Raw genomic sequence first — 144,179 nt, forward strand, 5'->3', positions numbered from 1 at the left:
GACGCAGATCGGCCCGTATATCTTTCGGAGAATTTTTCTTCCAAACATCCCAAGAGCTGCCTCATCTTTTTGCGCAAGTACCCATGCTTCAGATCCATATAACAGCACGGGTAGCATCAGTGTCTTGTAAAGTGTGAGTTTGGTCTGGCGGGAGGTGGCCTTGTTTCTAAACTGCTTAATTACACCATAGTAGCATCTGTTGGCCATCACAATCCTTCTCCGAATCAAACCAGATGCCATTCGTTTTATTTATGGCGGTACCAAGGTATATAAATTCTTTAACTACCTCGAAGCTGCAGTTCTCAAGTTCCACAGTTGGTCCGAGTCTACTGAATGTCTTGCGCGTTGATACCATCAGCTTGGTCTTCTCGCCGTTTACTGTCAGACCCATTTTGTTCAAAGGTGGCTGTTACCGCACGCAATGTTGGACCCATTATATCGATGTCATCGGCGTAGGCGAGTAACATGTGTTGTTTGGTGTACAGAGTGCCATTTCTGTTCACCTGTGCGTCTCGTATGACCTTTTCCAGCAGGATGTTAAAAAAAAATCACACGACATACTGTCACCTTGTCTGAATCCTCGTTCGGTATTGAAGGGCTCCGACAGGTCCTTTCCGACTTTAACTGCTGACATTGTGCCACTTAAAGTTATCCTGCATAGCCGTATTTATTTTGCAGGAATGCCAAACGTAGACATGGCTTTAAAGACCTCTGAACGGATAGGGCTGTCAAATGCGGCTTTATAGTCGACGAATAGGTGGTATGTGTCGATGTGTTTTTCGTGGATTTTTCCAGGATTTGGCGCAGAGTGAAAATCTTGTCAATGGTGGATTTGCCAGGTCTGAAGCCGCATTGGTATGGTCCAATAATGCCATTGACCATTGGCTTCAATCGTTCACACAGCACACTGGATAGCACTTTATATGCGATGGGAAGAAGGCTGATTCCTCTATAGTTGGCACATATCGTCTTGTCTCCTTTTTTGTGCACGGGACACAGGATGCTGAGGCTCCAATCATTGGGCATGTATTCCTCAAGCCAGATTGTACTAATCCGCTAGTGCATGCTCCTGACCAGCATCTGACCACAAGTCTTAAACAGTTCGGATGGTAACCCGTCGGCTCCTACTGCTTTATTGTTCTTGAGCCGATTAATTGATTTTATGACCTTATCTTGGCTAGGTGGTATACACTCTATCCTCATCCTCTCTTATTGGTTCTGGTGTATCTTCTTCATCGCCACTATTTGATACCATCTCGATTTGCTCACGCTCACGTTTTTCTTGTTCTTTCTTCTTTTTTTCTGAAAACACGTCTGCAGGGGGTTTTTGGTACCCAAGTCTTGCTTTTGCTGCAGTTTGTAGGGAGTGGGCAATTCTTTGCCATTGTGCTTCTATCCTATTATCGGGACAAGAAGTGCTTTCGTCAATGTAAGGTGGGTAAGTTGAGCGCAGTAGGCCTCGGTTATCTTTTGTGTTTGCAGCTTTTCGACGTCGAGTTTCGGTGTATTATTAGATCGCACCTTTGCTGCAACATTAAGACGAGTGCGAACCTTGTCTGCTACAGGGAAGTGATCCGAATCGATATTCCATCGTCGGATCGATCGAACGTCTAATACACTGGATGATGAATGCCTTCCATCACAACATGATCAATTTTATGTCTCGTTGCTTGATCTGGAGAAATCCAGATGGCCTTGTGTATATCGAGATGCTTGAATCTGGTGCTGCTAACTACCATGTGGTTTACTGCGGCGAAGTCAATCATCCGTTGTCGGATGTTTCTTCATGAAAGCTGAATTTTCCGACGGTGGGGCCAAAGATATTTTCTCTTCCGATTTTTGCATTAAAAACTCGCAGCAAAATTTTAATGTCATGGTCAGGGCAGCGATCATATGCTGTTTCTAGGCGCTCGTAAAATATGTCTTTGGTCTGCTCATCTTTATCTTCGGTCGGAGCATGGCATGGCATCTTCATGGCAGCTATAATACAGGGCGTAATCGTCTGATTTACTTACGCCTGTCCCTTTCCATCGCATTTCCTGTAAGGCAATAATATCGGCTTTGTACTTCTTGAGTATATCCGCCAAAGCGAACACTGCGCCTGTTCTGTACAACGTGCGCACATTCCAAGTGCACATTTGCAGATCGTGGTCCTTTATACGTTTGCAGGGGTCGTCAACATTAGGGGGGTTTGGTTTTCTTTTTCTTGGCTTTTTCATAGTAGGTTGGGTTTTCCGAGAGTGGGCAACTAACCCGACGCCTCAACCCATTTTTTTATAGTTCTTATGGGTGAACTCGCGGCACATATTAGCTCACTATTTCATCGGGTGATGAGAATAGCTCCCCAGGTGGCACCGCGGGGAGGTCAGTGTCCACAATTGAGATGAAAGAGGGACCAAGATAAGCCTGGACTTCACCATGTTAAAGCCAATCAGAGCCGTTGCTTGGTATCAATCATCCCTTATGCCACCCTGAAAAAATATTCTTTAAAAAAATCCACGCCTAGGTTTGTCCGGAAAAAATATTATTTTAAAAAATAGACGCCTTGGTTCGACTTGAAAAAAAAATTTTACCTGTATATAATATGTTGTTCCATATGGAAGTTATTATAACAGTATTGTAACTGTTATACTAACATAATTTTCTGTATGATATGAAAACAATATTTGAATATCTTGTTTAACAAAAATTTTATCATTCCGGAATTATGATTGCTTCCTAGAAAAGGGAAAAATATGTCTGTCGTATATGGCCAATTTCCATTTTTGAAAAAAAAAACAATACTAATGAAGAATATTGATATATAGTGTATCTGGTTTTTGTATAAATATAGAAGCAAAAAAAAAAAATCATAGTAAACCAATCTTTAGAAATGTTTGTGTAGGAGGCACAAAATATGCAGACAGACTGAGAGATACACACAAGCCCACATAGTAGCAACATTGCACCATGTAGGAGATTTGTTTCCTTTTTATATTTTTTTTTGTTTTTTTGAAAGCAATTAAATACTGAAAAAGGAGTAACAACAAACATTCCCTTTCATAACCACATTCCATTGAATTCATAATTAAAACATATTTTTGTACTCATTCAAAGAGTCTCGAGAGAAGATTGGTTGCTTGGTAGTTACGACGATGCAGATGATGATACTGCCTGCTGCTGCTGCAACTGGAGATTGCACTCCACCAGTGGCAAACTATAATTCTGTATAAGGGAATTAATTAATGCAACCGATTCCCCAAAACCAATCATACAACAGACATGCAATTTGGAACTATAATTTGGTCTTGTATCACATATCGTAGCGGAAAATTGTATGGGAAGGACGAAATATGAAAAAATCAATCAGTCAGAGAGGCTAGGAGTGAAGCGAAACACCACAGTCGTTATAAAAATAGCATATGCCTGCTACTTCGTTGGCAAAGATACTTAAACACCAATATCGAATAAATTTAAAATTCTAGTAAAATTTAGTACCTTTGTTCTACGCATTACCAAAACAACCTCTATATCTCAACACTAGACAACAATAATCATTTGTACTCTTGTAATACAAAGGATATCCAAATTTAGGAAATCCAAAATTAGTACCATTTAGTACACATTAATATAAACGTCCTACTTTACCAATCATAAGTACGAATGTACAAAACTTACCATATACCCCAATGTTAATTCCAAATTTTAGAATTCCAGCTGCATTGGTTCACCTAAATCCAAATTGTACCAAATTTAGTACCATTTACGAATTCCCAAAACTACGCATATACCTCAATTCTGTTCAATTCTCCTTTATTGGTTCGCCCAAATTCAAATTGTACCAGATTTAGTACCATTTAGAACACATACTTACGAATTCCCACATACTTACCTCAATTCTACACTTCAAAAGTAATCTTAATTCCAAATTTCAGAATTCCAGATCTGTATGTACAAATTTCCAAAACTACATACATACCCTAATATTACACCTCAACAATAATCGTAATTCCAAATTTCGGAATTTCAGCTCTGTCGGTTCACCTAAATGAAAATTGTATAAAATTTCGTACCATTTAGTACACATAAGCACGAATTGCCAAAACTGTCTTCCGAAAAAAAGTCTACACTACAAAAATAATCTTAATTCTCAATTTCAGTGATTCAGCTCTATGAGTTCACGCAAATTCAATTTGTACCAAATTTAGTAACATTTAGTACACATTTGTACGAATTTCCTAAACTTCCTACACATCCCAATACTACACCATAACCGTGATCCTAACTCCAAATTTCAGGATTCCAGCACTATGGGTTCATCGAAAATTCAATGTGTACCAAATTTTGTACAATTTAGTACACATTTCCAAATCTAGGCACGTACATCAATTCTACAAAGTAGTAATAATCTTATTTACAAATTTCAGTGTTCCAGCTCTTTCGGTTCACCCAAAACTTAACTTGTACCGAATATAGTACAATTTAGTACTTTTGATACACATTTCCAAAACCACCGAAATATCCCAATCCTACACTCCGTTGTTAATGGTAATTTCCATTTTCAGGAAATTCCATCTGTTTCTCCAAATTCAAAATGTACGAAATTTAGTACTGTTTAGTACTTTTCGTATACATGAGTACACATTTCCTTAACTACATCCTTGTACGGAACCTACTTGATTTGCATTCCAAATTTATAGCTTATATCTCCATTTGTTCAAATGCTACGAAATTGTACAAAATTTAGTACTTTTATTTCTCTTCCGATAATTATAATTCGAATTAAAAAAAAACCCTTTGGTACACTCCATTCCAAATTTATAAGCTCTAGCTCTATCGGTTCGCCAAATGCTAATGTTACCATATTTAGTACTTTCCGATCCTTTCTAGTTAGTACGCATTTCTAAAAACCCTGCCTTATCTGACCCTCTCGGACTAAAAGTGACCCTCATTCAAATTTCCAGATTCTAGCTTCAGCCGTTTCGTTGTGGTTGTGGAGAACATTTGTCAATCGACTTCTTCATTATGGTTCCTTAAAAAATATTTTAAAAAAATCTACGCCTCTTATAGTCTCCCCAAAAAAAAAATATTTTTATAAAGTAAAAGTAAATCAGGATCGAGCGAGCACAATAAATCCCTGTAATAAATCAATTTTGATGACAAAAAGGTAAAATTTATGGCTGTTGAGTTTTGACCTCTCTACGCTGCCGTTATGTCATTCTTCTTCCCCTAAAGAAATAAATCATGAACTAAATTTGTATTTAATGATGAGAATAGGAGATTTCATACCGACAGACTCCTTTAACCCCGGCTATTTGTATTGTCCTTTATAACAAGAGGACACTTGTTTTTCTTTTATCTCTGTTTCCTATCACAAGGCAAAGAGCTGACATAAGATAGCCTAGCATGGAAATGGAGAATGACTGGCCATTACAATGTGTACCAACAACAACAACAACAAAGTATCATCATAGATTTTATGTAATATCCTCACGTAATATTTGAGAGAGAGAGAGAGAGGGAGTGAGTTGTAGAGAGTGCATTATGCACCTGAGAGGTAGGAAATGGATGCTGATACATTTCTACCTGTTGTTTGTTGTGGTTCGGCAACAGGATTTAGTTTTGTTTTTGTTGTGGTCGAATGTCGAAGTGTCTCGAGGAGTTTGAAATGAAATAATTTTCATTATTTGGAAATAAAAATAATATAAATTGACAATGATTATGAAAATAATGTATAAATGAATGAAATATATGCGTGGATAAAATGTTTAATATATAAAAATAATAAGTGAGATTAAAAAAAAAATTTTTATTACTGTAAAATTATTGAAAAGTGCGTAAAATGTATGTGTGTGTGTTTTTCTGTTTTTCTTCCTTTGCTACGAGAATTTTGGAAAGGTTTCTTCCAAAAGAGAAGTTCGTCCATTGAAATATATATATATATATATATGTGTGTTTTTCTATCATCCTTCCTACCCAAATCCGTTACAAACAATTTGGAGTTGATTTACAAATACCACGTCCATCTTTCTTTCTGGCTAGTGCGGGACCAAACTTTGCACATACTAATATATATTTTCCAAATTTAAATCATGTTCGAAGATAGGGAATATCGGACCACTCCTCTTTGTACTTCCCATACAAAAAGGCCACAATTTTGCTAAAAAATTATTTTGTAATATCAATAGACCGTTCGCACTATTCGATTTGACTCAACCAGAAGCTATTATCTTTAGCAAGCCTAGATCATGTCCGAAGATTATAGCCATTGGTCAACTGCTCCTTCTGGTACCTTCCCCACAAAAAGGATCAAAATTGTCAATATTTATTCCAATAACATTTGAATGGAATGTTCGATTTAAACCAAACTTTGCATTACCTATTATCTTTACTAAGCCTAGATCAGGTCCAAAGATGGGACTCATTTGTAGCATCTTGTACGTCTTCCACAAATGGTACAATTTAGCAATATTTATAAATCCAAAATTCGACGAATTAAAATGTCTGATATAAACATAACTTCACAAAGATTTGAACAAATCTATTAACTTTACCAAGCCTACATCAAGTTCGAAGCTAACACCCGTTGCCCCTCTCCTTCGACTTTCTCTCCCACAACTGTCAGTATTTTATCAACTTAAAAATTTAATTTGAAGCTAATTGAAAAATTTTAAATCCGAAACCTTTTTGACAAAATCCATGAATTGAGGGTATATATATGTCGGCAACACCGACTAACAAGTTTTAAGTAAACATTACGTATTATCAAAAATACCCACATATACTAATACACCCTAACAGTGATCCAACATTCAAATAGCAGGATTCCAACTCTATCGGTTTACTCAAAAATTCATATTGTACCATTTAGTACCAATTAGTACACATAAGTACGAATTTCCACAATTGCCTATATCATACAAGCAATAGCAATATTATTACGCAAATTCAGCAATATTAATTCCCAAATTCAGAATTCTCTATATCGGTTCACCCAAATCCAAATTGTATTAAATTTAGTAAACATTGGTATAAATTTTCAAAACTTACTACATTCCTCAATCGTACACCCCAACAGTGATCCTAACTCCAAAATTCAGAATTCCAGTTCTATAGGTTCACCCAAAATTCAAATTGTTCCAAATTTAGTACCTGTTACCGACAGTTACAAGTATTTAAGTATCGATTAATGAATTTAAAAATACAACACTTCAACACATTGAGTTAAACGAATTATGTACTAAATTTGCTCTCTTATAATTTACTCACTTCGATGTACGAAGTATTCTCAATTAAAAATTTATATACTAGAAGTCATTGTAACAATTGAATTTGTGCGCTGCGTTACGCAATATTGTAAAACTAAGGTGATTTGTAAAATTAATTGGAAATATTTGAAATAAAACTTCTTTGCTTTAGAATTTTAAAGCAGCATAAACGACAGGAAGTCGCTACAGAATCTGCTTTTAAAACTTGGTTTTATTGCAACAGTACCAATTATTACAAATCAAATTGTACTAAATTTAGTACGAACTTTCAATTTTCGAGATACCAGCCCTATAAGTTCAACCAAATCCAAATTGTACTAATTTCCAAAACTTCCTACATACATCAATCGTACACCCCAATAGGGATCCTAACTCGAATCTTCAGGATTCTAGCTCTATAGGTTCATCCAAAATTCAAATAGTACCAAATTTAGTACTACATTCATACCCCAATCATTCAATCCTATTGAAAGTTCCCATATCGTATACATAAGTACACACTTCCTAAACTACCCTACCTCCTTGTATGTAACCTACTTGATACGCATTCCAAATATAAATCTTATAGCTCTTTCCGTTCACATGCTACGGCATTGTACCAAATTTAGTATACTTTAGTACTTTTCAGATAATTATAATTCGAATTAAAAAAAAACCCCTTTGGCACAGCTATCCTATACTCCATCTGTGACCTTCATTCCAAATTGAAGAGTTCTAGTTCTACCGATTCTCCAAAAATAAATGATACCATATTTAGTACTATTTGTGCCGTTCTAGTACGAATTTCCAAAAACCCAACCTTATCTGACACCTCTGGTCTAAGAGTGAACTTCCTCAAATTTCAAGATTGTAGCTTCTGCAGTTTCGCCTAGGCTGATCCCACACTACAACAGAAACCTTATTTCCAAATTGCTGTGTTCCAACTGTATCGGTTGACCCAAATCTAAATTGTACCAAAAAAATATAACTATTTAGCACATTTCAAAAAATACCTATATATCCTAATCCTACACTCCCATGGTAATATGAATTTTAAATTTATATACTCCAACCGTGACCTTCATTCCAAATTGAAAAAGTTCTAGCTCTACCGGTTCGCCAAATACAAATGGTATCATATTTAGTACTTTTCGTACAGTTCAAGTACGAATTTCCGAACTACAGTAATATGGAGGCTGCCCTGAAACTTGGATCAATATTGTTTGTTTGCAGATTGTTGTTTTGTTATGCTGATTGACATGCCTTAAAACCTGCACAAAAATATCCTCCAAAATATCCAAAAAAGGGGGTGGGTGGCTTGCTAAAATAATATGGGGTCTACCGCGAAACTTGGACCAATATTAATAATTTTTAATAGGTAGACATTCTACTCAATGCTAATTCAAAATATAAAATTACGGACAATTTGTGTGAAAGCGTGCCAAAAACATCCCAAATTACTGAAATGCCGCAGGAGGTTCCACCGTTATATTGGGTCTGAAATGCCTAAATTTGGAACAATAATATTTGGTATGATGATTTACTGTTCAAAATGCCAAATTAAAATCAATTCGGTAGAAAAACTAACCACCCTATTGTGGAGTGTATAACGAAGTAACCCAAATTTAGGTTCGATTAACTTTGATTTTGTTCGATGGCTAGTTACAGCTGTAGCTACGAGTATAGCTGTTTTGGTCAGTGGTGCTTTATATTATGAATACGATTCGGTTTTGACTACTTCTTGTCTTGTTCTTCTTCTTCGGGTTTCAACGAATTCGCGCACGTGTTTGTGATTTACCTTTACCGTGTTTGTTGTTTTTTTTTTTGCTATTTATGTTTTATTTTTTACCGTGTTTGTTGTTTGTTTTCATTACCAAGAAATATGGCTAATCGATATTTGAGATGTGTTGTTGTGTATTTTTTTATTTTTGTATATATTTTTTATTTATTGTTGTTGGTACTCCAGTCACAAAGCACTATTTTCATTTTTTTGTAAGTGTGTGTGTGCGTTTTAATGTTTGTTGTTTTTTTCTGTGGTTAAATCATCCGATTATGTTCAAAATCGATATTTGGACTTTTTTGTTTACATTTTCTATTCCGAATTCATAGTTATTAGGTTAACTGATTTTTTTAAAGTTATAAAAAATAAAGTGTGGATTTTATAATTGTTTTTTACTAATCTTGTTGTTTTATTTTTTTCTTTTCATTGTAGATTTTTTAACAAAAACAACTAATTACGGATTTGTGTGCTAAAATAAAGGTAAGTTTTCTTAATACTTAAACTAGATTATAGGTAGATTCAATTTTATTTTTGTAGCATTGAAAAAATTGTTACATGTTTTTATAGCCTATACAACAATGCCTAAAGGCCTCTTAATCCCTTCAAAAATATGCTTTAAAAATCCACGCATAAAAGCCTCTTAATCCCTTCAAATATATTCTTTAAAAATCCACGCCTAAAGGCCTCTTAATCCCTTCAAAAATATGCTTTAAAAATCCACGCATAAAAGCGTCTTAATCCCTTCAAATATATTCTTTAAAAATCCACGCCTAAAGGCCTCTTAATCCCTTCAAAAATATGCTTAAAAATCCACGCATAAATGCGTCTTAATCCCTTCAAAAATATTCTTTAAAAATCCACGCCTAAAGGACTCTTAATTTAAAGAAAGTTTCCAACCCCCAAGTGACTGTAATTTGGCATTTCGGTTCCAGACCACTTTTGGTATTATTTAAAGGTCCTCGGCATGACCATCGCATAAATAATAGATTTTTTGTACAATTTGTGACAATTTGATATTTCCTTTAGAATTAGTGGGGTAACTACTTTGGCAGACATATCGCTCATTTGCAGCAAGACCGGCATAAATCAAAAATCGTGGTTTAATGAATTGCAGAATTGTTCGCCATATCGGAAAAAATGTGATTGGGTGAAACACATTTTCTGCAAAATCGATTTATTCCGGTCTTGCAACAAATATGCAGCGAGTATGCTGCTATCCACGACCTTTGTTAAAAAGCGAGGCAATTTTTTTTAATTTTTGAGGCTAAGGTGTAATCACCATAGAGTTAGGAGAGAATACTGGTTACAACTACAATAATTTTTCAATCGATTCGTGAACTGAACAACTCCTCCACCGTTATGATCTTAAATGTACTTATCGATCCACAGGAGGTATTTTTGTATATCTTCTATTGAAAAACTGAAAAACGGTTACCAACCTGGCTAGTTAAGCGATTGAAAAGATGATGGACCATATCCAGTGCCGACCTTTTCGATGTACTTTGGATAGAAAACCCGCTCCGGACATCTACTACAAAAAGGAGTAAAGCGATTGACTGACTGGCTTAACAATTCATCAACGCCCAGAGGAAACGATTGAAGCTAGAATCTTGAAATTTGGAAAGTCCAAAGGCTGGTTTTTTGGATATTCGTACTAGAACGGCACGATACAGATAGAACTCGTATATTTGAAAGGATTTTTGAACATTCGATCCGAAAAGTACAAAAATGTCATAAATTTGGTACACTATCGTAGCATGTGAATGGATAGAGCTAAAATTTGAATGCGAATTAAGGTTGCGAATGATGTTGAGAATGAATGGGTCGATATAATGATGTAGTTTTGAGAACGTGCACTCAAGTATACGTAAAGTACTAAAATGTACCTAAATTTGGTACAATTTGATTTAAAAAACAATGGATGAAGCTGGAATCCTGAAATTCGAAATTAACATTGCCGTCGGAATGTAGGATTGGGATATGTACGTAGTTTTGGATATTTGTAAATATGAGTACTAATTGGTACAATATTTGGTACAACTTTTCATTTTGGGTGAACCGATAGAGTTGGATCTCTGAAATTTGGAGATACGATTACTACTGCATAGAATTGAAGTATGTTGGTAGTTTGGGTAATTCGTTCTTATGTGTAATTAATTTAGTACCATTTGGAATTTTTGGTAATCTGACAAAACTGGGATCCTGAAAATTGGTGTTAGGATCATAGTTGGGATGTAGGATTGGATTAGGTGGGAAGTTTTGGAAATTTGTTCCAAATGGTACCAAATTTGGATATGTGTCAACTGATAGAGCTGGAATCTTGAAATTTGAAGTTGTGGTGTAGAAAGTGTACTAAATGGCACTACATTTGGATTTAGGTGAACCGATAGCTCTGGAATCCCGAAATTTGGATTTAAGGTCACTGGAATGGTGTTTATGTTTCCGATACTGTAACAGCCAATTATTATGTTAAAGATGCACAGGTAGACCGGTCATCGAAAATGCCGATAAAATCGGAAATGATCGAAGTTGAGTTAGCAGTCGTAACATCGCCCAGGAGCTAAGGAGCGACCATAAAACTGTTTTAAATCATTTGCAATTGACCAGAAACGGCCAGAATTGGGAAACATGAGAGGTGTCGTGTTCCACATAAACATATAAGTGCTCAATTATTAATAAAAATGCTTTTTATAGCATTATATATATATATATATATATATATATTCTATATATAAAATATCTATTCTATTGTTTGCATCTCCTGCCAAGTTTTATTTAGCAGGTTGTGTTTATGGCGAAGAAAGTGTAAGATTTAGAAAATTATTTTTGTTTAAAATTTTCAAAATAAATTGTTTAAGTATTCCCTATTGAAGGTACTATTCGAAAAGTCATATATTTTCCATTGATACCTTCTATATGTTACTATCCCTCCCACTTGCTGCACATTTTTTATTGTACACACAACTAACCAATTACATACTCGTACATAAATACATACAAGCATACTAATAAAAAATATAATCATTTTCTTCATATGTTTCATTTTAGTCACGTATACCCACCACCACCACCCAACCACTCCTCTTGCGTTGCATCCCCAAAAATTAATCAAAATTTGCAAATCATAAACAAAATCTGGCAATAACCACAAAGCAAAATTTTGGGTAACGAAGTGATTGGTAGCGGCAACCCAACAATCGGAGTGAGCCAGGCAGCACTCGAAAAAACAACAACAACATTTTTAACCAAACATCAAACAGCAACACCTCAACCTTAACCACAAACGACCAAACATCCATTAACTCAAAAATCATACATCTTCTAATTGGCAAACATCAAACAAATATCATCGACAAGAGGTGGTCAGAGTAAACTAACCACAACAGCATCACACCATACTGCCACTCTCTCCATAATTGACCCATCGATGTTGCTCTGAAACTCCAAAACTTAAAAAAATAGTCACACACACATTCGAGTGTAATGAGTTCATAATTTCACATGGCTATCAAGAAATTTTCGATAGAACGTCCTTGAGAAGAGCAACACATTAAAGGCCATACAATTTAAAATAGAAAAAGAAACTGACAGGATATTACAAAATATTCCGATACAACCTAACTGAGAGAAGAGTGTGTGTGTGTGTTTGTATTTAGTAAGTGTTAGAGCTGTTATTTACCCACTGAGTCGTATTTGTTGCAAACCCCTAATTGCAACGTCTCTAAACGACGTCGTTCACAATTTACCAACCATGAATCTGTGGAAACGTATTGCATGCAATCCGGAAATCAAGCAGTCTATGATACAATACTACGATGAAAAAGGCTTGGCCGATATACGCGTCTATCTAGCACCATGGATTGAGGAAAGGATTATGTAAGTATGCGCAAATTCACAATTTTGCCAATACATGCATAGATTTACATCAATATTTTTTCTTTCATTTAGTGTTCGGGTGTTGCATATGTTTCTAATTCAGGAGAAAATTATAAAAAGATTTCAAATGGAAGAATATTTTTCTTCTATAAATTTAATACTTCTTCTGTAGACAGAATACCTCTTCTGTAGATAGAAGATCTATTCTATAGATTAAGGACCTCCTTTTTTATATAGAATACCTATTCTATGGATTGAAGGCCTCTCCTGTAGATAGAAACCCTCTTCTATAGACCTCTATTATATATAAAAAAGCTCTTCTATAGATAGAATACCTTTTTTATATATTGAATAGGTTATTCAATTCCTTCCTTCTATAGACCTGTACTATAGGTAGTAGATCTCTTTTATATATAGAATACCTCTTTTTTGTATAGACCTCTATTATATAAAAAAACTCTTCTATGGATAGAAGACCTCTTCTATATGGTCGTGTAATGTGGACCACCATTTTCTTTTTTTGATATTGTGGGCGTAACAACGGTGAAAAATAAAAACAAATTGTTTTCACAACATAGTAGATTTGTTGACTAAATATATTCCAGGTCAAATAATATTTATATTTGTCTATAAAAATGTTATTGCATTATATTTCAAAATAATGCGAATAAAATTAATAAAAATTAATTGGCGGGTAATGTGGACCAGTATATGTGGATAATGAGGATCAATAAGTTAAAGGTATGTTGTGGATTGGTTGTGATAAATTTCAATTTATTGCACTCTTGGGTAACAATGAATGCAAAAATATATGGGTTTATGTTTTGGAATAGTCCCCATTTAAGGGTACCGCCCCATTTGCGGTATTTTGAAGGTCCTTGCTTCATTATCCAACCAAAGCACCTGTAATTTCGCATATCAAATTTTCAGAGGATAGTATACCTACTCGCATATTAAATGCGCCCATGTTTCCAACTCGTCCTCATAAAAAGGTCCCAATTTTTATAGTGGTCCACATTACCCGACATTGAATATTTTTATTTAAAAATAATTATCGGCTTCAAAAATGAATAAAAATTAAAAATCACCGATTGTAATTACAGCTAAAACGTAGATTTTTGTTAAAGAAAACAAGAAAACCATATAAATTCTTTATATTCGAGAAAATACAAGTGTTCGACTATTTTGCAAAAACGTTCGACTATTGTGCTAAAAAAAATTCAAATCACACTTTTACAATCAGAGCTACATTTTCTACTACTAAATTTTCAACTTTGCAATTATTTAATAATAATCATGTTTGATGTTTGTTTTCACTAATATAGAAAACATTTATCAAGGCGGCATTGACATATTTTAAGCATTTTCTTAGATATGGGGGGTGGTCCACATTAGACGCCTGGTCCACATTACCCGAAGTTACTCTATATAGAAAACCTCTGCTGTAGATAGAATACCTATTTTATATATAGAAGACCTTATCTATAGAAAGAGGTCTTCTTTCTGTACATAGAAACCTTTTACTATTGCTGGAAGTCCTATTCTATATGTAATACCACATCTTATATCAAATTTATGCAAATCGATTTAGAGCAAACTTGATACACGCCGCACTCTTCAAAATTTGATCTCAATTAGACACCCGTTTGAAATATATATGAAAACTGTGTCTGTATCTGTCTTAATTCGATACAAAATTTCGTGTCACTCATTGTACCATTTAGTGCAAATTCAAGGATATATAGGGACTTTAGTGCACCATTTACCTAAAATCGGACGAAAATATATATCGGAGCTTTATCAAAATCTGAACCGATTTTCACGAAATTTAACACACATCGTTCTAGACTTAATTTAGTAAGCTGTGCCAAATTTCGTGCAAATCGAAAGATATATAGGTACTTTGGTGCACCATTTACATAAAATTGGACGAAAATAAATAAGGGAGCTATATCTGAATCTAAACCGATTTTCCCGAAACTTATCACACATCATTCTTGACTCAGTTCAGTACGCTATGCCAAATTTCGTGCAAATCGTAGGAAATATAGGGACTTTGGTGCACCATTTACCTAAAATCGGACGAAAATATATATAGGAGCTATATCTAAATCTGAAGCGATCGCCACGAAACTTAACACACATCTTTCTAGACTTAGTTCAGTACGTTATGCCAAATTTCGTACAAATCCAAGGATATATAGGGACTTTTGTTAACCATTTACATAAAATCGGACGGTAATATATATGGGGGCTATATCTAAATCTGAACCGATTTTCACGAAACTTAACACACATCAATCTAGACTTAATTTAGTACGCAATACCAAATTTCGTGCAAATCGAAGGATATACCTACCTAAAATCGGACGAAAATATATATCGGAGCTTTTTCTAAATCTGAAGCCATTTTTCCCAATTTCAATAGGGTTCATCCTTGGGCCAAATAAATGAGCTGTGCAAAATTTCATCCAATTCGAATCTAAAATGTGACCTGTACTTTGTTTACAATTTATAAGCAGACGGACGGCCATGCCTAAATCGTCGTAAAAAGTGACTCTATGGATATCTCAAAAGGAACCCTGTGTCCATCTCGTTTTATTTTGCCTGCTACATACATATGCACAAAGACACAACATGACCTAGCCAACGAAGTAACTGCAGCTCGATCCGTTGCAAAGCGAAAACTGCACCTGTTCTAAGTGCTGAGTCGCAGATCGTGATCCTTTACACATTGGCGGGGGTCGTCAACATTAGGGGCGTTTTGTTTTCTTTTTCGTTGGTTTTTCATAGAAGGAGAAGTTTTTTGAGTGTGGGCAACTAACCCGATGCCTCTACCCATTTTTGTATAGTTCTTATGGGTGAACTCTTGCCTCACTATTTCAACGGATGATGAAAATAGCTACCACTTTCAATGCCGCACCGAATACCCCACATCGTATCGATTTTCACTCAATTTTGAGCGAAAACGAATTCAGCGAATTAATTTGGAATTAAATCATTAAGCCATTTCTTTATCCTGAAAACATTTCCGCTTATTCCTCCCTTATCCTGAATTCAACAACATTTTCCCTATTGGATAAAATCGCCTGGCCGATGAATACACAGAATTAATACTACTGGCAAATTGTTAAATTCTGAAACCTATGCAATGAATAAATGGAGTGACTGACGGACCGACAGAATGGAATGCAATGATTACAATAATCCTTTGCCTTTGTTCGTGGCTTTTAAATCCTTTCTATTGAAATTATGCCGTTCTGTTGGAGCATTCTATTATTTTTTTCTCGATTATTGTTCGATGCAGTGTATTTTGAATGACATTAATGCAAAAATAATCGGAAAATGTCGAAGAATTTTTTTTTTGTTTGTCTTCTAGGCACATTTCATTTGATATGCTCCTCCTTTACTGCCTTCTTTTCTATATAATTTGCCCGGTATGTGTTTGATGTCAGCAATTGGGATTTAACAAATATTATCAATAATTAATCAGTAAGGAAAGCATTAAAGTCGGGCTGGACCGACTATATGAGATACCCTTCATGTACTGTATGTATCCTTACAATTGCATGGCAATGTTCCCTCGAACATACTATATCGAAATCTGAACCATCTTTCTAAATTTTATTCAGTATGATATGCCAAATTTCGTCCAAATCGAAGGATATAAAGGGAATTTGGTGCACCATTTACTTTAAATCGGACGAAAATATATATGGGAGCTATATCTAAATCTGAACCGATTTTCACGAAACTTAACACACATCTTTCTAGACTCAAGACAGTACGCTACGCCAAATTTCGTGCAAATCGAAGGATATATGGGGATTTTTGTGCGCTATTTACCGAAAATCGGAAGAATGTATATATGGAAGCTATATCTAAATCTGAACCGATTTTCACGAAACTTAACACACATCTTTTTAGACTCAAGTCAGTACGCTATGCCAAATTTCGTGCAAATCGAAGGATATATGGGGATTTTTGTGCTCTATTTACCTAAAATCGGAAGAATGTATATATGGGAGCTAAATCGAAATCTGAACCGATTTTCACGAAACTTACCACACATCATTCTAGACTCAATTCAGTACGCTATGCCAAATTTCGTGCAAATCGAAGGATATAAAGGTACTTTGGGCACCATTTACGTCAAATCGGACGAAAATATATATGGGAGCTATATCTAAATCTGAATCAATTTTTCCCAATTTCAATAGGGTTCGTCCTTGGGCTAAATAAATGAGCTGTGCCAAATTTCATCCAATTCCAATAAAAATGCGACCTGTACTTTGTTTACAATTTAACATGGACGGACGGGCATGCCTAAATCGACTTAAAAGTGATTTTGTGCATATTCTCAAAAGGAACCATGTGTCTAACCCATTTCCTTTCGCCTGTTGCAAACATAAGCACAAAGACATAATACCCTGTGCCACAGTGTGGTGAAGGATATAAATACATAGTAATGTAATTTAATGTCCTTTACAGTGGAGTTGCCATTTTACTGGTTTCCATATTATTTATGCAAATCTCCACTTTTTTCTCTATGTTACCTCAGAAGCCTTAAAAGGATTTAACTTCTAATTTAAGGGTGAAGGAAAATTTCGTATTTTTTGAATTGTATAGTGAAGTTTTAACAGCATTTAAGGAAGAGGATTTTAATTATAACTCCTACATATTAAAAAAAAATTCTGCCAAGGTCTTTTATAAATTGAGGGGGAATTGAATACTATAAACTCCATAATTTTCACATTTTTTTTTTTTAATTTTATTGAATGAAAGCAAAAAATGTCGGAAATAGCATCAAATTTTAGAATATGTTTAGATTTGTTCGAATTGGTCAGGTTTGGCACGAATTATGGCCTTCAAACGGCCAATGAAACCTTCAAACGCTGCCCAAATGTTGCTCTGCGATATTTTGGCCCATAACCATCGAAGCCCTTCCTTGAGGTGATCGACACTTTAGTATTGCTTTCCAGAATACTCCAGACACAATAGTCCAACGGATTGGTATCCGGAGATTTTGGTGGCCATTGTGCACTGGAAATGAAGCGATGAACCTCATTTTGTAACCATTCTTGGCTGGCGCGTGCTGAGTGCTGTTGGAATGTCCAAGGTCTGCGGCCAAAATGTTTGCTTACCCAAGGCTTTAATACACCCTCCAGAATTTCGCGATAATATTCGGCATTTATTTTGATGCCACGGTCGATTAATACGAGCGGAGAGCGACCATCGGCTGTTATGGCGGCCCACACCATCACCATGGCCGGCGATTGAGTTCTGGTGGCCAACCGAAGGTGCACATTTTCTGACCTGACCTCTTTGGCAAGTAAAAACGATAATTTTGTTTCTTTGCAAATTGCTGGGCAACGAAGGGTTTTGTCATCACAGAAAACTTAATTCGGCAGTTCCCCACTTTCGGTCAAGCGATGCAACTCTTTAGCTCTGTTGTATCTATTTTCTTTGCATCTTTTTGCATATGTTTATAACAGACAAAATATAGAATAGAATATGCTTTGAATCACTTTCGAAGTCGATTTATGCATGTCCGTCGGTCCATGTTAAATTGTAACAAACTACCGGTCACATTTATCATCTGAATTGGATGAAATTTGGAACAGCTCATTTATTTGGCCTAGGGACGAATCCTATTGAAATTAAGAAAAAATCGGTTCCGATTTAGATATAGCTCCCATACAAATTGTCGGCCGATTTAATGTAAAGGGTGCACCAAAGTCCCTTGTATATCTTTCGATTTGCACGAAATTTGGCATAGGGTACTGAATTGTGTCTAGAAATATGTGTGCTAAGTTTCGTGAAAATCGGTTTAGATTTATATATTTATATATATTTTCGTCCGATTTAATATAAATGGTTTACTAAAGTCTCTATATATCTTTCGATTTGCACGAAATTTGGCATAGCGTACTAAATTGAGTCAAGAGTGGTGTACGTTAAGTTTGGTGAAAACCGGTTCTGATTTAGATATAGCTCCCACATATGTTTTCTACCGATTTTATATAAATTGTGCAAAGACTAACATTTTGTCCGATTGGCACAAAATTTTGTGCAATATAATTTCAATACTTTCTAAACATTATTATAATTACGATATCTAAATAATATACTAACCATTTTGTCTTTCTTTTTGATTTCCACCCTAGGTCCGAACTCATTCACAATACAACATCAACGGAATTGTATGAACGTGATGCCCTACAATTCTATGAGGATTTAAAACAGAAACTCATCCCCCTGAGCAACGATAATTTAATCAAATTTAAACTTGCCGAAATTTGTACTAGTGTCGCTCAAACACCAGCCGTGGAGCTATATACACACGTTCGTACCGGTCTTCAGCGTGAAATACAGCTGTTAGACCAAATGCCCCAATATTCGTATGTGGGTGGTGTGCCAGTTAACGGCTCGGCTGTAGGTACACCCGGTATGTTGGGCGGTGGTGGTGGTAGTATACCCGTTGTCCCCGGCATGCACACCCCAACAATGGCTACAAGTGCTAATGGTGCCGGCACATACGCTGGCGATACATTGTATGCTGCCCACAGTTCCATACCCAAACTGGGCATGAGTATCAATTCGATTTTTGCCGATATCCAACAATTTGCCCGCAACTATGAGGCATTTCATAATTGTTTCACCAGCTACAATCAACGTAAACAGCACATGACCCAACAGGATATACAGTTGCAGGATCTACAGCTACAGGAACAATGTCGCATTTTGGCCAGTACCCGTAGTAGCATTTTGCAGGACATCAAACGGGTGATTTTCGATTATGATTCCATACAGGAGACGGTGATAAATGAATTGAAAAATTGGCAACGTAATCAAGCGTTGGCCGGTAATGGAGCACCATTCCGCGATAATTTGGATGATATACAACGTTGCATCGAACTGCTGGTCGAGCTGGTGGGCAAGATATTGGATAATGTCAATACCATGAATCAAATACGTTTGGATAATAACGATGAAATCAGTGATATAATTGCCCATGTACGGCAGTCACAACAGTTGTTGGTTCTGTCATCGTTTATTGTGGAGAAACAGCCGCCTCAGGTTATGAAAACCAATACCAGGTAAGTTTTACTACAGAGAATATTATCAACTAATTATGCGTAACTTACCACCATTGTTGGTGTTGTTAAGCAAATGATGTGGAAGAGGAGATAAACAGACAAATCTATCCATATCCATGTATTTCGGTATGTGTGTGTGTGTTTGTTTGCCTCTATGCATTTCCTGATGCTTATCATCATCATCCTTATGATTGTCATGATTGATAGTCTCTGCTAATTGGGTTTCATATTTCATTTTATTATAGATTTGCTGCCGGTGTACGATGGCTGATTGGACCACAATTGGGCATCAGTGTTAATGGCCCTCAAGTTGAGTGCATAATTTTATCAGGTATGTAACCACAATTTAACAACAACATCAACAACAACTACATTAAATGACATAAATTCAATTGAATTTTTCAACGAGTTGATATTGGGTGGGTGTCAGTTATCCATCAATTTTCGTTAGCTATGTATAGCCTGCAGAGTCATTTGTACTGATTATGACAACAACTGATGATGATTATAAATATATTTCGAAATAATTGAAACCTTTATAACAGTGAAATTCAATGCACAACATAAAATGGAAGGATTTATTTGAGTAAGCTACGGGATTTTTGTAAATACATTCACAAATAAAAAAATATTTGAGATAAATTAAATATTTTTGAAGCGAATACATATTTGAATATCCTCGGCCTTTAGGGTTAATGATGGATTTTGTTAGATTCCAAATAAAACCGTTCCAAGCAATTTAGGGTCAAAAATCCTCGCTTCTTAGGGTTAATGATGAATATTTTTAAGATTCCAATTAAAACCTTTCCAGGCAATTTAGAGTTGAAAATAGCAACGTCCGTCTGTTGGGCTAGTACTCCTGCAAACTGTTGATATATGTTAGAGGTTTGGCCTATATATTTTTGAGAAGATTTGAACTATCGGTTTCCTCCATTTTGCAGTCGAAATGATATTTCAATGATTGCCATAGAGGACCCAAACAGACGACGTTGATAAAGATAAACCTATTCCTAAGTTCCTCAACTACATAATTCTTAAGATTTTTTTATGCGTGTTACGTTTGTAGAATGCCCAATTCCAAGAACATTCCCGGGGTTTCTTCAACACAATATTGGCAATTATTGTTTATATTCTTCACCACACTGTGGTACAAGGTATAATGTCTTTGGGCATATATTTGTAACAGGAATCGAGATAGATCCATTGTTCCTTTTGAGAATATGCATAGAATTCCTCCCAATTATGCACCGAATGAGAAAAAATTCTGCATAGTGATCCTATAAAAATATATTTCAAAAATCCACGCTTTTATGAGACTTTTAAAAATGTTTTTTTATCCATGCCTTATTTGAAACTCTATAAAAAAAATATATATATATATATATATATTTTTAAATCCATGCCTTATACGAGAGATTGATTTTTTGTTGGAATCGGTTCAGATTTCGATATAGCTCCCATATGTAGTTTCGTTCGATTTTATGTAAATGGAGCTCGATGGAGCCAATATTGGTCCAATTGAGTCAAAATTCTGCACAGCGTACTGAATTAGGTCCAGATTGATATATGCGAAGTTTTGTTGGAATCGGTTCAGATTTCGATATAACTCCCATATATAGTTTCGTTCGATTTTATGTAAATGGAGCTCCAATATTGAAGCGATTGAGACACAATTTTGCGTAGCGTATTGAACTTACTACAGGTTGACATCCGTGGAGTTTTGTTGGAATCGGTTCAGATTTAGATATAACTTCCATATATAGTTTCGTCAGATTTTATGATGCACAAAACTCCCAATATTGGTCTGATTGAAACAAAATTCTGCACAGAGTACTGAATTGGGTCCAGATTGATGTATGAGGAGTTTTGTTGGAGTCGGTTCATATATAGTTTCGTCCGATTTTATGTAAATGGAGCACCATACTGCCAATATTTGACCGATTAAGACAAAATTGCAGAGCGTACTGAATTATTTCCAAATTTATGTATGCGAAGTTTTGTTGGAATCGGTTCAGATTTAAATATAACTCCCATATATAGTTTCGTTCGATTTTATGTAAATGAAGCACCATACTGCCAATATTTGACCGATTGAGACATTGAGACGAAATATCCTAAATCATTTTTTTTTGCCTGAGGACACGGGCCTTAATCATAAACAACTTTTTGAGGTGCTCAGGCTCCGTTCGAATACATTCGGTACCCTGGAGATCACTTTACGAAGGATGTGACAGGTTGACAACTGGTGCAGTTTTCAACCTAACTAGTGTAGAAAGCCGACGAGCTGCAACTGGACTTCAGTGGCTTCGAAGTGAGAGCCGAAATCTCCCACATTTATAACTATCCAATATCATTAGAGCCAACAATATTGGAATCTATGGCAAACATTTCTGATGTTATGAAATGTTTTGCAAAGAGATTTTGTAACATACCACATACCAGAAATACTAAATTGCTGAATCGGAAACATTTTCTATTATCCTGATTTTTTTATAATTTTTTTAGCATAATTTCATATTTAATTAGAACTATCTTTGATTTGATAATTATGGTGTTGTTCTTGTTCTTCTTCATTTTCAATTTAGTATTCTTTGATTGAGTCACTGCATTCAGAAAGGTTATAATTTTTTATTCGAATGACAAATTTGTTAACTACAATATTAGCAAACCTAATTACTTACACAATTTCCTTTGGTAATTCGATCTGTTCTTGGATTTCATTTTAAAAAACATTGATTTCTCGCCTAAGAAAATGGTGTAATTTGTGTACTAAATAAAAAACTTTACATTTCCCCCACTCCAAAATGGTTCCCCATTACAAAAAAAATACAACAAATAATAACTCTGTAAAACTTAATCGACTTCACGTTGCGCTCCTAAAAAAACAATTACTTAGCAACGACAGCAACAACAAAAGATCATAAAACGTTTTTTATTACAATTTGTTGTTGCTTTTTTTAATGTCTATTTTGTATTGTGATGTCTTGATGAGGTGTCACGTTTAGATTTTTTAAGTTTTGCAATTTAAGTAATAACAATAGTCTGATTAGTTTGTTAACTATGTAACTGGGTTTATGGGTGGAATGTTCTTAAAATGATTAGGCTGGAAAGTAGCACTTGGCATTTTATATACAAGATTTATAAATATATATTAAAAAGCATTTAAGCAATTGAATCGATCGGGCCAAGCTCAAAGCTTTGGTTGGTTGATATAGCACTTCGAATGGCACTTAAAAACAGTACCGCCAATTGTTGTAGTTTCGTAACTGAGCATACTACACTCATTACATCTCACCACCCCAGCCCTAAACAGATCCTCTCACGTTTGGGTGTTTTGTTCAACGTATCTCAGAATATGAGCTGATGAGCCCGGAGTCTAGTGCTAGAGTCAAGTTCTAACCACCTCATTAATAATCATTTTTTTCGTCGAAGAAGTGTCACCATATTTTACAATGGGTGGCGTTGGACCCTGATGAAAATGTTGAATCAACCACGAAGTCTAGAGATTGGTTAGAATGCTTCAGCTAATGAAGCCAAAATCATACGAATGAAGCCAAAGCATACAACAATGAGAACCTAATTCAGTACTCTGTGGAAAATGTTGACTCAATCGAACAAACATTGGTAGTATGATGCTTCATTTACCTAAAATCGGACGAAACTATATATGAGACCTATATCTAAATCTGAACGGATACCAACGAAACTTCACATACATCAATCAGAACCTAATATAGAACTCTATGCAAAATGTTGTCTCTATAGGACAAATATTGGTAGTATGGTGCTCCATTTTCATAAAATCGGACGAAACTATATATGGGAGCTAAATCAAAATCTGAACAGATTTCTACAAAACTTCACGAACATCAACGTGTAGTAATTTCATTTCGCTATGCAAAATGTTATCCCAATCGGACAAACATTGGCAGTGTGGTGCTCCATTTACATAAAATCGGACGAAACTATATATGGGAGTTATATCTAAATTTAAACCGATTCCAACAAAACTTCTCATACATCTATCAGGATTTAATTCAGTACGCTGTTAAAAATTTTGTATCTATCGGACAAATATTGTCAGTATGGTGCTTCATTTACATAAAATCGGACGAAACTATATACGGGAGCTATATCTAAATCTGAACCGATTTTCAAGAAATTTTCCACACATCATTTTTGATTCAAGTCAGTGCAATATGCCAACTTTTGTGCAAATCGAAAGATATATACGGACTTCGGTACACCATTTGCATTGAATCGGGCGAAACTATATATGTGAGCTATATTTAAATCTGAACCGATTTTCACAAAACTAAACACACATCATTCTATACTTAATTCAGTACGCTATGTCAAATTTCGTCCAAATCGAAAGATATATAGGGACTTTAGTGAACCTTTTACATTAAATCGGATGAAGATATATATGGGAGCTATATCTAAATCTGAACCGATTTTCACAAAACTTAACACACATCATTCTAGACTTAATTCAGTACGCTATGTCAAATTTCGTCCAAATCGGAAGATATATAGGGACTTTGGTGAACCATTTACATTAAATATATATGAGACCTATATCTAAATCTGAACCGATTTTCACGAAACTTTACACACATCATTCTAGACTTAATTCAGTACGCTATGTCAAATTTCGTCCAAATCGAAAGATATATAGGGACTTTGGTGAACCTTTTACATTAAATCGGACGAAAATATATATAGGAGCTATATCTAAATCTGAACCGATTTTCACAAAACTTAACACATATAATTCTAGACTTAATTCCGTACACTATTCCAAATTTCGTCCAAATCGAAAGATATATAGGGACTTTGGTGAACCATTTACATTAAATCGGGCGAAAATATATATGAGAACTATATCGAAATCTGAACCGATTTTCACGAAACTTAACACACATCATTCTAGACTTAATTCAGTACGCTATGTCAAATTTCGTCCAAATCGAAAGATATATAGGGACTTTAGTGAACCTTTTACATTAAATCGGATGAAGATATATATGGGAGCTATATCTAAATCTGAACCGATTTTCACAAAACTTAACACACATCATTCTAGACTTAATTCAGTACGCTATGTCAAATTTCGTCCAAATCGGAAGATATATAGGGACTTTGGTGAACCATTTACATTAAATATATATGAGACCTATATCTAAATCTGAACCGATTTTCACGAAACTTTACACACATCATTCTAGACTTAATTCAGTACGCTATGTCAAATTTCGTCCAAATCGAAAGATATATAGGGACTTTGGTGAACCTTTTACATTAAATCGGACGAAAATATATATAGGAGCTATATCTAAATCTGAACCGATTTTCACAAAACTTAACACATATAATTCTAGACTTAATTCCGTACACTATTCCAAATTTCGTCCAAATCGAAAGATATATAGGGACTTTGGTGAACCATTTACATTAAATCGGGCGAAAATATATATGAGAACTATATCGAAATCTGAACCGATTTTCACGAAACTTAACACACATCATTCTAGACTTAATTCAGTACGCTATGTCAAATTGCGTCCTAATCGAAAGATATATAGGGACTTTGGTGAACCATTTACATTAAATCGGGCGAAAATATATATGAGAGCTATATCTAAATATCAACCGATTTTCACGAAACTTAACACACATCATTCTAGACTTAGTTCAGTACGCTATTCCAAATTTCGTCCAAATCGAAAGATATATAGGGACATTGGTGAACCTTTTACATTAAATCGGACGAAAATATATATGGGAGCTATATCTAAATCTGAACCGATTTTCACAAAACTTAACACACATCATTCTAGACTTAATTCCGTACGCTATTCCAAATTTCGTCCAAATCGATAGATAGATATATGCGACCTGTAATAATTTGTTTACAATTTAATATGGACGTAAAGACGGAGGAAATGCATAAATCGACTTAGGAAGTGATTCTATGCATATTCTCAACAGAAACCATGTCTCTATCTCGTTTCCATTTGTCCGTTACAAACATATGCACATGTCGCCAACACATCTTAATTACGATTTAATTATTCGACAGATTTTAATTCCATCTTAATGCCTTAATTAAATTTCACTTGAGATATAAAAGAAATGTCCACTCTTCAAAGTATGTTTAAAACAAGAAATTAATTTCTATCTTGATTTTACGAAATTTTAAAAGTACATGGGTTTCCAGTTTTAAATGTCGTATTTTTTTAATGTTTGCCTTCAGATGTTTATAAATGTTTGTTTGTATACACACAAATATTGCCTAGCTTCCACGAATCCTCCTTCAACATGATGTGTACAAAGCCTCTTTGATGATATTATTTGGAACCTTTTGATCGTCAATAACATCCTTAAGCAAAAGAGTGTCAGTCATTCCCTTCATTAAAACCATTGCCATTGAAATTGAGTAATTTTTAAGAATTTAAATTTAATAAATTTATTATTAGTTTCAACCGATAAAATTTTACCATTAACCACCACATGTGTGTGTGTGTGAGTCATTCACACATGTAAATCTAAATATAAATATTGCTATATATTTATATTAAATTAAATGTGAAATGCAATTATTATTTATTATATTGTTTTCATATTATATTGAATTTATATATGATGATGTTTGTAAAACAACATAGCTTCTGAAAGGAAGCAAATAATCAAATATTTATTTTTTTCTTAATTTACTTTCATAAATTTTTAAGAAATGAATTTATTTAAATTCCGCTCTTTTTGTCAATTGTGTATGTATGTATTTTGTTTTTATTCTCCTTCTCAAAAATGCATATTAAAATTAATTATTTAGAACAAAGCATTAATTAAATGCATTTAAATTTCCGATTAAACGTTACAAAATATAACAACAGCACCAACAACAAAACTTAAACTAAATTGTTTGCATAAATTAAATTGTTCATCTCATATCAGTTGGTTGGGTGGGTCTGTTGCCGCCGTAACTTTGCTAAATACCTGATTCCCTCATTCTCTGTCTCGTTTTGCCTAACAACGACGGCAACGACAGAACATCGATGCTGTGACGTCGACGATTATATTTTTGTAAACTCATTTACATTTTGCATTGGAAATTACAAATTGCAACAACCACAACAACAACGGTGACAAAGTTCCCGGAAATACATCAATGCACCATTAGGAGAATATGCAAATGGTGGTGGTGATGGTGGTGTGGCATCCCTGGTAAACCAACATTAACCTGAAAACAAATACCAAACTCTGGCAGAAGACGACAGACACACATACGCACTCGATACCACACATTAGTTGCTGCTGCCTGCTCAGAACATTTTGTGTGGGGTAGTTACTAGCCGAATTTCCCTCCACAGCTTTCGGGCTTTGCTCTATCTATGGAAACTATTAACAGAGAATAATAGTTGCTGGTTAACAGCAACCTATTATGACTTCATTTCAGTTCCAATCAAGTTCAAAGGAGATTATTCTCATTTGTACATACATAACGGGTTGTAGTTGCTGGTAATTGGGGGTAGGGTACAATAAATTTGGTTAACAATTTAGAGGAAGGGCACCTAATGAATTTTTTGCAGTCTATTAGTTTGTCATAAAAGAACTTCTCATGGTCTTCTGTGAAATGATGTCCCACCTCATGGTATTCTTTGACAAGATGACCCACCTAATGGATCTTCTGAGAGAAGATGACCTCATTGCCTTCCAAGATCCTGTGTGGAAACTCCCCTTTTAAACAAGTTTTAAAAAAAATCCCGGCTTTCCTGAGAAACGAGTTCAAAAAAATCCACGCCTCTGCTGAATACAAAACCGTAAACTCCTCGCACTTGATACTGTAGAAGACCTCAGGGTCTTTTATACAATTGTGACATATATAGTCTTTCATAAGAAGAAGAAGACCACATGGCATTCTATGAGTAGAAGTGCGTTCTCATGGTTTTCTGTGAGATGACCGCATTGATCTGTATGAGTTGACCTCATGATATTCTATTAGAAGTAGAGGGGCTCGTGTTCTCATATGAGATGAAGTCCTCCTGATGTCATCTATAAGAAAAAGAAATCATGGACGGAGATTATACCTATTTCTAAAAACCTTGTGGTCTTCTTCTCTTCCACGAGATATGATAAGGTCTCGTGGACATATATGACTAGTCCCCATGGTCTTATGTGAGAAGAACGCTTTGTAATCTTTAAGATGATCCCATCATATTCTAGGTAAAAAAATGAAAGGAAGAAAAGACCTATAGGTCTTAAATCTAAGACTTTAGTCATCTTTAGATGATTTCATCATATTCTAGCTAAAATAAAGAAGAAATCTAAGCCTTTAGTAGTCCTGGAAAGTAAAATTATAGCATCTCGACGCCTGAACCTTGAAAAAAAAAAAATAAAATCCACGCCAGGTCTTGGAAACAATTAAAAAATCTCCGATTGACTAGTTTCGGAAAACATTTTTTATATTCCGCGCTTAGCTAGTTATCAAAAAATAGTTTTTTTTTTAAACTACACACCTGGATAGTTCTTGAAAAATATCTTTCAAAGAATAAGCCCCTTAAATATTCCGCACTTGTCTAGTTCAAAAAATAGTTGTTTCTTTGAAAACTTTGAAAACAAAGAGGCAAGTGCTCTTGCGAAACATTTTTTAAATAATGCATTTTTGTATAATCTTTTAAAATGTTTTTTTTTAATCCTATGGCCAAATTAAGAATTACTTAACCTTACCCCGCATTTAATAAACCCATCCCCGTTTCACAAAATTTCCAATTACCAATAACAAAACATTGTTAACTCTTCAATTATATGGTTCAATGCTGGAATTTGCAAAGTCAATCAGCGTCATCATCATCATTGTTGTTGGTGTTGTCATTATCCACGATGTTGTTGTTGTCATTATCATCGTTACATCTCTGTTTACAAAATGTGTAATGTCATGATGTAAATATTCGGCCTACACACGTACATAAAAATATCTGCACATTGGACTTTACTAATAGTTGTTATGTTTGTTTCTGTTCTTTTTTCTATCCCGCAGAGGCTCAGGCTCAACGTCATTCCGCACAACGTACAATGCCTGACTCATCCAGCAGTACACCAGCCTCATCCGGTGAAATTGTGAATAACGTTGGCAATATGGAATATAATACCCAGACACGTGTATTTTCCGCCAGTTTCAGGTATGTACAAATGAGGCTATACTCATGTTACTATCTCCCCCCAAAAAACGCCCACCCAACTTATTACATGCTGAAATTCATTCATTCAGTGTTTTGTAAGGTTCTTGTAATAAGTGTGATGGGTTCTGGTGAAATTTAGCAAAGATGGGGGCGACACAATATCGTTATTATCATCAGGGTCGTCTTCCAATCTCATAATTTATTTTTCCTCATTTTCCACTTATCTTGTTATTTTTACGAATTATTCTACTTCTTCTCTATTTTTAGAACAATGCAATTGAAGAAAATCAAACGTGCCGAAAAGAAGGGCACCGAAAGTGTCATGGATGAAAAATTTGCTTTATTATTTTATACATCGGTTGTAGTAAATGATTATAGGATTAGGGTAAGTGCGTATTACACGCAATCGAGTTATAACCTGCATAACAAAATTATTATTCAATTCGTTTTTTTCCTCCTACAGGTCTGGACATTGTCATTGCCGGTTGTCGTCATTGTCCATGGTAATCAGGAGCCACAGTCATGGGCAACAATTACATGGGATAATGCTTTTTCGGATATTGTACGTGAACCTTTTCAAGTGCCCGAACGTGTAGCGTGGTCTCAGCTAGCCTTGGCATTGAATACCAAATTTGAGTCATCAACTGGTCGTGCCCTAACCGAAGACAATTTGAATTTTTTGCGTAAGTAAAGGGGGCGGAAAGGAAATCAATGATAAGACCGCACGATCTTCTATGAGATGATTGCTATTCTAGTATGGTAAAACCTATTGGTCTTCTACGAGAAGACTTTTTGATCATCTATGAGAAGACCCGTAGGTCTTCTATGAAAATACCTAATGGTCTTCCACATGACCTCATAGCCTTCTACATCAGAAGATAGATCTCAGAGTATTCTATATGAGAGGACCTCAGGGCCTTCTTTATAAGAAGACCTCGTGGTTTTCTTTATAAGAAGACCTCATGGTTTTCTCATAGGGAAGACCTCATGGCCTTCTTTATGAGAAGACCACATCGTCTTTTTAGGAGATGACTTCATGGTATTCTTTATAAGAAGTCTTCATTGTTTTCCATATGTAATGGTCTTCTCATTTAGACCTTTTGTATCATAATCTTTTTTAAAAACAAAACTTCATGATTGTCTCATAGAAGATGTTGACAATTAATATAAGACGAGCTCATATTATTCTATATAAAAAGTCTTAGAGGTACACCTCTTACCGATTTGAAAACCCAATTTTTTTTCAAATTTTATTAACATTTCTTTCTTCCCTCCCCCTCCTTTTTTTCAACAGATGAAAAACTATTCCGCCGCAATATTATCAATGGCGAAGAAGATTACATAACCTGGGCGCAATTTTGTAAGGAACCCTTGCCCGATCGTTCGTTTACATTTTGGGATTGGTTCTTTGCCATTATGAAATTAACCAAAGATCATTTATTAAGTTTATGGAAAGCTGGTCTCATTGTCGGTTTCATTAATAAGAGTAAAGCCGAACGGACACTCAAGGAGCATGTGGGTGGTACATTTTTGTTGCGATTCTCGGATAGTGAATTGGGTAAGTTGCACATTTTTAAATAGCTATTAGTTAAATTAATAATTTTATTTAATTGCATTTCTTTTTAGGTGGTATTACCGTGGGTTTCGTCAACGATCAAAATGGTGTGCTAATGCTTTCGCCATGGACTGCCCGCGATCTAAATATACGCGGCCTAGCCGATCGTATACATGATTTGGATGTATTACGTTATGTCTATCCCACAAATCGTTTGCGCGATGAAGCTTTTCATGAATTTTATACACAACGAATGGGTAAGTTTTAGATTGATAAATATTTAGAAAGTAAATTATGAAGGGGAATGATTTGAAAATAGTTTTCAATGAAAAGAAGATCGTCCGATCATCTATGACAAGAAGGAAGACCTCATGGTCTTCTATGAGATGAACTCTTGATATCCAATAAAAAATATGCGTTCTTTATAATATAAAAAAATTAAATCTAAATTGTTCGCTAATCAATTTTATTATTTTTCTTTTGCAGATGAAAATACCCGTCGTGATGGCTATGTTACAAACACCATTCGCGCTCATGTACCGGCCATTGAAAATAATTTTGGTGGTGTTACACCTCAGCACAATATGCAATCACCCCATCCACAAGATATACAAATGGGAAAGTAAGTACAAAATTGTTCCTTAATTTTTCTTCTATACTCTGCAATAGAAATTCATTATCGCAAACCGCAATAAAAAATTAAAATCATGACAAATAATCACCATCACACGAAAACTAACGACAAACACCATTTACTTTTGTGTTTTTTTTATTACACATTTCATTTAGTTGTTACTTTTTTAATTTAGATTTAATTTGTTTATAAAAATAAATTTACTAATTTAATATAGAAAAACAAATTTTAGCTTAGCAACAACATTACTGGCAATACTTTGAATTTACATTTTATAATCTATTGTATTAAAAGGATTTGAGAAGCATACATTTTTCACTTTGCTTTGCTTTAGGCTTTTAGTTAGTCCATAGCTTTTAGTTTAAGAACAAAAACAAAATGTTTTAAACTTATTTAATGATTTATATATTTTGATTTGTTTTTTTCTTCCCTTCTACTTTCTAAACTATTATGATTTTCATGTGACCACTGACTGACAACATCGTGTGTATATGTTTTTGGGTGTAATGACATTACTTCTTCTTCTCCTTATAAAAAATATCCTACCAAACTCAAAAAGTGATAACACCACAACCAGCAGCCAAAGTCTCATAGATGATCTCTATTCAGCAGCGGGAGAAATTAACTGGGATATGATCTTATAGTCTAATTTCTATTGTGATCTAACATTAACGAACACACCACAACCACACACACACACACCCAACAAAGCATAGAACCCCAAAAGTCTGATTGTTGCCTAATTGAAATTATAAAAACAAAAAACAACAACTAAAACAAAAATATGAAATTGTTTATTATAATAATTATTATAATTTTTTCTAAATAATTTTCCTTTCTAAAAAAAAATGATTTTTTTTTTAATTTTAAATCTGAATAAGTTTCTCTTTGGATTATTTTGCTAAACTTTGAAAATAAAACCAACAAATCATCATAAATTTATTCCAACCAAAAAAAACAAACAAAGCAAGTGCCTTTCTTCTTCTTATTCTCTTCTCTTCAACAAAAATGTTCTACAACTGTGTTATGTAGAAAATATTCTTCTAACAAACAAAAGGTATTTAAAGTTTTTTCTTTATAAATATTTAATTTTTTATGGTTTGTTCCTCTTTCTTTTGATCTACTAAAACCCAATCAATATGTTTGCTTCAGCGAATTTAACAAAATTCATTCATAATTCATATTCCATTTTTCACCTGCTGCTGCTGTTTTAATTTTCGTCACGGCACTGAGCTCTAATTCATTTATCCATTAATTAAAAAAAAGAAAACCGAATGAAATGTACTGCTGTTCACATCTGTCCATCGCAGAATGTCTGTCTGTCATTCATATCCATCAATTAGTAGTTGGACATTTTTTCAACCACATCACATCTGTCTATGTCAGGACATTTTGTTTCTATTTCGTTTTGGGTGAACTAACAGTCGTCTATCAATCAATTAAATTAATTTTTTTTTCGCTTCAAATTGAATTTTTATAAAATATTGTAAATAATACCTTTTACTATCATAACTACTAACATGGGATAAAATTAAAAAAAAAAAGAAAATAAAAAAAATAATAATTAAAACGTCTTGTATTAAGGCATGCTGGGCATGGAGGCTTCATATTTGTTATGACTTTGAAAAGATATTGGCTCAAGAAAACTTTCTCAAGGATTGACAGAACCATTAGACTGGAATTTTGAAGGAGATTTTCTTAAGGATTGACAGAACTATAAGCGTGTTTTTTAAAGGATCTTTTTTGAAGGATCAACAGAACTTTAAGCGTGGATTTTTAAAGATAATTTTCTCAAAGGATCAAAACAACTATAAGCGTGAATTTTTAAAGATAATTTTCTCAAGAATCAAAAGAACTATAAGCGTGCATTTTTAAAGATAATAAATAAATAATGATAATGAATTTATAAAGGAAAATTTCTCAATGTTCGACAGAACTGTAATCGTAGATTTTTAAAGGAACTTTAAGCGTGAATTTTTAAAGGAACTTTAAGCGTGAATTTTTAAAGGAAATTTTTTCAAGGATCAAAAGAACTATAAGCGTGAATTTTTAAAGGAAAATTTCTCAAGGATCGACAGAACTAAGCGTAGGTTTTTAAAGGAGCTTTAAGCGCGAATTTTTAAAGGAAAATTTCTTAAGGATCGACAGAACTAAGCGTAGATTTTTAAAGGAGCTTTAAGCGTGAATTTTTAAAGGAAAATTTCTCAAGGATCGACAGAACTATAATCGTAGATTTTTAAAGGAACTTTAAGCGTGAATTTTTAAAGGAAAATTTCTCAAGGATCGACAGAACTAAGCGTAGATTTTTAAAGGAACTTTAAGCGTGAAATGTTAAAGGATATTTTCTAAAGGATCGTGGATTATTAAAGGACATTTTCTAAAGGATCGTGGATTATTAAAGGACATTTTCTAAAGGATCGTGGATTATTAAAGGACATTTTCTGAAAGATAGACAGAAGAACTGTAAACGTGGATGTTTAAAGGAAATTTTCTCAAGGACTGTCAGTAAAAGTAAAGACATATTTTGAAAATACAGTGTCAAAAAAGTTTTTTTTAAAGAATGTATTTTCAAGGAGAGAATTTATTCAGGGGAGAATTTTCTGAAAATTTTTCTCAAAAAAGGATTTTTTACATTATTTTCAGGGCAATCAATACTCTAAAATCGGATTTCGCTATGAATTCCATAATCTTAATTTTAATTTGTCATTCGGTTTACAACACGTCGAAATATTCACCGAGGACCCCATAAAATTCATATATTCATGATCAAAATGAGATTTTATATCCGTCAGTTTGTTGATATCACGATCTCGCAATATTCAAGATAGAGCTTTGAAAATTAGTCTCTCTAGTTTGGTATCGATTATGTGAACAGAATTTTTTCTAAGGGTCCTACAGGATTTTTTATGAGGATATTTTAGTTATGTTGACTATCGCCTTCACAATTATAACCAGCCAGGTTCTACAATTGTTACTTCTGTATTCCTGAAAGCTTATTTTTCGATATTGTATTCTCTCTCCAGGCGGTCTGTGTGTTTATCGAAGCAAAACTGTTGACGATCCATCTCCGAATTGTGATATTTAACTGGTGGAAAGAATTATTAAAAAATGGGTGTAGAGGTAATGTCTCGTGGCGTAACAATCTATTGGGCCCCAGAAATTCACAATATAGTTTTATGGAATATAAATGAGACGTCCATTATATTTATAAGACGTCCATTATATTTATATTTTTAAAGACACTGTTTCAAAGATCTATGATATCCTTTTGTTTTAAATTCAAAGTATTGTTAGTATTCCTATTTTTCATTTTGGTCTTCTATAATTTCAAATGACTCGAGTTACACTCATACACACATGCACACAATAAGTTCTTTCATAACTAACATACACTCATCATTCATCGACACTTTCAAAAATAACTAATGAAATGACATTTCTTTTCATTTCTCTAACACCCAACGCCAATTTATTCACAAATCCTGCAATTAACCAATTCTTTTCCATTAGCTTGCAAAATAGCACCATCATGCATCTTTAAATTTTATCCAAGAACAAAATGAACAGCGAAAAAGAAATATTTAATAAAAACCAAAAACAATAGAAAAATATATAAGAATAAAAATGTTTTTAAAGATAAGTAAAACAACAAATAAATATATAGCTCAAATATTAAAAAAAAAATAATAGGTAAATTTAAAATAAAAAAACACAATATTTACTAGACGAAAAAACAAATGATGGTATTACAATTTCAACTATAAGTGATGCATGTTTGTTGTTTCTACGCTGTAATTAATAATTAAATCTAAAATATACTGAAATTCTCTTCAATCATTGTACCTTTATTGTTTTTTTCTCATATATATAAATGCATCTAAGTTTTGTTTTCAAGTCATGAATTTTTGGATAAAATCTGTAAATTTAATAGTTGGTTTTGTTATTGTTGTTAACATTTTGTTGTTTTTTTTCACCTTTGCATGTTGTTGTTTAGTATTAAAACTGTAGTTTAATTTGGTATATATAGAAATATTCAAAAAATAAAATATTTTTTTTGGGAATATTTGAACAATTTTGTGTTAATATAAAAACAAGAATGATAACAGACAATTACAAATAAAATTAACAATTATAACATATACCAAATTAAAAATGTAATAACCAAATAGCAAATGTAAATTAAATGATAAAAAAATAAAAACTGAAATGTTATGACTGAAGCAGGTGATTATGGTGATCACAATTTTGTATTTGAGGAAGTAAAACGTTTTTCCTCAGAACAATCAATTTCCATTGAAACCAGGTGCAATCAGTATTTTATCCGTCGTAACTAAGTATACTAAATTATTGGCAAAGATACATTCCATAAAAAATATTCGTTATCCCTCTGATGATAGTTAATGCGATGCTTACTTGGGACTTTTTTTATACGAGTACTCATTGGTATATATGTACAATATATTTTGACTATTATAATCGAATAACGGATATATTATTCTTATAGGATTTTTGCGATAAATACTGTGAACGGCTTACAGCATGCGGTACCAGCCCATTTTGTTATAGCAATCATGTTTTTGGAAAAGATCAGAACCTTACTATTGCAATTCGAAATGGACTTAGACAATTCTTGGGAAACAATACAGAATAGAATAACACCGAAAAGCCCTAACAGCAACAGTTTTGAGAAAATAATCGAAAAAATTCCGAAATCAATTGAAAACTACGACTTAATAACGGAATGAGTCGACACTTTGCACCAAGTGACTCGTGCATAACCATGCAATAGAAAAACCAATCGCAAATTAATTTTGTTACCAATGTTCCATATTGTCCATTCCACTTAAGTACGAGTGAGAAGTTAAACAGTATATATAACTTGATATCACGGATACAGTTCCGTTGGATCCAGTGCTAAAATGCTGAACTGAAAATAATACATAAATTTTAGTATCTCAATAGTGAGCCAATATTTACAAGGACTGGCTACATAGGATGCACGGCAGCCGCTCCACTCGGAGACGTATTGTCCATTGTGATCATCCTAAGCTATAGAGTAGAAAGCTGAAAAATTAAAAGTTTATGGTGAAATAAGATGGGAAGAAGAGTAGATTAAAATTTTTAATTGAACCCTGCCAATTTCCTTGCAAAGCTGTAAATGTTGGAGAAAAAAAGTTAGCGTTTCTATATAGAATCTCCCAAAATGTCTATATCTTCTGCCTGGGTCATCGACAAAGTACATGTTCGATAGTTTCTATTTTCGTTCTCGCATAAACGTCAATAATCCACCTCATTAATCTCCCATTTTGAAAACGAGATCATGTTCCTCCAGGAACCTGTTATGATCACTCTATTTGTCCTTATCATAGTGACATCAATTGTTAAATCAAAGAACAGGATTATAACTTAATTAAATTTGATGCTGAGATCGGTATTAAGTGTGAATACTATTCCGACCTGTTCCATAGTTTCCTTAATATAGAGTTAATCTTTTATAACTTTGGACACTTCCCTAGATAATGCAGATCCTCTTTGACATGCATCTACCTCCGAAACGAAAGCATTTAGATGGTCCACCGGCATTATAAAGATTAAAAAATATATCTTGCGCGAACGATCTGTCTGATAGTATTTACAATTATATATTCCTCGAACTGACTATTGAGGCGATTTGAATTACGGCGGTTCATGTAGTATACAGCGTCGTCGTAAATTTTGTGGTAGATGTTTCAATACATATTTAAAACGACAAACCAACACAACGACCAGTTTTTGTTTAGACTTCTTGCCTGACTTCGGAATGTGGACCACCCTCCGCATTCCTAACCTGCATATTCAGGCCACTTGAATAACCGCAGTCTCCATGTGATGTACAACGTTGTCGTAAATTTTGTGGCAGTGGTTCTCATATTCTCCTTTGAAACAAAGCTTGTTGATCGATAAGAAATGTGTTCAAACTATCACATATGTCTTCATATGCGCGAACATTTCTAGTTTAAACTTCCTCGACTTATATGCGTCTCAGGAGTCTTTGTTTCTGGCGACAACAGCAAAATCGGTCAGCTTTTCAGGTATTCTTACCTGAAGTCAGTATCCGGACCAACCTGTTTATTTCCTGGCTTTGAAAAATTGAGAATTTGAATCAGATATTTCACCCCCGGTTCATCCAGCTATTTCACATTATAAAGATACTGCTGTAGGCTTGACTCGACGTAGAATTTATCGTCTCATTTCTCTTCGTGAATTGCCAGGGATTTAAGTAAGTAGAGCTAAAGTGCATATAGCACGCTTGGCTATATGATAAATTGATTACTTTAGTAAGGTACTCGGCTTCCGGTCCATCTAGCTGTTTGTTTCAGCATTAAAGTAGATATACCATAGTCTATACAGAGGTTAATATGGAGACGGCATTCGATACACAAAAGCCTTAGCCAGAATCGCATAAAGTGCTCGTCTCATTCCTCATTCCGTACTTTACATTATATGTACGGTTGAAATCGGTACCTATCCCACAGTACATTGGGGCTTTATATGTGAATCATGTGTCATTTAATGAAATAGATCTTAATGTCATCCCGTTCCTTCCTCGAAGAATTTTCAATAATTGTCAGGTGTTTTTGTACTCAATATCTTATATGGTAGCTATCCCACTGTACAGTGGAACTTTTTTATGCTATCAATCTAATGTCCTCTCGTTCCATCCCCTGAAGAAATTCGCTCTGGCTTAATTTGATAAGAGCTTCCTGTGAGTATTTTTTGAAATCTAGAGGCTGCTTCCATGGCGTTGCATGTGGGGTTTGGTCCTCCTCGGCCGTGTTTCTTGAGAATTAGATATTTACGCTGGAATTTTTGTAGGTTCAATACTCAATACCCGATAATGGTAGATATTCCACTCGACGTGGAGCACTGTAGTAATTTCACTCCTGCACTGAGGTAGTTTAAAATGATTCATTACTCGGTCCTTAGAAGGTCTGTTGTAATCACCCAGGGGCTAGAGGTCAGTGGCTTGAATTACTTTTATTCCAGTCACATGACCCTGGGTTAAGTGAAGTGGTATTGCTACTTTAAATTTTGGATAATGAGGTGAATGCATTTATCCTGGATTTTTTTTTTAATTTTTTAGTTCAAATTATTTTACAAAACTGTTTAAATATTTCCCATAATATTTCTTTTGTATACCTAACATAAATGTTAAGTATTTAATTGTTTGTTGTTATTGTTATAATTTTAAATTACTATTTTTTTTAATTTCTTTCAATTGTTCTTGACCTTTTATTTATTTCGTTTAATTTTTTCCTCCTTTTTTTACAGTGACAACATAAATTTTACGGACTTCGAGTCAATACTATATTGAACGAAAAAAAAAACAGAAACACTAAATAACAATTACTTATTAATTATTACTATATACATATTATTATATATATACATACATATACATACAAAACATAATTTTTATATTTTAAACATTTTAAAGAAAAAGAAAAAAAAACATGTAACGATATTTTTGGTTTTGTTAAAACATTAAACAAGAGAAACATAAAAGAAATTATTTTTTAAAAAGAAAGAAACCCACATATGAGAAAAACAAATTTTAAAAAGTGAAACAAAGTGAAAATATTTTAGAAAAACTAAACGTATTTTGAATACAACAAAGCATTTTATTGTCATATATAATATATAAATATTTTACAATAATAACAAATAAATAAATAAAAAATAAAATTGAAATACACATAACTATTTCATATACAATTTAAATAAATGTCGTCTTTGCACTACAATAAAAGAAAAAAGCAACATAAATAAAAAACATTGAGGTTAAATAAAATATATTTAAAAACAAAACAAATAACAACAAAGTCATACAACCACAAGTCAATACAAATTTAAATGTCAAAGAGAAAAAAACGCATATTTAAGAAAATAAAAAACAAGTCATCATACAATTTTTAAAGTAACGACGGTCCACCCTAATAAATATACACATGTATACTCTATAAACAAATATACAAAAAGTAAAATATTGGAATTTCCAACAAAAATAAAAATCGTAAACTCCGCCCAGAGAGAGCCCTGAGCTGCCCCAAGGGCACATCATTGCAAATAATACACTGAACACACTCAACGACTCACCACTCTATACCCCCAACCCCCAAACGGCCATGAGGAAAATATAGTCCTTCTCCAACAAAAAAACAAAAGCGTTAAATGTTTTTTAAAAACATCCCCCCAAACAACAAAAATTCGTTGAAAAATAAATTAAATGTAATGTTAATTAACACAAAATTAATTAATTTGAAAAATAAAGTTACATACCTACATATATGTTTTATTATAAAATTACATGATTTTATTTTATTTTTTTTTTTTGTTTCTTTGTCCTATCTATATTTTTTAACTTTAATTATAATAATAAAAAAATCAAATTTTGTTTTAAATACAAATAATTTTATTTTTAATAATGTATCAAATAAAAAAAATAAATATAAAATTATTTATATGGACTTTTTTATTTTTGGGAATGTGTGTATGTATGCATGACTATTTTTTTATTAATTGTATAAATGGTTTGTATAATTAATTTTTTGTTATAAACAGTAGATTCTCAATAAATGTTACATCGAAAATTTAAGAATTGTCTAATCGATCAATTAACACCTTTATTGTATATGATAATTATTTAAAATTGTAAACTATGGCCATCCAATTATCCACAAACCAGGACAGACCTGCATATTCATATACCTAAGTGGGGTACTGAACCAGATAAAGCCGTAAAACAAAACCAATATGGCAGCGCCTGGCCAATCGAAGATCTTATTACTGTCAGCCATGTCAAAGTGTTCGAGAGCATAGATAAGACTCTTCTGAACTAGAATCCAGTCAGTTTCAGGTCGTAGATGCTACTAAGGTGGACACAGAAATGGTTAGTTGTTGTAGCTATTTTAACTATTTTTTCCTTTTACTAATTTGATTCTGTTCTCTACACCAGGTTCAAATCGTTGGTGGCCTGTGCTAATCATCGAGTCCTGATGGAGATGGCGTTCTATTGAAATGTATCATATGGATCATTGCCGGCCAGATTTTTGAGCCATTTTATCAAATTATACAAATTCCACCATCATATTATAAGTAGTACCAACTTGAGTTTATCAATGTAGCTATTGTTCGTCTTCTGCTACTGATGGTGAGTAATCTCCAAATGCACTTTTTGTTTTGGAACTCTTTGATGGGGCTGTGAATGTAGAGGCTTCGGTTTGCGTATATGTGGTCCGTTCTCAGATCATGAAAAATGTCCTTACGTTTTTAGGTGGATGATTACTAACACGGCATTCCGGAAAATCGTATTTAATTGCTTTGCACTGAGGATGGTGGATAGATTCAAAGCCCAGGGATGGCAAGATAATTGAAACCCTTGTTTCTGCTTTTGACCTTATCACAGACAAAGATGTTTTGTACATTTCCTGTAAGACCGGCAAAAATCAAAAAGTTTAAGTTAATGATGCAGAATTCACATAATGTGGTGTTAAATATTTAGATGAATATCTTTTACACTCTCATTGAGAAGCTGTGGAAGTTCCTCTGTTCCTTGTATGGTGCGAGTAAATTGTAAACTTAAAACACATTTTTTGCAAATCGATTTTTTTAATTAAGCTGGTTTTGCAGCAAATAAACAATATAGTCCACCAATATATAAAACCCGAGAGCTGCTGATTGTCATATTTTTAATATATCATATCCATTCTAATTGTTTGAAAATTATAACAAGGTTTTCAATATCCATTTCCTATGAGCCCAGAGTTCAAGTATGAACATTTAGAACTTCTGACTAATTCAATTTGTTGAAAATGTGGGAGTGTCCCCTTGAACTGGTTATTAAACCAGGTGCCGTTAAGAGATACGTGCACTTTGGTGTGAATGTTGGTTGACGTCTTATATTGGCTGACGTGTAAAACATCGTGATTTTAGAACGGTGAAATACAGATTTTCGACATAACAGATGTCAGACATGCAGATGTAAAGTATACTATCAAGACGTCGACGAACGCTCCCACGCCAAAGTGCACTAATTCAAGAATGTCCCATTAATATTACAAGTGAAAATCTCATCAACTTTAAAAAATATAGCCGATATATTGTGCCAGCATCAAGTGACGACAAGAGTGCTTCTCAAGCTTCAATCGCGTTTTCCTCAAAGCAATGTTTTTACGAATGGCGGACAGGATAACTCAAAAACTAGTAATTGAATCTGTTACAAAATTTTAACATGTTGTTCTGTACATACATAGCTATCGTTTGGGCTAGGACAAATGTATTAGGTCAATGTCTTCCTGGAATAAAGTATGTTAGGTCCGATAGCCCCAGTTATTTTAATCGATAGTTTGTTGAAAATCCCGAGAGAGTGGTAGTGCCAAGCGATCACTAAGCACCACGTTGCAATTGTTATACAAAGTTGAAAGTCAGCTAAAATGTTGGATCCGAGCGGAAAAACTATGGTGAATGATCTGTTTGTCAATAACCTCATTACTCATCACTGTATATAATCATCATGAGTTCCGTTAACATGTTGATGACACATATTCATGTATGTCGAGGACTGAACAAGACCGAAGATGGACTTATGAAGATCAAATTTGAAGATGGATGAAAAAACAATTCCAAAATAGATATAACACTCTATTATATTATTACATGGTACTTATGATACCTCCCCCCAACACACCTGCATATTGTAGGAAGATAGGAGTTTTCGTCCATTAATTCTTGTACCTTCCCTCAAAGAGTCAAATTTTTGAAACCTTGTATGTCCAAATTTAAAAACAAAAAAATTATAGAATAACAACGGCATAGAATTTCCGATTTGATGTCAAATATGCACATCGTTATAATTTTTTCAAAATTGGAAGATAAGATCCACGGGTCCACTTCTTATGGTATCTCCCACACAAAATAGTCAAAATTTAGCTGAAAATTGCATTTAAAATACATGCGAACGGACTATCCGAATTGAATTAAACTTTTCACATCCCAATAAAATTGAAGACTTATAGGTCCATTTCTTTTAGTATCTTCCTCACAAAGGGCAACATTTTGAAAACTTGTACATTCACATGAATCGAACAGAATATCCTTCTGCTATATTCCGCACAGCGTCAACATTTTTAAATTTGTTAATCCAATATGAAGCTATTGGAATGATCAAACCTATATCAAGTCCGAAGATGGGAACCATTTTCCCACTCTCCACTACCACCAAAAAAACAAAACCTGTGTGTAATTCCGTAGACGTTTGCAAACCAAATAGCCAATAACAGCCTATGTTTTCGTATGCGGTGGCTTTTTAAGACTTTATGCTAAGTGCTATACTGTCTCCTTCAATAAATGAATAAAAATTCAAGTCATTACATTCTGTTATACTGAATGTGATCCTCTCTTGAAGATTCGTTTGAATTTAACTTAATTGGTGATTACGCTTATAAGTGATATATATGACGTGGAAACGATACTGTTTGTATTTGAAAGTTTTTTTTTTTTTTAATTTTTAGTGTGATAATCCCTGACAAATCGGAGAGAAGTTTATACACCGGTAATCAAAATTTTGTTTAAAAGATTTAATGGTGTTAAACAGTATGACAAAAAATATTTATAGTGAAAGGTGTAAGAATTGTTCCTGAGCACATAAATAAATACTGAATTTGAAATCTACTTGTATGTATAATACATATATATTTTTTTGCATGATTGTTTAATGTATTATATGAAATATATATTTTTCTACCCCCTGAGTATTTTATTGTTATCCCTCTATCCCTATATGTGTAATTTGTTTTAATCTTTGAATCCTTGATGTAGTTATCTCTACGTAATCTAGGTTGTGATTAAAAAAATAACGTCAGTATAACAACAACATCAGAAATACAACAATTATCTTAGACCACACAAAATAATATTGAGCTATTAAAACATGTCAATAAAATTGTGGATTTCTTAACACTCAACAAATTACAGATGAAATAATTGCAAGAAATACCAAATGAAAATAAAATATATTTACAAAATACATAAAAAAGGTATGAATGAACAAAAATACATTTTAACATGTTATTAAAATAAGTCAATAATTAGATTAAGGGAAATAATAAATAATTCAAAAACACAAATATCAGCAATGGAAGGGTACATATGTTCAATACTAAAATATTTTTTTTATTTATTGATATAAGGTTGTTTTTTAGAAATCTTTGGTTGATTTTCAAAAAAAAAAAATATATCATCATGTTTAAAATAATATTCTTCCATTGCTATTGTAATATTATTCCAAAATCGAATTGAAATAACGCCTACACAAAATATCGCAGAGTGACAAATTGTAATACAAAAAATATATATACACACAATATATTATAATATCAGCCGATATATATCATTTACATCGATGTCCAAAAAAAACACATGAAATATTCTATATACAAACTTAAAACACAATTATTACATACAGTCTGAAAGAAAATGTTTTTAAATAAATAAAAAAGTATTTAATGATTTAACATAAATTCATAATTTTGGAAATTCCTTTAAATTAAAAAAACAATAATAATTTGTTAAATACTTTTTTTGTCAGACTGTATAATTTCTACACATAAAAACAAATTACAATGAAATATATATAATAAGCCTTTATTGTCAAATTGTCAGTCAATGTGTCTGTGTGCATTTGCTTGTTAATTACTTTTGCTATACAAAGAAAAAAATTAATTTTTAAGGTAATTTAATAAAATAAAAAAAATGAATATTAAGATAAGTTTTCACTTTCAAGTACAATTCTACTACTGTTGTCTAAAAAAATGAAGAAGAAAACTAAAAAATATATATGACAACGAAAATTATTTACCATCTACATACATAATTATTAATAAATGAAAATATTTTATATAATAATGAAAGTAAATATTATAATACGGAAGCAAGAAAGATAAAATATCTAATGAGAGAAAATTTATGTGAAATGTAATTAGAGTAAAAACCACTATTTAAATATCAATGGACATTAACGATAACCAAAATAATGTCATGCATCTCGAAATATATCAAAGCGGCTCCTTGTCTGGGAGACACCACAAGAGGCGATTTAAAGGGACTATACCCTTTTTTGACAGTAAATTTATGTTTGCAACAACGAATTTATTCATTCCGTACTAGTGGGACCCCCCGAAATGAAATCCTGTATACATCACTGCCCTCTCCCTATAAAGAATTTATATTCTGGATTACAATAAAATTCTTTGCCGATGTATGCACGTCCGTCTGTCTGTTGAAATCACGATAGAGCTCACAATATTTAAGATAGGGCTTTGAAATTTTGCACATACATACATTGATTTTACTCCTAGGATGTTTGGCATATAGCCCCCATACAAGGGCTCCCTAAATATTCGGTATATTTGATAACTCCCATTTGCGGTACCTGCCATATTTTCGGTATTTTAATCCCGCGGCGGCTGGTTCTCCTTCCAGAGACTGCCACCTCAACAAATAAATTTACATGGGCGTTATTTTTGTCCCTGGAGAGCATTTTATCCCGGAATGCGTGCCCCAAATCTTACTGGTTCGCGCTGTTCCGCCTGTGACTCAACCACTGTGAGGTAGGCCAATAGGCAGGTACTCACACTAAACTCTTCAAGATACTGTTTCGCGCCGGGATAGAAAGGTATTCCGGATCTTGGTTCTGTAGTGTTTGTCAGAACTGCATCCACCATAGATCCATCTCATTGAGATGCAATGGATGTAGAGAATGGGTGCATTTTTGTGGTTGCTCTGGACTAAACCAGATCAATGAGTACTGCGGAAGAAGTTGCGTCGCTTAATACTGAGTTAGCACTTATACCAGCATGTCTCACCATGAGTAGTGACATTCCGTCCTAGGTACAAGGTTGATAGCTCAACATTGTGCACAGTTAATGAGAATGCCCCCAGATACCACAATAGTGTTACCGGCTCTGATAAATGACGTAAAATGGCAAACCGTCATTTCACCCGCCTTCCGATTTTATTACCTCTGAACGTCGTGTTTACCATGGGAAAGCTGATTGGCCTGGTGTTAGAGAGTTCACCATTCACCGTTTTAGAGAGCTGCCCATTCCCTCAGATCATCGGGTAGGAGAGAGAAATGTCCGTACTGCTACCGCTCGCTTTTTTACGTTCTGGTCGAATACCCCTAGTAAGACCAAACTTCTCAGCAGAGGCGACGGTACTGAACATGATGAACTCCGTCGTACGACGGTTAAGTCACTCTCGAAGAAAGGATCATTTTACGATTTTAAGAATCGTACATTCCTGCCACCGATAGCAAACACACTTGATACGCTACTCCTCCCGTAAGATGGCTCTAACTACAACAGCATTACACGGCATTTCGAACCGTTATGGTAACATTTGATCTAGGCCTTCGATGCCATAAACTATGCCATGCTCTTCCAGTACATAGAGAAACCAAATATACGGCCGTATTCGAAACATTGAATAAGAGTAGTGTGATGAGAGTTCCCCAAGGAGGGGGTCACATCTTCAGAATTGTTTAACAACTACCTTTGTGAAATTCCACAAGCACCCGATTGCATAGAGATCGTAACGTATGAGGAAGATTATACGACAATGCCGTCGGGTCCCATTATTGATCACTGTGAGTTTCTTCTATTTGAGGAATATGAAAATATCCGCCAACAATTCTACAGCCACACCATTCGCCACATGGAAATCAAACTTTCGCTGAACATAATGGTCGATGGAGAACTGATTCCGACCACAACATATCCCACGATATCGGTGTATCGTTCCAAAGCCTTTTCAATTCGTGTGCCCAAGCCACTGCTTTATGAGATAAGCTTTTTAGTCAGTTTATTTCTCATATTGTTGGTCAATGATGTACATATATGATATATAGATTATACTCCGATTGCATTTCACATGTCATATAAATACCTTAAGTAAAAACGGAACGAATCTGAAAACATTTTAGAAATGGTTTTCAGTTAAGAAAAAAAATGGTTTTCAAAATTTCATTAAAGGAAATTAAAAATAAAATGTTAAAGTAATTTTTTTTGTCCAGAATAAAATCGAAGTTTCAAAAACATATATAACTAGTTAGTAAAATCTAAATATTTAGTTATAAGTAGTTAGTAAATTTTTAGCTAAGAACTAAATATAAAAGAATACAATGTCTTATATTTAAAGAAAAACGAATACTTGCAAAGAACCAGTTGAAAAAAATGTCAATGTTTTTTTTTCAAAAACAAAAAAAAACATTTTAAAGAACCATTTGAAAAAGAGATATTTCAAAAAAATGCATTTCTATGTATTTTTACAAGAATATTTTGCAAAATTAATAATTAATAATAGTGAATAAATATCTTTAAATTAAAAAAAAAAAAACTGAATGTTATTACAAAAAAAATATATGTATACACTCAATATAAAAATTAAATACAAATAACGAATTTATGTGAAACAAAGAATAAACACACAAAAAATATATTTCTGATATATTTACACTTTCAAAGATCTTTTAAAAAAATAGTGAAAATAAAAAACATAAGCTTATAAGAACAACTACGAACGAATTTTTAAATAAGAATTAAATTAATTAAAGACAACCCAAACTTTCAACTTCAAGAAGTAAGGAGCTACAACCAGTCGCCCTGGACAGGAATGGCAGGCTTCCGGAAACGAAAACCATAAGGCGTGATAAAATTTTATTGACGCAGGTATTTGAAAATATATTTTTTTATTTTATTTTTAAGAAATTTTACTAAACACAATAAATTTTTTTATTACATTGTTAAAGAGAAAGAAAAACCACCAATGCTACACAGAAACTATTTTACAAATCTACATTTTAAAATAAAAAAACAAGAAAATTATAAATATTTATGTATACACGAACTTTTATCGTATATATTAAGAACACAATTAAGCCTAAAGATGAAAACACAGTCAATATTCATATATGTTTCTACAACAAACAAACAAATAAATAAAATATATATTTAAAATTCTACTAACAATAAATAAAAAAGTATTAAAACAAATATATTTATAAATGTATGTGTGTGAGAAAAAAATAGGACATAACATAAATGTTTTAAATGTATGTTAATTTATGTTTTATTGGCAAACAAAATGATTGTTATAAGAAAACAATAACAATTGCATATTTGTAAAAATACAACAATAATAATAATATTGAAACGTAAAACCAAGCAACGTATTTAAGCATAAACACACATACACACATATTTATTATAACAAAAAAAAAAGAAAGTAATTCTTAACTCTGTGCTTTTTTATAGAATTAAAAAAATAAAATACAAAAATAAAAAAAATATGTTTGAATGATCTGGCTATTACATCGTAAAATGATGGAAGAGAGGTAACTAACTAAATAATATTAGATTGGAATTATTTCAGAAAAAATTTATTTTAAAAATTTTATACAACAAAAATATAATATGTTTTACTATATATTTACAAAACATTGGTTATATAATATATAGAAAATATTTAATTTTTTCTTATACTTTTTTATATCCTATTACGTTTTTTCATATACAGAATATATAAGGAATTTTTCCATATAAAAAATGCTATTAAAAGTAAAGATTTTTTCTAAAGAAATAAGTGATTGATTTTTTCCTATTATAAAAAAAAACAAAAATTAAAGAAAATACAACAATTTTTCCTACAAGAAAAAATTCTTGCAGAAAAATTATTTTTCTATTTTCATTAAAAAAATCTACAATTTATGTATATAAAAAAATATTTTTCTTGTCGAATTTTTCCCGTAGAATCCTTCTTATTTTTTCCTGTTGAAAAATAAATATTTGTTTCTACACAAAATTAAAATTTGATCCTATAAAAACCACGATTTTTTTCTTATAGTAAAAAAGAAGAAATTTTTCTTGTAGAAAATAATAAATTTTTCTCTATATAAAGATTTTTTATATAAAAATAATGATTATTTCCTATAGAAAAAATAAAGATTTATTCCCTATAGAAAAAATATTTTGTTTTAATACAAAAAAAACTATATAAAAATACACTTTTTATTGGAAATGTAAAAAAACTTTTTTCGGATACAAAATGAACCGATATTAGTTTTTTATAGTAAAAATGTTTTCGTATAGGGAAAAAAAGATAAAAATGTTTTCTGGTTGACAAAAAAAAAATATTTTTTTTCATTCAGACAGAAAAATATTTCTTTTATAAAAAATAATATATAATTTTTTTTCTATAGAAAAAATAGTGGGTTGTGTTGTAATGTTCGGCTTTCAATTGTGGCCTATAGATCGACTCTGAAAACACACCAAAAATTAAGTTTTCGGTCCACTTTATTTCTCTAAATACTAATAAATAATTTACTTTGTCACAATGAAATGAGTTTGAATAAAACGTTAATTACTAATAAAAATGTTTAATTTTTGGTATAAGTCATTTATAAAGTCATGCATTAATTTTGAAAGTGGTACAAGTCATTTAAACCTTTCAAAACCACATTTTCTTTTAAAAATGGCAATAAATTTCACAATCATAATAAATACTTGTTTGTTGGGACAACTTAAATGTCGAAAAATCATAATCCATAATGTAAAAGTATTTTTTAATCTTTTAAAATGCAAAACTCTAAATATCTCGAAACAAAAAAATATGACTTATACCACTTTCAAAATCATGGGCACATATGTCCTTTAGGAGTAAATATATACGCCATAGAATCAAAATCACAAAAATCTGGGTCCATTTGACCCGATTTTTATCAAAACAGTCATGCTTATTTTTTGGCCCAATCCCCTTCTCCTTGTAAAAATTCGGGATGTTTGGACCATATTTGCGGCCTCTGGAACGACCAGAAAATCAGACAAAAATAAAGTTTTTGGTCCATTTCATCCCCTAAATATTAAACGATCTTTACCAAAAATTGACCAGAACTCATCATACATGCAAAATTTCGTAAAGATTGGCCCATAAAGATTGGCCCATAAGATTGGCCCTGACAACATAGTTGTGTAGGGTATAAAAATATCAACAATAAATGTGGACAAAAAATCAAATTTTTTCTATATATAAAAGAAAAAAATCCAGAGAGAAGAAATCACGATTTTCTATATAGAAATTTAAATTATTTTTTTAATTAAAAAAAATAAATTAAACGAAAAATTCATTTTTTTCTATACAGAAAAATTACAGTTTAAAATAGAAAAATGTCGACATTTTTCTATTGAGAAAAAATCTATATTTTTCGATTAAGAACAAATCCGCATTTTTTTTTATTAAAAACCCAAATTAAATGAAAAAGTTTATATTTTTCCGATAAAGAAAAAAGTGAATTTTTTTCTACACAGAAAAAAGTCTACAATGTTCTATTGAGAAAAAAATCTATAAACTATAAAATTTCAACCAATTGTATATATAAAAAATTGTATTTTGTATTAAAATATCTTCTATGCGATCTAAAAAGGCAAATCGAAAATTTATTTCAAAGTGGAAAAGTAAAACATTGTTTCTATTAGAAATAAATCAACATTTTCTCTATGGAGGAAAATCAAATTTTCTACATAGAGAAGAAATATGTTTTTATTTTGAGTGTCAACATTCTATAGCAAAAATTCGACATTTCCCTATAAAATTGGAGTTTTTTTAAAAGTGACTCCCTTAGCATCCAATCTAATATAAAAAAGTTACCTCCAATTGGAATTAAATTGTCTTCAGAAAAACGAAAAGAAAACAAATGTAATAAATTCTTGTCAAAATTGCCAATAACAATTTAATAAAGTTTGAAAAAAAGGAACGAATATTGATGAACACAAAAAACAACATTGGTGTCCCGAAGAAGGTATTGTATGGATCTTATAATCTATCCTAAAAAAGGAATTTCATACATAATCCCGAAAAAAGGTATTGTATGGATCTGAAAACCTATCCAAAGATAAAAATTTGTGTTTTATTGAATTTCCTATATAATCCCAACAAAAAAGGTATTGTATGGATCTCAAAACCGATAAAAAAGAAATTTCATACATAACCCCGTAACAGGTATTGTATGGATCTGAAAATCTATCTATCCTATCTATTAAAATATTCAAAAAATGTGTTATAAATGTCCTGAATGTTCAAATTTTAAATGGAATAAAATGTGTTATTTTTAGGCGGCCAATAAACTAGGGTTGCCGCTGCCCATCGAATATATAGTTAACATTATTTATCCTTAGGATTCTCATAAATCACTCATAACTATAAATATATATATATATATATAAAAAAATTGTAGAACTTTCTAACAATTTTACGAATAATTTGCAATTTGTAAATATATTGTCAATGTGTGTGTATATTTCTACATGACACACCTTTGGCCATACCCGAGGTGCTGTCGCAGCAATCTCTTACATACTATTATCATCCGAGACGTTTATGAATATTCAATTTGCTTCCATCTGATATAAAATTGATTTTTCCAATTCTCAATGCATTCTACAAAAAAAAAAAAAATTCCCCACATGTAGACTATACTTCATTCAGAACATGTCAGAGGAGGTCTCCCTTCGATCACTGCCCTTTTGCTTGATATCAAATAAATTTTTTTTCCAATAAATAATCGAATGTAAACAAAATTCTAAAAAAAAAGTCCATTCCACCTTGTGGGTGGTTGTGGTGGCTGAGCGTAAACAAAAAGGTATTGGAATCTGCTCTCCACAATTATGTTTGGCTGACATTGTCCGACGTCTCTGCTTTCAAAAGTTTCTGTCGCACACATGCAATCCACCATCAAGTAGCCTAAATACCGTATTTAACCACAATTTAAGCAATCGTCTCGTTCGAGTAATACGATGGTATCGTAAGTAACTATTGTTGTAGTTGCTGCTGTTGTTTTTTGTGTTATTGTATTATTGATATTTATTTTTGCACTTGCGCTTTAATTTCAATAGTTTTCAATGGGGAGGGGGTCTTGAGAAATTTTGTTATTTGTTATGTTTGTTTGATTATTTGTTTGTTTTTGTGTGGTTGGGGCATAGTGTCGCACCAACAGTGGTGTCAATATGCGAAAAAAGTGCCAAGAAATATGAGTTTTAGACTCCAAGTGTCTTTGGACAAAATCCGCATCAGTCAATTTAGAATCAATTTGGAAAAACGTCTACACGGCTGTCTGGTTGGTGCGCGCTATAATTCTGTTTGTGTATTCGGTGTGATCTAAACATTTTACAGTGGAACATGTCATTCAAACTTAATTATTCGTCGAAAGCGTATGATACAGTTCTGGTTTCAACAAGACGGCGCTCCACCGCACACAAGTCGCATAACAATCGATTTTCTGAAGAATTTGTTTCCGGGCCGTTTGATGTCGAAAAGTGGTGATTTGGACTGGCCACCGCGTTCGTCCGATTTGACGCCGCCTGACTTCTTCTTGTGGGGACCGTAGAAGAGCTCAAGGTCAACATTCGTGAAGAAGTAGCCGCTATTCCGGCCGAAATGTTGGCAAAAACGATGGAAAATGCAGCAAAAAGGGCACAATACATCATCAACGCCAGAGGCGGTCATTTGAGAGATACCATATTCAAAAATTGATGTAAACAAATCTACTTGGAACAAATTAAATGATTAACATTGCCAACCGCCAAATTTTTATTTTTTTCTTTGATTTTAAAAAAAAAAAAAACAGGGTCCCTGTATTTGTTACCAGAAACTTTGCGAATTTTCGGTCCAGATCCTCAGCACACTATTTGTCACCATGTATTTTTGTTTGACACTACAGGCAGATATGCCTGAAACGATGTCTTCGGTTTTCATTTCTGACACCGTACATCTCGATTTATTAACGTTTGTATTTGTAGGGGCAAGTATTGCCCATAAGAACTATAAAAAATGGGTTGAGTCGTCGGGTTAGTATCCCACACTCAGAAAACCTCTCCTACTATGAAAAAGAAAACCATACCCCCCTATGTTGACGACCTCTGCAAACGTATAAAGGACCACGATTTGCACTTGGTAGTTGGAGTTTTCGCTTTGGCAGATGTTCTCAAGATTTATGGTTAACAGGAGAATAAAATACCTCGTCTCCAGATTCACTCCAGTAGATGAGGGAATTGCTATAATCCGTATAAAAGCGAAGTTCTTTTACATTAGTCTTATTTGCGCCCATGCTCCGACCGAAGACAAAGATGAGCAGACCAAAGGCATATTTTAAAAGCGCCTAGAAACAGCATATGACCTCTGCCTGGCCATGATATTCAAATTCTGCTTGGAGATTTTAATGCAAAAATCGGAAGGTAAAATATTTTTGACCCCACCGTCGGAAAATTCAGCCTTCAGGCACATTTTCCTATAGAGATGAAGAAGGAAACCTGGAGACAGATACAGACAGCGTGTTGAGGATCTCGAAGGAGCATTTTGAAAAACTTCTGGTGTTAAGACTGGTTGTCAGATGCTGTTCAGGAGCATGCACCAACTGATTAGTACAATTTGGCTAGAGGAATGCATGCCCAATGATTGGAACCTCAGCATCCTGTGTCCCGTGCATAAAAAAGAAGACAAAATTTGCCAATTATAGAGGAATTAGACTTGTTTCCATCGCATATAAAGTGCTATCCAGTGTGCTGTGTGATTGCACCATACCAATGCTTCAGACCTGGCAAATCAACCATTGGCCAGATTTTCACTCTGCGCCAAATACTGGAAAATACCCAAGAAAAACACATCGACACATTCCACCTATTCGTCGACTATAAAGCTGTGTACGACAGCTCTATCCGTCCAGAGGTATTTAAAGCCATGCTGGCGTTCGGTATTCTTGCAAAATTAATTCGGCAATGCAGCATAACTTTAAGGGCACAAGGTCAGCAGTTAAAGTCGAAAAGGACCTATAGGAGCTCTTCATTACCGAACGAGGGAGGATTCAGACAAGGTGACTGTTTGTCGTATTACATTTTTAACATCATGCTGGAAAAGGTCAGCATGGCAGTATACGGTGAGAAGACCAAGCTGATGTATCAACGCGCAAGACGTCCAGTAGACTCTGACCAACTGTGAAATTTGAGAACTACATCTTCGAGTCAAAGATTTTATATACCTTGGTACCCTTTGAAATTCGGAGAAGGATAGTGTTGGCAAACTATTATGGTATAAGTAAACAGTTTAGAAACAAGGCCACCTCCCGCCAGACCAAATTCACACTGTACAAGACGCTGATACTACCCGTGTTGTTATATGGATCTGAAGTGTTTGAGAGAAAAATTCTCCGAATGATCTACGGGCCGATCTGCGTCGACGGTTAATATCGGCGACGAATGATCAACGAGCTTTACAATCTATACGCGGACATAGACATAATCAGTCGTATAGAGCTGCAGCGACTACGGTGGCTGGACCATGTTGTGCGAATGAATGAGAATGCCCCAGCTCTAAAGGCATATAAAAGCGAGGCTACTGATGGTTCACGTAGAAGGGGAAGACCACGAATACTTAGATGGAAAGATCAAGTGGATGAAAACATTGCTGAACATGGTATTTCTAATTGGAAAAACTGCGCAAAAGACCGACGCGTTTGGAAATCTTTTTTAAGCTCGGCTTATGGAAAGGAATTTCTGTCACAAGCCAGCTAAGTAATATTTCTTCCAAACTTAATTCAAGATGAGAGCCACCGATCTACTCCTTCTGATACATCATACACAAAATCGTCAAAATTTGCCTGATAATGTATAATATTAAGGGAACCTAATTATATTACCCATATATCAGGAGGCTCATATACATATCAGGAATTATGGATTTCCGCAATAAAAATTTATTTCGATGAAGGCCCTAAGAAATGGTAAAACTTTGAGAAAATTTGTCCTTCTTTTGAGTGGGTTTTAAGACTTTCTCCTATATACAGGAGAAAAATAGGTTATTGTAAATTGTAGCGGATTTAAGACAAAACACACCGAGGTGAACATGTTATTTTATTTGACATGTATAGAATGAAATTGACAATTGAAACCGACTGTCTTAACGAAATTCGGTGCAATGTAAGCGTACTAAAAGTGATTTAAGGTCCTCAAAATATTTTATAAAAATTGACGAATTCGGAATCTCATATCTCAAGAAGTATCGTTTTTCTCTGTAATTGTAAAAAAAAAAATTAAAAATTTCTAATTTATGCCAAACATTAAAAAAATTCACGACCGAAATCTACACTTTACAAGTTACGCATTTTTCTTTTAATTCTTTCGAAAAGTTGACATCACTGTTAAATTACATTAGGTGTGTGAGGTTTTTCTGTGTGATCTTTTCATATTTGTTTGTGATTTGTTATTTTTGTTTTGTCAAACAAACAAAAACAAAGCATTAGCCAAGGGACATAACATAGCCCCCAGAGCCCCACACACACACCCCAACATATGCGGTGCAACAACAAATATATTAGTTTCTTGCTTTCCTACACATGGTCCCTCTTTCTCTTGCTCTCACTCTTCTTCTAAGTTGCTCTTCTTCATTTGTCATGCCCATGTCGTCTTGGCTGGCTATTTTTTTCATTGGGCTTTTTATGACATTGTTGTCAGCCTGACGCCGTTGCCCAAGTGCAACAGAAATCAATCAGTGGCCCACCATTCAGTTGTTTGGTGCAAGTGCACGTCAAAGGTTGTTTTGCCGGTTGTTGGCGTTAGTTATTCGTCGTCCACTCGGTCGTGAATTCTTGTCGTGTGTTTTTTTTTTTTTTTTTTGTTTTCTTGTGTCGAGAAGCCTTCTTGTTGTAAACATTTATTAAATAAAATGTAAAGAAAAAAATTAAAACATATTTTTCGTTTGTTTGTCAGTGATAAAGAACACAAACGTCGTGAACATACTCGTACATACAAAGCAAGTGAAATCACAGCAAGTGTCCTTGACTTTTATAATTTAATTTTGTTGGTGATAAAAAAGAAACAAACTCTCAACCCCATCAACCCACCCACACACAGCCAACCATTCAGCAAACATGTCGTTTGCAACAAAACCCTTTGTTTTAGTTGTAAATGTTATTAAATCGATAGTGCGGTATGGCAGATGTCAGCTGGAGAATGCTTTCCATGAGTGAGTACACAAATACAGCAAATTTCTGAGTCCTTTAGAATTTTTTTTAACTTAAATTGAAAACTTAAAAAATAATGAAAAACTGAAATAAACAGAAATACTGGGTCAAGTGTAAGTAGTGTGTTTGTTTGTTTTCTTGTACATGGTGTATGTATGTAGGTAATGTCACATACCCATGGCCCATCATAATTTACCTTTTTTCGTGTGAAAGTTAAAGGTGCATTGTTTACATTATTTGAATAGGGTTGCCAGAGGTCAATGACAAAATCTTAATTTGCTTAAAAATGCAGGGGGATTGAACTCCCTACATTCATTCTTTAAGAATGGTTTTGTGTAAATTAAGAAGTACACTTTAATTAAAATCGGTTGTGTATGCATGTAATGTAGATGTGTATGTGTGATAATTAAAATGCTTCGCAGTACACCCTTGTAGTATTGTCGGGTGAATGGTGAGAATATGTTAAGAAAATGTTAATTATAGAACATGCGATAAAATGGCCATATATAGTCGTTCATAGGTAGACATGCCCATAATTTGTTTCTGTAGGAAATCACAGTGTATTGTACCAGACGATGTTGTGATATCTTACTGGAGAATTAGACGAAATGAACAAATATGGGGCATGTCACGAATAAGGTTCGGTCTTTCATCTTCAAATGATCTTTGCCACATGTATGTGTCCCGAAAACTAATGTTTAGTTGGGGAAAAATAAATGCATTAGGCCGCTCGTCGAAAATGTCGATAAAATCGGAGAAATGATCGAAGTTAACCGGCATGTTAGCAGTCGTAACATCGCGCAGTAGCTAAAAATCTACCATAAAACTGTTTGAACTCATTTACACTAAACTGGATTCAAAAAGAAGCTCGATGTTTGGGTGTCACACCAATTAACAGAACAAAAATAGGATGGATTAAATTTCCATCTGCGAAGCCTTGGCCAAAAGGAATGAGATATACCCATTTCTTAAACGGATGGTGACTGCAGGTGAGAAATGGATCACATACGATAACTCTGTGCGAAAACGTTCGTGGTCAAAGAGAGGTGAAGCACCTCAAACGGTGGTCAAACCAGGACTAACGACCAGGAAGGTTCTGATAAGAATTTTGGTAGGACTTGAAGGGGATTATTTATTGTGAGTTGCTTCCATATGGCCAAATGTTAAATTCGGATCTCTTTTGTCACCAACTTGAACGTTGGAAGATAGAATTGGCCAACAAGAGAGGTGACTTCCCAGAAACTTCTGGAGCTTGTTTGGGAAGTTTTAATGCATTCTCCATAGACCGAACTTGACACCAAGCAATTATAATCCATTTCTTGCATTGCAAAATTTCTTTAATGATAAAACATTTGTATCTAGAGAGAATTGTGATAATCCATTACTAGAGATTTTTGCAAATAGAGAGCAGTACTTCTATGGGAGAGGCATTATGAAGTTACATTTATAATGGCAACAAATCATAAAACAAAACGGTGCATATTTGGCCCAAATCGGACATTCCGAACCATTTAAAAAAAGTCATACAATTCATATAAAAGTAATGGATTTCTTTTCCCCCAAACTAGCAATATCATTTTAAATAGAATTTAAAAAATATTTTATTTTTGTTTGGACTAGGGAGTTATCACCCTGATGAAATAAAACATTTTCAATGTTAATAAATTGGCCAATAATCGTACATATTTTCGTATATGAAACGTTTTCAAATACCTTTGTCAGCTTTGGTGTTTGATAATCATTTCTTATATCAGTGCTTTTCTTATTCGCGTTTTTCTTATATGAATCAATTTTTATACTGGGGAGATGTAAAAGGCTCGGTGTTTTTGATTATCTTTCTTATATGAGATGTGCTTGTATCCCATATCTACTGTATATTAAAACCAGTGAGAGGAGCAGTATATTCGGACGCGGCCGACCATATGATACCCTACACAACTTCCACGACATTTTAACTTTCGGTGGTTCTATATTCTGAGCTTGGGCAATATTTCACGATATTTGCACCTCTTGATCGACTAGTGGTCAACAAATCCAGTACAGCCCTTCCAATATTCATGATATTCCTTCACCGTGGGTTCTGTTGTGATATTCGGCTTTCAATTGTGACCTATAGATCGACTCGAAAAACACAATAAATTAAGTAAAATAAATTTTCGGTCCATTTCATCCCAATATTACTATCTGATCATCACCGCAAATTATAGACGTTGTCCTTGACCATATTTGGATCCTCATGGAAAAATTTCAAAGCGATCAACGCTATATTTTCGACCTCTAGTGTGGTAATTGGTTACTAAATAATATCTGAATACGTAGGCACTTGTAAATATTTAAGTGTTACGCCCACATCCGAGTACATAGGACAATATAATTGGAATCAATTTAAAAGTCAACCACTCCTCGTGGCTATACTATCAACTTTTTGGGTCTATGTCCTTCAGGACTAATAATACGCTATAGAATACAAAAGTGTGTAATTTTTCACACAAAAGTCAGGGCCCATTTGACCCGTTAAATATTGACCAATTCTTATCAAAACAGGCATGTTTATTCCCGATCCCTTTTTCCTTGTAAAATATCGCGATGTTCGGGCCATAATTGCGCACTCTGGAGTGACCAGAAAAACGGGCAAAAATTAAGTGTTTGGTCCATTAAATCACCTAAATATTAACCGATCTTTACCAATAGGGGTGTTCATTGGCCATAACCCATCCTACATGCAAAATTTCGTGAAGATTGGTCTATAACTGTGGTCTGTATCGTGTTTACAAATTATAATGGACAGACGGACGGACACATATGTCCAGATCGACTCAGCTAGTCGAGATATCGGTATACTTAAAGGTGGGTCTATGACCAATATTTCGCGGCGTTGCAAACTCTTGGGGCTGCACAAAATTATAATACCCTGTTCAGGGACTTACAAACTTTCATTGGTAGCCTTTGGGGTTTTAAACCTTTCACCCCACTGTGGTACAGGGTATTATGTCTCGGTATTATTGTAAAAAAAGGAGGATCGCATTTACGATCCGAATTGAATGGAATTTTGTAAGGTATGTTTTTATCAAAGAGATTTCCGGTTTTTTAATTTGCTTCAATTTAATAAATTTTACTAGTTTAAAATATATTGTTCTTTTCTGGGGGAGGACTTGATCTAGGATTGGTGAAGATAACAGAATCGCCTGAAAGTGGATTTATAAATAATGAAAATGTTGGCCCTTTGTTAGGGAGGTACCAGAAGGGTCCGATCTTCGGACTTCACCTGCACTTGGTAACGGCAATAGGTTGCACCAAGTTTGGTTCAAATCTGATAGTTCGTTCGCATGATATTATAAAATAACTTTTTGCTCAATTTTGACCATTTTGTGGCGGAGGTACCAAAAGGAGTAGACCAATAGGCCCCATCTTTGGACTTCATCTTGGTAAAAATAATAGATTGCCCAAGGTTTGTTTCAAATCGAACATTCCATTTACCTGAAATTGGATTTATATATTGAAAAGGTTGACTCTTTGTTGGGGAGGTACCAAACAAGTGGACCAATGGACCCTATCTTCCTACTTGATCTAGCGTTGGTAAAGATAATACGTTGTGCAAGGTTTGCTTTAAATCGAAAATAGAGTGTAAGAAATTGTATTACCTATTCAATATAGTAAATACCCACACTAGGGTATTTAACCAATTTACCGGGTATTTAATCAATTTATCAAATATATAAGTATGTTATAGAAGAAGTCTATACTTCCTGAGATATGAAATATGTTTCACGAATGAAAAGAGTGTATGTTATTTCCTGATATATCTAGATTTTTTCGAATTTTATTAATATCACATTCATTAGGAATTTATAAACCAATATTGAAATATTATTTTATCAAACAATGTTTTCAATGGCTTTGTGCATATGTTTGTAACAGGCAAAAAATTTAGAATATGCATAGAATCACTTTCTGAGACGATTTATGCATGTCAGTCTGTAGATGGAATATTGTAAACAAAGTACAGGTCGCATTTATGATCCGATTTATGTATGAAATTTTGCACAAGGACGATCCCTATTATCCGTATATAGTTTCGTCCGATTTCATATAAATGGTGCACCAAAGTCCCTATATAACATTCGATTTGCACGAAATTTGGCATTGGGTACTGAATTAAGTCCAGAATGATGTGTGCTAAGTTTCGTGAAAATCGGTTCATATATAGATATAACTCCCATATATATTTCCGTCCGATTTTATGTAAATGGTGAACCAAAGTCCCTATATATCTTTCAATTTGCACGACATTTTGCATAGTGTACTGAATTGAGTCTAGAATGAAGTGTGTCAAGTTTCGAGAAAATCGGGTTAGATTTAGATATATCTCCCATATATAGTTTCGCCCGATTTTAGGTAAATGGTGCACCAAAGTCCCTATATATATCTTTCGATTTGCACGAGTTTTAGTATAACATACTGAATTAAGTCTAGAATGATTTGTGCTAAGTTTCGTGAAAATCGGTTCATATATAGATATAGCTCTCATATATATTTTCGTCCGATTTTATGTAAATGGTGCAACAAAGTTCCTATATATCTTTCGATTTTCACGAAATTTTGCATAGTGTACTGAATTGAGTCTAGAATGACGTGTGCCAAGTTTCGAGAAAATTGGGCTAGATTTAGATCCAAAATATATTTTCGTCCTATTTAAGGTAAATGGGACAAAAGAGTCCCTATATATCTTTCACTTTGCACAAAATTTGGCATAGGGTCTTGATTGCTATGTTTCATGAAAATATATATAAATATTTTCTTCCGATTTTATGTAAATTGTGCACTAAAAACCCAAATTTTGTCCGATTGGCACACAATTTTGTACTATGTACTGAAGATAATATAAAATAGTCTCTGACAATTTTCGTTGAAATCGGTTCACATTCAGATATAGCTCCTATGTATACTTCGTCCGATTTAAGATACATGGTGCTCCAAACACCTAATGTTTGTCCGATTGATACGAAATTTAGCATAACGTATCGAATTAAGACTAGAATTTGTTGAAAGTGATGCAGATACAGACATAGCTCCATAGATATTTCGAACGGGATTAGATTAAATTTTGAACAGCGCGATATATCGAATATCGTGTATCATTCTCTGTTTCAAAAAATTTAATTTTGTGTCTTGATTTAATTCGAACCTACACTAATTCAAGAATGTCCCTATAAAATTTCAAGCGCAAATCTCAACAAATTTTGAAGATATGACCGATTTATTGTATCAGCATCAGGTGACGGTTGAAGAGCTTCTCAAACTTTAATCGCGTTTTTCTCCAAACAGTGTTTTTGCGGATGGCGGGCACGATAACTCAAAAACGAATAATTCAATCGATTCCAAATTTGTACACGTTTCTCGGGGAGTGTATAGCTATCGCATGAACTAGGATAAAGCCAATCGGTAAAGATCTTCCTTATTTTTCAACTTGGTTTGTAGTAAAAAATAGGCGATTTTCCAAAAACAAATTTTTCAAATGTCTGCCATTTTTTTGATTTTTGAGCAAAGTCTAAAATCCTAGTTCATATGAGAGCCAGACATGTACTCTTTCTAACACCATTGAAATTTCCGGATTCCGATGTTCTAGTAATGAGTTATCATGCCCGCCATCGAAAATAAGGACCTTTCTTTAATCACCAAAAACAACATCAACCAAATTTTGTAAATTATTAGAACATCCTCACAACACTATGTTCAGGGGTATCGCTATTTCATCAGAATATTGTAAAACAGAAAAAAAACACATCTTGCCGTAGTTTTTTGCAGAGTAATTGTCGGATGCTGATAACATAGATCATGCTAATAAAAATAATGCTAGCTAAACAAGAAATTTGCCTAAGAATGCTTGTCATCATGAATATAAATGTTTCAACGGAATGAACTCTGACAGGAGAACGTCAAAATCTCTGGGGGGTTCTCCAACCGCCACACACACACATCTATACATTTTTTTTAGGAAAAATACTATCATTTTCATTTTAAATAAAATTATTTATTATTATGACTAATAAATGCACATTCTCTCACAATTATTGCAAACATCTATTCAATAATTTTCTTAGCTCTCAAATCGGCAATATGGCTATCAGAATATTTCAACACTTCGCGTAACACCTCATCAGTATGCTGACCACATACTGGAGGTGCAGACCTGGCATCATTTACAGATTCACTAAATTCCACCGGTGGTCCCACTACTTTCACTACACCATCAGCAGGATGTGGCAATGTTTTGACCAAATCAATTGCCTTAATGTGTTCATCTTCGAACACCTCACGAATGCTATTCACCGGACCCACTGGGAATGTCACATTATCAAATTGTGTCATCCATTCTTTAGAAGTTTTCAGGCAGAAAATATCTTCGAGAAGTTGAATTATTTCTTTACGATTTTTAACACGATCTTTGTTGGTCTTGAATTTAGGATCTTCGGCTAGGTGATCGATCTTCAGACGTTGACACATTTCCTGGAATTGTTTATCACTGCCGGTGCCGAGGGTGAGGTGACCATCTTTGGTTTTGAAACTTTGATAGGGGACAATGCTGGAATGGGCTGTGCCCCAACGTTGGGCATCGAGACCGGCATTAAGGTAATTGGAGGCAACATTGATGAGCAGGGCCACCTGGGTTGAGAAGAGATTGACATCGATTTTTTGGCCACGTCCTGTGCGTTGTCTGTGTAGTAGGGCAGCCAAGATGGCACCATGGGCATAAAGGCCGGTGGCAACATCTGTGACAGCCACGCCGACCTTGCTGGGAGGACCTTCCTTTTCGCCGGTAATGTGTAAAAGGCCACCAATGGAAGCTGCTATGACATCGTAACCAGGGCGTTTGGCATAGGGTCCCTTGGAGCCATAGCCTGTTAGGGAACAATAAATCAAATGGGGAGCGACTTTCTTCAGCTGTTCATAACCCAAATCCATTTCATCCAATTTTCCGGGTACATAATTCTCCACGAGAACATCACAGGTCTTGGCCAATTCGTAGATGATGTCCTTGCCCTTTTTCAAATCAATGCAAACACTTTTCTTGTTACGATTTGAGGCCAAGAAATAGGTTGAATCTTTGCTATTCTCCAGAAAGGGTGGTCCCCATTTACGCGATTCATCACCTCCCGCATAGGGCCGCTCGATTTTATAGACATCAGCACCCATATCCGCCAAAATCATGGTACAATATGGACCAGCTACAATGCGGGTGAGATCGAGAATTTTAATACCCTTCAAAGGGTGACCATCTGTTATTTCGGGTGTTGGAGGCAGAGAAGTGGAGGTTGCCAAACTTTTGCTTGCCACTGTTGTAAAAGCAGGGGTGCTGTTAAAAAGCTTTCTGCTAAGAACACGATTAAATGTCAACATTCTTGGTGTTTGTTTGTCTGTCGTTGATGGGGGGTCACGGGGAAGAAGCAGCAGCAGTGCATAAATAGTAGCTGTAAAAGCTTATGGTGTTATGTTCGGAAAATTTTTGTTTTCTAGATTTTGTTTTATGAATTATTTAATTAGCCGTGCGGCGGCGAGGTGCATATGTCCTCAGTGCGGTTCTATATATCTCCAAACTTTGTTTTTTATTGCAGGTTACACGTTTGTTTTTGTACTCTTTAAGTACAATCTATCAAAACAAAACAAAAAGCTCTTCGATTTTTTTTTATTTTGTTGTTCTCTTTTTACCGGACCGATCGCAACCAGCTCCACACAGGCCACAGTCTTACGCACAACTAACGTAGATAATAACACAAAAATCAGTCACGGTGTCTACCCTGGAATTATGGGGGAAGAGAGCGAGAGTTATCTGGCCCCATATACAGGGCTGCCAGATTTTTTTTTGGAAAAATCGTCAAAATGACGATTTTTTATCAAAAATCGTCAAAAATTTAAATACGCACATTTAGATATATTTAAATATATTTTTTTTATTAAAATGAACATAAAAGAGGTATTCAATTTATTAAACACGGGTTTTAAAGCTAATCAAGGAATTCATTTATTTTATAAATAAATATTTGAATAGTCATTTCGACTTTAATAAAGTCATTCATTTTGAAAATAAATATTTGTGTTAATCATTTTCAACATGTCGGTTTTAATTAACGTATCATAACAATTTGTTTTGTTAACTTTTAAATAATCGTTGGTATAAATTTCTCCATTGAATCCTTATTGGGGGAATTTCGACTTTTCGTTTTATTAAGGTTTACTTGGCTGAAAACACGCTCAACATTTGCTGAGGAATGGGGTAATACCATTACCTTCCGTACAAATTTAGTTATTATAGGAAAAACATATGAACCATCACCACGTTTCAAATCAAATATTGCATTCCAAAAACGAAATAAATCGGTTTCATCATTTTCACAAATGTTATCAAAATCAAACAACCTTAGTTCGCGAAATTCTGAATCCAATTTTTGTTTTTCATCTTCGTTCACAAAATGTGGAAATTCTTTAAGGATATCGAAAAATGAATTATTCTTTTCATTACTAATATACGTTGGACTTATCATAGATACAATTTTAAAAATGCTTTCAAATCGAATATTTTTAAAATTGTAATAACTTTGTATAAATTGAAACTTAAATTTAATATAACGTTTCCGTTCACCAATTTTCTTCAATTTGCCCGTGTCAAAAAACAACAACCGTTAACTTTTATTTGTTTTGTTGCTGTCTACCCAGAGAACGGCACAGCTGATTGGTAGTTTTTCATCTATCTGGGTAAACGTAAACTGTTGTTGGCTTTGTAACAGAACAAAGTAAACCTCACACACATATGCCAAATATTCAAATTCTTTTTACTTTTTCTTTCGCTTTATTCATTTTTGATGTTGCCATAACAAAACGAACCCAAATATTGCAATATTACTAAAATGACCAAAAATCGTCATTTTTTGGGCAAAAATCGTCAAATCGTCATTTTTCAATTTTTGACCAAAAAATCGTCAAAACTGACAGCCCTGCCCATATATCAATTAAGCACCTTATGGTTGTTTTGTTTTAAAAATGAGTATCTCTCTCTGCTCTCTCTTTAATAGTTTTCTCTTAGTTGATAACAAATGATAACACAGCGGATCAGCTGGCCAACAAATGGTCTCTTTAATATTAAACAAACAAATATTAAAAATTTAGTTAAAGATCAGCACTAACAAATTTTTATTCTTAATTTTTATTGCATTATTTTTTCCTCTCGCGATAAATATATAAACAAAAAAATCTTCCGTTGCCGATTCATATCTTATTTAAATTTTGTATTTTTAATTTAAAAAAAAAAAAACTTTCATAAGAACATCTTTTCAAGGTCCAAGCGATGTTTTAACCTTCGTAAATACCCAAAAATGTCAAGAGGATAATTGAAGTGATGACGAAATCTGTGTTTTTGTTTGCGATTTTTGGAATTCCCCTCATAATTTTTGTAATGCACTTTTAAGTATTGAAAGGTCACCAGCGGTTGCACCCAAAAGGTGCCTCTTGTGGTTACCGTAAATATTCTTAATTGAGCGGAAAAATTTGTTTAAACATAATAAATAAAAAAAAATCGTCCGAAAATAATATGTTGATAAGAATGAGCCGCAGTGTACTCATATGATTATGGAACCACCAATGGATTTTTAATTATGATTAGACAATTTTAAATTAGAGGAACATACGTACTGAAACATTCGATATAATGCCGAGATAATATATCAGCATATAGAAACGAATAATTTTTGAAACGCTAGACACCTTTAAATTTGTCAGAGGGTCTATATACTTACTTACTTAGCTGGCTTGTGACAGAATTTTCGTTCCATAAGCTTAAAAAAAAATTTATGCGCAGTTTTTCCAATTTGAAGGACCATTTTCGGCTATGTTGTCTTCCACTTGATCTTTCCATATTATTCGTTGCATTCCCCTTCTGCCTGAACCATCAGCTGGTTCGTTTTTATATGCCTTCAGGGCTGCGGCATCTTCATCCATTCTAGCCAACGTAGTCGCTGCAGTTCAATACGTCTAACAATGTCGATGTCCGAGAATAGCTGGTACAACTCATGGTTCATTCGACGGCGATATTCACCATCAACGCAGATCGGCTCATAGATATTTCGAAGAATTTTTCTCTTAACACTCCAAGAGCTGCCACATCTGCTTGCGTAAGTACCCATGCTTAAGATCCATATAACAGCACGGGTAGTATCAGCGTCTTGTAGAGTGTGAGTTTGGTATGGCGGGAGTTTGGTCTTGCTTTTGAGTTGTTTGCTCAGACCATAGTAGCATCGGTTGGCCATCACTATCCTTCTTCGAATTCCAAAACTGATGTCATTCGTTTTATTTATGACTGTACCAAGGTATATAAAATTTTTGACTGGACGTCTTGCGCGTTGATACCATCAACTTGGTCTTCTCGCCGTTTACTGCCAGATCCACTTTGGCAGACTCCTATTCAATTTGTTCAAAGGTGGCTCTTACCGCTCTCAGTGTTCGACCCATTATTTCGACGTCATCGGCGCAGGCGAGTACCATCTGTTGTTTGGTGTACAGAGTGCCATATTTGTTCACGTTTGCCTCTCGTATGACATTTTCCAGCAGGTTGTTAAAAAGGTCACACGACAAACTGTCAGCTTGTCTGAATCCTCATTCGGTATTAAAGAGCTCGGAGAGGTCATTTACGACTTTAACTGCTGATCTTGTGTCTGTTAAAGTTATCCTGCATAACCGAATTAATTTTGCAGGAATGCCAAACGTAGACATGATTTTATGCACCTCTGAACGGATAGGGCTGTCGAATGCGGCTAGGTGGTGTCGTCGACGAATAGGTGGAATTTGTCAATGTGTCAATGTGTTTTTCGTGGGTTTTTTCCAGGATTTGGCGCAGAGTGAAAATCTCTTCAATGGTGGATTTGCCAGGTCTGAAGCCGCATTGGTATGACCCAATAATGTCATTGACCATTGACTTCAGTCGTTCACACAGTACGCTGGATAGCACATTATATGCGATTGGAATGAGACTTATTCATTTATAGTTGTCACATATCGTCTTGTCTCCTTTTTTGTGCACGGGACACAGGATGCTGAGCCAAATTGTACTAATTAGCTGGTGCATGCTCCTTACCAGCATCTGACCACCAGTCTTGAATAGAACGGCTTGTAACCCATCGGCACCTGCTGCTTTATTATTCTTCAGCCGATTGATCGCTATTCTGACTTCATCTTGGCTAGGTGGTATACACTCTATACCGTCATTTATTATTGGTTCTGGGGTATCCTCTTCACCGCTACTACCAAAGTTCTACCAAAACTTTATTTCTGATATCAATTAACATTCCCTACTTGTGCAGAAAATCCGCACCAATTATCGGTCTGTCCATGTTCGCCAAAGTGAAAACAAACTGAAAATCGCAACGTAATCCTAAATCTACGTTTATCCAAAAAAGTGCTTTTTATAATAAAAGAGTATTTTTTTAAGAAAATACAAAAAAAAAACATTTTATTCAGTTTCATAAAGATCTATTTTCAAGATATCATCACTTAGTCTATGTTTCTGATGGTAATAATATGAGAATTTTTGCTTCTTTCGATTGCATTTGAATATGTATGCTATTGACTAATTTTAATTTCACAAACTCTTTCTCGAAAGCCAAAATCCCCCAACTAACATGAATTTCAGTTCTAAAGTGCTCTTGAAATTATTGAAGTAATCACGACGACTATAAATGTCATGAATTTGCCTACCTCAGGAGATAGCACAGAGTACGCCAAATTGAGTATCTGACAAACATATCCGGTTAAAAAAGATTGGAACTGATAAATTAATGTTTGTAATTTTAATCATAACTGAACAGTTATCAATCGTAAACCCATTCATTTTTAAGAAGAATATTGCAATCACATCAAAATCTTCGGTCAAATCCATAACAAATTCTAATCCAAAAACAAATTATATATCATGGTTTAATGGAGGACTGGAATGGTACTGAAATGGCCACGGGGTACTGCGGTACTTTTTTGGGTAAAAAGGTACTGAAAAAATACTATTGTACTGAATTTTCCATCCCTGATTTCCATACGTCTGAATTGCTTATCCTTTTACAACAATTAAATTTAACGCCGGCAAAACTGATATATCGGCTCCAATATCCACTAAAAATTGTAATTTATTTGTACACTAATAGGCGACGTGTTGTTATTTCCGCACCCCCATCGCTAGTCTTTTTCACAACGTGTTTGCTTAGTTTTTTGAATTATGATCTTCCCTGAATGCGCACGGCTGGTCGCTGTCCCTGGCGTCTTGGCCGAATCTATAATGGCCAATTCTTCTTTCTAGTTTCCATCATGACGTTCCACTAAATCTCCCACTCGATTTAATTTTTCGAACAGTCGCTTCATCATAGAAATCTCCAGTTATAGTTGGCTAACCCTTGGCAAATATTACTTGTGGCCTGAACTAAACCTTCGATTACCTTACCAATATCTGTAATTTGCGACGTCTCTGCCGATGTTGGGAAAACGTTATGATGCCCTGAACCGGTTTCGTTCGAGTTTCGATGGTCTGTTCGCTGTGGTCATCTTAACATTTCGATGCTTTAGAGAGGAGCTCACACAGAAGGTTACATGTAATATAGATAAAAAACGATATTGCAGTAATATTAATGATAATTCGAATTCAAAATTTCAATTTCAAGTCGAGAGCCATCTGATTAGAAGCAGTGACCATCAGTCATATGAACTTGTGTTCCGCTATTTCATTGTTATTCATCCAGTATTATAGTTTCGCACAGTGTGACTACTCTTGTTTCAGGTACGCGGTCTGAATCAAAGGTATTGATTGTGGATTCAATAGTTTCCTGCAATATGTTTTTGTGCGGTGTCTATCCAGTCGTCTATTGCTTTGAGTCTTAAAGCTGAAACTGTCGCTTCATACTTTAATTGGATATCTATTGGATGTATATACAGTATTGTCTCCAAAGCCCTAGTTGTCTTCTCTGAATGGTCTAATAACGATTTTATAGATCCAGCGTATCTTAAGATTGAAACCCCATTTGGAGTCTACAGGGTCTTCTACAGAAAGACATATCTACCTTTTGGATTTACGATAGAGCTCCTCCATCTATTCCTTAGCATATAGTTAACCCAGTTTATGATTGCCCGGTCAACTTGAAAAGATTCCAAGGATTGGATGAACGTATTAGTTCTGACATTGTTGAAGGCTCGATTGTACGTTCCATAGTTTCGAGTAGTAATTAAGTTAGACTTATTTGCCGGTAAGATTTTGGTGTTGTGTAGTTTGCTTTGCGGGCCTTACTTGTGAAGACTACCCTGGCTTCCTGTGAGGCTTTCGGAGTGTACGCAAGCCTTATACATGCGTTAAAGAGTGCGGCTAGATGTGGGAAATACGTTGTCTGGCATTGACTTGTCAATTATAGGTTCTTCTGATTTTTCATCCCTGTCTACCATAGAATTGTCCTTTATCGATGTGTTTGGTGGAAAGTTATCATTCATTGGAAGCCTCAATGTTCCCTCAGTTGTTTTTATTCTGGATATGGGCCTTAGATAGAAACTTATTGATTTTTGAAACGTATTTCTTTCAGGAAAAATACCACATTTGTCTTTTTTTCTTGTTCTTAGCATAAATACTAATTTTGAGGACTATAAATGCAGACACTGCAGAAATGAAAACTGTAAAAACAAAAATGTCGCGTGACCGAGATAAATCCATCGCAAATAAAGGATATTCCAATTCGGAGAGTTTTTCCATTATTAGCAGTGGTGTCTAAAGTTATGTATATTTGAAGTCGCATGAGCGACCATATATATAGCGACATTTGAATTTGCTGATTGCGCTTCAGAAGATGCTGCTGAAACTTCAAAAGCCTTGTTTTGGGTGTGTCTCATACGATTCGAGTTCTCGATAATTTTTTCATTATTAAATGGCTATATTCATAGTAGTTCCCATAATAATAATGGTTATATTACATGTCCATTATATCTTTCACAGATAACCTCCTGGTTTTATTCAAATTGCATTGTGTAATATCTGCAACTATCGCAATAGTTCTGTTAAGTAATCACAATTATAAATGTCTATACGATTTTTTCTCAATATCACTTCTATATTACAAAGAAAAACCAAGGTAAAGGTCAGTATTTTATAGACACTGGCCGTAATTATGCAATTATTGATCGGCAATTTTTTGGTAACCAAAACAATGTGGTTATTAATCCCTTATCACTTCAAATTGTTGATGACCGATGCAAAAAAGTAAAAAAAAAAACAACTAAAGTCACAGCTGTGACGCACAGAACATAAATCAGAACACATTGAAGACTACTAATGTTAATTATTAATTAATTGATACCATACCATTGAGAAATTGTTCAACTTTCTAGGTAAATGACCTAATTATAATATACTAGGCGTTTAGAAAAAAAAAAAAAACAAAAGTTTACTATGGGAAAATATTGAAGAACGGAACATGTGTTTCGAAAATTTACTATGACTACAATACTGTACATGGTAAATATTTAATATTTAAATTGTAATCGTAAAAATCAATGCGTATTGATTGATTTCACATGAATAAAAATACATATACAATTCTTAATAATAGTGATGATTTGGGAAGAGCCTAATAAAACCTTTAAGGTGTTCATAATGAAATATATTTTAAATTAAAATATATTTTAAATTTTTGTTTTTTAAAATAGTATAAAAAAGTAGTAGCCCTTAAAACTATTTTTCTACACAGTATCTACTTAATTGCCTGGGTTTCTGGTCGTTCTAGACCTCACAATTATAAGTCGAACATCACAAATGTCCTTAACTAATAATTCGAATGACTGTATTGATAATGACAGCCATTCGAAAAACAAGCGGAACTTTTATGTGTGGTAATATCAAAACCTAAACTTATGTATACACCGCACAGATTTGTATATAAGTCAGCCTTCCTGAAACCATTATACGAAATAGTTTGGAAAATATTGCTAAACACTTCAAAATACCGAAAATGGGTACCGTTCTATGCGAGCTATACCAAACCGTAAACTGACATTAATACGAATAATAGACGGGGGGCTACCCGAAAACATGGGCCAATGTTGATATCCAAAATATTACAATTCTCCCGAATTTGTTGAAACACATGTTGAAAGTTCCCAAAAATCGCGATCTTTCGGGTGTAGCATTATATGATTATTTGAAGGCACATCTAAAACCCTCCAAATATCGAATAAAGGAGGCTACCGTTGAGGCTACTCTAAATGTGGACCAATATTGGTCATTTTCGGTAGGAAGATTTGATACCGAGAACCAAACGCTAATACAACATCTACCCCCTATTTCCGGGTTGTTTGTTATCAAATCGATGCAAAATGGATAGTTTCATAATATTATGTTGGTGCGTATGAAATGTTTTTAAGTGATCGAATACAACAGCATATCTTTCATTAAAAACTGTTTATTCAATCAAAGTATGCTCCATTCGCTTTACCCAAATGCTCCGCATAGAACGGTATGCTCCGGGTATTTACCCAAATATTGGGTATAAACTCTTTAACTGACAAACCACTTGGTACAGGCTACCAAAATTCGACTGACATGTTTTCAATACCAAAAGAAATACTAGTCTATGGGTCCATGTGTTGATATAGCCCTCATATAACCGTACCTCCCGATTTAAGGTAATGTGTGTATATTAGTCACGTTTTGTAATCATATAGGCTGTAATTTGGCACAGAAAGTTCTCTATGGGTACGTTTTCTGGTAGCCCCAATTTGGCTCATATGTTTTTAATTCAAAACTAATATTATTGTTCGGTTGATTCCTCGGGATTCCATTCCATCGCCTTTCTGATTATGCCATGGACATTTTTTTCTTAAGGTATGGCCAATCCATCTCCATTTTCTATGTTTTGGTATGGGTTCCTGGTTCGTTAGATTCCACGGCTCCACGTTAGTTATTGTGTTGGGCCAGAATATTCTGCATATTATCCTGAGGCATCTCTTTATGAATACCGGTAGATTTTGCGTGATGGTATTTGACACAAGCCAGATTTAACTGCTATATATCAGAATCGACTTTATACACGATTCGAATATTTTAAGTTTGGTTCACCAGGATATATGTGAGCTTTGTTACTGTGCTTCAGAGATAGCAGAGGCTATCGACGCATTCAATTGCTTGGCCTTGCAACGTGGAGTTTGCTGTACTGTTGTTGTTAATTTCCATGGCCTTAGTTTTCTTGGTCTCAAGTCTTGTGAGAGTGAATGCAGATATCATCCGTATAGCTTAAGTTGTCATAAGAGACTCCATGTTATACCTCTTCTCTGAGAGCTGACTTCATTCAGAGGGGTGACAGAAGACTAGATCTGTGTAGTTCAAAGGAATCCGAATCAGGAACGATCGGAACTAGGTCCGTTAATATTGCTCCAGTCGTCCTTTCTTGCTCTCGTTCACCTAGTTCCTCTTGCTCCGTCGTTCTTTTTTGCCCTTGTTCTCCCAGTTCTTTTTGCTGCCGGAGTCCTTCTTTAACTGATGTATAATAAAATATTGTACATCATTCAAAAAAAAAAAAAAAAAAAAACAAAACGTGAACGACAGTGTTGATCGAAGGAACTTTCATGTACCAGTAAACTAAAAGAACGACCTTGAGGAACGCGCAAAAAAAAACTTCGAACCGGAACTTGATTGTCCAACTCTACAAAGGGCATTTTTGTTTAACTCCTACGTTGGTGTGAAACGGTTGGCTTATGTTCCCGTTGTGAAGAACTGAGAGTTCTGCATCTTTGCACTTCACTCTTATTATTCGGATTATTTTCTGGGGTACTCACTTTTGTTCCATGCCTCTCAGTTCGTCTGATAGTATCAAATACTTTCTTGAAATCGATGAATGTTAGGTACAGGGGGTGCGCCATTCTATAGATTGTTCTATTAGGGTGTTGATTGTCTCGTAGGGTGTTGACCTGGACCACGTAATTTCTATTTGGTCTAAAGCCAGCTTGTTTGTCACTCAGAATGTTTCTATTTGACTTTGATTTTTTTTCTGTATTATGGTTGCCAGAATTTTGTATATGCTTTTGAGCAGGGTTATTCCTCTCATGTTGTTATAATCTTTCAAATGGCATTTTTTGGGTAACTTCACAACAATGACTTTCTTCCATGTTGGAGGCAGTCTCTCATCCTCCCAAGCTGATTGATGTGAGTTCGAAGTAACTCAACTGCGGTTTATCTATCTTCTTATAGGCAACAATTTTTCAATCTATTCCTTAGAATATGGCAGAATCCTTCAACTCAGAGGGGTCTAAGGATTGAATAAGTGTTTCTGTGTCACCATTGTTGAATGTTCCATTGATGTCCTCGATGCCGAAGGTGCCTTCAATATGATGTATTATAATATTGAGAGGTTCATGTCAATGGTGCACCGAAGATAACACACTTCGAGAGTTATGGTACATGTAAGACATACTTGTAGATTGATCGTCACTAAACATCCACATACAGATTTATTCCAAACATACTTCATATCTTTATTAAATTTAGATACATTGTTATAACCATAAAATCGAGGGAATAATTAACAACAATGTCATTTTGACTCTTATGAAAGCAGACACCTTTTTAAATATAGAAAGTTATGGGACATTGACATTGAAAATTGCATCATCTCAGATGAGTCAGCGGGGAAGCACTTCACTTTTTTAACAAATGTTTAATTCGCCCATTAAGGAAAGTCAAAGAATTCTCAATTGGCATTTAAATGGAAATTTTGTATCCCTAGAATATTAACTGCGTGCTGGTGTCACTTTACCTCAACTTATTATAATTAAGGCATTTTAGACGTCGTAACTCATTTACTCGGGGATATTTTTTTAATATCCATTCAACATTTTGACATTTATGAGATGTAAATTGCAATAATGTATATAAAATTTGATATAATTGACAGTTGCAACGCGCTACTGTGTTACAAAAAAAAGTTCGAACGGAAGTTGGAGACGTCCATGTCGTATTGTTGCTGTTGTTATAAATATTGAAATGCAACAACAATAATAATAACAAATCAATTGCTATTAGAATATTTAATAATTATTAACATTGAACGATTATTTTGCAGTTATCATGCAATCCAATAAATATTAAAAACTACTATTCAATAAGATAGCAAACAAAAAATATATTTGTTAAACATTTATTCCGAACAGAGGCCAGACATCTAGTCTGGTGTTTGAATGCAATTAAATGAAAATGAAACAAAAATGAAATGTACTTTACTGTTTGAAACGCGTATGAAGTTATGATTGTTATTTGTAGACAATGTTTTAAAAATGTCGTATTATATACTAATTTAATATACATTTCTATAGGAGTCTTGAGTAACCATAAGAAACTAACCAGCCCTCATCCAAGATGTCTCCAAAATAATAATAAAAAAAAAATAATTTTGTCCCATTTCAAATTTTCTGAAATTAAATAACATCTCAAATGATCGCTTCAACAAAGAAATATAAACATCCCATTCCCCTTATCAGTTATTGGTTTTCATTCATTCATTTTTCCGACGCCGCCACCAGAAATACTATTTTTTCTGGTGGCGGCGTTCTGCACACTGAGTAGAACGACAAAAACGGCAAAAAGCAAACAATTACAAAGACATTATCGATAACAGCATTGCAAAATGGAAAGTTTATATAGTTGAATGTCTCCTAATCTCAGCAAATTGTGCATAAATTATCACATTAAAATGTGCGATAAGTTTTGCTGGCATAGCACCAGCAAGCAGCATTTGTCGGAATATTATGTCAAATCCAAGAAATTGTAAAGTGTTTTGTTTAGTTTAGTTCTTGGTTTATTTATCAGTTAAAGTGGAACAAGATTATATCAGATATGTATATTGGAAAGTCCACGACCTACCACAGTAGAATCTATACTTGGTTTTTGCACACCCAGTTCCATTGAAGCCCCTCAGAGGGTTAATGGGACGATACTTTTATTATGGGGATACAACAAAACAAGTAAATACGACATTAACTTCGACGACATTTTTATACTCTCCACCACGTTATGTGCATTCGAAATTCCGATCGGGAAATTTTATGGGAACTATGATTTTTATTATTTGGTAATAAGAAATATCAAAACTTGGACCTACATAAACAATTTTCGCTCAAATTTGCCAAACCCTACAATGAAGTATCAAGCAAAAACCTTCACAATACTGACAATGTGGCGCTACCCTTATATTTACCATTATATGGACTTATATAACGTTAAGTTCGGCAGATCCGAACGATACCCACCATCATAAGTAACTGGCAGGTACTTGATATGAAACTATAGGGAACATACCAAAAAGTGGGCCCACACCGACAATTCTACAAACCTATTTCAGCAATGTTTAGTGGAGATTTTTCCTAAAAAACCCAAAAAAGTGAACCGATATTGACGACGCATAGTATAGACGCGAGAATGATTACAACAGAGAGACGGGCATGCTTAAATCTTCATAGAATTTTACGCTGATCAAATACTGTTATGTAAAGGGCACAGTTATATGGGGCCATGATCAACGTACACAGGTTTATTTCGGAAGGTTGGGTGGAAGCTGCTGCTTCAATATGGAAATTGTGTGCATACGTCCCTGGAGGCTGTAACTAAAGCAGAACCAAAACTGATTACATCGAGTTGGAATTTCCGAACATTTGTTTTATTTTATATAAAAGGTGTTATGCCTAATTGAGGACTGATATAGCTCAATTTCGAACATACAATTTTTGCATCACAATCCCTTCCTTTACGCTAAATATTAAAAATATCGAAAATCTAGAACCTCAAAATATGGAAAATTGGGGGTACCCTTATATGGGGCCTTCTTGAAAAAGTGGAACTATATTTATAATATTTAGTGGAAAGATTTACTATCCAATGCGATAAAAACCCCAAAATATTGAAAATTGGAGACACCGTTATAAGGGGCTACCAGAAAAGTGGACTTATATTTATACGGGTTTGTGTAGAAATTTGGTACCCGATAAGAAGCCAATGTTTCAAATTTCAGCGAATTCGGTTGAAAAGCGCGCTCAAGAACCCAAATATATCAAAAAATTGGAATACCGTTTTATGGCAGCTTTGCCTAAACCTCGTCCGATATAGCCCAACTTCAAACTTGACCAGCCTGCAGACTCTATGAAGATCTATCTCAATACATTTAGATGCTAGATTGATAACAACAAAGAGACGGACATGTTTAAATCGTCATAGAATTTTACGCTGATTAAGAATATATATGGACATTATTGCCAATTTTTTAATATTCCATGTTCAAAAAATCAGCTTTTTTGTTTTTGTGGCACATCAATGATTTTTGGTACACATATAGTGAAAAATGTTCTGACCCCGACACCGTTCGCGATCAAATTTTGGGTTGATGCGCTAAAGATATCGAGGTTTTAATTTTGGGTATAAGAAAAAATCTTAAAATTACGCCGTTTATTATATTGACCAAAAACGTTGATATATATCTTCCTCCGTAAAATAAGAATATGAATATATTATAATAATCGCGATAAAGTTGCACATCTTCGCAAAATATGAGAAAAATAAAAAAAAATATAGGAGATTACATCAATATTTTCATTATATTAATGACATACACACACCTAAAAATTAATTTAAAACCAGTGAGCGGAGCAGTATAGTCGGACGGGGCCGACCATACGACACCCTACACAACTACCACGGAACTCAAATTTTCTGCGGATGTTTATTTCGAGACCGGGCAATATATCGTGATATTTGCACCCTCTTGCCCGATTAGAGGTAAATAGCACCTCTTCCTCACACTGACATATTTTCCGAATATTACGAGTATTCAGTGCAGCTATTGTCCAGATTATCTTCACCGTGGGTTGTGTTGTGATGTTCGGCTTTCATTTGAGGTCTATAGATCGACATCCGAGCACATACAACAATATAATTGGTCTTAATTTAAAGGTCAACCACTCCTCTTGGATACAATACCAACTTCTCGGGTATATGTCCTTCAGGGGTGAATATTTACGCCATAGAATACAAATTTTGTCATTTTTCACACAAAAGTCAGGGTCCATTTGACCCGCTAAATATTGACCGATCTTTCTCCAAACAGGCATGATTTTTCTTTGGCCCGATCCGCTTCTCCATGCAAAATTTCACGATGTTCGGACCATTGTTGCGGCCTCTGGAGCGACCAGAAATACCGACAAAAATTTAGTATTTGGTCCATTTCATCCCCTAAATATTAACCGATCTTTCCCAAAAACAATAGGTGTCTTCTTTGGCCAGAACCCATCCTACATGCAAAATTTCGTGAAGATTGGTCCATAACTGTGGCCTGTATCGTGTTTACAAATTATAATGGACAGACGGACGGACGGACGGACGGACACACATGTCTAGATCGACTCAGCTAGTCGAGATATGACGATCGGTATACTTAAAGGTGGGTCTAGGACCAATATTTCGCGTCGTTACAAACATTTGGGGCTGCACAAAGCTATAATACCCTGACAACATAGTTGTGTAGGGTATAAATATCTACATAATCTAAACACCACGATGAATCAAATGATACCAAAATCACACAAGTCCGTGTAGCGGTTTGTAAATTACAGCGACAACAAAACAAGATATTGAGGAAAAATATTTGTTTTTGATTCGAAAAAATAATGTCATCACATTTATTTTTATACCCTACACAACTATGTTGTCAGGGTATTATAGCTTTGTGCAACCCCAAAAGTTTGTAACGCGGCGAAATATTGGTCGTAGACCCACCTTTAAGTTTATCGATCGTCATATCTCGACTAGCTGAGATCTAGACATATTTGTCCGTCCGTCTGTCCATTATAATTTGTAAACACGATGCAGGCCACAGTTATGGACCAATCTTCACGAAATTTTGCATGTAGGATAGGTTCTGCCCAATGAAGACCCCTATTGTTTTTGGTAAAGATCGGTTAATATTTAGGTTAAAAAATACTTAATTTTTGTCGGTTTTTCTGGCCGCTCTAGAGGCTGCAATTATTTTCCGAACGCGAAATTTTTCATGGAGAAGGGAATTGGGCCAACGAATCATCATGCCTGTTTTCATAAAGATCGGTAAATATTTAGAGGGTTAAATTGACCCCGACTTTTGTGTGAAAAATTACAACATTTTTATTCTATGGCGTATATGTTTACTATTGTAGGACATAGACCCGAGAAGTTGATAGTATATCCAAGAGTAGTGTTGACCTGTGAATTGATACCAATTATATTGTCGTATGTACTCGGATGTGGGAGATACACTTAAATATTTGCAGCTGCTTACGTATTGATATAGTATTTAGTAACCCATTGCCCCACTAGAAAGCAGAAATATAGCGCTGATCGCTTTGAAATTTCCCATGATATTCCAGTTCTGGTCAAAGACAACGCCTATAATTTTCAATAATGATCAGATAATAATTTTGGCATGAAGTGGACCGAAAACTTAATTTTTGGTTTTTTTTTTCGAGTCGATCTATAGGCCACAGTTGAAAGCCGAACATCACAACACCGTGAAGGGAATCTGTACTAATTATAAGTAATATTTGTTGTCCTCTAATCGGTCAAGAGGGTACAAATATTGCGAAATATTGTTAAGATCAGAAAGTTAGATTTTTGTGGAAGTTGTGTGGGGTATCGTATGGTCGGTCTCGTCCGAATATACTGCTCCGCTCACTGGTTTAATTTTATACAAGAAATTTCAGAAAAAAATGTTGGGGTTATTCTGCTATTTTACCCGAATTTCGCCGAAAAATTGACATATATAAAAATAATCACAAATCGATAGAGAACATAAAAAAACTGGTTCGCCTCAATCTGTTTTTACACATTTTTTTACATTAAAGTAGACACAGCTTCCACCAAAATAAAGTTTGGAGGTCAATATCATGAACAGTTTGCAACGATAGATCAATTAACCCAAAACTATTCACTTTTTTCATTATACTTAAGTAATTGTCGAGTTATAAAGGGGTGAACATCCGCTTCAGCTATGTTAAAAAATTGTCAATATTGCCCATATACATACATTAACATATCACAATCCGACATGACTTATTAAAGCCTGCTATCTTGAAACATGTGCCCAAAAACTGCAAAATGGCTAATACCAATATTTATCATTGGTTAATCTGATACTCCAAAATATTAAACTATAGCCGAAACTACTGAAAACTTTTCTAAAACCTACAAAATGCCCTAAAACGTGGACCAATACTGAACTTTTTCTTTGGACGAATTGATACCCTATGGGAATCAAGCATAGCATGTGGCAGCCAATTCGGTTAAAAATCATGTGAAAAGTTTCCATAATACGGAATATCAACATCTTAGGAGTAATATCAATTCCAGTAAAAACATTCTAAAGTTCTATATTAAATAATGGGAGCTGAGGGAGTGAATATTTCTTTTAGCTCTGCTATGTAGAAGACACATTCAGTTTTTTTATGTAGAAAACATTCAGAACTGCTATGAAGAAGAAATTAAATCTTCTATGAAGATCCTTCAGCTCTTCTAACAAGGAAGACGTAAAAATCTTTTTATGTTGAATATCTTTTTCAGATCTTTTATGAAGAACACCTTTAGATCTGCCTTTTACTCTCTATCATCTAACGAAGAAGATCTTCAGCTATTCTAACGAATACAACCAACGAAAATGTCCATTCCCGGCTCATACATGTCGCATGAGTTACCGCATTTAAATCGCTTCATATGAGATTTTCAAAATTTGCAATGGAAGGTACTAGAAGGAGTGGGCCCATACATCACATGTTTTAGTATTATGAAAAAATAGGAAATTATTAGATTTATCATACTTTGATAACAAATCAAACATAGTATCCGTTTGCATATTCGAATTATCAATACCCGACTGTAACCGGCGTGTGCCGCCCAAAACAACCAGTTTGTTAAATAAATATTCATAAAAAATGTTCTATGAATCGATTTACATGATACTTCGGAGAATTGACTTAACCACAATTACAACCATATCAAAGAAAAGAACACGACAAAAGTAAATTTCCAACGGATGTAATAAAATATCCATTTCGAATTTAAAAAAGTCAATACCGCACATTACGAATACGTTTTAACGCACAAGGGAAATCCCCATATTTACGTAAATGGGAAAACTGTGCGTATAATTTACAACACTGACTGACAACACTTTAAAAAGTAAGATCAATGTTTTAAATCAAAAATAATTTTGTTAATATATTTAAATTTTGAGGAGAAAAATAGTCTGGATATTGACCCTTGATCGACAACTACAATCTCATTCATATACATTTTCATTTACCGTTTAAACGTTTAACTTTAAAATAGGGTATTTATGTTTATAAATAAATTAGTCATGCTCGTTGAAGTTTGCCCTCCATACAATGGGATTCCCTCGGAACCTGTTGTAGTTTAGTTTTTTTTTTTTAACGCTTGAGTGGAAAATTAGAAATATACAGGTATCAGTTCGTCTACACACCTTAGTTTTCCTCTTCCGGGAAGAATTTTCCATTGACATATCGATATGCTGGTGTTTGGTTTAGTTCTCTTTGTTGCACAATTCTCTTTCAAAAAACGTGGCTCTCATAACTGGCTTAAACACCAAACTCATTCGGAAAACCTGTTCTAAAGAATAACAAACAATTATCAACGCCAGTTGTTCTATACAACAACATCAAACCTCGTCAAACACATTTGAAGTTGTTTGATTGGTTGTGTTTTGAATGTTGAATGTATACGAAATATTTTTACACCATTTCCATATGAATAATTAAATTGTAGGCATTATTGCCAACCCATATAAATAATATAACTTCGTAAAGACGGCAGGAGAGGTTAAATAGGATAAATGATAAAAAGAGAGAATAAACCTTCAGACTTCTATCTAATTAGTGGGCTCTATATTTAAAATATGATCATACACATAAAGGGCTGATTCTATTTGTTTTTATAATTCTGAGAGCAAAAACGCCGTTGAAATGCCCGTCAGGCATTGCCAGTGTTGCCAATTAGCACTTTTTAAACTTATTTAGCACCTATCATCGTTTTAGCATTTTTATGTTTTCTAATGATAAAGTCAGTAAATCAGTAAAAATTGGTCAAATTATAGTCAATTCTGTAAAAAAATGTACTCGACGTCTTTAAAATATGTGTTACCGCGCTGTTGGCGCTACCCCGAAACATTGACCAATTTTTATAATTCCTGGTAGGGAGATTTACTGCCCAATGAGAATTCAAAATAAGAAATTGAGGCCCCTTCGCTTGAAAAACTTGTCTAAAGTTATCAAAAAACGAGTAATGGAGGTATCGCACGATGGGAGCTTCTCCGAAAATTGTTTCCATATTGATAATTTTTGATAGAGAGATTGTTTTCCAAATGAAAATCCTAATTATCGAATTAGAGCGAAATTTAACAATTTTTAGTATGATGATTTTAGGTTTAAAAACTTGTTCATAGCTTAAAAATATTAAATATTTGGGGGTTCATTTGTATGCCACTACGCTAAAAAATACCGATATTGGGAATACCAAACATACTAGAAGTAGTAGAAATGTATGTGCAAAATTATGTGTTCAAAAAAATGTGTTCATTATTGTGAGCTGTATTGTTTTTTCAATGAGATAGACGGACATGGCATAGATTTTTATTCTGGTTGAAAATAAATGGGGTCTTATGTGAATATATATTCATTCCAACAAAATCTAGCATTTTTGGTTTTAGACCCCCGAAGAAACGGACCAAATCTGTTTCAGACAATTTGGAATCGATTTACAAATGTCCGTCCGTCCGGCTGTCTGACTGACATATGCGCATGACAACTCTCGAAGTGAGTAAATTTCATCCAATCTTTTGACGTTGTATTACTTCTTCCACACTTAAACTAATTTCGAAGATGTGGAATATCGGTCAACTACTTTTGGCAACTCCCACACAAAAAGCGAACGGACTAACAAGTCAAAATATGCGATTAATTGACCCACTCCTTCTGGTACAACCCTTTCAAAGGGTCGATCTTTTATAAATTTGTAAATTTATTTTATAAGCGAATTGAATAACCGATTTGATAAAATCCGAAACCTCTTTAATAAAAACATACTTTATATAAAGCGAATAATAAATCCCGTGCCTTATTCCGTAGATCGTAGGCTGAGTGTGACACTGACACTTTTACTTGTTTATAATAATTTATTTGATCCTGCCTATTTTAATACATGTGAAAAGGTCATTAAGTTCGACCAGGCAAAACTTTTTATAACCTCCACCAAGGCTTGCACCATCAAAATAACAATAAGCGATAGGGAATTTTGGAAATTGTTGAATAAAAAAAAATCAAACTGACTATACCCTGATTGAAAAATTGGCCTTGGATGCTTTGTAGAAACAAGGAATAATGCTGAAAATGTTCTGCGAAGCACCAATACGCCAAATTACAGCCAATTCGTATTGAAAAATATAATATAAAATTTTTCAGCTGAGACATCTAGTATTACGTTTAAATTTAACAAGATTTCGTTAACCCAGTGGGTTTCTATTGCCAATTTCTATGCATATATGTCAAATAAATCCTCATAAAAGAGGTTAACCGGGTAAAAAGTTGTGCATACCATGGAGGCAATTACAGATTTGTGGATTGATTATCCATCGCTACAACATAATTCTACTTTAAACATTACTGTTTAAAGAGTGAAAACAAATGTTGAAACTTTATAAATTTGAATTTAATTCGCAAATGCAATAGCGCATTAACTGCGATATAATTACAAGTTATCAATATACGACCTTTGTAAAGCCACATATTCCAATATACCTTATGGATCGCTTAATTAACGGTGAAACGCGTCGCGTCGTAGGTTCTGCCCCTGGCTTTCCCTTTCATTGCTAAACTTCGATCATTAAGCTCGAACCGAAAGAGAAAAACCTGACAAATCTCAAATAAAAATAAAATATAAATGTGTTGGGACTTTTATATGGTGACTGTAACCCAAAAGATCGTTCGATATTTATAATTTTGGGTAAGAACATTTGACTCTCAATCAGAACCAAAATATAATATATGGGCAATGTTGCCAATTTTTTAACATAGCTGAAGCGGAGGTTCACCCCTTTATAAATCGGGAACTACTTAAGTATATGAAAAAAAGTGAATAGTTTTGTGTTAATTGATCTGTCGTTGCAAACTGTTCATGATATTGACCTCCAAACTTTATTTTGGTGGAAGCTGTGTCTACTTTAATGTAAAAAAATGTGTAAAGACAGGTTGAGGCGAACCAGTTTTTTTATGTTCTCTATCGATTTGTGACTAAGCCACTCATTGCACGGTCTTCGTGTCAAAAGAAAACTAGAAGCCAACAAAATGGGGACTATGCCCCTTATGTACCATTTTTCAAAATTTTAACTGCATCTACCTTTAAATGATGCTGACATTTTGAAGCTCGATTTTGAGTGTTTTTTTAATTTTACTTCTAGCTTTAATACGCAAACAGGAATTTCTAAAAATCCATTATAAGATTATTGTAGTCGCGAATCTGCGTAATTTGATATGTATTTTGTGTATGTAGTATGCACAGCTTCAGAGTAATATTCATCCGAAGGTGCGAAATTTGTGCGATCAAATTTCTAAAAAACCTATTTTTCGGGCCAAATTTTTAGACCTGTCAACTGAATGATATGGGTACCCGCGATCAATAAGGTTTTTTACGTTTCGGATGATATAAAATCTTTTTCGTGAAAATCCATCTACTAGAACGGCGGGAACTGACCTTCCAAAAACACGAAATTTGGCAAAAAATGTTTTTGAAAATATCGCGGATTTATTTGCGTTTTCTGTGTATCATTTCCGCTTCAATAAATGACCTCATACGGATTTTGATCTTTTTCGAAAAGAGAACTTAAAAAATTCAGCCGAAAGAGAGATGTACGCAATTTATCTCAGAAATAGATTGTGCTGGCACATCCATGGTTCTTAATGGACCACATTGAAATGGTATAGATCGATGTATTTTTTTAGGGTGCACACCGAAATCGGATGCGCGTTAATGGCATATGGAATTTTCGGAAATTATTCGCGTTTTACGATTTTTTGGGTACTTCAATGTAACGTGCGGCACATCTTAGCCGTCAAATGAAATGTCGCAAAATATATATGGATTGGAAGATAAAATTCAGTACTTCCTGGAAACCGCATGCGCATCAAATGATTTTGAGAATTACGCGATTTAGACGCAATTTATCTCAAAAATAGTGTGAGCTGGCACATCCATGGTTCTTAATGGACCACATTGAAATCGGTATAGATCGATGTGTTTATTTAGGGTGCACACCGAAATCGGATGCGCATTAATGGCATATGGAGTTTTCGGAAATTATTCGCGTTTTACGATTTTTTGGGTACTTCAATGTAACGTGCGGCACATCTTAGCCGTCAAATGAAATGTCGCAAAATATATATGTACTTCCTGGAAACCGCATGCGCATCAAATGATTTTGAGAATTACGCGATTTACACGCAATTTAAAATGTATATTTCATAATATTATTTTATTGTAAGATTTATTCCTATTTATAGAGTTCTAAGATTTATCGGAAGCGTCCTGATATAATCCGCAAGGCGTATACTTATACACAAAAGGTGATTATTATTATATATGTAAATTTTTCGGCGAAATTCGGGTAAAATAGCAGAATAACACCAACATTTTTTTCTGAAATTTCTTGTATACAATTAAAAAAATAAATATGATGACATTATTTTTTCGAACCAAAAACAAATATTTTTCCTCAGTATGTTGTTTTGTTGTCGCTGTAATTTACAAACCGCTACACGGACTTGTGTGATTTTGATATCATTTGATTCACCATCGTGTTTAGATTATGTGGATATTTTTAAATTAATTTTTTGGTGTGTGTATGTCATTAATATAATGAAAATATTGATGTAATCTGCTATATTTTTTTTATTTTTCTCATATTTCGCGAATATGTGCAACTTTATCGTGGTTATTATAATATATTCATATTCTTATTTTTGGGAGGAAGATATATATCAACGTTTTTGGTCAATATAATAAACGGCGTAATTTTAAGATTTTTTTCTTATGCCCAAAATTAAAACCTCGATAACTTTTGCGCGCATCAAACAAAAATTTGATCGCGAACGGTTTCGGAGTCAGAACATTTTTCTCTATATGTGTACCAAAAATCATTGATGTGCCACAAAAACCAAAAGGCTGAGTTTTTGAAAATGGAATATTAAAAAATTGGCAATATTGCCCATATACGGTAATTCGTTTGAAAAACGAGTCCAAAACCAAACCAAAATAGATAATAATAGGGGTGCCATTATAATTGGGCTACCTCGAAACTTGGGCCAATATTGATTAGTTTCCATCCAATGAGAATTCAAAATATAAAAGTAACATCAATTTGTTTGAAAAACGTGTCCAAACTCCCCAAATGGATGCTATATAAAAACTGTACCAATATTTATTATTTTTGGTAGAAAGATTTTACCCTCAATGAAAAAAAATTTCAAAATATTTCAACAATTTAGAATATTGGCCATAAATCTCATTTTTAATACCCAACATTATTTTAATCTATTTTAAATATCCCGGACTCTATCGCAATTTCAACAGATGGGTATGTCTAAACTGACATGGAATCGTTTCGGACTTTAATGTTAGGTTATCTTGTTCCTGAATCGCTACGCAAAGGAATTAGGTCATTTTCGATTAGTTCTATAGTTCATTTTTGTTCAATCATTCGTTCAATCGTAAATTAATTCGACAATGAACAAAAAAATATAGATGAATGATTGGATCCTACGAAACTGGGTGAAAGAGAGCAAAAATGAACGAATGGAGCATAAATAACTTAATGAACGGCACATTCGTTCATTAAGTTATTTTTGTTATCATAGTACCGATCGTTCCTTATGGGGAATAGTTTCTTTGAACTAGTTCGTTGCGCTACTCCTCATAAAACGTAAAGGGGTCTTCGACAAATTTTCAATATTATATTTGGCGCGATTTTTGAACGATTGAGGAACAAACAAAAAAAATATTTTTTCAATTGTGTTTCCCAAACCAATTTGGCAGCCATTCAACAAACGTTGATGACAGCCTAAAAATCCAGCCTCACTGAACATTTTGTAATTAATTGGTAACCCTTTTTTGGTTGTCTGATCCAACGTAAAAAAAAACCCAAACAATATAATAAAGAGAGTTTCAAAACACTAAGAGCGAGAGAAAGAGCATCAAACTGCAACCAGAAAGAAAACGACATTCTGTGTGTGTTGTTTTGTTTTTTGAAATCCAACAATTTTTCAAATTGAAATTTTGTTTAAATAACTTTGTAAGTATGGCTTAAGAAACTATTTGCTCAGCGGAGGTTGTGCATTGAATACTACTTGTTATCTGTCGTTCGTTGTCGTCATTGTCGTGATCGTGGTGCGGTAAAACGTTTTTTCTTCTTGTGGATTTTAGTTAAAGCTACTAAAAAATATAAATAACATAAAACAAAACAACAAAATTCCAAGCCAAGATCGATTTGAATTTGTAGTGTGGCTTTTTTAAAGCATTACAGCGTTCGCTTGATTGTCAGCCAATGTGAAAAATCATCAAACAAAGAAAAATAATTTTGAAAATGAAAATTTTTAAATATTTATTTGAAGTGGAAATACATGATCAAATCGAATTTATAAAAATATTTTTTGAAGAGAATTTCGAATTGTGAATATTTAAATAAAAAATATTGAAATTGTTATTTTCAAAAATTTCAAACCATAATAAAATTCCCGAAATTTCTTTCCCCCTTGAATTGGGGGAAATTAAATAAAAGCTTATAGTGCACAAAAATATTAAATATTAAAAAATTTCTGAAATTAAATTTTGAAATAAATTTTGTAAATTGTGTTGCTGTATTGAAAGATTAACCCAAAAAAATTACATAATTTTTTATGGAGTGTTGCTAAAAGAATCGTTGGCCATTACATTTTTCGTTTTTGGATTTCTTCTTGCAAAAGTTCAACATCGAAACGAAACACACAGAGAAGAGAATGATAATTGAATGGCCAAAACAAAAATAATAAAAATTTTGCTTTTTTTCGTGGCAAGAGGCACAACAAAATACCAAAAACAAAATAATCAGTGTTTGTGTGTATGTGCGATTTAAGCCTGTGCGGCAAACCTACTTTTCGAACGTTGCCTCCACAACAACAACAACAAGAAAAAACCTGCCACAACCATAATCATCATCGCCGTTTACATCTGGACAAACATTTAATAAATCGTTCGAACTTCGTGTGTAGAGTACGAAAAATCTTCGTCGAAAGTATCGGTTCGTGATTCTGTGTCTTAAGGTTGGACACACCTGGTTTCGGTTATAAAACTATGCGCATGTGCAAAGTGTTGGTGGTCATCATAGCCGTCATCGTCGTCGTTGCTGCTGCCACTTAATTGCCCACCACCAAACCAAGCTGTGATCGGCTTGGGGGCCAGCCATTGCAGTTCAGCAGTGCAAATAACACACACACGCATATTGTGCAACCTTCTCGCCATCAATACCATTAAAGGTGCTCTCCACAAACGGCCCCTTCCGGCCATCAAGTAATATTGGCACAACATCCTCTCTTCCCCCTTTGCTACTCCTAAAAAAGGTGGATTGCTGCAAGTGGTCAGCCAATCAGTCAGTTCGCCAGTCAGTCAGCCATCATCTCTTAAGTGGTTTTACCACCAGCTGTAGCCCCCCCAAAAACGAAACACAAATATTGCACAATCTCTTGTGGTTTTGCAAATACAAACTTACGCAGGAGACCTAAAGCAAAGCATTCGATCAGCGTGAACATATTTTTGACAGACAGTCGAATGCCTCAATAGGTGACAATAAGGCCGCCTTTGCATCTTTTTCATTGCTCTTGCTCGTGGTGGTGACCACTTTACTCACAGCTGGTTCCATCACATTTTACCAAATTGGAGAATAAAATTGGTTTACTTCGTCTAAACGTGGCTTTATTAGCCACAATGGCTATGGGTTTTAACCAAACCAACCCAACGTAGTGGTGTATAGTGGTTACAGAAGCTAAACCCCACAACAAAACAAACAACATTAGAAACAAAAATCAACAAACAACAGCAAAAAACCCCTCCTCACCACAAAGTGGCGCCCAACATAAGAAGAAGTTGCATGACGAATTTTCTCAACGAAGCCTAACACAAAACAAAGAAATAATAAAAAACACAAAATAAAAATAAAATATCAATAAATATTTTTCTTTTAACAACAAACACACACATTTGACCCAGTTTTTCTTCCTCAACAAGCTACCACTTCCTTAGGCTTTTGGTAGCTTGATTTTCTTGTGTGCTCCACCACCTAAAACCACTGTTTTATTTAATTTTTTTCTTTGCCCCCACGTTACCAAAAAAACCGCCAAAATTGCTGTCCTACTGTGTTCCAGAATTATGGGGTACATAATGCGGCGCTTTCTGCGTACGGCTATGATCGTGTTCAGTTGGTTCGTTGTACCCTATAGCCGATTCACCAACATCAAAGTGAATCGAAAAAAACTGCCGCCCATCAAATCGCATCTATTGGAAATACCCGCTGTCGATCTCGCCAAAATGATCAGAACACGAAAGGTGAGTACGATAATTATAAATTTTAAAATATTTTAGTTATGGTTAGATGCAAATCTCGAAATAGAATCTATTATGAGAACACAGTGAACAAATAACTTATCAAAAAATGAGAAGAATGTCAAAATATAAATGCGAACCCTTACTAAAGTCTAAGTATTGGGTTATCTCATACCTGTAACGATTCGATCTCTTTTTCGGGTCGCTTCGCAAAAGGAACTAGGTCATTCATTTAGTTCCATTGTTCATTTTAGTTCAATCGTTCATTCGTATGCGTCAGTTAATTCATTTATTGAACGAAACGATCTAGAAGAGCTACTGGATCAAAAGGAATTAAGTGAATGAGAACGAAAAGGACCGACTGGAGAAAAGTGAACTAGATGAATGAAACACCAAACCTGGTACTGACCATCCTTTTTCGGAATAGTTATTTTGAACAAGTTTATTTTGTAATGACCCAGGAATACTAAAGTCGGAAGAGGCAGTAGAAATACTAAAACTGCAACTAAAATTATTTTTTAAAGCGTGTTAAATTTGTGAATATTTTAAAAGCCAGACAGGAGGAAAATAAATACCACGAATTTCCACACCAAAGTCTTTTTTCGGATCAAAGCAATTATGTGAACGGGAGTAAAAAGGAACGACGTCAGCAAAATGAACCGGACCTAGCACCTTAAGGAATAGTTATTTTGAACTAGTTCGTACCGATCTGCTTTATTAGGTTGACAGCGGCGGTATTTGGTAAAATATCAAAGACGCAATTCATATATATTTTCCCAGCCTATTTAAATTTTTTAATATCTTAAAAACCAAACAGGAAGTCAAATCATTCCAATTTCGTAAAAAAAAAACGAAGGAATCGAACCTAATACTGATAGTTCCAATTACGGAATAGTTAATTTGAACCAATTCATTCCGATCAGCATGGGAGCGACAGTATTTAGTAAATTATCGAAGACACAATTAAAATATTTGTTTCAAAACGTGTTAAAAATTTTTGAATATTTCAAAAGTCCAAGAGGAGACCAAATGCTAAACATTTTTGACAGCTAAATCTTATCGACAAAATATTTGATTTATTGAACAGCATTGAACCCACAGTACAAAATACGCATTACGAGTTGGGAAATCTAGTTCACGGTGCGGAACTACGAGTATCTTTCCCGTTTTTTTTTAGAAAGGAATTAGTTCCTTTATATAGTTCATTTGCTCCATATAGTTCAACACCCAGATAGTTCTTTCGAATCTGACTCTTTCTATTGTTGATGGACCAAAAAGGTAAACAAGTTGACAATAAATGTTTGTTGTTTTAAATAATTTTATATTTAGAAGTTTAACTCTAATAAAATAGAGCAAATTCTTTGCCATTTATACAGCAACATTCTATTGATGTACATCTTTAATAGGAACTAGATCAGAAAAAATAACTATTGGAAGTGAAGAACTGGACCTAGTTCCTAGCGTTCTTGTATCGAAATAGTTCCAATGAACTAGTTCGTTCCAGAACGGCCCAACTCCTGTCACAAGTTTCGGATCTGAATGAATTCAATTCCGTAAGTGATTTCCGATCTTTTTTTCACTAGCTTCTTCAAATGTCTTTAAGAAAATACATTTTGCGACATTGCTAAAATTTAGCCACCTTCTGCTGAAGTATAAATAGCTGATCTTCTCTTTTATGAAGTTTCAATTGTCACTGAAGTTTTTTTTCTCCTTTTACTTTATTGCGAGTATTGGGCTTCTACTTACACGATTAGTACTTGAGTTCGGGTTTCTCATGGACTTAGCTTGCAATTTGTTTTATAAAATTGTTACAAATATATATTTTATTATTGCATAATATATTTAATTGGTCAGAATTGAACCTATGTTTTTATATAAGAAAAATGCCACTAAAATCAATTTGCAATGTACTCAATTGTAATAAAGGTTATATTTTTCTACTTATCAGTTTACAGGTTGATATAGGTTATCAATTGCCGGGTATATTATGAATTTGACGGAAATATAGTCTTGACTTTCGAGCGCCTTTTAATTCGCAAAAAATATATTTGTGTTTTTTGCGATCTGTGGAAAGAAAATTGTCGTTGGAACTAGGATTAGGAAGCAGTTCGAACATCAATTCATGATTTTTGCCATGTGATTTCGTTCTTCATGAAAGATTTTTTGGGTTTTCACGCTCCAGAGTGGGTTACGGTCCACTTGGAAAGCTGACTTCGGAGGGAAATAAGGGAGGAATGTTTCATTCATATTTTCTTATCAAAAACTGAACGTCAATAACAAAAATTTCGGCAATGAAAAATGGGACCTATATCAGCAAATTTTGCAAAGCTATCGGTCCACGTTTTGGTATAGCTCCCATATAAGGGTACCCCCGAATTTTGAAATGAAAAATAGAAAATAGAAAAAACTGAAAATGATAAATAGAGTCCAATTTTTCTGGAAGTTTCCATATACCGGTACCAAATTCCTTGTAATTTGTCACTTTGCGATCTTATTGGATACCAAATATCCCCACTAAAAATTATAAATATAGGTCGATTTTTTGTCGGGTAGCCCCCATATAACAGTACCTCCGAATTTTCGGTATATTGTGGATTTTAAGTGGGTTTATCAAACGAATTTATTGTAATTTGGTATTTTGCAGTCGTATTTGGTAACCCTCTCAAAAATTATTTTTATATTCGCCCACTTTCAGGAGTTGTCCTCATATAACCATCTGTTGTAATCATTCTACCTTCACATTTAAGTCTAGCCCCCATATAATGATACCTATCGATTTTCAGTATTTTTAATATTTTGCGTGAAGGAAGGTATTTTGATGTAAAAATGTTAGGATCGAAATTTTTCATGTAGTACTGAATTCCAAAACGAATTCCACATTTTATTATTCGAGCTCTATGGGTTCACCTAAATCCAAATTGTTACCAAATTTAGCGCCATTTAGTACACATTAATATAAATTTCCATAGGTATCCATCCTCAAAATGCAATTGGAATCATATTTTCCAATTTCAGGATTCCAGCCCGATCGGTTAACGTTAATCCAAATTGTACCAAATTTAGTATAATTTATTACACATTAAGAAAAATTTCCAAAAGCACGTTCCTCAACAATCTAACAGACATAATTTTGTCTAATTTCAGGTTCATCCAAATCCAAATTGTACCAAATTTAGTAACATTTTATCAATATAACTACGAATTTGCAGAGTTTTCTACATAATTTAATTCTACACTCGTTCGGGATATCAGCTTTGTAGGTTCAACCTAAATCCAAAATTTATCAATTTTAGTACCATTTAATGCACATATGTACAAATTTCTATTATACCTACATCATACAATCCCATAGAAATCTTATTTCCCAATCCCTATTGGTTGACCCAAATTCAAATTGTACCAAATTTAGTACACATTAGTAGAAATTCCCAAAACATACCACATACCTCAAATTACAATATTCCAGCTCCATAATTTTCTCAAAATTCAAATTGTACCAAATTTAGTACTGTTTAGTACTTTTTGTATACATGAGTACACACTTCCAAAAACAATCCTTATATCGACCCTTCTTCTCAAACTTTATTCGCCTTTCAAATTTTAAGTTTTTAGCTCTATTCTTTCACATTCTGCAAAAATGTACAAAAATTGGAATTTACAAAGAACCTTATCCTAGACTCCAAAACCCAGCCTTATCTGACACCTTCGGACTAAGAGCCACATTTCAAGATTGAAGATGGTTTCGTCTGAACGTTGATTATCAATCAGTCAATTACAACACAGTGCAACAAGATTTTGCGGTTAAAAGATCTTTACGGTTACGGAGGCCGTGGAGAGTATATTAAGGCGAATTTTCCATAGGTACATGTTTTGAGTTTTTTTCATTTTGTTTAAACAAATTTTAGCAACTGAATGAAAATTTAATAATATAAACCATTTAATATAAACAATGAAAATTACTTATACCCCCCAAAAATCTTGTTGTATAGTGTTATGAATTAGTCACCAAAAGTGCAATCCTTAAATACATACAGAGTTTTAATGGTTTTAATTTTATAAAAAATGAGAATATTACTGATCAGTCTCAAAAAAAAAAAATAATAATAAAACTCAAGGAAGCACGTTTTCAAAAATTGCAAGAAATTGTAAATTGAAATGTTTTGTTTTTTTTTTGTTGATATAGTTTAAATAACATCATGCAGGGCAGTAATGACAAACAATTTGTAAATTGCTGCCATACCAGCTCTTGTAAAACATTCCATAAAACAATTTTCGAAGAAGAAAAAAAAAGACAAATTGTGCACACACTCGTCTAACGTCATTACTTTCAATTATTAATTATTAACAATTGAACGACTGGGCAACCGAACGAACGACAGGCTATTTGTTTTATTACAATTTATTAATTCTAATGGAATTGCTTAAACATTTCATTGTTTTTTTTTTTTTTTCTAATATTTCGTCTCAGACAATTTCATTTCAATTTGGAAATAATTTCTTGTTTACGAGACTTTCTATATAATTTAATATTTGAATTGTAATAAATCTTTTCGAAATTTATTTTATTTTTAAACCAGATTTGGATGTTGTTCACCATATTTTATTTTGAGACAAGTTTTGGTTTTTGTCTCTTTTTGGGTGTGTGTGTATATTTCTAAAATGCAGTTTGTCTCCCCTTAGAAGGTGTCGTAATATAAATGCACATTTTTTAATGTTCCAAAAAATATTCAAATTAGATTTATTTTGTTGCTTGTTTGCCATATGGACTAAGTTAATTACATATTAACTGGTTTATTTATTTTTGTTGTATTTTTTTAATTTTAATTTCATTTTATATTTTTTCTTTCCTAAAAATCCATTACATGTGGTTTTCAATGTATATTTTTCTAAGAGTGAAAAATAATAAATTAATTGTTTTTATTGTTTTAATATTGATAAATAAATTCTTAACAAGTCGAACCTTTTTGTAACAGACTTGTCTTTAACGAAATTTTCTCTAGAAATTAAAAAAGTAAGATGGCGCCCAACGTCTGTTTTGATGACAACCCCAATATCAGCTTTCATATTTAACCATCGTTCCACTAAAATTGATTTCCTCTGATGAGTTTGGTTTTAACGAACTTCTTCTCCAAAAAAATAGAATAGCTGTTATTATAAGTTGGCGATGTGATCTGATGACTACCTCAATACCAGAGTTCATCATTCGCCATAAGTCTCATCAAAACTGATTGTCCCCTGACGAACATCGTGAACTGTCTTAATTTTTTAACAATTCACTCAATTTTTTTTCAATTGATTTCTATTTATTTTTTCTCTTTGTTTTGATTGCCATTTTAACACCCCATTTGAAGACACTTCACACTTCGAGCCAGACAGACCAAAAATTAAATATTTTGCAATAATTTATTATTTGAACAAAAACAAAAAATTGCATTCTATAATAAATACAAAAAAGTGATTGTACTTGCCAAATTGCCAATCTGCTCACTCTACTCTGCCAGCAGATCATTGATTTTTGATGGGAACTATTCTCTTTTTTTTTTTGTTTCTACAAATGAATCAATTTAATTCTACTTTGATATTCATTGAATACTTGAGCGGAGAATGTCAGCCGTTGTAGTAAGAATTAAAAAAAGTAGTTGTTCCCATGCTGTGATTCATGTTTGTCATAGGTTTATTAGGGTGTAAGCACACACAATACCTACCAAACTAATAAGAAAGTTTCCTATCGATAGAAGATCTATAGAAAGTTTTTAAATAATTTTTCGAGGCGTGGATTTTTAAAGAATATTTTTTGGTCCAATAAGAGCTCGAGAGGCTTGGATTTTTAAAGAATATTTTCTAGCCCAACAGCAAATCTAGAGGTGTGGATTTTTAAAGAATATTTTCTAGCCCAACAGCCAATATAGAGGCGTCGATTTTTACAGAATATTTTCTAGCCCAACAGCCAATCTAGAGGTGTGGATTTTTAAAGAATATTTTCTAGCCCAACAGCCAATCTAGAGGCGTGGATTTTTAAAAAATATTTTCTAGCCCAACAGCCAATCTAGAGGCGTGGATTTTTAAAGAATATTTTCTAGCCCAACAGCCAATCTAGAGGCGTGGATTTTTAAAGAATATTTTCTAGCCCAACAGCCAATATAGAGGCGTCGATTTTTACAGAATATTTTCTAGCCCAACAGCCAATCTAGAGGTGTGGATTTTTAAAGAATATTTTCTAGCACAACAGCCAATCTAGAGGCGTGGATTTTTAAAGAATAGCAGATTGATGCATAGCAGATTAATGCATCGAACTTCTGACCCCTTGAAAGCCATCTATCTATTGAAGACCGACTTTTGTCGTGCTTCACTTATAACCACCCTAATATAGTCATTCATAATTTCGATGTTCCTTCGCAATCATAAGCAAAACCGTGAAACATTTTTGTTGTCGTTGTTGCTGACTGGTAATGAATTCATTTCGATAAAAGGCAAAGAAAGACAACTTGATTACCCATTGCACAGCAATGACCGAAGAAATTGTTACACAGGCAGAGCTATATGAGCCTCTAGGGAAATAGACACTGCGGAAAATTTAAATAAGGCAATTGTATTTTTTTTTTTTTTTTAAGGACTGGTTCTTTTAAAATCTAAATTTCTGTCTGTGACGCTATTTAAATTTCTGAAAAGAAATTCCTTAAAAAACCACACGTTCTTGACTTCGATATTTCTTGAAATAAAGTTTTTTCAAAATCAATGACGGTTATTTTCCCTAATATAAAATTCTCTTAAAATTCGCACTTTTGGCCTGATGGTGCCTGAAAAAAATCATAAAAAATTCTTTCAAAACCAACTCTTCTAACTACGGGCCCTGAAATTAAATTCTTTAACAAAATGATGGGTGTTTTCTTACTGTACGCATTTCCAAAATTACCTCCATATTTCAACACTACACGCCAATTGTGACCGCAACAGAAATCTAGCGCTATACAAAATTTGGTACCATTTATTTTAGACTTATTTTCAAAAAAAAATTCCAAGTTTTATAATTCGAGCTCTATTGGTTCACGCAAATTCAAATTTTACCAAATTTTGTTCCATTTAGTACACAATAAATTTTAAGTACCCACCCCAACAATCCAATAGAAATCATTTTTTAAAATTTCAGGATTCCAATCCGACAGGTTCTCCAAATCCAAGTTGTACATAATTAGGTTACATTTAGTTCCAAAACTTCCTATATACCCCAATCCTACACTCCAGCAGTAATTTGAATTCCAAAGTTCAGGATTTCAGCTCTATCGGGCCACCTAAATTTAAATTGTATTAAATTTGGTACCACTCTGTACGCATAAGTACTAATTTTTAAAACTTCCTGTATACGCAATCCTACACTACAGCGGTGATTTTAATTTCAAATTTCTATCGGATCACCTAAATCAATATTTTATCAAATTTAGTACCATTTTGTACCTATATGTACGAATTCCCATTACTATCTACATCATACAATCAAGTTCTACCGGTTCATCCAAAATTAAAATTATACAAAAATTAGTACTATTTAGTACATATAAGTACGAACTTCTAAAACTGCTTGCTTCAATTCTACACTCCAACATTAAACTTAATTCCAAATTTCAGAATCCCAGCTTTATCGATTCACCTAAATCCAAATTATATAGGGGAGAGGGGGGCACCTTTGAACGTGGGGCAGCTTTGAACAGCGGTCATAAAATTTTGGTTTAATATTTTTCCGATCCGCAACCACATTTTTGTATATGGCAATCATGTACTCTATATGCGTAAACCACTTTGGCTTGCTTTTTCAGTTGTCGAAAAATTGTGCATGGGTGACCATGTTTTCTCAGTGTAATTGTAAACTTTTATTCATTTGGTTGTAAGGGCGCAGGAAGAATTCTGTGATAGTTTTCTTTCGTCAAACAAATTTTTTGCATTCCAACAATCATTTCAAACATAACTAATGTAATTTATTTCATATATATTTATTACAAAAAAAGTTATTTTAAATTTCCGTAAAATGCCATGGGTGGGGCACCTTTGAACATGCCCATTAAACTCGAGTAAAAAAATGAGTTTTTAACTTTTGGCTTCGATTTCTCAAACTTTCAAATGGGCTAATATGATTACGAAATTAACTGTATTTTTCACCATATTAATTTTTGTTTATTTTATGTTTTAATAACTTTTGATCTAAATTTTTTAAATTTTGAACATTTTTTATATATTTTTTAATGAATTAATGCATTTCTGATATGTATGAATAAAATACATACATATTTGAACATAAACACTGTAAAAAACCATGTCGTTCAAAAATGCCAACTCCTGTTCAAAGCTGCCCCCCTGGGGGGGCAGTTTTGAACACTTTGAGTTCGTCCATTAAAACAGTAATAAAATATATTTATCAAGCTTAAAGTATGTCACATGTATACTCATTTTAAAGGTTACATATGTACCTATTAGTTAAAATTTATAAGACACCAAAAATTATAAAATAAAAAATGTTATAAGGCTTGAAAGCAAAAAGTGTTCAAAGGTGCCCCCCTCTCCCCTATATAAATATAGTACCATTTAGTACGCACAAGTACAAATTTCCATTACTACCTACATACCTCAATTCTATAATGCAGTAGTAATGTTATTCCAGATTTCCAAATTGTGCCAAATTTAGTGACATTTAGTACACATTGGTAGAAATGTCCAAAACTTCATACATACCCCAATTCTACACCCCAACAGAGATCCTGACTCCAAATTTCAATATTCCAGCCCTATCGGTTCACCCAAAATTCAAATTGTACCAAATTTAGTACCATTCACACACACATAAGTACGAACTTCTAAAACTGCCTACATACCTCAATTCTACACTCCAACAGTAATCTTAATTCCAAATTTCAGTATTCCAGCTCAATCGGATCATCTAAATCCAAAATGTATCAAATTTAGTACCATCCAATTGTATCAATTTATTACTACCCTTAAGTACAAATTTCCATTACTACATATATACCTCAATTCTGTAATAGAGTAGTAATCTTATTTCCAGATTTCAGTGTTCCAGCTTTATCAGTTCACCCAAATTCAAATTGTACGAAATATAGTACCTTGTAGTACTTTTCGTGTACACAAGCACAATTTTTCAAAACTACCTGCAGATCCCAATATTAATCTCTGACTGTAATTAATTTCAAATATTAGGGATTCCAGCTCCATGCGTTCCTCCAAATTCAAATTGTACCAAATTTAGTACTCTACCTACATATCTCAATTCTACACTTCAACAGTAATCTTATTATGAGTGTTCCAGTTTTATCGTTCATCCAAATTGTACCAAATATAGTGCCATATAGTATTTTTCGTTCGCATAGTGCACATTTCCAAAAACTACCTACAAATCCCAATCCTACAATCTGACGATATGAGTTCCTCCAAATTCAAATTGTACCAAATTTAGTACTTTTCGTATACATGAGTACACCCTCCCCAAAACACATGCTTATATCGACCCTTCTTCTCAACTTTGATTCTTAGTCCATATTTACATCTTATATTTCTATCCAATCCAAAAAACCCTTTAGTACATCTATCCTAGACTCCATTAGTGATCCTCATTCCAAATTTAAGAGTTCTAACTCCACTTGGTTCGCCAAATACAAATGGTATCATATTTAGTACTTTTTAGCACTTTTCGTGCCGTTCTAGTACAAATTTCTAAAAACCCAGCCTTATCTCATATCTACGTCCGTGTGACTCTAATCACTTTACTATTTTATTAATATAGATATTTTCGAAATATTCTAATTGGAATTCCACACATTTACCCTGTTGAATATTTAAAAATTATTTTACCCTTTTCCTATATTATTACTGCACAGTGTAACTACTATAACCTGGCATAATTTGATGTCTCTCCAATATGCTTTTCATATACATTTTTTAGCTTCAAACATGTAGATGTTTGAATGTCATATACGACACGATGGCGCAGCGGCTGTATAGACATCAATTCATTCATTCATACAATTGGTTATATCAATTCACTTGTATAGAGGAACGCCCGACCGCCCGATCACGGGTCTTTCCTTCTTGTCGGGTATGCATCATGAGTGTGTGTTCGTATGTGTTTCAAGTAATTGTTTCTATTTAAGTTAATGCGAATTCATAACTCCGTGACATGCGAAAACGGGTCAGTAACATTGCCATCATAATCATACCGACATACCTATTCGCATATTATATGCACATAACAACCTATCTACCTACAGCCACTTGAGTATGTTGAGGTTGAAAGGGGATGGGGCTTATTTCTTTGATCTTGAGTACAAAAGTACAAAACATCAACAAACAAAATAATACGGCATAAAATAAATATGACATGGAAAATGATGAACAGACAATGAATTGTTCAAAAAATGTTTGTAAATATTTATTTTTTTGCAGTTAGTACCCCCTACCCTTTGAATGGATCTTGATTGTGGAGGTACATTGTCATATAAACATTGATTAAGGGCATTTTAATCATTTAAATGATACTTGAAGCTAAACTGGTCCAGCCATGATAATTGCCAAAATTATAACAATAATAAAAAATAAAACAAAATTGAAAATATTAGCCTTAAATTTACCTTTACACTCAAAGAAAAATGCCTGAGAGGGTACATCGTGTTGCGAAACACTTGGATGACTGTTGATTGAGCCATACTTCATACTGCATTTTTATCAAACTTCAACCCTTTATAGGTATTTTAATGGTCCTTATAGGAATATCGGGTTCAAAAATTCAGAAAACTTTTTCTGTTTTCATCGAAATTCATTTTTACGTATTTTTCATAACTTTATATATTTTTAGTAAATAATTCGGACGAATCGAAATATACCCACTACTTTGTGAGCGGAGAACTGCATATTGCAGAATAGCTAAACAACATATACACAGCAATATTGACCATTTAGTTCCTTTGATATATTATATTAAGTATTTCCAAAACTATACCTCAACATTACACAGCAATTCCGATCGCAATACAAATCTAGCTTTATACTAATTTGCTTATATTTGCTTGTGGTACTTATTTCCAAAATTAATTTCAAATTTCATGATTCGAGCTCGCTATGTTCACACAAAATCTTAAGTTTACAAAATTTAATACCATTTAGTTTAATCTGGAAATCATATTTCCCAATTTCCCAATTTCACATTAGTACAAATTTTCCAATCCCCATTATACACTCCAACAGTGATTCTAACTCAAAATTTCAGGATCCCAGCTCTATCAGTTCTTCCAAATCCACATTTGTTACCATTAGTACAAATTTCCAAAACTTCGTACATATCCCCATCCTACACTCCAATAGTGACTCTAACTCTAAATTTTAGGATACCAGCTCTATTAGTTCTCCAAAAATCCAAATTGTACCAAATATAGTACCATTTTGTACTTTTCGTATACATGAATTTTAATCACCTCACCGCTTTAAAATCACCACCCTAATATCTCAACCTTAATTCGCATTCCAAACTGAAATGTGGATATAAGCTTACTACTGCATTGTAAAAGTGAGATGTGTATATAATTTAAGAAATACGTACAAATGTGAAATAAAATGATTTCTAAATTTGCGGTACAAATTGGTGTGTAGTAATGGAATATGGAGTTGGGTTTTTAAATATGTACTATAAAAGAACAAAGGTACTAAATGGTAATCAAATCTTAATTATAGTCTATATTGGCGATGAAATACAACAACCACATGTAAACGATAACACAAATGCATATCGTTTCCTTGTGGTTGTTGTATTTTCGAAAATATATAACGCGACGGATGGCTCAAAGCGAGCATTCTGCTTAGCCCTTAAGATTTCTATTGGATTGTATGATTGGGCTTTGGATGTAGTTTTGAAAATTTGTACTAAATTGGATACAATTTAGATGTAGGCGAACCGATAGAGCTAAAGTCCTGAAAATTGGAATACAGATTACATTTGAAGTGTAGAATTGGGCTATGTAGGAAGTTTTGGGCATTCGCACTTATGTATATGCACTAAATTTGGTACAATTTGTATTTGAGTGAAACGATCGGGATGGAATCCTGAAATATAATTTCTGTTGAATTATTGAGATAATTGTACTGAATGGTATTAAATTCCATACAATTTGGAATTAGGTGAACCTATAGAGCTGGAATCCTAAAAGTTGGAATTAAGATTAAAAGTTGGAACTTAACGTCATTTTTACTCGTAGATATAAGTCCATGTTTCTACATAGCCTCCATACAAAGATAACGAGTAATTTTTGGTAGGTTTAAGGTCCTAATCTGTAAATTGTTACATCGATTACTCCTGATAGGAAATTTTCAAATAAAACTCATGATGGAGGGTAAAGACAAAAGTTAGGGCCGGCAGAACTTAACAACGTTTTTACTTGTTCTGACAAAAATTTTGTTAAATGTGTAATTATTATATGCGATCGTAGAACCAGTGTATACATCGGTCGAACAACCTGCACATTTTTTTTCTTATTTCTCTTTCGTAACTTTACATTTATGTAGAACCCTGTCAAGTTCACTGTTAATTGCTGACACTTGATTTATTCATTAATTGTCATTTTGTTCCTGCCCTGTTCTTGGACGAGTCTGTGGTCAGTTGTTGGCACTTAGCTTATTTTGTTGTTTTGTTTTTTTTTTTTTACTTTTGGCATGTGGATACAATGAACTTTAAAATAATTATTCCTTGAACGCCCATGTCCGTTGAAAACGTTTACGAAATCTTCAAAATGTCAAAAATTCTGTATACCTTTGTATGGAGGATTTACAAAAACGTGGATGGACAATATTTATTAAAAAAATAATGCTTAAAAAATGGAGAGTTCTATGGGGTGTACCCTGAAACTTTAGGTAAATATTACAGTAAATAATATTTTTGGCAGGGAGATTTTCTATCCATTGAGATCCCAATATACTATAAACAATACCAAATATCCTAGGTGAAGTAGCAATGTCTGTATTGGAAATATTGCGAGTTTCTTGTGACGACCGAAAACGAATATGGGGCGGAACGATCCATAGGCGTCAATAAGCGAAGCATTTAAAACAATTTTATGTTTAAGCGGAGCGAACATTTAAGTGGCGCCCAACCTTTCTCTGACATTTAATAATCATACCATGCTGTTCGACCTTGAAAGACATTTTGGTGTTAATGTTGAAGGATAAACCAGAAGGATATGAAGTGACAAGGGGGAAGAAATTCAAAAGATAATTGCAGAGAGCAGCATAGTTGCTTAAAAAAGTTGCATGTGTAAACCCAGACTTAGGGCGTTAGCTCGAAAACCTATATGGCTTAATCGACATGAAATTTGCTTCTGACTTCACCGTGATCTCATGTACAAATTTTGAGTTGTTGTTTATTATTAATTTTAATGCAAGCTCTTGGAGGAGCTGGTATGGCTTCATCCGAAACAACAAGATTTAAAATAATGGTTTCACTCCTTGTTTAGGAACTACTTCCTGCTTATGATCAGAGTCCATCAACTTGGGCAAGCGTGGGTTATGATCTTAAGCCTTCAGTGCTCGCTAAACGAATTAGAGTCGGAGTGTCCAGACTCGGAGTGTCGCCTTCAGTGTTCGCTAAACGAATTAGAGTCGGAGTGTCCAGACTCGGAGTGTCGCGATTTTATTGAAATTAGATTGAGCTTAGGTACTACTTATGAGAAGCAAGATCCTCGTCTGGTATTGGTTGTGTAAAAAGGTAATAAGATCAGTGATCTAGGTTTTGCTACTATTTACAAAATATTTACCTGGTTAACCGTTAATTTCAAATATTTAAATGAGATGAAGTGTTTACACTATCGTAAATAAAATACATAATTTAAATAAAATAGACTTGATCTGTTTCATATTTTTATAGTTGTACCTTCAAAATACATAATTTAAATAAAATAGACTTGATCTGTTTCATATTTTTATAGTTGTACCTTCAAAAAACACATCTTTTGTTAAATAGATCCCAAACTTTTATATTTTATATTACCTATAAAATTATTCCAATTATGCCTTTGCCTTGTTTACCAAAAAAATATTACGTATTATTATTTTTGTATATTCCCTACCAACAGAACAAAGTCCAAAGTATATTTTTTTACGAAATTATTCAATTGTCTCTACTGACAACAAATTCTGACCACAGACACCTAAACACATAAAACAAACAAGCAAAACAACCAAAATCATAATTAAAGATAAAAAACAAAATGTTTTTGTAACAGAATTTTAGAACTTGAACTTGATTGAGGTCTCCATAAGCGTTTTTGTTATCTGTTTACTGTTTGTGGTAGCTTAATTTTATAAAAATTCTTAGTCTGTAAATTTCCACAACAAATAATGTTCCATCTACAAATTTGTTTACTCCTAAAAATATTTTTTATTATTTCAATAAAATTAAAAATTAAAAATAAACAACATTAACAGCAATGACCGACCACATCTAAAGACCGACTAGAGATCAAACGTACATGTAAAACACTTACAATATATAAAATTGTATTCTTTATGATTAAACATAATTATGTTATATTTTTATATTTCTTTACAATATATAACAAAATAAAAACATAAATACAATTATTTTTATTTACAATAAAATAATTTTTCCATTACCGCCAAGTTCTACCATGGTGGTCTTTAAAAATTTTATTAATTTATTTTTTTTTTTTATAAAAACTAACAGTCTGTTGAATTTTTATTGGATTTTTGTTTTATTATTACAATTGTACGTGACACTTAACGTGAAACGCCATTAGATTTTGCACAGGTCGAAAGGGGTGGGTATTATAAGCTTGGTTTTGCCGTAGACAATTTTTTTATTTCTACGAACTTTGTACGCTGATTCATTATTATAAAATTTTAATCGGATGTAGTTTTTTTAAAACAATGTTTGATCGAGACAAGATGATTCGGCGAATTCTAAAATATAGAAAGTAATTTTGAATTTGTACTTTACAATAGAAAAAATTAAAAAAATTGGACCCAAACATAAAAACAATGAAGGTCATCTCAATTATAACAAAAATTCCTAATTGTGCTATAAGCCTGAATTTTCAAGAGACCAATTGAGGTATAAATATGCATAAGCAAGGACATTTTTTAAAATTCCATGCTTATAAAAAAATTTATAAAGTGGATTTTGAGATTTCTATAAAAAATGTATGTGCAAAATATATACAAGAAGTATTCAATCCAATAAGCAAATTTTTTAAAAATGTCATTTATTATGTTTAAGGGAAAAACATACTCATTAATTCATTTTTCAGCCGCTAGACAGGCGGAGTGTTCATATTTAGGATGAACAAATCCGTATTCGTACAGAGTAACAATATAAAAAAAATTAAGATACATATAACGCATAAAAATATTATTATGTTGGAAACGCTTTTTGACGCCACTAATAAAAGGTTTTCTCACAACAGTCCGATTTTTTAAATCAATTTTTATGATCTTATTTCGCACTGTTTCGCACGAATGCCAAGGTCCCATTCAAAACGTACGTGAACGGTGCCTGATAACTTCGAACGGATACGACATATTTTTAGGTTGGGGAAAAAGAAATCCATTATTTTTATATGATCTATAGGACATTATTTAACAAGCTTCGGAATGTCTGATTTGGGTCAAATATGCACCGTTTTATTGTATGATTTGTTACCATTGTAAAGGTAACTCTCTCTCTATCTTTGCAAAAAAAAACTCTAGTAGTCGATTTTAACAATCCTCCCTAGATGCCAATTTTTATCATTAAAGAAATTTTGCAATGCAAGAAAAAGATGATAATCGCTTGGTGCCAAGTCCGGACTTTATGGCGGATGCATTAAAACTTCCCAACCAAGCTCCCTAAGTTTCTGGCGAGTCACTGTATATATGTGTGGCTTAGTGTTGCCCAGGTGGAACACGACACCTCTCCTGTTAGCCAATTCTGTCCGTTTCTAGTCAATTACTATTTTCAGACGGTCCAGTTGTTGACAGTAGAGATCAGAATTTAGCGTTTGACCATATGGAAGCAACTTATAATAAATAATACCCTTCCAGTCCCACCAAATGCATAGCAGAACTTTCCTGGTAGTTAGTCCTGGTTTGGGTGCCGTTTAAGGTGCTTCATCGCTCTTTGACCTCGATCGTTTTCGCACAGGATTATCGTATGTGATCCATTTCTCATATCCAGTCCCCATCCGTTTAAGAAATGGGTCTATCTCATTCCGTTTGGCCAAGGCTTCGCAGATGAAAATTCGATCCATCCTATTTTCTCTGTTAATTGGTGTGGTACCCAAACATGGAGCTTCTTTTTGAATCCAGCTTCGTGTAAATGGTTTAACACTAGAACGCCGAAGGCAGTCATTTTGACCGCTTTCCAATTTCAAGTAAAAAAGCAACTGTGCATTTAATGACACTTTTATTTTAAATTTGGTGATTTTTTTATAATAAACGTAATTCTATGAGATACAAAAAGTCACCAAATTTAAAAAGAAAGTGTCATTAAATGCACAGTTGCTTTTTTACTTGAAATTGGAAAGCGGTCAAAATGACTGCCTTCGGCGTTCTAGTGTTAAAACAGTTTTTATCTCCTGGGCGATGTTACTAATGCTAACATGCCGGTCAACTTTCTTTCATTTCTCCGATTTTATCGACATTATTGACGACCGGTCTAATTAATTTCTTTTTCCCCAACCTAATATTCGCAATTTGTGCAAACACACGCATTTTTATTCATATTTATACCCTACACAACGATGTTGTCAGGGTATTATAGCTTTGTGCAGCCAAATATTGATCCTAGACCCACCTTTAAGTATACCGATCGTCATATCTCGACTATCTGAGTCGATCTAGACTTGTGTGTCCGTCCGTCCATTATAATTTCTAAACACGATACAGGCCACAGTTATGGACCAATCTTCACGAAATTTTGCATGTAGGATGGGTTCGGCCCAATGAAGACCCCTATTGTTTTTGGAAAGATCGTTTAATATTTGGGGGATGAAATGGACCAAATACTTAATTTTTGTCGGGTTTTCTGGTCGCTCCAGAGGCCGCAATTATGGCCCAAACATCTCGAATTTTTACATGGAGAAGGGAATTTGGCCAAAGAATAATAGCATATCCAAGAGGAGTTGTTGACCTTTAAATTAATACCAATTTTATTGTCGTATGTACTCGGATGTGGGAGTTACACTTAAATATTTACAGGTTCTTACGTTTTCAGTTATTATTTAGTAACACATTATCACACTAGAGGTCGGAAATATAGCGCTGATGGCTTTGAAATTTTGCATGAGGTTCCAGTTATGGTCAAGGACAACGCCTATAATTTGCGGTGATGATCTGATAATGATTTTGGAATGAAGTGGACCGAAAACTTAATTTTTTGTATTTTTTAGTCGATTCATAGTCTACAACTGTAATCCGAACTTCATCATACAACCCACAGTGAAGGGAATCTGGACTAGTAATTAGAAGGACTGCAATATTCTGAAAATATGTCAGTGTAAGGAAGAGGTGTTTTTGACATCTAATCGGGCAAGAGGTTTCAAATATCACAAAATATTGCCCAGGCTCGGAGTAAACATCCGCAGAATGTTAGATTTTCGTGGAAGTTGTGTAGGGTATCATATGGTCGGCCCGTCCGACTATACTGCTCCGCTCACTGGTTTTGTTGTTGACTTATTGTTTGATAGGCTATGGCTGGATGATTTTGGTCGTTTTGATTGCCTGAGCCTGGCTAATTGCCATTGTTAAAGAGAGGTAAGCAGGCGCAATAAGATAAAATCATATTTTTTTTTATAGATTTATACAAATATAAAAAATATTGCATACATACATACCATGTAATGGACCATTAACATGTATATTTTAGTTGTATGATGGAGGCAGGAAATTTCAGGGTCATATGTTTTAGATTTTTGATTAACATTATATTGGGGAAATACATATATTTACGTACAATAAAAGGGTATGTCGATTATATGTTACAATATACACCACTACCTTTGTAACTGAACAGTTCCGTAGCAAAGTATCTTAACAATTTTTAATTGTCTTCCTTGCAAAGTTAAATAGAAGTCCTACCATATTTTGTAAAAACATCATGATATGCAATATTATAATAAACACATCATACCAAATAAAATATCAATAAATATCGTATTATGACATAAATTTAATAAAAAGCCAATAATTAACAGTTATGGCAATAACGGAAAAGAAACTAAACAATTTAAAAAAAATCTCAACAAAGTTACAGTCTCATTAAGCCGGCAATAAATGACGAGGCACATTTCAATTCTCTGCGTTTAGTTTCAGGTGAATTGAATGGAAATCGCGTTGTTAATTTTTTATTGAATATTTATAAGGTGAATTTTTAGATTTCCCTTTTACCCACATCTTTTCTGTTTCTGTTTTAAATGACAACAAAAACATAAATTGTTGGCGTTTAACTAGGTGGACCAGACATACATAACTACACATGCCACTAAAACAATTCAGAAGTTTTTTTTAAAAAAAAACCATGTGTATTAAGATTACAGATTAAAAGTCACAATGTCACAGGTGACAATTGTTAAGATAAATATGTTAACAATTCATTAGAACTAGAATTAAATTAGAAATAAAACACACGACAACTGGGGGTCAACTTTTTTCAGAAACCTCCGAGGAATTCCGTTTCTGAAAAAAATCCCCTTTGTTACAACAAATGTTTTTGTTGCAATTTCATTTTAATTTGTTGTTGTTTGTTTATCTCCCCAAACGACGTCAAATGATAACCACGTCGATTTACCGCCAATTAACACCAAAAAAAGAAAAACAATGTTCATAATTACATATATGTAGAGTCGAGTCGGTTAGCCAGTCAGCCACATAGTCGGTCAGTTAGTTAGCCACTGATTGCGGAAACTTCAGCGGTTTTACCCAGAAAAAAACAAAATGAAGAAATAAAACGTGATTATTACACTAGAATCAAAACAACAATTTTCTCAGGTCAGTTAAGGTCTTCCACTGCGGAGCCACCACTTTCAAAACGGGGGAATTTTATTCGGTTTGCAATGGTTTTCTTTTCAAAAAAACAGAATTTGTTTTGCTGATATACTGACGTCAGGCCAAGGTGACGTGTGAATGGGTTGGAGTATTTTTTCCTAGGAAGCACGAGATTGAAGTTCAGTAGTAATAGATACCTCAGGACATTTATAACCAGTAAGGAAAGTAGTAAAGTCGAAATGGGCAGACTATATGATACCCTTCACAACTTTGGGTATATTCTACATGTGTATCCTTACAATTGCATGTCAATGTTCCATCGAAGGAACATACTCATGTCTTTCTGCAACCTATGCTAAATTTAAGTTAATTAGGCCAGATTTAGAGTCGTCTGCGTACCATGGGACAAATTTATTGAAAACGATTGATACACGGTATTCGGTAAGTCGCACCGTTTAAAAATTAATCTCAATCAGATACTCTTTCGAAATACATATGGACGCTATGGCTGCAACTGCATAAGTTTCAACAAAACGCAAGTCTCAATTTGATACGTTGTGAAAAATTTCGTGTTAATTGGACAAATATTAGGAGTTTGGTGCACCATATATGTAAAATTGGACGTATATATATATATATATATATATGTTGAAGCTATATCTAAGTTTTAACCGATTTTCATTCTAGACTCAATTCAGTACGCTATACCAAATTCCAAGGATATATAGGGACTTTGGTGGACCATTTACATAAAATCGGACGAAAATATATATAGGACCTATATCGAAATCTGAACCGATTTTCCTCATCATTCTAGACTCAATTCAGTACGCTATGACAAATATCGAGCAAATCGAAGGATATATAGGGATTTTGGTGCACCATTTACATAAAATCAGACGAAAATATATATGGAAGCTAAATGGAAATCTGAAACGATTTTCCCGAATCTTACCACTCACAATGCCAAATTTCGTGCATTTACATAAAATCGGACGAAAATATATATAGGAGTTATATCGAAATCTGAACCGATTTTCCCGAAACTTACCACTCAACATTATAGACTCAATTCAGTTCAATTCGTTCAAATCGAAAGATATATAGGGTCTTTGGTGCACCAATTACCTTAAATCGGATGAAAATACATATGGGAGCTATATCTAAATCTGAACCGATTTTCACGAAACTTGGCAGACATCATTCTCGATCTAATTCATAACTCTGTGCCAAATTTCGTGCACATCCAAAGATTTCCAAGGACTTTAGGTAAGTAGTCCTACGTACCTAAAATCGGGCGAAGCTATATCTAAATCTGAACCGATTTTCACGAAACTTTGCACACATCATTCTATACTTAATTTAGTACGCTGTGCCAAATTTCGTGCAAATCGAAAGATATATAGAGACTTTGGTACACAATTAACCTTAAATCGGACGAAGATATATATTGGAGCTATATCTAAATCTGAATCGATTTTCACGAAACTTGGCAAACATCATTCTAGACCTTATTCATTACGCTGTGCCAAATTTCGTGCACATCCAAAGATTTCCAAGGACTTTAGGTAAATAGTTCTACTTACCTAAAATCGGGCGAAGCTATATATGGGAGCTATATCTAAATCTGAACCGATTTTCACGAAACTTTGCACACATCATTCTATACTTAATTTAGTACGCTGTGCCAAATTTCGTGCAAATCGAAAGATATATAGAGACTTTGGTGCACCATTTACCTTAAATCGGACGAAAATATATATGGGAGCTATATCTAAATCTGAACCGATTTTTCCCAAATTCAATAAGGGTTCGTCCTTGGGCCAAATAGATGAGCTGTGCCAAATTTCATCCAATTCGGATTATAAATGCGACCTGTTCTTTGTTTAAAATTTAACATGGACAGACGGACATGCATAAATCGATTCCGAAAGTGATTCCATGCATATTCTCAAAAGGAGCTATGGGTCTATCTCGATTATCTTTGCCTGTTACAAACATATGCACAAAGACATAATACCCTGTACCACAGTGTGGTGAAGGGTATAAATATATAAAAGATCTTCGATCTTGCACAAAGCCATAGAAGAACTCAGCTTTTCTTTTATAAGACTTCAGAGCTTTTACGCAGCCTGTCTTTGAAAAAAAAAATGATTTAAAAAATCCACGCCTGATATAGTCTTTGAAAAAAAATGATTTAAAAAATCCACGCCTGATATAGTCTTTGAAAAAAAATGATTTAAAAAATCCACGCCTGATATAGTCTTTGAAAAAAAATGATTTAAAAAATCCACGCCTGATATAGTCTTTGAAAAAAAAATGATTTAAAAAATCCACGCCTGATATAGTCTTTGAAAAAAAAAATGATTTAAAAAATCCACGCCTGATATAGTCTTTGAAAAAAAATGATTTAAAAAATCCACGCCTGATATAGTCTTTGAAAAAAAAATGATTTAAAAAATCCACGCCTGATATAGTCTTTGAAAAAAATGATTTAAAAAATCCACGCCTGATATAGTCTTTGAAAAAAATGATTTAAAAAAATCCACGCCTGATATAGTCTTTGAAAAAAAATGATTTAAAAAATCCACGCCTGATATAGTCTTTGAAAAAAAAATGAATTAAAAAATCCACGCCTGATATAGTCTTTGAAAAAAATGATTTAAAAAATCCACGCCTGATATAGTCTTTGAAAAAAATGATTTAAAAAATCCACGCCTGATATAGTCTTTGAAAAAAATGATTTAAAAAATCCACGCCTGATATAGTCTTTGAAAAAAAATGATTTAAAAAATCCACGCCTGATATAGTCTTTGAAAAAAATGATTTAAAAAATCCACGCCTGATATAGTCTTTGAAAAAAATGATTTAAAAAATCCACGCCTGATATAAGCCTTCTTTAAAAAATCCACGCCTGATATAAGCCTTCTTTAAAAAATCCACGCCTGATATAAGCCTTCTTTAAAAAATCCACGCCTGATATAAGCCTTCTTTAAAAAATCCACGCCTGATATAGTCTTTGAAAAAAATGATTTACAAAATCCACGCCTGATACAGTCTTTGAAAAAAATGATTTAAAAACTCCACGCCTGATATAGTCTTTGAAAAAAAATATTTAAAAATTCCACGCCTCACACGCCACTTTGAAAAAAATGATTTAAAAACTCCACGCCTGATATAGTCTTTAAAAAAATGATTTAAAAATTCCACGCCTCACACGCCATTTTGAAAAAAATGATTTAAAAACTCCACGCCTGATATAGTCTTTAAAAAAATGATTTAAAAATTCCACGCCTCACACGCCACTTTGAAAAAAATGATTTAAAAACTCCACGCCTCAGTCCATTTCATCCCCTAAATATTAGCCGATCTTTACCCAAAATAATATGAGTCTTGAGTGGCCAGAACCCGTCCACATGTAAAATTTCGTGAAGATTGGTCCATAACTGTGGCCTGTATCATGTTTACAAATTTAATGGATAGACGGACGGATTTCGCAGCGTTACAAACTCTTGGGGCTGCACAAAGCTATAATACGCTAACGACATAGTTGACCTGACCTTTATATATTTCGTCGTAGTATTACATCCATGTTATGAAATTTATATTTAATAATAAAAACAAAACACACAAAAATATTACAATTAAAAAATAATTTTTTATTTAATTGTCAATGTTTTTTTCTGATGAAATAACAAGAAAAACAATTAACAACAATTCTTCTCTCTCTCTCTCTATGCTGAGTTATTGTATAAAAATTTGCTTAACTACAAGTTTATTAGAGAGGGCTCAGCATAGTAAAGTTCCTCATTAACATTATAATTCGACCTTGGTGTGAGAGTGTGTGCATGTGTCTAAACTTAAAGCATGTTTTATTATTTTTAATACCACAAGAAACATATTTTAATAACACTTTTTTAATAGAACCAATTATTTTAGACATTTGCACTTGGTGGTGTGGTTGTTGGGGTTTTTTCTTGTAGCTCTTCCAAGTAACCAAACCCACTTTAATACTCCAGTGTTGTTATTCCAATCTATTTGTATGTTTGGTTGGATGTTTACATATTAACTAAACTTTGACCTTAAACAATGGCATGCTTGCGGTAGCTTTGCAATACAATTTTTATTGCTACTAGCAACAACAATTGCTGCTACCACAATTGCTACCTGTGATTGCTACTACTGCCACTCTATTGTGGAACGGGTAAATGGTCCAATAATAACTGGGACAAACTATGATTACAAATTATTACTGGATGCGATAAATGCCTGAGTGCAATATGTGCGGATTATTGTTTGTGTGTGTGTCAATTTCACAATAAATATTATTGTACAACTTTGCAATGAAAATTGCATACAAATTTATCAGTAACAACAACAAAATATCTCGAGATTTTGTACAAACATTTCGACGACTACATGAGGCGTGGATTTTTATACCCTTCACCACACTGTGGTACAGGGTATTATGTCTTTGTGCATATGTTTGTAACAGGCAAAAATAATCGAGATAGACCCATGGTTCCTTATGAGAATATGCATAGAATCACTTTCTGAGTCGATTTATGCATGTCCGTCCGTCCGTCCGTCTGTCCATGTTAAATTGTAAACAAAGTACAGGTCGCATTTATGATCCAAATTGGATGAAATTTGGCACAGCGCATTTGTTTGGCCCAAGGAGAGCCCTATTGAAATTGGGAAAAATCGGTTCAAATTTAGATATAGCTCCCATTTATATCTTCGTCCGATTTAAGGTAAATGGTGCACCAAAGTCCCTATATATCTTTCGATTTGCACGAAATTTGGCACAGCGTAATCAATAAGGTCTAGAATGATGTGTGCAAAGTTTCGCGAAAATCGGTTCAGATTTAGATATAGCTCCCATATATATCTTCGTCCGATTTAAGGTAAATTGTCCCTATATATCTTCGATATGCACGAAATTTGGCACTAAATTAAGTCTACAATGATGTGTGCAAAGTTTCGTGAAAATCGGTTCAGATTTAGATATAGCTCCCATATATAATTTCGCCCGATTATCAATCTATATATATAAAAGAGCTTAGTGTTAAGTGAGTGAGTGAGTGAGTGAGTGACTGACAGATCATCGCCCAGACGAAACGGCTAAAGCTAGAAGCTTGAAATTTTGAGTGTGGGTTGGTGTTGGTATGTAGGCGTGAGATAAGGCTGGGTTTTTGAAAATTCGAACTAGAAGGGTACGAAAAGTACTAAAATGTACCAAATATGGTACCCTTTGTATTAGGCGAACGGGAAGAGCTAGAATTCTGAAATTTGGAATGTGGGTCACTGATGTAAAGTTAGGAAGATGTACAAAAGCGTTTTTGGAAATTCGTACTAGAACGGTACGAAAAGTACTAAAAAGTACTAAATGTGATACCATTTGTATTTGGCGAACCGGTAGAGCTAGAACTCTGAAATTTGGATTGGTGGTCGCTGAGTGTAGGATAGATGTACCAACGGGTTTTTGGAAATTCGAAATAGAAGGGTACGAAAAGTACTAAAATGTACTTAATTTTGTACAATTTCGTAGCATGTGAATTGATAGAGCTAAAAACTTGAAATTTGGAATGCGACTTAGGGATGAGATGTAGAGTCTATTTAAGGAGATGGTTTTGAAAGCGTGTACTCATGTGTACGAAAAGTACTATATGATACTATATTTGGTACAAATTTAATTTGGAGATACAAATCGAGCTGGAATCCTGAAATTTGAAATTAACATTAGGAGTTGGAAATCTGAGTGTAGAATTGGGAATGTACGTAGTTTTGGAATTTTTTTACCCAGTTTCAGTAATTTATATTCATGGGTACTAAATGGTACTAAATTTGGTACAATTTGAATTTTATGCGAACCAATAGAGCTAGAATCATGAAATTTGGAGTCAGGATAACTGTTGGGGTGTAAGATCGAGATATGTAGGAAGATTTAAAATTTTTTACTAATGTGTACTAAATTTGGTACAATTTGAATTGTGGGTGAACCGATAGAGTTGGAATCATAAATCTTGGATTTAGGATCAGTCTGGGGGTGAAAGTTTGGGTTAAGTGGGACGTTTTGGAAATTCGTACTACTGTGTACTAAATTTGGTACAATTTGAATTGTGAGTGAACCGAAAGAGTTGTAATCCTGAAACTTGGATTTAGCATCTCTGTTTAGGGTAAGTAAGAAGTTTTCGAAATTCGTACTACTGTGTACTAAATATCGTACAATTTGAACTGTAGGTGAACCGATAGAGTTGGAATCCAGAAACTTGGATTTAGGATCACTGTGAGGGTGTAGGATTGGGGTCTGTAGGAAGTTTTGGAAATTCGTACTACAGTGTACTAAATTTGGTACAAATTGAATTGTGGATGAATCGATAGAGTTGGAATCCTGAAACTTGGATTTAGGATCACTGTGGGGGTGTAGAATTGGGGTATGTAGGAAGTTTTGGAAATTCGTACTACAGTGTACTAAATTTGGTACAAATTGAATTGTGGATGAACCGATAGAGTTGGAATCCTGAAACTTGGATTTAGGATCACTGTGGGGGTGTAGAATTGGGGTATGTAGGAAGTTTTGGAAATTGGTACTACTATGTACTAAATTTTGTACAATTTGAATTGAGGGTGAACCGATAGAGTTGGAATCCTGAAACTTGGATATAGGATCACTGTGGGGGTGTAGGATTGGGGTCTGTAGGAAGTTTTGGAAATTCATAGTACTGTGTACTAAATTTGGTACAATTTGAATTGGGGGTGAACCGATAGAGTTGGAATCCTGAAACTTGGATTTAGGATCACTGTGAGGGTGTAGGATTGGGGTCTGTAGGAAGTTTTGGAAATTCGTACTACAGTGTACTAAATTTGGTACAAATTGAATTGGGGATAAACCGATGGAGTTGGAATCCTGAAACTTGGATTTAGGATCACTGTGGGGGTGTAGGATTGGGGTATGTAGGAAGTTTTGGAAATTGGTACTACTATGTACTTAATTTGGTGCAATTTGAATTGAGGGTGAACCGATAGAGTTGAAATCCTAAAACTTGGATTTAGGATCATTGTGGGGGTGTAGGATTGGGGTATGTAGGATGTTTTGGAAATTGGTACTACTGTGTACTAAATTTGGTACAATTTGAATTGTGAGTGAACCGATAGAGTTGTAATCCTGAAACTTGGATTTAGGGTCACCGTGGGGTTGTAGGGTTAGGGTAAGTTGGAGGTTTTGGAAATTCATACTACTGTGTGCCAAATTTGGTACAATTTGGATTGTGAGTGAACCGATAGCGTTGGAATTCTGAAACTTGGAATTAGGATCTCTGTGAAGTGTAGGTTTGGGTTAAGTAGGAAGTTTTGGAAATTCATACTACAGTGTACAGTCATTATGGGGGTGTAGGATCGGGGTATGCAGGAAGTTTTGTTGGAAGTAGAAGGGTACGAAAAGTACTAAAATGTACCAAATATGGTACCCTTTTTATTAGCGAACGGGAAGAGCTAGAATTCTGAAATTAGGAATGTTGGTCACTGATGGAAAGTTAGAATGATGTGCAAAGGGTTTTTGGAAATTCGACCTATAAGTGTACTAAAGGTACTAAACTTTACTGAATTTACTTCCTGTTGTATATATATTGAACATATATAGCATGAATCTTGACATATGAAATGGAATACTGGTTGGGAAGTAGTGTTGATGTACGGAAATAGGTACATTCGTACTTATGTGTATAAAAAGTGTAAAATGGTACTAAATTTCGTACTATTTACATTCAGTTGAGTGTGTAGAGATGGAATCTTGATAATCGGAATTAGCTTTAAAAAATCGTACTTATTTGTACGAAAAGTACTAAATGGTACTAAATTTGGTGGAAGTTGGATTTAGGTGAACAGACAGAGCTGAAGTCTTCAAATTGGGAATTAAAATGACTGTTGGAATGTAGGACTGAGGTAGATTATGAAATTCGTACTTATTGGTACGAAAGGTACTATATGGTACTAAATTTAGTACAATTTGGATTTTGCTTGAAAGGATAGAACTGAAAACCTGAAATTTGGAATTAAGATTTCTGTTGAAGATTGAGCTATAGAGACATCTTTGGAAACTCGTATTTATGTGTACGAAAAGTACTAAACGGCACTAGATGGATTTGGGTGAACGGAGAGAGCTGGAACCCCATAATTTGGACTAATGGTTGATGTTTGAATATAGAATTGAGATATGGAAGCATAGTACCTATGTGTACTAAATAGTACTATATTTCGTACAACTTGATTATGTGTGAACGGATAGAGCTGGACTCCCGAATTTTTTAATTAAAATTACTGTTGGAGTGTAAGATTGACATAGTTTAGGAAATTGTTAATTATAGAAACAAAAAGTACAAAATGGATCCGGAAATCTTACAAATGTGTGAACGGTAGGGCTGTATTCTAAAATTTTGAATTAATATTACAGTTTGAGTGCAGAATTGAGATATGTCGGTAATTTTTTAAAATTCGTCATTATGTGTACTAAATGGTAAAAAATTGGTACAATTTTGATTCGAGTTAACGGATAGAGATAGTAAACGTAAATTTGTAATTAAAATTTCAAGATTAAGGAAGTATTGGAATTTCGTACTTATGGATACGAGAAGACCTAATTGGTACTAAATATGGTACAATTCGTTTTGAGTGAGCGGGAATCCTAATATTTGGACTGAAAAATAATTTGGAACAATTTGGACTTTGGTGGAAGTAAGATTAGGATTGATGTAGTTTTAGAAATTCTTACCTATGAGTATGAGAATTACTAAATGGTACTAAATTTGAAGCAATTTGGATTTGGTTGAATCTTGAGATTTGGAACTTAGATTACTGTTGAAGTGTAGTATTGAGCTATGGAGACAACTTTGGAAACTCGAATTTATGTGTACCAATAGTATAGAATAGAAAATTCACTAAACTTGGATAACGGAGAGAGCTGGAAACCTAAAATTTAGAATGTTGGTCATTGACAGAGAGTTAGAAAGAAGGACCAAAGGGTTTTTGGTACCAAATTTAGTGGAGGTGACGGTGTTCGAAAAGTTCTAAATGGAATTACATGTGGAACCTGTACGTTTTTGCTAAAGTGTGGATTTCGGAAAATAGTGCTTATGTGTATGAAGAGTACTTACTGGTAATAAACTTGATATTAAATGTAGGAATAGAGGTGGAATTCAGAACTATAGTACAACTAATTATACGGTATTCACCATTTCCATATGAAATATTTTTTTATTCCCTTTCCGCATACGAAGTAGCGGGTACTTTGCTAGTATCTTATATAGCTCCCATATATATCTTCGTCCGATTTAAGGTAAATTGTCCCTATATATCTTCGATATGCACGAAATTTGGTACTAAATTAAGTCTACAATGATGTGTGCAAAGTTTCGTGAAAATCGGTTCAGATTTAGATATAGCTCCCATATATAATTTCGCCCGATTTTAGGTAAATAGTCCACTAAAGTCCCTGGAAATCTTTTGATTTGCACGAAATTTGGCACACAGTAATGAACAAAATAGAGATTGATGTCTGCCAAGTTTTCGTGAAAATCGGTTCAGATTTAGATATAGCTCCCATATATATTTTCATCCGATTTATGGTAATTGATGCACCAAAGACCTTATATATCTTTCGATTTGCACAAATTTTGGTATAGGGTACTGAATTATGTATAAAATTATGTTGCTAAGCTTCGTGAAAAGATCCATAGCTATGCCGATTGACACAATAAATATAAATTTGTCTCTGGCAAGTTTCCCTGAAATCGGTTCAGATATAAATATGTAACCAGAACGTGTCGTCTGTTAAGATACATATGTAGAATATACCCAAAGTGGTGAAGGGTATCATATAGTCGGCCCAGTCCGACTTTACTACTTTCCTTACTGGTTTTAAATAATTTTTTTCAAAGACTATATGAGACGTGAATTTTTTAAATATTTTTTTTTTCAAAGACTATATGAGGCGTGGATTTTTTAAATATTTTTTTTCGAGGAGGTGGATTTTTTAAATAAATTTTCTTTCGAGGACGTGGATTTTTTAACTAATTTTTGTTCGAGGACATGGATTTTTTAAATATTTTGTTTTTTCGAGGAGGTGGATTTTTTAAATAAATTTTCTTTCGAGGACCTGGATTTTTTAATTAATTTTTTTCGAGGACGTGGATTTTTTAAATAATATTTTTTCGAGGACTATATATATATATGTGACTTTGAAGAAAATTCTCCCTATTAACATATTTATCTCTTATACAAAATTAATTTCATTTGAATAAAATTTAATTCTAATTTATTCCTCCCTCTTCTTCTTCATCTCATTTCAGATCAAAAGCGAAGAAGTGGTGGAAGCCTATATAGAGCGATGTAAACAGGTGAATCCTCTCATTAATGCCATTGTACAGGATCGCTTTGAAGAGGCTCTGGAAGAGGCTCGAGAAGTTGATCGCGTCATTGCAATGGGCATTAACACGGAGGAGGAAATGGAAGAGAACACTCCACTTCTGGGAATACCGGTGACTGTAAAGGAATCCATAGCCGTTAAAGGTATGAGTAATCAAACCGGACGTGTTTTTAAGACACCACAAATTGCCAAAGCAGATGCTCCTGTGGTGGAACAAATTAAGCGGGCTGGTGGAATTATACTCCTAGTTTCCAACACTCCTGAATTATGTTTGCTATGGGAAACTTATAACAATGTTACGGGGCAAACACGAAATCCCTACGATTTGAAACGGACTCCTGGTGGTTCATCGGGTGGTGAGGCTGCCCTTTTGGCTAGTGGTGCTTCGCTATTGGGTCTTACCTCGGATATTGGTGGTTCTTCTCGTCTGCCGGCTATGTTTAGTGGTATATGGGGTCATAAGCCAACACCGTATGCGGTGTCGTTTAAGGGCCACCATCCCACCTCGGATTTCCCAAAATGGGGTGATTTCTTTACCATTGCCCCCATGACACGATATGCTAAAGATTTACCACTCCTGCTGAGATGTATGGTTGATCCAAATGGCACAAAATTAACCCTCGAAAAGGAGATCAGTGTAACTGGTATACGATTCTTTTTTATGGACAACGACGGGCCCTCGGGTATGATGCGCCCGCTTAGCCGGGATCTACATGCAGCCATTAATCGTGTGGCCAATGATTTCAAGGCAAAACGTGTTAATATACGCAAAATGAAATGGTCCCTGGATATATCCCTTTCCGCCATGTTAACCATGAAAAATATCGAAACAATTTATCACAAAACCGAAGAAGGCGAACGACCAAAAACCATTTGCACCGAAACCGTGAAATATTTCTTTGGCTGCTCCGATAGTATCCTACCTTCGGTGATCTTTGGTCATTTGCAGAATTTCATGAAAATTATACCAAATTCCCGGCATAAACATTTGGCCACCATCATTGAGGCCCTTAAGACTGAATTCAAAGAACTATTGGGCAACGATGGAGTCTTCATATATCCCACATTCCCCAATACTGCGCATCAGCATTATCAAATCTATCACAAGCTGTTGGAACCCATGTATATGGCTATTTTCAATACATTGGGTTTGCCGGTGACCAATTGTATGATTGGTTTGGATCGTCGCCGGCTACCGATGGGCATACAGGTGGTGGCCAATCCAGGGCAGGATCATTTATGCTTGGCCGTGGCACGAGAAATGGAACGACGTTATGGTGGTTGGGTGAGGCCACCGTCAGAGGATTCTAGTAAACGTATTGACTAGGGAGCGAGTATTAGAATTTTGTTTTATAAATATTTACTTATGATAAATATGAAAGAAAAAAATAGAAATATATGCATACATAATTATATATATTAATAATCATTTTAAAACATACATACATCTACATAAATGAATTTAGTTAATTATATAAATTGTTGGTTTTCCAATTTTGTTTTTTTTTTTAAATATTTCCATTCATTGTTAATTTTTATTGTCAATTATTTTCTCATCACTGCAAAAGCATCACATAATTTTTTTAGTTTTCAATTTAAATAATTTCGAAAGTGTGCAACCAATTTTTTTAATTGTAATTTTTGTTGGAGTTTAATTTTTTTCAATATTTCATTAATTAATTTATTCGATTTTTGTGAACAATTGGTAAAAAAGAGAAAGGATGTTTAGCTTGGAGATTCTAGTGCATTGGAGGTTTTTTCCAATATCCGTAATATAAGAGAAAGGAAGCATACTGAAGGCGTTTTTTTTTAATAGACATTTTATTCAGAGTATAGATTATTAATTGGATGGGAATATTCGTAAACACGTCTTCTGTTTGTTGGCAGAAACTCAGGTCCTGAAAATTTTTTCAATACAGGTCTGTGTCAACTCAAAGCCCACATCAATATATTTTAGGTAATTTGATGACTCTAACGACATTTTCAACCCGAAACGGCTGTAATTTGACATTCCCGGTTCTAGAAAGTTTCAGAAAACCTTAACCAAGTTTCCGGAGTTTTTGGAAGGTAAAACAGACAATACAAGGCGTGGATTTAAAAAAAATATATATTTTTTCATGAACAACACAGGTCGTGGATTTAAAAAGTATTTTTTCAGGTCTACGATATATTTTTGCCAGGACTAGGCGTGGATTTAAAAAAAATATTTTTCCAAGATTACGGTAGGCGTGGATTTAAACAAATATTTTTTCCAGGACTTCGATAGGCGTGTATTTAAACAAATATTTTTCCAAGACTACAAAAGGCGTGGATTTAAATCATATTTTTTAAGGACTACGATAGGCGTGGATTATAAAAAAATATTTTTCAAGGACTACAATAGGCGTTGTTTAAAACAAAAAACAAGAAAAATACATGGCGTAGATTTTTAAAAAATAATTTTTCAAGGTTTTTTAAAAAATTTTTTTAAGGACTACGATAGTCATGGTTTCTTAAAAAGTATTTTTTCAAGGACTACGATAAACATGAATTTAAACAAATATTTTTTTAAGGACTACGATGGGCGTGGATTTAAAACAAGATTTTTCCAAGGCTACGATGGATTTTTATTTATTTTTTTCAAGGATAACGAGGGGTGTGGATTTTTAAAAAATTTGGGTTTTCAAAGAATTACAATAAGCGTGAATTTTTAAACATATTGTTTTTTTTTTAAGGATTACGGGAGGCGTGGATTAAAAAAAAATATAGTTTTTTTAGTTCTACGATTGACGTGTGTCCATAAGTAGGCATTTCGTACATCCATGAAAGTAGGTCCGCGTTTTCGTGATTTCAAACTACAATAAAAAACCAACTAACATATCATGCTGATGATTTATGTTGAAAATACTTCATCGCTCTCGAAGTCTAGTAGTTAAGGGTTAGGTTACAGTTTCATACATTTTTTTTTTTTTTTTTGGAAAAAAATACGAGAAAATTGTTATAAGAAATTGCTAATATTTTTGAATTTGTTGTCTTAAATTCACCTCTTTATATTCGGTATATATTATATAATATATACCGATATCTCTTGTTCATTGACTTATACTAAAAATTTATGGAGAATATTTTGTCCTTTACACCAACCCACTAAAACGACATCTAGTGCGAAAAATTGGTATAAACTCAGAACTCGGAATAATATTATTGATGTTTAGGTTGATTTTTTAGTATATTTTGAAACTTGTAGTAAACGTATTAAAGTATTAGACAAAAATATTTCTCACACGTATATCAATAATATTTCAAAGGCCGCCATATACCTAAAATGCAAGGATTTCAAGAAATCTTAATGAAGAAACACATACGAGGATTCAGGCCTGCCTGTTAAGTTGGCATCGTATGAATTGTCAATTTATAAAGGAATTTCAGAGTCAAATCTTAATTTGGACGCCGTTCTCCTTTATTTTTTACAATAAAAGAAGCCATCTTAACATGCTAAACCTGAAAGTCCTCTTATGTGTTTCCCCCTTTATTCCGAATATTTTAAAATGTCTTGAAAATTGGAAATATTGCCACGCCTTGTTAGGTTTCCTCCCTCGTAAACTTTGAAAATGCCGAGGCAAACTTTGAAAATGCCAAAAATAATTTTTTATGTTGCATAGTGAAATTGCAGATTCTTGCAGTTTCTGAAAAGGAACATATGAAACACTATATATACACCCTCATTATTTTCTTTTATCCAATGTTAGAAACACCTTCCTCCTTTGGCAGATTTTAAATAATTATAAACCAAAAATTATAAATATTTAATAAATTGCAAACTTCAATTTTTCCCCAACTGAATAGACATACTATTTATGAATCTCTCCGACAAAAATGTCAAATAATCCCTCCTTTTTACCATATCAAAAAATTCAAAACTTATTTGCAATATTATAATAATAAATCATGTATTTTAATCTAAGTATAATAGCTATGTAAATAATTTTATTTGTTTTTTTATTTTATTTTTTTATATTTTTATGTTATTAAATTATAATTAATTTCTTTATTAAGGAAATTTTCATTTTTCTTCTTTTCATTATCGAAAGTATTTTGTATTCGACATCACACACACACCATGTGTTGCTCAATTAAAAATGTTTCACAATAAAAAAAAAATAATTTTAAATTAATAACAAAAATAATAGAACATCACTTTTATACATCTTTTAAGGAAAAAATAAAACAAATATTACTAAATATATTTCTTTTGTAATTCATTCTCTCTGTACATGTAAATATGTATAACAATTTAAATATTAAATAATAAAAACGAACGAAAAAGCAAAAAACTAAACAAAAAATAATAGTAGTGTTTTTTTTTTTCTTCATACTAGTTGATAATTTTTATATTTATATGAAATGGAAAATTTCGCCCCGAGCAACCGTTGCACCCACCCAAAAAAGTATAGCTGTTGACCTCCAGCTAATGCAGTTGTATTTTGCTGTTTTATCAAATTTAGTTAACTTACATAGGCATGTTGATAGCAACAGACAGTGCCAGATAATTGCAATTTAAGATGTCATTAAGAATTTTTTTTTGGCCTTTCTGTGTTGCCTGTTATTAAATATATACAAAAAAAGGAATACAAAGTGAACTAATATTTTATTATAGACTGTTATAAGGTGTTTACTGTAACGGCATGGTAAGTATGTTTCTACATTCTTTGTAAGCCCATGTATGTCCATTTGATTGTGTGTAACCATAAATCAAAATGTAAATAAAATCAATAGGTAATTATAGTATTTAATGTTTTTTTTTTTTTTTTAATTTAATAACATTAAAACAAATTTGTCAATATTAGGTTGCTTCGATTTCATCTATTGGAAAATTTTATCATGATGGGAGGTCCAATTTTTTTAGAAAAAATTCACTATACCACATGTTAATTTTTTCTATAGAAACAAAATTTGCTGGCAAACGGGAAAAAAGCTCAGAGCACCCAAGGTTCCTGTTTTCCTATAGAAAAATATCACAGGACTAATGATCCAAGATTTTCTATAGAAACAAATTCACAGGATCAATGGTTCAAGTTTTTTTCTATACAAAAAAATGCAAGCTTACAGGTTTAATTTTTTCCTATATATTTTTTTTTTTTTTTTTTTGCTATAGAAAAAAAAATCATAGGATCCACTAATCTTGAAACTCCAATTTCATACTAATATTCAACTAATCTGGAAATTTTATTTATTTCACCAGAAATTTTCATTTTATATGGGACCAATTTTATTGGAATATCAGCAAAAAGAAAACCGTCGTCAGCGACATCTATCGATCGACATGATTCAGATCATGTTTCAGTTCTATAAGTCCTACCTTTAAAACGTATATCGTTAGAACGGATAATCACATTTCAACAACAACAAAAATGATGGATGGTAAATAATCTACTTTAAGTGTATCGTTAGGCGTTCAAAAGTTTTACAAAACCCCAGTAAACTCTAATTTTCAGGAAACATGGCAACCCTGGCAAACATTCTTGGATACTGTAATATATTGGATAATGGAGGCTATCAATATACATTTAAATTATTTTTGAATCCATATACATTCAAAAGTTATAAATAAACTAAATTGCCGTGATTTTCTGTTAACATGGCAACCCTGGTCAACACTTATCGTCCCCGCCATCTATCGATCATCCAAAATTTAAACCTGATATATTTTCGCAGTAACTTTTGACTTATTGCAGATATTGTAATGAAATTGGTGTCATATGAAAGGTAAAATTTTATAGTTTCTGGTATTATTAAAATTCAATATTTTATATTTCTGAATGTGAAAAGTAGCATTGAAGTTACCTTCAAATTCCCTCCGTAATCTTTTTTGGTATACAAACTTATCACACCAGTTTTGTAGAAATGCGATTATCCGTTCAAAAGTTATAGGTGTTGTAAGCTGGGCTTCAAAAACGAATGTCTCTGATTTGAATCATGCCCCCCAATAGATGGCGCTGATGGCGATTTTAAAATATCCATACCTAACTAATGTTCACCATAACTTTTCGTATTGCAGATATTAAAATAAGAAAGGTACAATCGCAAACTTTATTATGAATTAAATAAATGTATAAAATTTAATATTGTTGAATACGAAATTAGGTTTTGATAAATGGGTATTCATCGGGAAACTCCGTTAAAACCTCATTAAACTCTTAATTACGCATTCAAAAGTTAGGAAGAATCTCTAATTGGACAGAACTGACAAACAATTGTCGTCAGCGCCATCTATTGAATGGATAGGTTCTAAAATCGATTTTCTATTTAATTTGTTAAATACGAAATGTATTATTAAAGTTTTCTATAATTTTCCTTGTAATAAAGTATGACACTATTTTTGTTGAAATGTGATTATCTGTTCAAAAGTTATACGCTTGAAAGGTTGGACTTAAACGACTAATTTGTATGATTTGAATAGATGGCGCTGACAACTCGAACTTAAAGTATGCATACGTTTTTTTCGCCATAACTTTTGTCGTGTTTTAGATATTATTTAAATAAAAGTGTTGCCATATGAAATGCACTGATCATAGTTTCCTGTAAAATAATAAATTTATTTTTTTTTTACTTTTTGAATATAAAATGTAGTTTTAAAGATGTATATAATTTCCTTCGATAGTATTTGTACTATAAGAACTGGTCATATTAAATTACATTATTTACTCTTTCATATGACACTATTTTTGTTGAAATGCGATTATCTGTTCAAAAGTTGTACGCGTGGAAGATTGGACTTGAAAAACTGATTTACATGCTTTGAATCATGCGCATCAATAGATGGCGCTGGTATTCTAGTGAAAGTTATACTCGTATAAATTCATGTGGAATAAATAAAATTTCATAATTGGGTGAATATAAATAAGAATGTTAAGTTTCAAGATTAGTTTTATAAAGTATGGAATATGAAATTCAATGGACATGTCCTATCTTTTCTATTGAAAAATGTCAAAGAACCACAGGTCATATTTTTCTATAGAAAAAATCTACAGGGACATAGGTCGAATTTTTTCTATAGAAAAAAATCTAGAGGAACATATGTCCGATTTATTTTTATAAAATCATAGGGACTATTTTTTTCAACGTGACCTGATACCCTAGCTATGTATCCAGGCCTCACCTATAAATTTAATATAAAAATCGATGTGGACATTTTTCAAATATTTGCACCCCGAAACAAGTTTTATTTTTTTCTAACACCTGTTGACATGAGAAGGACGTGCAGAAAATTTATTCGAAATATCACATCCATTCAAATTCGAAATGCATACCAAAAAATATAAACGATTGACATGTTTTGATTTTTTCGCTTCACATAGGATTTTCCACTTCGTTTCTGCTGCACTCACACTCATACATACTCACATAGAACTTGCATGTGCTCCAATGCTATCGGCCGATCGTATCGATGGTAATGTTATGGCCAAAAAATGTTTGTTTTGTTTATTTCAACGGCGAATTATATCTCGAAAATCGTCAAGAAGTAACATAAATTTTGTTATTGTTGTGCGGCTATCTATTGCCGTTTGATTACAACGACTTCTCTGTTTGAATGGATGGATGTTCGGTTTGAGTTTGGTTAGAGTTTTTTTGGTTCTGGTTGAGTGGCACAAGGCCATTTGTGTTGTACGAAGTGGTTGGTTGGCTGGTTTGGTAGTGGTAGCATGGGGTTGATTGCATAATTTTGTGACTCGGCAGTAAGTAACGCCACTAGTGCCACAAAGCTATGTTGACTGCGGTGAGGTTTAAGCTCAGAATGTCTTTGTTGAAGTTTACGGTTTAACGTCCGTTGCACAGTAGTTGCAGGTCGACCATTGGTGAGTATGTTAATAAGAAAAAAATAACTAGAGATGAAAAGTAAATTATTATGGAAGGGAACGCATTCCAAAGAATTAGAAGGAAAATATTCCGACGAATTGGATTAAAAAAAGATTTTATTAATTTAATTTTAATATGAATATTTTTCACCCCACTCCACTGTGTCTTACCAAGAAATTTCTTGGATTCTATTCGTTTTGTTAGCCAAAAATGCGTCTTCGAAAATTTCTGGTTTGAGTGTTGAGCATTTTATTTTGTTTTGTTTTTTTTTCTTCATTTTGGTCGTCTATACTGGAAATTCAAGAAAAAATATTTTTTGGCAATTTTCAAGATTGACTGGTTAACCGACTATTTTCTCAGATTTTTGTTGGAGTTTTTCCTTTGTATATGTGAAATGCATTTTTGGCTAATTAAAAGTCACCACATTTTTATTTTTTTGGCAAGCGACATAACACACCTGCTTTTTTGTTGCCTACTTGCAACTGCGATTGACCGAATGAACCACAAAGTTGTGTGGATTTTTTTTTTTTTTTTAAATAAAATCAATTAAATTTAATTTAGAACTATGCCATATAAATACTGCCGATTCGGTTGAAAAAAGTGTCTAATATCACAAAAATACCGAATATTAAATATGGAGGCTGCCCTCAAACTTGGGTCAATATTAATAATTTTTTGTGCGGTATGTGCTATACAATGAGAGTCCAAAATACAAAATTACAGTCAATTGGTTAAAAAACGTGTCTAAAATTTCCTAAATACCGAATATTGGGTGGGGGTTGGACAGCTCAAACCCCTCAAACTTGGGTCAATATTGATAATTTTTAATACAGAGTTGAGCTATGCAATGAGAACCCAAAATACCAAATTACAGCCAATTCGGCTGAAAATCCTGTCAAAAATGCCCTACATATTGAATATTGGGAGGTACCTTTATATGAGGGATAACCCGAAACTTGGACCAATATACCCACATTTGCAATTCTATTAGTACTAGCAATGTTTGTGCAAAATTTCAGAGCTCTATCTTAAATATTGAGATCTCTACAGTGTGATTTTACGATTATACATACATATATACTTTATGGGGTCTCGGGTGAATATTTCGTGGTGTTGCATACGGAATGACAAATTTAATATTGTGGAAGGTACAAAAAATAACATATGATTTGGAAATACCATTCTTCCGGCTGTAGAGATAAGAGTATCTAAGGACCCTACCTAAAACCATAGGCACGATAAAGGATACGCAAGCAGTGGATATAGAGGAACAAAATGTTCTACAAAAATATAGATTTTTACAGACATGTAATCTCAAAAATACCGTTAATGAAGTTTACCTATGGAGAATTTATATTGATAGGTTCTGAATATGTTTGCCACAAAGGCTTCGATCCCCATAACGAATTTTCGACTCACCAAAATCATGTTGCACAATGTTATAAAAGGCGACCAGAATTTTAAAATTAAAATGGATGACAAAAAGAACCAAAAATATATATTTTTTTAAAAATAATTTTTTTAAATATATAAAATGGGCTAAAAAGTCGTTCGACTATCTCGACTATGTTTTCCAAGGATATTTTGTAGCCCATAGGCCACAAGGAAGAGTAAATTACACCTTATTTGAAGGTAAGTTATCATAAAAAATATGAAATGCACAGATATAAGCCAGCCTCCATAAGTACCAAATTAGAGTGTTTCGACTGGAAAATGCGACAAACGCCTCAAAATACTGACAATTGCGCGGGACTCTTTTTGTTGGGAGCTACGGTAAAACCTGGGCCCATATATCTCATTTGCAATGCCAAAAATCCTACCAATATCATTACAAAATTTTAAATCTCTAGCGGACGGACGGACGCAAGCGGACGGACGGACGGACGCATAGACAGGCGAACATACAATTTTATTCTAAACCAGTAAGGAAAGTAGTAAAGTCGGACGGGGCCGACTATATGATACCCTTCACCACTTTAGGTATATGCAACAGATGTATCCTAACAGACGTCGAATTTTGAAAGGACCAGTAAAATGAAATTTAGTGCAAATATAAAGATATTTACGGAATTTGGTGTACGATTTACCTTAAATCGGACGAAAATATATATGGGAGCTATATCTAAATCTGAACCAATTTTACGAAACTTACCACACATCATTCTAGACCTAATTCATAAAGCTGTGCCAAATTTCGTGAAAATCGAAAGATATATAGGGACTTTGGTGCACCATTTACATTAAATTGGATGAAAATATATATGGGGGCTATATCTAAATCTGAACCGATTTTCAGGAAATTAACAAACATATTTCTAAGCCTAATTCATTACGCTGAGCCAAATTTCGTTCAAATCGAAAGATATATATGGACTTTGGTGCACCATTTACATTAAATCGGACCTATGCCAAATTTCATCCAAATCGGATAATAAATGCGACCTGTACTCTGTTCACAAAAATACATGGACGGACATGCGTAAATCGACTCAGAAAGTGAATCTATGCATATTGTCAAAAGGAAACATGGGTCTATCTCGTGTGGTGAAGGGTATAAAAAGAACATGCATATATATTTATGGGGTCTCAGGATTATTTCTATGTGTTAAAAACATATTGAGGACCCCATATATTTTAGAAGGACATCTAAAATATATTATTATTTCATAAATTGTATTGATATTTTACAACGTCTGATGACGTATAGTACATGAACTTATACTGCAGCAGCAGTCCTTAATATTTCCTCAATTATCCTCATTTTTGCAAAAAAAAAAAAACAAATTAAATTCCATTTGTTTCTTAAATACATACATTCATTACTGAGTCATTTGAAGATGATTTTGTGTCAAAATATAGCTGCTAGCGATTCTATCTGCCAAGAGGTGGTATTTTATTCTTCGAAGTCTGTAATATTAAATTACAACCACATGGATTGAAAAATCGGTGAAAAATCGGGAAAATCGGTGAATGGGAACAGCATGTTACCAATTGAAATGATATCAAATATCTAAACTTGCACCACAACAGGGTTTCTTTATTTCCTACAAATCTCTTTAATAGCCTTATTTTTTCTCAAAATGAATTATTTTCCAATGACAACAAACATTCAGCATCAATCTAATATAAAAATTTTCTCAAATACACCGATTTCCAGCCATTCAAAGCCAATTTAACGTTTTTGCAAATGATCAAGATTTCCCTAGTTCTCTGTGGTGAAAATACTTGTATTTTCGATACACATACAAACTACACAATCTCCCCTAACCAACGGTATAAGTTTGATGTCAATACGCGCATTCCTTACTGAGTTATAGCCATTTAATGTTAAACTTGTGTCAAAATATAGCGGCTACACGATTCTGTTGGCCTGGTACCTCAAATTGTAAAAATGAAGAAATCGCAAATGGGCAAAAACATAAAATACTGCAATGTTACCAGATCGCTACCATAGTGTTTTAATGTTAGTTTATAAATGCTGAGCATTTTTTAGGCGTTACATTAAAATCACGAACCTTATAAGTTTCACATGGATATCATTTTAAATGATGCGCCTGAAAGTATGCTCAGAATTTGTAAACCAATCATCAAATCAAAGAAAAATCAAACAATGTGGCAATGATGCTGATGTTTTGTTGGTTTTTCGGCTTTTGTGAAAATGCCAATTTCAAGCATTTTTCCTATTTGAGGTATCAGGCCAACAGAATCGTGTAACCGCTATATTTTGACACAAGGTTAAATTTAAATGGCTATAACTCAGTAATGAATGTACGTATCGAAATCAAACTTGTACCATTTTTTACGGGAGATTGTGTAGTTTGTATGTGCATCGAAAATACAAGTATTTTTCACAACGGAGAACTTGGGAAATCGTGATCATTTACAAAAACGTTAAATTAGCTTGGAATGGCTAGAAATTGGTGTATTTGAGAAAATTTTGATATTGGATTGTTGCTGAATGTTTGTTGTCATTGGAAAATAATTCATTTTGAGAATAAATAGGGCTATTAAGGAAATTTGTAGGAAAGAAAAAAAAACATGTTGTGTTGCAAGCTTAGCTATTTAACATCATTTCAATTGGTAAAATGCTGTTCCCATCCATCGATTTTCCAATTCAAGTGGTTGTAATTTAATATTACAGACTTCCAAGGATAAAATACCACCTCGTGGCAGATAGAATCGCTAGCAGCTATATTTTGTAACAACATCAAATAGCTATAGCTCAGTAATGAATGCATATATTGACGTGAAACTTTCACTATTGGTAAAGGGAAGAATTTGTAGTTTTTATGTGTATCGATAATAAAACTATTGGCCAACAAATTTCAGAATTCCTGCCTTATACAAATGGTACCATATTTAGTACTTTTCGAGTTTCTTTATGCGCACAATTTAATATTTTGAATATTTTCAGAAACAGGGGATCCTTTAAGGGTCCCCCATTCACAGTTTCAAAAAATTAAGATGTTAATAAACTCTGGATTTTTCGAAATATCTCAGCCCGTTTTATAGTTAAGACTATTTTACCAATAATGATATGTGAGAATTATTTAAACATGTCTACATACTTTATTTTTTAAACAGAGATCTGCATATGTCAGAAGTGCTAATCAACATACACACCAATATTGACCATAACTAAAAGTTTAGTACCATTTAGTTCCATTGTTATCTTATAGTATGTATTTCTAAAACTACTCCCATATCCAACAGTACACACAAAATCTGATCTGGCAACACAAATCTAACTCTATACTAATTTTTGTACCATTTAATGCCTTTCCTACTTCGGTAGTACTTATTTCCAATACTAATTCCAAATATCATGATTCGAGCTCTATAGGTTCACCCAAATCTTAATTAATATACATTAATATAAATCCAATAAAAATCATATTTCTGAATGTAAGGATTGCAGCAAGATCGCTTCATCCAAATATAATTGTATCAAATAACTTCATCTCAATCCTACATCCCAACATAACTCAAGTAACTTCAAATTTCAAGATCCCGTTTATCCAAATCCACATTTGATACCATTTATTACACATTAGTACAAATTTTGTAAACTTTGTACATATCTCAATCGTAAATTTAAACAGTGACCCTAACTCCAAATTTCAGGATTCCAGCTATATAGGTTCACCCAACCAATGAAAATCTAATTTCAGGACTCCAGCTCTATCGGTTTAACCTCAATTTAAATTGTACCAAATTTAGTACACATTAGTTTGTATTTCCAAAACATAATACACAGACATTCCTACGCCCTAACAGTGATCCTAACATCAAATTTAAAGATTCCAGTTCTGTCGGTTCACCCAAATCGACATTTGGTACCATTTATTACACATTCGTAAAAAATTGCAAAACTTTCTACATATCCCAATCGTACACTTTAACAGTACCCCTAACTTCAAATTTCAGGTTTCAAACTCTATCGGTTCACCCAGAATTTAAATCGTACCAAATTTTACACATTACAGTAGATATCGGATATAAGCACATCTCATATAAGACAAATTCGCATATATGAAAGATTATCAAAAACACTGAGCTTATACTTTCTTATATCCGATAATTCCATATAAGAAAAAAACGCATATAAGAAAGAAATTTCCGGCTTTTTGAGTTTCTTATATTCGATATCTACTGTACTTTTAATTTCAGAAACTTCCAACAAAGCCCAATTCTATATCCCCACCGCGATCCTACCTCCAAATGGCAAAATTCAAATATAAATGTTATATTCAGAGAACATCTAAATAGTACCAAACATAGTACACTTTAGTACTTTGCGTACACATAAGTACAAATTTCTGAAACTACCTCTATAGCGCTACACACCGACGGTAATGCTGATTTCAAATTTCTGGATTCCAGCTCCAGCAGTTTTTTTCGATTTTTTTTTTTTTTTTCAAATTGTACCATATAGTACGTTTCGTATACATGAGTACACACTTCATAAATCACTTCCTTATAGCGACCATATTTCTCAACCTTAGTTCGCATTCCAAATTTTCAATGCTATCCGTTCACATGCCACGAAATTGTACCAAATTAAGTAAATTTTAGTACTTTTCGCATATATATAGTTCGAATTTCCGAAAAAAATCTTTGGTACAACTATACTGCAATCCATCAGTGATCCTCATTTAAGAGTTTTAGCTCAACCGGTTCGCCATATACAGAAGGTACCATATTTAGTACTTTTTACGGCACTTTTCGTGACGTTCTAGTACGAATTTACAAGAACCCGGTCTTTTATGATATCTTCAGATTAAAAGTGACCCTTATCCAAAATATCAAGATTATAACTTCAGTTGATGAATCGACAGCCAAATGCCAAACTGAAGCTATTCCGCCACAATTTAAAATTTGCCCTAAAAAGGCATAAAAACAAAACTCTAAAAGTTGTTCGGCCAATATTATTCAAATGTTTATTTAAATTAAAATATCTGATGAAAAAATGTATATATGTTTTGAGGTAATCTTTTTTTATTCCAGGCTGTTGTGAATTTTAAAATCTCAAATTGCCGTATGATGACAATCCAAAGCGATCTACAATAAATAGTTTGAAAACAGAGTAGACTCGCCTATATCTATAGTTGTACGTTTTGGAATTATTCTGTTCTCTCAATCAGAAAATTATACAAGGAAGGAAGGATTGAGGTACAATAGAGACCAAATAAGTCGCTTTAGTTGTTAAGAAAATTATTTATTAAAATTAATATTTTATATAAATTTTAAATGTATTTGTATATTTTTTATGAAGAATATTAAATAAAAATGAAAAAAAGGAATTTAATAAATGTATGGTTTTTTATTTACGGATACAAATACAGTAAGTATATATACCCCTATGCGTGTTACATATATTTATGTATGACGTCACAATTATTCTTTCACCTGGTTTGGACATTTTTTGGGCAAATTTCACAAAAATACCAGGCGCCCATAATACAAAAGAAAGTAGCCCGCAAAAAAAAAAATGTGGGAACAATTTGCATCTGGCAATGTCGTACTAAAAATACCAAATTCGTAGCATACTTTTAGGCGCTCGAATTTTTTTCGCGGGCAGGGTGTTGCCAGACCAAAAGCCTGCTACTTTTTCTGGGCGCCTGGTAATTTTGTGAAATTTGCCCAAAAATACACAAACTGTTTGGGATTTTTTTTTAATTCATGGGGAGTCATGATAGATATGTAACGTTGCTGGTTTACTAAGAAACTAATATTGAGAACCCCCCACTAACAGATTTCTTAAACGTCTACAACATAAATAAAAAACATTTTCAGTATTTGTTTTTATATCTGTTTATTTATTTTATTTCAATAAACAATTAAACTACATACAATACATACTTAATAGTACTTAATTCTATTGTGTGGTGTGCAGGACCGAATTGTTTTCTTTCGGAAATTGCTCAACCATAGCAGGCATTCAGAACAGGTAGTTAGAAATGTAAGCAATTTGAAAAACTGCGGGCCTTCAGCTCCGTAACATGTCTCAGGAAGTAGAATTCATTAATTCCCAATAACTGCATTGGTAGTCCTTGAAGAAATATAATTTGAATAAATATCCACTATGGCTATTACTTTCCGTGGTGGTAGTCTTTCGTGATCTTTCAATGTTGTAAATGTAACAAAAAAGGATTAACAAATATGGAAATAAGGATAAAAAACATATGAGCATGTCTATATATAACTAAAGAAGTGTCGACTTTACTTTATTCTTAAAAAACGTATTTAAAGCGTTAATTTCAAAACGTATTTTTCTACATAGTTTTTTTAAACTTATGTACTAAATTTGAAGCACAGATGGCGCCCTCCATAGATGGCGCTAACGGCAAATTCTTAAAAATTGCATTCCTCATTCATTTTGCTATATCTTTTGTTGTATTGGTGATAGTTCTATGAAAGCCATAAACCATAAAACCTAAAAAATGCCATGCTGCTGCATATGAAATTAAAATTGAGTAAAGAAGAGTTTTTCACTTTACTGTTAAAATGGCAACTCCGGTAAACTCCATTTAATCCCGTTTACAAAGAAACTATTGTATGCTAAAAATATCCGTCTGATTTGTCTCTGTATCGTTGCGCGTTCCAAAGTTATGAAGAATTCGGGAAAACGGTAATTTTCGGTTAATATGTCAACTCTATGAAACTATTACGTTCGTATTTTTTCTAATAATATACGTTCAAAAGCTATGAAGAATCTACAGATGATTTTCTCTAAATTTGGCAGCATTGTCAAATACTCGTCGTCAGCGCCATCTATTGAATACGTAGATCCAAAAATCGATTGTGCAAAATTAAACCTCATTTATTTTTCCTTAAACTATTGATATACTGTAAAAAATTTAATGGAACCTCCCCATTCTCGATTTTATATTTTCAAAATTTTCAATGTCCTGTTAAATGAATACCAATGCTTGTTAAGGTTTGTAACCTTGATTTTGATGGCGGGCATGATAACTCCTCAAAATTCCAACGGTGTTAGAAAGAGTACATGTCTGGCTCTCGTATGAACTAGGATTATTGACTTCTATCAAAAAGTAACAAAATGACGCAACTTTGAGAAAAGTTTTTTGAAAATCATCAATTTTTGACCGCAAACTACGTTAAAAATATGGAAGATATTCACCGATTTGTCTTATCCTAGTTCAGAAAAACGTCCCAAAATTTGGAATCGATTGAGTTATTAAAATTTATATAATTCATTTATATTCTTATAGAACTATGAACAATCAATATTGTTTAATATTCATTCATTACTGCCTAAAAGTATGCTTAGAATTTTAATGAATTATCATTTCCATTACACCATGCGCCATCTATACATGAAACTATTAGCATTTGTGAATTATCCAAATTTGTTGATAATTCACAATCGTTTTAACGGGCACGGTGTGATTATATTTTTTATCTAAAATGAAATTAACGAAAATGTTAAAAAAAGATTTAATCTAGAATTGCTGTTATCATGTCATAGCTGGATGTATATAAAATCACAATATCGAATTTGATTGCATACCTTAATTTGCGAGGACAGGTAAACAATTCCGATTCTTTTCAAATAAAAAAGTAAAAAGCCTACAACATGTTACCCTTTTGTTTTGGGAGTGTTGTACCACAAGCTGTGGAGTTCAATCTTCTGAATTGATCTAGGCTTGGTAAAATTTTGACTTACAAATCTCCAACATTTTGACACTTTGGCGAGGAGGTACTAGAAGAAAGAAATGATATGTAAAATTAGATATTTTGACATTTTGTGGGGGATTGGAGGATGAGTAGACTGATGGGTTCCACATTGGACATTTGTTTGATGGGGAGGTACTAGAACAAATGGACCAAAGGATCTAGGTTATATACAAATATTATAATGTAGGACCAAATCGAACTTTACACACTCTATATATTGGGTTTACCAATTTTCAAAATGTTGAAATAAATATCGGTCAATACCTTATACAGCCAGCCAGACAGACGAACCAATATTTGTTAATCGACTCTAAATTGTCTGACACCGACCCACGTCCCCAAGAAACATTGAAACTAAAATTACTATTTCGATGGTGATGACTTTTATCGTTAGCCACGACACGTTGATATTTTCACAATTATCTTTTCAAAGAAGAAGACGAATCCGGAATGCCAAATTACAATCTCAACGTTTGGAAAATGCACCTAGATCCGATTAAAATACCTAAAATGGTAGGCGGACTTTATATGGAGTTACAGTATGTCATGCCTGAGTTCGTTTAGGATCACAAAAAAAAGAATTTTTGCATTTTGTAAATCTGTTATTTATACCCTTCAGCACACTGTGGTTCGGAGTATTATGTCATTGTGCATATGTTTGTAACGCCTGTCTGTCCATGTTAAATTGTTAACAAAGTACAGGTCGCATTTGTGATTCGAATTAAATGAAATTTGGCACAGCTCATTTATTTGGCCCAAGGACGAACCCAATTGAAATTGGGAAAAATCGGTTCAGATTTATATATAGCTCCCATATATAATTTCGTCCGATTTAAGGTAAATGGTGCACCAAAGTCCCTATATATCATTAGATTTGCACGAAATTTGGCACAGCGTACTGAATTAAGCCTAGAATGATGTGTGCTAAGTTTTGTGAAAATCGGTTCAGATTTAGATATAGCTCCCATATATATTTTCGTTCGATTTAAGGCATATGGTGCACCAAAGTGCCTATATATGTTTCGATTTGCACGAAATTTGGCATAGCGTTCTGAATTGAGACTAGTGTTAAATTTCATGAAAATCGGTTCAGATTTAGATATAGCTCCCATATATATTTTCGTCCGATTTTATGTAAATGGTGCACCAAAGTCGCTATATATCCTTCGATTTTCACGAAATTTTTCAGAGAGTACTGAATTAATTATAGAACGATGTGTGTTAAATTTCGTAAAAATCGGTTCAGATTTAGATATAGCTCCCATATATATTTTCTTAAGATTTTAGGTAGATAGTGCACCAAAGTCCCTATATGACTTTCGATTTGCACGAAATTTAGCATAGCGTACTGAATTAATTGTAGAACGATGTGTGTTAAATTTCGTAAAAATCGGTTCAGATTTAGATATAGCACCCATATAGATTTTCGTCCGATTTTAGGTAGATAGTCCCTATATGACTTTCGGTTTGCACGAAATTTGGCATAGTGTACTAAATTAAGTCCAGAGTGATGTGTATTAATATTCGTGAAAATCGGTTCAGATTTAGATATCGCTCCCATATATATTTTCATCCGATTTTACGTAAATGGTATACCAAAGTCCCTTGGATTTGCACGAAATTTGGCATAGCGTACTAAATTAAGTCTAGAGTGATTTGTGTTAAGTTTCGTGAACATCGGTTCAAATTTAGATATAGCTCCCATATATACTTTAGTCCGATTTTATGTAAATGGTGCACCAAAGTCCCTATATATCGATTTGCACGAAATTTGGCATATCGTACTAAATTGAGTCTAGAATAATGTGTGGTATGTTTCGGAAAATCGGTTCAGATTTCGATATAGCTACCACATATACATATATATATATTCGTCCGATTTTACATAAATGGTGCACCAATCTCCTAATGTTGTTCGATTAACACGAAATGTTGCACAACGTATCGAATTGAGACTTGAATGACGTTATTGCGTTTTATTGAAATTGGTGCAGATGCAGCCATACCTTCCATATGTATTTCGAACGGGTGTCTGATTAAAATTAATTTTTTAACAGTGCGGTGTACCGAATAGGGTTTTTATTAATTTTGCTATAAATTAGTTTCTATAAATTTGTGGTCTACGCCTGCCCGAATGAAATGATGTTCATTCGAGGATACATATGTAGAATATACCCAAAGTGGTGAAGGGTATCATATAGTCGGTCCAGTCCAACTTTACTACTTTCCTTACCAGGGATGGTCCGTATGACGAATTTTCAGGTTTTCGACTGTCAAAAAGGTGTAAACGTCGAAAACGTCATATACCTGTATAAAATGTAATAAATGTAGTAAACGTCATATATTTGAATATTAATACCATATACTGTTATTTTCAAGAATATGTATTATTTTTCCATATATCAGACTATTCCTTACTAGAACTGATAAAAAAATCTAAACTTTTTTGGGAATAAATTTTTGAAAATTTGATATGAATTTGAGTAAAGCATACCTTACTTCCAAATTGATTAATGGAAATAGCTATTTTGTCAAAAACCTAATGATTTTGGGTGGGTTTCCGACGTTTCTGACGTATGTATTATACGTCGGAAATGTATGTCATTTACGTCACTATTTCTGACGGACCATCTCTGTTCCTTACTGGTTTATATTGAATTCACAAAATCAAGTGAATATTTTTGTCTGTGACTCGCTGTTTTTATACCCTCCACCATAGTATGGAGGGTATATTCGTTTTGTATTTCCGTTTGTAACGCATCGAAATAATCATTTCCGACCCTATAAAGTATATATATATTCTTGATCAGCGTAAATTTCTATGACGATATAGCCATGTCCGTCTGTCTGTTGTAATCACTCTAGCGTCTAAACGAATGGAGATAGAACGCCAAAATTTTGCATAGAGTCGTCTTTTGTTTGCAGGCAGGTCAAGTTCGATGATGGGCTATATCGGTCCACGTTTAGGCATAGCTCCCTTATAAGGGTACCCCCAATTTTCGGTATTTTGGGGTTCTTGAGCCCGTTTTTCAACCGAATTGGCTGTAATTTGGTATTTTGTAGTCGTATATGGTAACAAATCTTCCTACCAAAAATTATTAATATTCACCCCCTTTTAGGGGTAGTCCCCTTAGAACCCCCTTTTTTACTTTAAAATAGTTAGCTGAGTTTTTCCGTGTGTTGGGGTTATCCCATATAGCATTATTCCACCATAGTAGGGGGGATATTCGGTAGACGAAATGTTCAGTTCATAGCCCACATAGTACGGAATTCTAAAACGATTTAGTCGATTTAGCCATACGTTGCAATAATTTTTCTCTCGGAGGATATCGACATAAAATCTAAAACGTGAGGTTTGAGAATGAACTGTATCGACCCGCATTTAGGACCAGGTCCTATATAAAACATCCTACCTAAAAAATTGTCGTTATATGTAGGTTCCCTATGTTTTAATTTCAAACATTTTTCAGTATTTCTATGGTGGAGGGTATCCAAAGTTCGGCCCGGCCGAACTTAACGCTTTTTTACTTGTTCAAATTCATTATTACTCAAATTCATTATTTCCAACCCTGTACACTAAGCACTCATTTACTCAGTGGACCCGACACATACGCACACACGCAATACTTTTGTTAATAAAAAAATCCAAAATTTCGACAACTCACCAAACAGGTTTCTGCTGCTGCTATTGTTGTTGTAATTTCTTAAATTCCATTAAAAAATACAACAATAAAATAGGTTTGTTATTGTTTTGCCCATTGACGGGGTTCTTCCAAAAAAGAAATACACAAAGAAACAACAAGAGAGAAAGAATGCCAGTCAGCCACCCAATAAACATTTCAAGAGGGGTGTGTGTGTGAGCAGTACATCTATGTACTTCTCTTTTTATTTCCACTACGTGGCTGGTTGGTTGGCTGGATTCACGCCTGGAGATGTAAAATGCTTCGTAGTCAGTTCTGTGGGAATCAAATATTCATTTCAGTGGTGACTGTTGCTGGAGAACGTTATTCAAAATTTTTGGTTGCGGATATATTGAAATAGTGAAAATTAGATTATTGATTTCCTTAGAGGAATTTTTGAAGGATTTGTTCTTTTCAATTGTCTTAGAATCCTTAAAGGATTCTATGTCCTGCTCTTTTTGTTACAAAGTCTTAAAATTTTCTGCGCATTTGAGGTTACAATGTAATATTGCCAAATTGTCAACCGTGATCCCGCAGATAGATTAAAATTAAAAAAAACGTGTCTCTTTTCCGTGTTGAATCGGCTGATTAATAATCACAGTGAATTCGACCCCGTAGGGCACGTACAATATTTGTACTTTTTAGAAATTTTTAAATATTTTTCCAAAGAGGTGTATTGTATTTTTTAATATAAAAGGGCTCCGTAATATTTTTTAAACTCGTCTTTTAATATAAATCTTTTAATAAACAAAAATTAAATAATAGAAATTAAAAATAGAGGAAAATATGCGTAACCTATAAAGGCGATGATTCATAGAAATTTTTTTTAATATTATAGACTGTATATAAAATCCAGGGTATAATATTTTTGCAATTAGACAAAATGTATTTCTATATTAAATAAATTCAATAACTATTAAATGAATGTATCTTGACCTAGGAACCGATTAATTTCTATTATTTTTATTTCGAAATTTTTTCATTTCTATTTTCTCCATATCAAATACAATTTACTCTATTTTCAACGCGTGTCCAAGATTTTCACATAGAAACCTTTTGAGGAGGTTATCATATTTAGAAAAAGGTGATAATCAATCTCAATAGAAAGTCATAAATAATCCAATCAAACTGTACTGTTTGCATTTCTTCAACTAAATATTTTTGGGGAAACGTGGAATTGTTGTTGTATTTTTAACGTTATTTACTAGCATAACTGTAAAATTTGAAGACCACATGTTTTCTATGTCCAATCGGCATATTTTTTAATGTTATAAAAAATTATATATATTACATATTTTTCTCTTTCAATTTAATGTACGTAATATGAAGTTTCTTTTCACTACTGTCCTTTCATTCCATTTTGTTTCTAAAATTTCCTTTTATCCTTTATAAAAAAATTACAATTTATTTTTTACATTACTTTTGTCCAACAACAATAGCAAAACGACTTTGCCAGACACGTGTTTGTGTGGTTGTATTTTCTCCCTTTATTGATTGCTCCTAGAAGTATGCTTTAAAATAGGCTTGTATGAGAAACATTGTGTATTTACACTCAGCATTAAAAGTAAACGCTCATTTCATGTCACTTCAACAAACATTACGGTCACATTAACACCAAATATAATATATAGAAAAATCAGGTATAATGGAAAATAATTTGTTTGCTATTATTAAAAAATAGGCATTGCGGAATCGAACAGATTTACTGCCCATATGTGGTATATATAGATATATTGGTATATATTTATTAAAAAGTTAACCACATGTGAGAAGGTACTAGAAGAAGTGGACCAATAGACCACATCTTCGAGTTTTACTTCATAAAAGAATGTGTGGGCCAATAGATCCACCTTCGTACACCCTGGTAAAAATATTACTTGGTGGGATTTTATTATACTCCTACTATTAGTTTTTCTTAACAATTTGGACCATCTTCATGGGTTAGAAAATTATCATGGTAGCCCCAAATAACAATACCTCTTAAAACGCCCGACGGACGGACGGACATTTGTAATTCGACTTAAAATTGTCTGGAACGGATTTGGTGCCAAGAAATATGGTTAGACCCCGATATTTCTATGGTGAGATTTTTGCCTTATCAAAGCCATAAATTTAAGGGTATTAAAATGGACCGTTTATTTATTCTTTAATAATTATATTGTCCCTATTATACTAGTGCATAACTTCAAAGTAGTATTCCTTATTGGCCATACGACCTTTATCTATATTGACCATACGATCTATATATTCACCACATTGTGGTACATGGTATTATGTCTTTGTGCATATGTTTGTAACAGACAAAAGGAAACGAGATAGACCCATGTTTCCTTTTGAGAATTTTCATAGAATCACAAAGTATAGGTCGCATTTATCATCCGATTTGGAAGACATTTGGCACATCTGATTTATTTGGCCCGAGGACGAACCAATTGAAATTGGGAAAAATCAGTTCAGATTTAGATATAGCTTCGATATATAATTTCTTCCAATTTAGGGTAAATGGTGCACCAAAGTCCATAAATATTTTTCGATTTGCACGATTTGGCATAGCGTACTGAATTATGCCTAGAATGACGTACGTGTTACGTAAAAATCGGTTCAGATTTAGATATAGCTCCATATATATTTTTATCCGATTTAATGTAAATGGTGAACCAAAGACGGCTGTTAGGAGACTATTGGTCTGTTCCCGTACTGCAAGAATCCACTACATTTAACTATTTTCTGCGATATCATAAAAGAAAATTCGTTATCGTAGTAAAAAGTAGTAGATTCTTGTAGTACGGGAACAGACCATATGTAAAATATACTTATAGTGGTGAAGGGTATCATATAGTCGGCCCAGTCCGACTTTACTATTTTCCTTACTGGTTTTAAATTGGACAAATTTTTATGCTCCATCTTAACTTCAAATAAATGCAATAAAATATGCAATATGTATGTGAATTCAGTATAAAAAACATTGATTGTTAAACAAAAGAGTTGAAGAGTAAAACGCATTTTTTCGGTGGTTCATGCTTAGTATGATTTCCCGTGTATGAATGTCTTATGCAGTGATTTCATTTACGTGTACAATGAGGCGGGTACTTAATTTTAGATATCTGCACTTATGGCTTTCCTATACAGAAATAATTGACTTTTCTGTTCATAAATAATTTAACTACTACTGTAGTTAAATGTGGCCGTTATTAATTGGTCTGTTCCCGTACTGCAAGAATCTACTAATTTTTACTATTTTTCCCGATATCATAAAGGAAGAATTGTTATCGTAGTAAAATTGTACATCTGCACTGGAACAGACCTAATATTCCGTTGTCGAACATTTGTGTAGTTTTGAACTCAGCGACATGCCATTAGATTTTCAAAATAACAAGTTGATTAATTGGTGGTGGCGCTGTTAATACTCGACCATCGGGAGGCGGGCCAAAAACTTAAAACAAAAAAAAAAGTTGATTAATCGCTAATTTTATAATCGGTTCTCATGCCGTCTCTATCCCACCCAAGATCTATTAATAAGGTCACCAAGATAGCAATCGAAATCGGAAAACAGCTGTTTTTTCTCAAGTCTAATGTCAAAAATTTCGACCATGGCCTATAAATAAGGTCACCAAGGGAGACCAGCTGATTATCGATACCTCTCAAGTTTGCTGTCAAAATGCATTATTGTGAATTGACTTCCATTATGAAAACGTACAAACATAGTTTGTACAAACAAAGTCGAAATTTTTGACTTTAGACTTGAGAAAAAACAGCTGTTTTCCGATTTCGTTTGCTATCTTGGTGACCTTATTAATAGATCTTGATTTCGGCTTTGTTTACGTTTTCATAATGGAAGTCAATTCACAATAATGCATTTTGACAGCAAACTTGAGAGGTATCGATAATCAGCTGGTCTCCCTTGGTGACCTTATTTATAGGCCATGATCCCACCTCATTCGTAAATATTTCGTTATCCTACGTTGAGTTCTTCTTCATCGGTCATTTTGCCATCTCCCCCATTCGTTAACAAGTGGAACGTTTTTCAATTTTTATTGGTTGGGAACAAGAAGGAACGTGCTCTTTGTAAACAAATATAAACAAAATAGTAACATTCGTTTAATTTGTTTAAAAAAAATTGAATAAAATTAAATAAAATGTCTATAGATTATGGAAATTTATGTTCGGTAATATTAAAACAATGCTTCGGCGAAACTGTGCAACTTGTGGGAGATTGTCTATTCGCGGCAAATGCCCGAACACTGGGAAACATTGTCAAGTCCACGAATTTGACCAGAAGGGAGGCAAGTGGAAATATTTGATTTTTAATTTAAAAAAAATTGAAATTAAAATTTGTTTTTGAATTATAGGTCTCCACGGCTCTGGGTATTTTAATCAAATATCAATTGGTCACATTTCAACCTAATGATGTTAATCCCTTTGTGGCGGAATATTCACTTAAACGTGATGAGATTTTATATATTTTACGCTATTCAAGGTAAGATTGTGTGTCTGTGAATACCGGTTGATGCGGGTTCTTACCATCGGAATGTTGTGGAATATTTGTAGAAGTTTGGGGCTCCTAACAAAGAGTGCAAAAGCGAAAGTACGTGATACGCAGTGGTATAATTTTCAGACCTGCCAGAATGCCGCGCTGAGAACTGCAATACGGCGACGAAGATCTTACCCGTCAATTGAATACATCAAAAACCACTTGTAGGCACTTTCAGCATTCCAAAGAGAGCACCTGAACTGAATTTGAGAGCAAATAGAAAATAGAAAAAAATTTTTTGAAAAAAAAAAATAATGATACGCCCATATATCGGAAATTATGGATTTCCGCAAATCTACATTATTTAAATATTAAAAACGCAATCGGTCCCTTTTCCTGAATCAAACTCTAGATTAATTCCATAAAATCAATGAACTTCCAAGACTAATGATATCCTTTGGTTTTCTTATTTCTAGATATGTCCATTTAATACAAACCAAATATGGTTCGGTTGGTGCTGCCATTGCCGAGGAATTATTGTACTCTGGTTCTCAAACTGCCTCGAATACATTATTGAAATGTTTAGCAAACAATGAAATTAATGAGAAAGTGGAAACCATCCGCGACACCTTTGTACTAATGATACGTGACAATTATTTAATAAAACTTCCGATGTTGGTGCCAAATGAGAGCGGTGAACCAGAATTAGTGCCAAAGCTGCACATAGAAGATTATGATTTATTTAATCCACCCGATATTGATCTATCGATGTTGGCTAAAGTTCAGGCTGGTACTGTACAGGCCACACAACTAAGGGATGCAGGTGAGAGCGAATATTTTTTTAATTTGGAATATATTTCAAAGGAGGAAATCTCTGTCATATATTATAACTCATTCCCTTTCTTGTGCATTAATGTTTGTTCTATTTCCAGCAATATTTTGGCAATTGAACTTCAAACGTTTCCATCAAGATTTTCGAGATCAATGTATGATATCGGCTGTAGAAAGGAAATTGGGAGCAAGTGCTGCCGAATGTTTTAAACTTATACTAAAGCAAATGTACGAGAGAACCGATCCCTGGCAAAGAGTATGTTTACTAACAATCGTTTTAAAAATTATTAAATTTTATTAAAAATATTTACAGCAAGCTTCTAATCCCTTTACTATTGTCGAAGTGAAACATGTGGTGGAAAAGAACTCAAATAATTTGGATTTGATAAGGCATTTAGATCAATATGTGGCATTAATTGGTAAAGTAATTCAAAATCTATCCATTTGAAATAATTTAAACAATTTGATTATATTGTTCTTAGCCGATGACTCCCTGCATTTCATAAGAAAAATTGGTGAAATGGGTGGCGGTCAATATGTGGTAGATTTAGCAC

The 144,179-nt window shown here is 33.6% G+C and overlaps 4 protein-coding genes across 6 annotated transcripts in view; 3 read left to right on the plus strand and 1 right to left on the minus strand.

The window, feature by feature from the left end:
* Positions 1-19,405: 19,405 nt before the first annotated feature.
* LOC133329972 (signal transducer and transcription activator) lies at positions 19,406-38,766 on the plus strand. 2 transcript variants are annotated; one of them, XM_061538431.1, is made up of 9 exons: positions 19,406-19,982; positions 20,228-20,313; positions 29,026-29,167; positions 29,435-29,552; positions 29,631-29,850; positions 30,462-30,725; positions 30,794-30,979; positions 31,209-31,344; positions 38,668-38,766. In XM_061538431.1, exons 1-9 carry the CDS (start codon positions 19,471-19,473, stop codon positions 38,708-38,710), a joined length of 1,707 nt encoding a protein of 568 aa, XP_061394415.1. In that variant the 5' UTR covers positions 19,406-19,470; the 3' UTR covers positions 38,711-38,766. The 2 variants fall into 2 exon arrangements, with proteins under 2 accessions (XP_061394415.1, XP_061394414.1); XM_061538430.1 differs by having other exon boundaries at positions 29,435-29,850.
* A 16,593-nt stretch (positions 38,767-55,359) lies between these two features.
* Positions 55,360-118,950, plus strand: LOC133329990 (fatty-acid amide hydrolase 2-A). 2 transcript variants are annotated; one of them, XM_061538449.1, is made up of 3 exons: positions 55,366-55,458; positions 87,983-88,163; positions 117,530-118,950. In XM_061538449.1, the coding sequence occupies exons 2-3, from the start codon at positions 87,987-87,989 to the stop codon at positions 118,931-118,933; spliced, it is 1,581 nt and encodes a 526-aa protein (XP_061394433.1). In that variant the 5' UTR covers positions 55,366-55,458; positions 87,983-87,986; the 3' UTR covers positions 118,934-118,950. The 2 variants fall into 2 exon arrangements, with proteins under 2 accessions (XP_061394434.1, XP_061394433.1); XM_061538450.1 differs by lacking the exon at positions 87,983-88,163 and having other exon boundaries at positions 55,360-55,458.
* LOC133329988 (succinate--hydroxymethylglutarate CoA-transferase) lies at positions 61,538-62,854 on the minus strand. Its single transcript, XM_061538447.1, has one exon. The coding sequence runs from the start codon at positions 62,852-62,854 to the stop codon at positions 61,538-61,540; it is 1,317 nt and encodes a 438-aa protein (XP_061394431.1).
* A 23,509-nt stretch (positions 118,951-142,459) lies between the features above and the next one.
* The window catches only part of LOC133329989 (DNA-directed RNA polymerase III subunit RPC3-like), a 4,590-nt gene continuing 2,870 nt past the window's right edge, over positions 142,460-144,179 (plus strand). Inside the window, exons 1-6 of the mRNA XM_061538448.1 lie at positions 142,460-142,606; positions 142,673-142,800; positions 143,271-143,617; positions 143,727-143,881; positions 143,939-144,044; positions 144,108-144,179. The exon at positions 144,108-144,179 is cut by the window's right edge and continues 278 nt beyond it. Coding sequence (XP_061394432.1) covers positions 142,460-142,606; positions 142,673-142,800; positions 143,271-143,617; positions 143,727-143,881; positions 143,939-144,044; positions 144,108-144,179 — 955 coding nt within the window. The remainder of the gene's footprint in view (positions 142,607-142,672; positions 142,801-143,270; positions 143,618-143,726; positions 143,882-143,938; positions 144,045-144,107) is intronic.

This window comes from Musca vetustissima, unplaced genomic scaffold (assembly GCF_032173495.1).
Source record: "Musca vetustissima isolate MV318-11 ecotype Yass unplaced genomic scaffold, APGP_CSIRO_Mvet_v1 utg1260, whole genome shotgun sequence".
Classification (NCBI taxonomy): Eukaryota; Metazoa; Arthropoda; class Insecta; order Diptera; family Muscidae; genus Musca; species Musca vetustissima.

Excerpts from the sequence above, each read along its gene's own strand:
- LOC133329990 (XM_061538449.1), top strand. The coding sequence starts at position 87,987 with ATGGGGTACATAATGCGGCGCTTTCTGCGTACGGCTATGATCGTGTTC. Across the intron at positions 88,164-117,529 it reads AAATGATCAGAACACGAAAG|ATCAAAAGCGAAGAAGTGGT; the intron begins GTGAGTACGATA and ends ATCTCATTTCAG.
- LOC133329988 (XM_061538447.1), bottom strand. The coding sequence starts at position 62,854 with ATGTTGACATTTAATCGTGTTCTTAGCAGAAAGCTTTTTAACAGCACC.
- LOC133329972 (XM_061538430.1), top strand. The coding sequence starts at position 19,471 with ATGAGTATCAATTCGATTTTTGCCGATATCCAACAATTTGCCCGCAAC. Across the intron at positions 30,980-31,208 it reads ATTTTATACACAACGAATGG|ATGAAAATACCCGTCGTGAT; the intron begins GTAAGTTTTAGA and ends TTTCTTTTGCAG. Across the intron at positions 31,345-38,667 it reads CAAGATATACAAATGGGAAA|TGACAACATAAATTTTACGG; the intron begins GTAAGTACAAAA and ends CTTTTTTTACAG.